At 40.3% G+C, this 144179-nt stretch overlaps 7 protein-coding genes across 13 annotated transcripts in view; 6 read left to right on the top strand and 1 right to left on the bottom strand.

Annotated features, from left to right (window-relative positions):
- Window positions 1-7296: 7296 nt before the first annotated feature.
- SEC24C (SEC24 homolog C, COPII coat complex component) lies at window positions 7297-27415 on the top strand. Of its 4 annotated transcripts, none has more exons than XM_053450370.1 (24): window positions 7297-7345; window positions 8840-9030; window positions 10195-10333; window positions 10710-10882; window positions 11254-11703; window positions 12085-12236; window positions 13645-13713; window positions 16732-16843; window positions 18066-18193; window positions 19648-19786; window positions 20617-20732; window positions 20856-20980; window positions 21272-21463; window positions 21548-21641; window positions 21876-21992; window positions 22354-22524; window positions 23001-23097; window positions 23283-23428; window positions 23663-23801; window positions 24287-24405; window positions 24771-24950; window positions 25063-25254; window positions 26108-26197; window positions 26676-27415. In XM_053450370.1, exons 2-24 carry the CDS (start codon window positions 8868-8870, stop codon window positions 26814-26816), a joined length of 3444 nt encoding a protein of 1147 aa, XP_053306345.1. In that variant the 5' UTR covers window positions 7297-7345; window positions 8840-8867; the 3' UTR covers window positions 26817-27415. The 4 variants fall into 4 exon arrangements, with proteins under 4 accessions (XP_053306345.1, XP_053306346.1, XP_053306344.1 ...); XM_053450371.1 differs by having other exon boundaries at window positions 7300-7342; XM_053450369.1 differs by lacking the exon at window positions 7297-7345 and adding an exon at window positions 7404-7463.
- Window positions 27416-30628: 3213 nt separating this feature from the next.
- Window positions 30629-33590, top strand: FUT11 (fucosyltransferase 11). Its single transcript, XM_053449925.1, has 3 exons — window positions 30629-31618; window positions 32017-32642; window positions 33391-33590. Exons 1-3 carry the CDS (start codon window positions 30629-30631, stop codon window positions 33536-33538), a joined length of 1764 nt encoding a protein of 587 aa, XP_053305900.1. The 3' UTR covers window positions 33539-33590.
- Window positions 33591-37107: 3517 nt separating this feature from the next.
- CHCHD1 (coiled-coil-helix-coiled-coil-helix domain containing 1) lies at window positions 37108-39868 on the top strand. Its single transcript, XM_053450049.1, has 3 exons — window positions 37108-37282; window positions 38666-38784; window positions 39378-39868. The coding sequence occupies exons 1-3, from the start codon at window positions 37147-37149 to the stop codon at window positions 39483-39485; spliced, it is 363 nt and encodes a 120-aa protein (XP_053306024.1). The 5' UTR covers window positions 37108-37146; the 3' UTR covers window positions 39486-39868.
- A 9419-nt stretch (window positions 39869-49287) lies between these two features.
- Window positions 49288-64483, top strand: LOC128468600 (neurotrypsin-like). The gene is made up of 15 exons (XM_053450353.1): window positions 49288-49375; window positions 52051-52096; window positions 54250-54492; window positions 54889-55027; window positions 55328-55506; window positions 56541-56688; window positions 58139-58317; window positions 58456-58597; window positions 59108-59310; window positions 59663-59804; window positions 60289-60494; window positions 61027-61105; window positions 61207-61329; window positions 62570-62844; window positions 64095-64483. The coding sequence occupies exons 1-15, from the start codon at window positions 49304-49306 to the stop codon at window positions 64403-64405; spliced, it is 2487 nt and encodes an 828-aa protein (XP_053306328.1). The 5' UTR covers window positions 49288-49303; the 3' UTR covers window positions 64406-64483.
- A 6665-nt stretch (window positions 64484-71148) lies between these two features.
- ZSWIM8 (zinc finger SWIM-type containing 8) lies at window positions 71149-122905 on the top strand. Of its 4 annotated transcripts, XM_053450552.1 has the most exons (27): window positions 71149-71209; window positions 71324-71567; window positions 92195-92348; window positions 93363-93457; window positions 94409-94581; window positions 97665-97772; window positions 98315-98396; window positions 98849-98969; window positions 99939-100140; window positions 100548-100723; window positions 103414-104464; window positions 104965-105096; window positions 111837-112016; window positions 113067-113250; window positions 114168-114266; window positions 114824-114948; window positions 115037-115271; window positions 115788-115940; window positions 116350-116572; window positions 116656-116945; window positions 117816-118039; window positions 118146-118619; window positions 119387-119555; window positions 119905-120078; window positions 120417-120536; window positions 121325-121503; window positions 122702-122905. In XM_053450552.1, the coding sequence occupies exons 2-27, from the start codon at window positions 71390-71392 to the stop codon at window positions 122903-122905; spliced, it is 5505 nt and encodes a 1834-aa protein (XP_053306527.1). In that variant the 5' UTR covers window positions 71149-71209; window positions 71324-71389. The 4 variants fall into 4 exon arrangements, with proteins under 4 accessions (XP_053306527.1, XP_053306529.1, XP_053306530.1 ...); XM_053450554.1 differs by lacking the exon at window positions 71149-71209 and having other exon boundaries at window positions 71275-71567; window positions 114171-114266; window positions 119908-120078; XM_053450555.1 differs by lacking the exon at window positions 71149-71209 and having other exon boundaries at window positions 71275-71567; window positions 115037-115184; window positions 119908-120078.
- Window positions 122906-126106: 3201 nt separating this feature from the next.
- NDST2 (N-deacetylase and N-sulfotransferase 2) overlaps window positions 126107-144179 on the bottom strand; it is a 59533-nt gene continuing 41460 nt past the window's right edge. The window contains exons 3-14 of the mRNA XM_053450558.1: window positions 136586-136673; window positions 135596-135750; window positions 134504-134689; window positions 133995-134123; window positions 130537-130719; window positions 129396-129492; window positions 128897-129020; window positions 128565-128739; window positions 127722-127892; window positions 127342-127451; window positions 126618-126720; window positions 126107-126246 (exon numbers count right to left, since the gene is read on the bottom strand). Of these exons, the coding sequence (XP_053306533.1) occupies window positions 126121-126246; window positions 126618-126720; window positions 127342-127451; window positions 127722-127892; window positions 128565-128739; window positions 128897-129020; window positions 129396-129492; window positions 130537-130719; window positions 133995-134123; window positions 134504-134689; window positions 135596-135750; window positions 136586-136673 (1647 nt within the window). The 3' untranslated portion in view covers window positions 126107-126120. The remainder of the gene's footprint in view (window positions 126247-126617; window positions 126721-127341; window positions 127452-127721; window positions 127893-128564; window positions 128740-128896; window positions 129021-129395; window positions 129493-130536; window positions 130720-133994; window positions 134124-134503; window positions 134690-135595; window positions 135751-136585; window positions 136674-144179) is intronic.
- The window catches only part of NDUFV1 (NADH:ubiquinone oxidoreductase core subunit V1), a 587185-nt gene continuing 586742 nt past the window's right edge, over window positions 143737-144179 (top strand). Inside the window, exon 1 of the mRNA XM_053450577.1 lies at window positions 143737-143745. The gene's annotated coding sequence lies outside the window, so the exon portion shown is untranslated. The remainder of the gene's footprint in view (window positions 143746-144179) is intronic.

The following is a 144179-nucleotide window of genomic DNA, read 5'->3' as shown; positions in this document are numbered from 1 at the left end:
ACCATTACATCTCCCTTGTCTCATATTCCCACTCTGTCAGATTCCTAATAATAGGGAGGATTGCACCTTCTGGGGGGGGGTGGCAGGTAAAGCCAAGTGGCCCCATCAGTCCCCTGAAAAAACATATGTAATGGCACACATATTTACATAGATTTACATGTATACAAACTTACACGCTCACGCTAAAACACACTAACGCTAACACACATGCACACGTGCTAACACACAGATACTTACACTAACAAATACTAACACAAACTCATTATTACAGTCACACACTCAAGAACACACACTCTTGTTAACAGACACTCGCTCTAACACACCTACACATACACACTAATGTTAACATACAGACACACACATTTACACATACAGTCGTGTGAAAAAGAAAGTACACCCTTTTTGAATTATATGGTTTTACATATTAGGACATAATAACAATGATCTGTTCCTTAGCAGGTCCATAAATTAGGTAAATACAACCTCAGATGAACAACGACACATTTCATATTACACAGTGTCATGATTTATTCAACAAAAATAAAGCCAAAATGGAGAAGACGTGTGGGAACTTGTAGAACCACCTTTATCAGCAATAACTTGAATAAATTGTTTTTTATATGACTTTATCAGTACTAAAGGTGTACTTTCTCACACATGCCTTCTCTATTTTGGCTTTATTTGTGTTAAATTAATCATGACACAGTATAATATGATCATCTGAGGTTGTATTTACTTATTACAGATCACACTAACGGATACACATTTACACGTACACATTCGCTCTAACATACATACACACATAAACACACACATGTCCTAGTAAAGGAGCCACATAATTCAATTGAAAAAACCATGCACAAAAAAAAAACTAAGAAACAATTATCTGTTTCTCACCTGATTGCAGACAATTGTAAAGTAGCTTTTGGTATAAACCCCCTGCAGCAATGGGCCTCATTGACATAACTTTTATCTTAAATTAAGGCCTTAACCCTCTCCCAGGTTTATTTTAGTACCTCCACCATACCACACACATGTTGAGGGAAGGGGGGCAATCCTTAGGTCCTTCTTCGGTTAGTAGGGGTCCTGGGGACATTAGCTTTGATTTAAAATTACACTTCATTCTTATTGTGTTTCTTCCTTCTGTTAATGGCAGATGCATGCATGAGGTGGACTATGAAAAATTGTTCCACCACTCATTCGCATGAATCCATCAGATGCTTGCACCAAGTTGATCTTTTGCAAGTGGAAATGCAAGTTGGCATTGGTGAATTTGTGAATTATGTCCAACTCATACTTACATTATTTACCAACTCTTATCGACTGTTTAATAGACCTCATTGGTGTATTTCAACCTGAGTGAATAGTGTAACCAATCCATTCCGCTTTCCACCTAAGCTGTGCAGCAAGAGGAGAATTAAAACCTATAATTGCATATTTAGAGCCTTAGCTGGAAAAACAACTGAATCTACCAATCTCCAACCAAGGTACATGGATGAAGGGGTGCAGGAGCATCCACCAGCAGCAACTGAGAAATTCAACCCAACCACATGCATCACATTAGCCCTACATGCTGCTCCCGGTCGCACATCAGCTGTCCAAAGTATTTTCCCTTTACAAAGTTTTAAGCTTATAAAATTCACATTTTCTTTATTTTAAATGTTATTTACTGATTATAAATTATATTCAAGATAAAAATAATTGTATTATAGATTCCCAAAACTGATATTGTAACTCTAAAGAGGATGCAGAAATGCCTTCTGGTTTGTTGTTCTTAGTTTTGGTCTCATCTCATGACACATTCACTGCCAACAGTTTTCCTACAAGATATGTATCCTGAAATAGCCATCGAAGTGAGAGGTCACTTGTAGACTTATTATCGTACCACTGTTCTGATTAGGTCCTCAGTGACCACTTTATACTGTTGGCAAGTTACACGCTGTTTACAAGTTTGTCTTTGTCTGTTCTGAGCTTTTTGGGGTTTTCTTGTGCATAAAACACTGACAACTTTCGCAAACAATAACAACAATCCACCAAGTCACATGCTGCAAAGTGTCTGGACTATGGGTATTTTGGGGTATGATCTGTATGTTTTTGTGACGGCCCGGGGTTAATAAGTGCTGTCTATAACAGCTATTATGACCATCCGGGGTTAAATAATGCCGTGTCTGATCAAGTACCGTTGAATAATGTATCACCTTTTATATATGTATGCTGTGTTATCTATGCTCCATTTCCCTTCCCATCCTACCTCATCCGTGTATCACCTGCCCACAAACTTCGGCTCTCGTAGCGCAGGCAACCCCCCCTCCCGCAGAGGCTGGAAACCGGGTCGCTACAGGTGCTAGAGAAGCGGCGGTCGGCCGGCGCAGCTATCGGACCCACGCCGGCTGTCCCGCAGTCCGTCCTGGGGGAAACTTCAAACTACTACTGCCGCCGCCGCTCCTTCAGGATCCCCCCGAGAACGACGACCAAAGTATACGGACACTGCGGGGCTCGGTGACCTAAGCGTGGCGCCAGACTGTCTGGGCAGGGCGGAAAGATGTGTCCTGATTTATGACCTTTTTATCACCTAACCTGTATATAAGCCTGTGTGTTTCCCAATAAAGTCTGTTACTTCCCTGGAACATTAGTTTTCGCTGGATCGCTAGTTGTCCTTGTCAGGACAACTACGGCACTGTACTCAGCTACGCCTCGGCGAGCTGCGGTGCTGTGAAGCTAGAGTCACAGTTCCAGCTGGTGAGCCCCGTTCCACTAGTATCGGCTAGCACTCGAATCGGTTAACCCTTTCGATCCTGGCAGGAAGCATCGCAGAACCAACGGGCGTACCGTTGGTATCAAAAAGCTAATTTGCCTTGTGGTGGCACTGCTATATTTTACTCCTACGTAACAAATGAAGGAAGTCAAGGAAGTCACTTGGTTTGGCATACCTAAATATTTCAATTAGTAATGACTTTGCTGCTATCTATTTTTCTGGGGAATTAGCCATGGCTTTCAGAAAAAAAGCCCCCCCCCCCCCCTCCAAGTCCTTCTGTTTGGAGAGGGACTATAAATTCTGTAATTATTAAGTAACACTTTCTCATAGTTTAGCAGTTATATCGAAATGTTGTGAATACCCAGCTGAAGCACATAGGTAGATATCACACGTGGACCTCAGTCAGATATGACAATGAGTTACTGAATATCACCTTCTTTTATGTTTATTTGACAGTGCGCAGAGTCTTACGCTTCCTTTCAAGGGGCGTAATGCATAAAAATTTGTATTGCAATAGTAATTGACTCAATTGTCATCAGCAGGGAGTTTCTGATAGCTTTGGCAATTAGATCACTTTTTCACTTTTGTACCAGAGCTAATTGTCTTTATACATAAATACTTAGATGATATTTTCCATTACACACCTGTTGTTGATCTGTTGAACAGAGTTGTGATTTGACATCCAGGACCATAACAGGGAAATGTCTTTCATGTATATACATTGCTGCTAGCTAGACAGATGCTGTCTTTACATGTGCCCGCACACACTAAAGAGATTTGCATGTGGCACTGTACATCATTTATCGACCTACAGCCTTAATGTGCTAGGGCTAACTGTAATCCTCAGTCTGGCCCCGATGACATCATATTACAGAAATGAATCCTCTGGTGACTTTGGGGTGTATTCACAAGAGTTTGCAGAAGAGTTTAACATTTCAGCTCCCTAATAGGTCTATGCAATTACCTGGGAATGTCCCTTAGTATGCTACCTGGGGTGCCCCCACTTCATGTGGTAGGGATAGATGGTCATGTAAGTGGGTTAGATCTGCATGAAATTGAGATAGCTATGCACCTACAGTGTTCCCAGGTATGACTATGCATTATAAAGTTAAATCAATGAGTCTTATTGAAATTCATCTGACCATTTGTACATTTATACTGATGGCCCTTCAAACTGCATTGTGGAGTTTATGGAATATACTCATTGTTTAGTGAATAAGTCATATCATGTATTGGACCTACACAGGCTGCAAATGTGCAGAGCAGGCATTGTGCATGAACAGGCACCAGCTCTCCACTGTTGGGACACTGGACAATGGTCCAAGATAACTAGCGGGATAGTTGGCAAGCATGTAATATGTGTGAACTTTGAAAGATTCTCTAAAAGTTTAGTATACATATAGAATTTTAAATGCCAAATTAGTTAGATTTTTTAAGTTATTGTATTACACATAGATATTGTATATTCATTGGGTTGCAATGTAACTGGTGTTGAGTTGAAAATATCAGTATTGATACCCAACTATTGATCCTTTCTGCTGCCAACAAACGCCTTAAATACTTAAATACCTGGTTATCCAAACTTCCTCTTTGATTGCCTGTTTTCTTGTGCAGAGTGCTTGGATATGAAATCGCTTTGCCTTAGTTCAAGCGTAAATTATTTATGGAGCAGTGGAGGGCTGGCAGCTGGACAGGTAAAGTCAAGTAGCGCCATTAGCCCCTTGCCTTCTGGTAACTAACATACGCGCTTGCACACATTTACACACATTTACCCATACTTACACACTCATGCTAACACACACACTCCTTTTCATTAGTTGGCCGATTATTTTTTCGATTAATCAATTAATCGGATTAAAAAAAACAATATGCAAATCTTTCATTTATTTAAAACCATTTAGTGAACAAACTGGGTGTTAAAAACAAACAGAATAAAAAACTTAAAATTAACATTTGTCTCTATCACATCGCACCGACGTCCACTGGCTGCCAGAGAGGATCATCCAGGTCGCCTGCAGCGCTGCAGAGGATACTTCTCTCTGGCACCTAGCGAACGGGGGATCTGGATCTTAGTGTTATAGTCTGACCTCTATTTGAGGTCGGATTATAAAACAAGGGGTATTTTTCAGAGCATTTGCTCTGAAGATATCCTCTTCTTATATTCAATAAAATCGATTCGTTGTTGCAGCCCTACTACAATGCTCATTCATGCTTACCTGGGAAGCTGTATTTGCTCTGTTTAAACAATTTGCAACTTTCTCAAGGGGCTCACTTGTTCAGGTACTCCTGCACCAATCTGGCCTCTGACATTCTACCTTGTCCCCGAACCTGAATGTGTACCTATGCCTGTACCTGTTCCCATTTCCATTTTGTGCTCCAAGCCTAACCACCATACCTTGATCCTAAGACCCCGGCTTATTCTTTTGGTACCAACCTCGGACTCATCCTTGACTACAATTTTGCTTTGAAATTGTCTCCTGGCTTTGACTTCGGCTTGCCTCCTGACCTTTTCTCCAGGTTAGTCCATCTACAACTACTACCATCTGCCAGCACCCAGATGAGGATTAGCTCTAGCTTCCTGCCATCTGCCTGATACCTGCTTGATGTGTCCTAGCCGGTGTGCTACCAGTCGCGTTCCCTACCACTCCAGTGACTTGTTAGTGAGCATGGACTACCTGTGTAAGATTCCAACTTTCTCAGGACAAGGAAGGGAGTAATACAAATAAAGACATCCCTGATAGGTTGGTAAATTCCCTCCTATAGGTGGTAACCCTGAAAGTATATACTAATTCATCTTGGCAGGAAGAAACCAATTAAAAGCACAAACATTTATTAATTCCAATTAGAATAAATACATTTGCTTAAATAACCTGCCTTTTGGGGAACATAATTCTAAATAGAGACAAGAAACACCCATGTAACAAATAGCTGTATCCACAATTGGTCACAATAACAGTACTGGTACAACATAGGGTACATGAAAGTGTTTCTGCATCTCTCTTTCTCTGAGGATCTGTCTTCATTATTCTGGCCTCTAGAAGCACTTCTGCAAAAGGATGGAGCCACTGGGAAAAACCTTCCCCGTTTCTCCACACACAGTCACTCTAACATATACACGTACATACACACATCCTCCCCTACTTACCTTTCTGGCTGCCTGCACGCAGTGTGCAAGCATCCCTGCTTTTACCGTAAGCAGCCTTACTTTTTACTACGATACATGACCCTGCTGCATTCCCACATCTGCAAGTGGCTTGATTCAAGCCGATCCGGCTCTTTGTAAAGAATGTTGGTTCCTATCGCCCCCCGACGAAGCCAGTATCTCAGCGAAACACGCATTAGGTCCGGATGGATAGGGATTTGGGTCCTAAGCAGGGACTGTCCCCCTAAACAGGGACATTTGGGAGGTATGGTAAAAGAGTGTTTTGCCATACACCATTTATGTGCCCCTTCTGGTATTTTCAGATGGATAGGGATTTGTTTAGGGATCCTGTTGTACATTTCTGTAGTACTTAATTGCAGACCCTTATGGTAGGGAAACATTCATTAATATACTAGTCTACTGTGTTATGAATTATTATTATCTTTTATTTACATAGCGCCAACAGTTTACGCAGCACTTAATACAATACATATATTCAAGGGGTATGACAAGACGAGTATTGACAGACTAAGACAAACTGATACATTAGGTGGAGAGAGCCCGGCTCACAAGCTTACAAAATTTATGAATAAAGATTACCCAGTGAGGTTGAACGGTTAGTCCTCTACACCAAGATACAGTATTAATGTTTCTGGGTAACTCCTTCACCTTTTCTTCGCACGACTAAAGAGTCCCATATTTTTATTGCTGATATTTAATAAAAGTTACGTTTATTCACAGATTAACATAAAAGTTCCTTTGTGCTTTACCATTTTCATTCTTTTTTTTATAAGAAAGCCCCTGCTATGGAGGACTGCATAGACCTGGTTCTATTCCAAAGGAGTTTATCGTGTACGTTATTTACACAATATCATTCATACACACGGGTTCTGTTTGAATACACATTAGTATAACTTTTAGGCGCAGGGCACTGGGATACACTCACACCATCCAAACATTTTGAGATGATAAAAAAAGGGGGGCATTAAGCAAGGAAAGAGGGACACTTGGCAAGTATGCTTAAATGTAATAATGGAGTCTTGAGATGATACCCAGAAACAAGATATGTTAAATTGCATGAGGGCATGTGGGGGAGAAAGAATGACAGGGTGATTTGGATCCCACACAGGGAATGACCCTCCCCCAAACATGGACATTTGGGGGATGTTTTGCCACTGCCCACACTAAATATGAAACATTTGCTCGTGCAACGCCTATTGCGCATGGGTGAAAAAATCCCAGTACCCCGGATGTTGCGCTTCCGCAGCGTTTCTCTGTGAGGCCGTTTTCCTTTTCTGGGAGGAGTGTAGACGTGGCAAACTCTGAGAAGCTGGGCTTCTCCAGTGGTTGAGAGCTGGGTCGTCATTTCCGGTCGGAACTAGAGACAGACGCTTTCGGAAAGCGGACGGGGAAGTGAGGGAGTGTAAGCCTAGCCGGAACGGAAGGTAGTTCAGTGCATATTCAAGGCCCTGTGACTAGAGCGAGAGACCGGGCCGCGTCTGCTTGGACTGAGCTGCCATTAAGAGTGTTCGTCTGCCCCATTGATCGTATAGTACTATACAGCAGGTAGGCCTGCAGAATATTAGTAGGGTGAGACCGGCCATGTCTTCGCACAGGCCGACCTATTAGAACGCAGTGGCCGACGGCTTACTACGTTAAATGACCATCTCCCTGATGGGTATACGGAACATGTAATAGATCCATTTGCTTCTAGACGTCATCATATCACTTGTATGTTGAGCCCCTTTTCTTCTGATCTGACTTTAGAACTTTGACAACCCACTTAGTGCTCCCTATCTATTATAAGGAAGCCAGACATTTAACAGCAGCTTTCAGTTTGCTGCTCTGGTTAGAGTAGTCCATAATAATAATAATAATAATGCTTTTATAGCTGGGTTTTTACATTTTCTATTATCTTTTATATAACGCCTATAATTTACCTGGTGCTTCTTACTCCACCTCTATTCAAATTGTATTTTTATTTTGTATTTATACAGCGCCAACAATTTGTTCAAATATATGTGTTCAAAGGATATGTCATAGCTAGATTTGAAGGTAAATAGGGCGCTTACAATCAATGTTGTTCCTGTGGTTTGCTTGTGTTTATATAGAGTTACCTAGTTTGGGCTGATGCTCTGCAGCTTATATTTTTATTTGAATGGAAAAGGTATATTTTTAATCAAATTATACAATTTATTGATTGGTTGTCCTGTTTTTTTTATTTTTATAGATAGATTTAATATTTTGTAATTTTGTATAGCAGAGTCCCTCATTACAGATCTTTAATATAGGTAGCAACTATGACCATGATCTCTTTTTAAAAGATATCCAAGTAATTTAACTTATGCGACCTGTCACTTGAAGGAGTTAGAGTTTCTAGATCTCCGTACTTAAGTATTTAAGATGCTCTGGGTCTTTTGACCTGTTTAAGATTGAATTGTGGGTATTATAGTACACATATGTTTACAGTGGCTTGATAAGCTGTCAAACTTCTAAACAATAGTGTGTTAGGAATTGATCATCGTTGTCTTCTTTAGAAACCAGTAGTAACTGGTGCCTTACATTAGGGAATTCATTTGATTGTAGTATTTTGTTAGTCTTTCTTGAACTAATTACTTAGTCGTATGTTCCCTTACGTATATGACAGTAAATGGTAGAATTATTGTTAATTCCTGTTTTTATTTTGCACATGGTCAGTCACATTTCTCTTTTCATGCCTGTGTTAATTACTCGGTACGAATAGACATAACATAGAGAAGGGCTTCATTGTGACGTTCATTTAGGAAATTATGATTCGATGGTTATGCTGGTATTTGCTGAAATAGCCATGAAAATGACAGTCTTTGTTGTATGTAACCCACATTGCAACTGTTGTGATGTTAAGTGGGTGAAACATTGTAAATGTACTATTTAACACTATTGTCCCTTTTTCCACTCAACAGGTAAGACCAGTCTGGGGATGAACACAAGATGAATGTGAACCAGCCACCGCATTTAGCTACTCCTTACATGCAGCCTCAGCCTGGGGGTTACCAACAGCCTCCCTATGGGGACCAAACAGTGCCTGGAGGACCTCAGTATCCTGGATATAACGGGCCAATGCAAGGCTATCCACAGCATCCCCCTTCACAAGGTACTAGTCTTACCTCATTGACCCGTAGCAATGTGGAAAACACCCCCAGTATCTGCTTTTGTGGCATTCATGTTTCATGCTTTAAATAATAGTGGAAGGTTGAATCTTAAAGGCACACTAAAGTCATCATGTGCGGTTTAATACACATGGTAGCTTTGTGGTCGCTTTACAATTTTGTGATGTCCCTTCTGCAGAATCCACCCCCATATGCAATTGCCCCTTTACTCTGCCCAGCTAAATGATGTGAAGGAGATGTGTTCGTGCTCAGGGAATGCTGCGGCTAAGACTCTATATTCGTGTTGAATGCGTATCGGGGTCCGGTTTGCATGTACCATATTACGTTACATTGCAGTTTATTTAGCTGGTTCTGCTGAAACCAGGAAGCATACTTTAGAATGCTACCTGCAGGTGATCAGTATAACTATAATGCTAGTCAGTGAATAGCAGCAGCCGATCACATGCATGCTTACATGACTTTGTTTTTCTAGTATACATACAGTGTGAGCTCAGCTTTCATTGACTAGAATAAGGAGTGATACTGAGCATGCACAGGAAGCATACAAAAGCATGCTTCCTGGTTTCTGTAGAGGCATCCAGAGAATGCTGTAATGACAGAATAATTTATTTTCCAATTTGCATGCAGTAACTGTTTTCTAGCTTACTGTCTTAATGTCATCGTGCTTCCCTGTTTAGTTTGAATGAAGTATATATATCATAAGCACTTGATAATAACACATTAAAACATATCATTCCAAACAGTTACGAAAAGATTGCTGAACCCCAAACTTTGTCTAGGGTCTTCATTTTATTTTAAACAGTTCCTTTCCACTTCATCTTTATTTAGCCTTTCTCTAATGTCTTTCTTTCCAGGATTTCCTTCTAGCTCAGGATTCTCTTTAAAAGGGTCTCCTGATTCTTTCACTTCTGGCACTTCTTCCCCTGTATCCTCTGACTACATAGGTAAATGTAGATGCAGCAGCACATTATCTCATCTATACCGTGGTTATTAAACATATTGTTTGAGATTGAGGCATTGTTGGTCTTGGTTAATGAACATGTTAATCATCTAATTCCAAAGAGATTGTTTTATTTAGTCTATCACAACATCTGCAGCTCCCCTTGCTTATTGCTTATCGCAGTCCTTTGTGTATCTTGTACTCTCAGGTCCCATGAGGTCTCAACCCACATCGGGGCCACCAACAACAGCAGGATCAGCTGTTCCTCGAGACCAGCTTCTGTATAATCAGTATGGCCAAGGAGATGTGCAGAATGGGCCAGCATCATTGGGCAATCAGATGCAAAGGTATTTCTTGTTCTTCCTACTGAAAACATTGCTTGTGCTCATACACCATAATACATTGCATATGAAAATGGTACTGTCTCTATGACAAAAAAATAAAGCTGTCCTGTAAATATTGACATTTTTTAACTATGTAATCCTTTTCTCCAAATACCCTCTCCTCTTTTAAATTGACAAAAGTGAAAAACAGTACTATAACTTCACTAAACTCTTCCACTAAACCATCCTCACCCAAGTAATTCACATTCTTCCCAACCTTCCCAAGATAGTTAGCTTGCAAGAACAGCCCTTTTCTTCTGTACCAGTATGTCTTGATGTGCTTTCATGTTGTTAATTTTGTATATTGTCAACTTTATTTGGTTGTTAAAATGTTTTACAGACCCCCCTTGAACAACCAGTCCTACATGCAGCCGGGGACTCTTCCACAAGCAACTAGTTACCAGCAATATCTACCACCCTCAAGCAGTGCACAGCAAATAACCAATCAGATGATGGGAATGCACATTGGCGGCACTGCAACATCTGCTCCACCACCTACAGGGCTCCCTTATGGTAAGCGAATATTTGTATTCATGATTGTACCTGGAAATGTCCGGGGAGATCCGTCTTGCCTGAACCTGACCTTCCACTTGCTATATATTTGTTGTGACTGTGCCAAGCCTGGCTGCACTAGGCAAACCAAGTCTATTTTGAGGTACGGCTAAAGCATTTGGTAAGTGAGTTGGTCTAAATGCCATAACGCCACCAACGAAAGAGTTATAGAGTTACTACACTGGTATGCCAGCATGTTATTGTTACCATCAGAAATGGCGTTGCTATTTTATCAGTTTTGTGAGGTTTTCATTTATTGTAGGGTATGATGTACAGGCTTTGCTTATAATTTCAGGTGGTTTCTGAAATTTGGTGTATGTCACTTCCCACAGGTGCTCAAAACTCTCTTCCACCATCATCTGGAAGTTTTCCTGCCAGCGGATCAAATGTTTATACTCCATACCCAAATCAACAAAGTCCTTCTCCTATGAATTTGGCACAAGGGATGCCTCCTACAAGTCAACCACAAGTTTTGCCACCCCAGACACAACGTTTTGGCGGCCCCCCACCTCCACAGCGTCTTCCTTCTCCACAAGCTCCAGGCTTTGGCCCTCCTCAGTCATCGGCAGCTCCTCCTTCAAGTTACCCCTCTCAGTTGCCTGGTGGACCTCCACCTACATCAGTGCAAGGTCCCCAGCTGCCAGGACAACATCTGCCAGCATCTTCATTAACGCAAACCAACCATGTTCCACCTTCTCAGTCGCAGACAACTATGCCTGGAGTCTCTCAGGGGCCACCTCCTATGCCCCCTGGTCAAGGTGGATTTCCTCTTCAACAGAATGGTATGTCCAAGCAGTGTATATAAACTGCATGTATTATATGGCCATTTGCAGGTATGTTTATATTAGGGAGATTTTCATTAGAGTTCTTATGACCGCCTCCTCCCGTGATTACTGCCCTGTGATGGTACTTGGAGCAAAGTTCTTTGCAACCAGATAATTTTAGGGTTGGGCAGCCATTAGTGATCATGCTAAGATTTTGAAGTTATATGTAGTGTTAGAGTCACTGAGTAACACATCTGCTGCATCCCATGAAACCCTTTTTTCCCTAAATATCCTTCCTTAAAGATTATATTTGTTCTGTACGATGTATTGAAAAATAATCTACTGTAGATGCTTCTGAAGATGAAAAAGATTTACATGCTGTCGCGTGATATTTTCTAGGTTCCTTTGGGCAAGTGAGGGGCCCACAGCCTGGTTATCCTGGGAATTATCCTCGAGCCCCTAATTATGGAACGCAGCCTGGTCCTCAGGGCCCTCCAGCTCCACCACCCCCGGCACAGAAGAGACTGGATCCAGATTCCATTCCCAGTCCTGTAAGTGTATCGATACTTAACTTATGTGAAAATGTGGTCGTGTCTTGGTAATAAATGCTCAGAATCGCTCCCAAGATACGCACCGTTCCAAAACCTTTGCCATATGCACAGAGGCTATACAAAGTAGACAAGAAGTTTTTAGTTCTCGTTGTGCAGGGGCTGATTAATGTGGGGGTTCTTAACTTCTCGCTGTTTGCACTATTTTGGCAGTTGTGACGGGGGACGCAAGAGAGAGGCCTCCTCTCTCTTAAATTTTTTCCAAATGTGGACTGTTCTCTTGAGTGATGCCACAAGGCTATTAGAATCTTACTTTGAGATGATTGCACGCCACCGCAAATTATTTTATTTCTATAATGCCATGCTGCCGTTGACTTGTAATGCCACTGGTCATTGATTGATAACAAAAAAAAATAGATTTGAGACGATTTCTTCACAGTCTGGATGCATATAAGTCCCTTCTCCCTTACACATGTTGTTGGTGCAAGTAGTTGATGTGAAAGCCAAAACATATTCACCATCACACGCTACAGGACATCATTGCAGTTCACGTGTTAGAAGTGGGGTTCTGGCAAGCGCTCAGAAGCATTTGTATGTTTTATGGGTGGGTTTGATGGGATTGGAGTTGTGAGCGCCATGTGAAGTTTAAGAAGGTCTGACTTTTCACTGTAACTTTATAACATTGCATAAATTGAATTTTCCAAATAAAAATTACGACACCATTTTCATGCGCAGTATTGGAGGGATTTTAAACAACTGCATGTTATGTCAGTTGATTATTATTTATACCCCTATAAGCCTTACTAACAATAACAGAATGCATCTCATGCAAGTTAAATAGCTCAGGAGCTGAAAACCGAGCTAATGAAAGAGAGAATTCTGATGAATCGCTCTGCATTTGCATGCAAAAAAGCAGAGATGTAAAGTTACACAGCGTTCATATGCATCCATTTCTTGGTGTCCCATGTAATAATAAAAGTTTGGGTTACTGCTTCGTATTCTGCATTGTTTTTCATGCTTGTTCGTGAATGTAGTTTTGTCTTGCTGCAAACAAACACGAACAAAAAGCTTTTGCAGTTGTGTAAGGTTTGTGTAGCATCATTTCCTCCTCTATGAAAGATTTATATCTCCCAGCGCTGCCTCGTATCTGTTTACATATTTGTGTCCTGTATAACACGGTTTGTGAATGAATGTCTTCTATATGGGCCTAAGCCGTTAACAAGCAGTAAAGATGGCCAAAGAGATACCAGTCAGCCACTGATTGTGGGGGGGTATGCTTGTGTGGGAAAATAACAATGTTGCCTGTTTTTGCTTAAATTTTTCTTTAATCCTGTTTCTCTTTGCTATTTTGTGGCATCGTTTGCTCTTCTTTTTTTTTTCTTTTTTTCTTTATTTATTTAATATATTAAAGCAACTTAACGAACTGCAACCCCAGCAGAAAACAAGGCACAGAATAGACCCAGATGCAATTCCTAGTCCAGTAAGTGCCGCGCGTCTGTCTTTCCCTTGTCTTAATGAGTGGTAGTGAACCCTTGTGATGCTGCACTATGCATGCTGACTCGCCTTACTAATGCATGTAGTCTGCCTACCCCACTAACATCTCCATACCACCAACCTCACCTGTCAGTACTGTCCGGGTCATGCTTTGTTTACACAGCGGCAATAGAAAGCAAGAACCAGACAATGTGTAGAAGCTTAACAGTAGCTGAAACTTTTAATTTATGTATCTATATATACTTCCAGCTCACATCTAATTTTCACTGGCTGCTGGTCACCACCTACAATGCCACCCTGCGCTGTGTGGGTTGTATAAACTCAGAAGGAAATCAATTTGTTGTACTAACCTGATAATGCGGAGAAGAACTTTATAGGTAGTGGTCAGCAACCCTACCAACAAAGTGTTCATGAGCTTATTCTGCGTAATAAGGTTATGGTGAAATCTGCTGGATGTTACCAAAGGGAAATAATTCCCATCTTGTTATATAGTTCAAGGATCCACCCAATACATTAGAACATAGTTTTGTTTTTTTTGTTTGAAGAAATGCCCCAAGTCTTAACTAATCATATCTACTTTTTATGTGCTGTTGTCTGCCACTTACAAAGTTCTTCCCTGCCTTTTGAGAGTGTATAAACTTGATTGAGTAGGCTAGCAATACAAGCGATTGTCTTTATCCTCTGAAAGTTGTGTATGTCCTGGAAAAGTACCATATTGATTGTAGGCTGCAGGTTTTTCCCCCTAGTTTAAATGTCCCAAGACTCCTGGAAATTCTGGGTTTTTTTTTGTGTCCCTGATGCACGCAAGAATACCCCTGAAGCTTTCTCACTTCTCCCTACCTTCTCTGCCCTCCGCTTCCGTGTCCCCACCTACTTGCCTCTTCTTGTTCTTCTATCTTCGTCCGCTTTTACCGTGTATCAGCTCCGTTGACCAGGACTCCCAGGCTGCTTCTGCAAAAGGGCGGAGCCACCACACAAACCCTCTCCCTGATTGGAGGCACCAAGGGGAAAGACTCGTAGCCATTCCTCCAATCGCAGGGGCTCCACCCTTTTGTGGAAGCGCTCTAAGAGACCATGATATTGCCGATGGGTTTGTGGAAAAAGTGTTTTTGTACTTCCACAAAAGAGTGGAGCCACGGCGTTTGGAGGCTGTCCCCGTGGTGCCTCCAATCAGGGAGAGGGTTTGTGTGGTGGCTCCGCCCTTTTGCAGAAGCACTCGGAAGGAGTGGTTAATGGAGCTGATACAGGGCAGAAGCGGATGAAGAAAGAAGACAGAAGAAGCAGAGCTGTGGAAAAGAGACATTGTGAGCGTGTGCACATGAGTGAAAATACTGTGTACGCCTTTACTAAGCTGTATTTTTTTTTAAAATGACATTTTTGTAACAAACTGTAAGGGTATGGCCTAAAATTGGGACAATACGGTATGTAGAGTCCTTTTTTTCTTTGACTCATTCCCGATGTTTGTCTCTTTTAGTGTCATGACTTCACTTGCTATGCAGACTCTTCATCTCTTGTGTAAAGCCATATTAGCAAACGCTTGTACTTCTGCATATGGAGACGTTATGTTTCTCCTTCATTGATGTTTGTTTTAAATATCGGTATAAATAAAACTAAAGAGGGTGCTGATGTTTTCCAGCTCTTGGTTTGATAGACCCATGGATGTTAAAGGTGTTTATGCCGGAGATCTTAGAAAACGTGTCATACGGTAATAAGAGTTATAACTCACAGGTCGGATATTTTCTTGGCTGGGGGGGGGTTCTCTTTGGAGAATCAACTTTTGCTGATGCTTCTGCTTTGATAACAATAACCAAAGTATTTGTATAGAGTTAGACAATATTTCACTACAAAGTATATAGGAAAAGCTTTCAGTATATCCTAGAGCGCATTGACAAAGTATTTTAGGCCACAGCAATTATTTTAAAATAAGTTGCTTTGAACAATTGATGTCCCCCCGGACTTTCATGTGCTCTGCGGTGAAGTGCTGTCTGTTTATAAGCCTTTGTCAGATCTTGCAGTTTCCTATGCTGTGTCCTTGGATGCCGACCAAGGCCTGTTTTCAGGGTCTGCTTGGATCGGTGTACGTGGATTGATCTGTACCCTAATTAAATCGCTGTATGTGCTTACTTAAACTTCATTCTTTCATGTGATGCACGGATGTAGGGGATTTCTGGTTTAAAGAAGGTAGACTATGGTAACATTATCTCTGGATAAAGAGCCACAGCTCAGCACATTCCCGCAGTTGCTTGTTCTCTATAGATGTACAGATGCTTCACTATAGGCTAGGTAGAGGATTGGCGTGTTACTTTACCAAGGTGGCTTTAAAGGGGAAATTGCATTGTAAGGAATCTGTGACGGGAGCCAAGTGTGATCAGCAAGCGATAAGTGTGATCAGCCCCGTGCAAGGCCGGAAACACCACGCAGAGCACGGTGAGGCTGGTGGGATAGTTATTTTCTCCATGAACCTTGATAAAATGTTTCTCTATAGTCCTGAGCAAGCCATATAAACCCACTACATAATACTGGTGTTTTAAGACATTTTTTATCTTGTACCAATGTGCTCTCCAGTGAAGGACCAAAGGGTTTTATTCACTAAAGGGAGAGCTGTTTCAGCTCCGTGACTTCGCTGTATATTAGGAAGTTTTTGCTGTAGGAAGAGCTTGGCTGGCCCTGTATAATGTATAGTTAAATCAGTGAGGGTCCTGCATTATACAGGACTTTCTCTTTAGTGTCTGATTGTTTCAAATGTTCGTTTCGGGTTGGCAAAAATGAACACTTATATTGTTTTTTGTTGTTTTTTTATGAGAAGGCATTTCATTTAGAATAAACGAAGGAATATTAGATTGTGTAACCCGTACTGATGTCATCTCATGTGTAGCCCTATGTGTGTCTGCGTGTGTACACCTGCATGCCGTCTAGGATGCGTTTTATTTTGGACTTTTTTTTTTCTACGAATGTGTCTTTTGCTACAATCGCAATATTAAGTAACCATACATTAACTTCCCAGATCCAAGTCATAGAAGATGATCGAAACAACCGGAGCTCTGAGCCCTTCGTCACGGCCCTGAGGGGGCAGGTTCCACCGCTTGTAACCACTAACTTTATAGTCAAGGATCAAGGTGCGTTGGAACAGATGCTGTTTACTATTTAACTAATAAATGACCTTGCTGTTAATTTGATTTTGTAAATGGTTCTGATGTGTAGTTATTAACAAAAAAAACATATTTTTAGATACATATTATAACACGACAAATGCAGTCAACAACTCCATGTTTGTGTAGAAGATGCCTTTTATTCTTCATATAGTTGGTTACCTTACATTTTAGTTATAGGGCTCTTACAGATGCCAAAGCACTATTACAGTAGGGGAGAGTAATAAATTAACAAGAATAAAAGTGACCGTGTAAAAGATTGACAATAATAAGATATTCCGACATATCGACAGAAGGATAAGAAGGTACGGCTGATGTCCCATTCTTATTGGCAGTGTGTTTGCGCGATATCATCCAGTTGCTGTGTGTGTGTGTATGTATATGTAAATGTATATATATATATATTATACACACACCCACAGGGACCTTTTATGACATAGCATTCTAAATACTTAGACATTAGTATGTAGTTGGTACCCTCTTTGGAGCTGTAACAGCTTCTACTCTTCTGGGAAGGCTTTCCACAAGATTTTGGAATAAGTTTTGGACAATTTTATACTTGGTTTGGGGAAGACCCTTTTCCATTCCAGCAAGACTCTGCCCAGTGCACAAAGCAAGGCCCATAAATACGTGGTTGGATGAGTTTGGTGTGAAAAAACTCGACTGGCCCACGCAGAGCCCTGACCTCAACCAAACTTTTGGGATGAACGAAGATTGCGAGCCAGGCCTTTTCATCCAACATCAGTGCCTGACCTCACAAATATGCTGTACTGGGTGAACGGGCAAAATTCCCTCAGAACCACTCCAAAATCTTGTGGAAAGCTTTCCCAGAAGAGTGCAAAATGTTATAGCTGCAAAGGGGGGGGGCAACTACTTATTAATGTATTTATAATGTGATGTCATCCAGGTCAGGTGTGCCAATACTTTTGTGTGTGTGTGTGTATATATATATATAGCGCAAAAATAATAATGTATGTGTAATACTGACACGGCTAACACCAAGCCTATACACCAGAATACTTGCGGTAGTGAGCTAAATTCATGAAACTAATAATTAGTTATGCTATAATATGGGTGTAGCGTGAGATTATTGTTACTCTGAGATTCTTGGGTGGGCATCTCCCATCTTTGAAAAAAATGTACAGAAATATTAACGCATCTTGCCCTGCTTTTTCTTCTAATTTCCCAGGTAATGCGAGTCCCCGCTACATAAGATGCACCTCTTATAATTTCCCTGCCAGTTCAGACATGGCCAAGCAATCGCAGGTTCCGCTGGCAGCTGTTATTAAGCCTTTGGCAACCTTACCCCCAGAAGAGGTAAGTATTTAATCAAGTGGTTCTTTGTGTTAAGAGCCTGTTCTGTGTACCTGCCTCTTATTACATGAGCGTGACAAATTGGAATGGTGCTTACTGCACGGATACCACTAATATGATTGGAAACATTTTATCTAGTCTGTTTTCAAGCCTCCGAAAGGGAAATATTTAGATTCGGGGATACCTGGCCATTTGGAGTCGTGTCCCCATAGTCAACCTTTTCGTAATCTGTTCTCTATTGGATGTGAGGATATATTCAATCCGTGCCTCATATAATCATCTTCCCTTTTGCAGCTTAATATAATTCTGTCTTTATCTTTAGTATATCTGTCCTACTTTTCCTTTGCAAAGCGGTGTCAAACTTCTCCCATTGTACATATTTGTCAAAAGTGCACTGCAAAGGATTTTTCCCTTGATCTAAAATTGGAGACACATGTTCAATGATGATATTGCAACAAGCCCCCTCTAAATAAATGTATTCCGTGGAGGGGGGGGTTTACATGTGTATTATCAGAGTATACCTCTTGCTATTTTTTTTTTCTCCTAACAATGGGGCTTTAATTAGCTAAGCCTATGAGAATAGGTCCAGCTGTTTAGAAACGTGATACTAAAGAGAGCAGGCGGTATCCGAATCCCCAGCTGCTCGCTGTACATTTGCCAGCCGGATTCCAGGAAAATCCTGTAGCCCTGCATAGCAATTCCATGTATTCTGTGTTGCAAATTCAGGCTAGCCATAGGGGATTTCCTCTTTAACCAGTGCCACTTATCGAAATCGCGTACTACGCAGAAGCATGTCCGTTTTTACCGTGTCCTTGCCTGGTTGATCTATTTTGCAGGCGTTTGTCTGATTGTTGAAAGAGATAGATGCGCTACCTTCCCCAGGCTGCGCAAACAATTCATTGCTATATTGCAGCGAGTTGGGGTTGAGCTCTTATTTCCCCTGTGGTCCTGATAGCCGATTTCCACCTTAGGGAAACCCAGTATTTTACTTATAGAGCCCCAGCTGATTCTGTAGCTATAATTTGTGGATCAATGATAGGTGCTGGTATGCATATATTGTGTATATATATATATATATATATATATATATATATATATATATATATATATATATATATATATATATATATATATATATAATATTTATTGTGTTGTCTGCCTCTATAGAAAATATAAAAATAACACTGTATTGATATGAAGTTTTCTGACCATGCCCCTCAATGGGTGATGTTCTTCCACAAGATGCTCATCCTGCCTGTGGGCATAGTAGTTATATTATAAGATGGCTGTACCCTGGAAAAAAGAATTAAGAATTTTGCTTGATAAATATTTGCCTATAGTATTCTATAGATTTCTCTTCTTCTTGGGTTCCCATCTTTTGTCATTTTCTATTAGGAGCGGTATAAGACGTTAAATAATGTAGTGCTCCGGTTACTAAGTTTGTCGTTTTCTTGCAGGCCCCTCCCTGCGTTGTTGATCACGGAGAGTCCGGTCCTGTTCGCTGCAACCGATGCAAGGCCTACATGTGCCCTTACATGCAGTTTATCGAGGGCGGCCGAAGGTTCCAGTGTTGTTTCTGTAGCTGCGTCACGGAAGGTGAGCACGCCAAACGTTTGTACTTTGAGAAAGAATAGTTGTGTTCTGGCATAGCTGTCTTACTGGACTGTTATCTCTCTAGAGGAAAGGGGAAGGGAAAAGTCAGAACAGGAAATAAAACTATTTCATTTTGGACAAGGCAGTGCTTGGAAGATTCATTCAAAATGTACTACTCTAAACTATTGTTGGCCTGAATACAGTGCTGTTAAAATTGCTCGTTTAAAGCTCAGTTTTGATATAGGAAGAACTTGAAAGGTTTCATCTCATAGACTTGACTGAGTAACTCAAGCAGTTTCTTTATTCGAGAAACTGTTCCTGTCATGGATAATTAATTTGGGGAGGATCATCTCGCCTCGTTTGCTCTGCGTTGTGCATCCCTTCTTACAGGTGTATCGGCCCTTCATAACGCACAATGTGGTCTGTGAAATGAAACCTATTTACTGTTAAGTGAATAAACCCTGTTTATATAATTGATCTGTAGCTAAACGAACCGGAAGTAGAGAAGCTCACGTTCCTCTTTGTATTTTTCATTAACATGCTATACGTTTTAAAAAATATTTAGCATTTAATATTCCTTTAAGGAATAAACATTACGACAGGAGGTGAGATAATCCCATTTACATTTAGCAGACAATATGAATCCGTTATTCATTGTATTATATAGACTAGAATCTAGAGGCTGGTTTCAAAACTTCCTATGCAAGATATACATCATTTGAGAAATAAAAAGTAGAAAATTATTTTCGTTACTGCTGTTGGTTTGGCGAAGTGATGCTTTCAGTTTGCTGTTAATGTCATATACCCCAATGACTTTTTCTTATTTTATTCAGTCCCTCCACATTACTTCCAGCACTTGGATCACACAGGGAAGAGAGTAGATTGCTATGACAGACCAGAGTTATCTATGGGATCATACGAGTTCACAGCAACAGTCGACTACTGTAAGGTAAGAAATGCAGAGAACGATGCTGAAATGTTAATACCGGTTGGTGTACCTTCTGTGTTTGCTAGTTTAGCTTTGGAATGAAATCTTTAGCAGTGTGCTGATTTGTCTTTGTTTCAATGGCAGAATAACAAGATTCCAAATCCCCCGGCTTTCATTTTCATGATTGACGTTTCATACAATGCTGTGAAGAGTGGATTGGTAGCCCTGATCTGCGAGGAGCTGAAGCAGCTTATAGATTACCTGCCCAGGTAAGGGAGAACAGATATAACATTTGCCTCAGTCATCCCCTTCTTGCTCGCTATATCATTGGCTGCTGCCGGTAGAGCCCTTGGCAACATTCATTTTTATTTTTGCTCAAAACTGAAGTGATGATGCCAAGGGAGTTTTAACCAAGCAGTTTAAACTGTGTGTACGGAATGCTTTAAATAAGTTTTAGTTAAAGCGTACATTTGTGATCATTATAAATATAAAACCTAATTGGGTCATTGGACCAGAGGAATCTCATGCCATTGACGTTTTACCCTTCACTGTTTTTCCAGGGAAGGCAATATGGAAGAGTCCGTTATCCGAGTGGGATTTGTGACCTATAACAAAGTCCTCCACTTCTATAATGTGAAAAGCTCCCTCGCTCAACCACAGATGATGGTTGTTTCGGATGTGGCAGATATGTTTGTTCCTCTTCTGGATGGATTTTTAGTCAACGTGAATGAATCCAGAACGGTTATCACCAGGTAAATATCGAGATATTTTTGTGCATTTGTTTGGTTTTGTTAGTATGTTTTTCGATGACCTTCACTGTTTTGTGTTCCACAAAGTTTGCTGGACCAGATTCCCGAATTATTTGCTGACACAAGGGAAACAGAGACTGTTTTTGCTCCAGTTGTACAAGCTGGTTTGGAGGCATTGAAGGTAAGAGGTGCTATATTTATACTCTACATGTACTTTATGCATAATTAAACATTTACAAACAGTACTGCATCTTGTTAAATCAACATGTTAAGTTGGCATGAACAATCGTGTAGTGTACAGATCCCACCCAGAAGATACGTGCTCCTGGGTGCAGCCTTCTTAACATCTCTTGCTTTGTTCTGTTGTTTTTTTCTCTACTTGCTAATTGATTTATATTTTATTCTGTCCCATTAGGCCGCAGACTGCGCCGGAAAGCTTTTTATCTTTCACACGAGTCTTCCCATTGCTGAGGCTCCTGGGAAACTTAAGAACAAGGATGACAAGAAGCTAATTAATACAGATAAGGAGAAGGTAAATAATTGCTGAACTAGTATTCACATACCCAAAAAGAATATGATTCATAATCCGGGGGAATTGATTTAATGGAAGAGAAAGTAATTGTGTGTGTGTGTGTATATATATATATATATATATATATATATATATATATATATATATATATATATATATATATATATATATATATATATATATATAATGTATAGTGTGTGTATACATATATTTAATATATATATATATATATGTGTTTGTGTGTGTGTGTGTATATATATATATATATATATATATATATATATTATATATATATAATATTCTTTGGTTTTAATATTTTACTTTGGCTTCAGATGATTTAAATGATTATATGTTCTTGCAGACTTTGTTCCAGCCTCAGACCAATTTCTACAACAGCTTGGCCCAGGAATGTGTAGCCCAGGGGTGCTGCGTGGATTTATTCCTGTTTCCCAATCAGTTTCTGGATGTGGCCACACTTGGTGTGGTGCCTTACCAAACTGGAGGCTCGGTCTATAAGTATACATTTTTCCAGGTAAGTGAATGAATGTCCGAGATGCGATAAAAAATAATATATATATATTTAAACGTTTGTTTTTCGTGGTCTCCTGACAGCCACAGAAACATGTTATGTAAACAACATCAAGAAATAAAACAAAACAAGAATGTCTTACATTTCACAACATTTGGAAGGAAAACTAGTCTAGTCATTAAATTGATTCTGTCAGGAAGATTATTAATAAAGTAAAGAACAGTAGGTTGTGCAGCATCAGCAAGCTAAACACAATTTATACTGGCTTTCCCAGATCCACCTTTGACCCATCAGATGTCATGGATGGTTTATACTATCATAACTCATGCCTAGAAGGCACATTTCATCCTGGCATTGGAACATCACCAGCTCCACTGTTATGCTATATATGTTGTCATAATTGTTATACTAGAATATGGACTCTTCATGTAGTGTAAAGAGTGGGGTTAACCGGTTTTATTTTTAAATTCCATCTGCAGCTGGAAACTGATAAGGAGCGCTTCTTAAACGACTTGCGCAGGGACGTACAGAAAGACATAGGCTTTGATGCCGTTATGAGGGTCCGAACCAGCACTGGTAAGTTACCAGACGAGGTATTCTCAGTGATCAATTTGTGAGTCGTCTATAATTCACAAGTTTAGAACGGACTATAGACAATACTACAGCGTTGTCCTAAAACCCGAGCCGGTTTGTAGAATGTTCACGTTGATGTTCCATCGTGTGGAAACTAGTGTTTAATCTTTCGAGGACATTCATTTCAGGCATTCGGGCAACGGACTTCTTTGGCGCTTTCTACATGAGTAACACCACAGATGTAGAGCTGGCAGGACTGGATTGCGATAAGACCATAACTGTGGAGTTTAAACATGACGATAAGCTGAATGAAGATACCGGAGCCCTTTTACAGGTAACAAATCAGAACTTTGCAAGTTAAATTGTGTTATGAGTTGCTAAGTTTTTTTTTGTTTGTTTTTTTTTAAATATATATATTGATCATTCAATGTCCTGTCTCCTTATCTTAAAAGCATGTATTTAAATGTTACTTTCTGTACCTCTGCTTTTCTGCGCATTTATTGTAGATGACTTGTTTAAGGTACGGCATTTCACTTGTATTATCTCCGTCTGTGTTTTTCTTATGCAGTGTGCTGTACTGTATACCAGTTGTGGGGGGCAGCGTAGGCTCCGAGTTCACAACATGGCCCTGAACTGTTGTACGCAGCTGGCTGATCTCTACAGGAACTGCGAGACTGATACGCTTATTAACTTCTTTGCCAAGTTTGGTAAGGGTTAATTATCTTCTGTACCAGCCACTACTATAATAGAATAAAAATACAACTCTCGATTCTAAACTAGTAAATGAAGTTCGACTGTCGTAGCCTTTAGGTGGAAGCGTTTACTGATATACTGAGTCAGAAGGAACATGACTTAAGGAACTCCAACTCCAGATATTCTCAGCTAGCACTGCACAGGTAGAAGTGTCATGAGAGGTTTATTGTGGCTCACTCTGACCTTACTTGGTACTGCCACAAAACATGTTTTGTGTGTCTGTAGCAAGGGTAGGGTGTTATTTAAAGAGAAAGTCCATGTGCTACTAAAGGACAATTTTATTGCAGCTGAGGATGTAAGCCAATTTCTGTTGCACCAAATAGACCTAAGGAAAATCATAGATTCTGTAAACTATTCAATGGAAAGAAAATAAGCATTAACCTAAGAAAGTGCCCCATGTCACATGAGGATTTGTTAATTGTTCTCTCTGTGTTGGCAGCATATCGTGGAGTCCTGAGCAACCCAACAAAGACTGTCCGTGATTCTCTGATTAATCAGTCCGCACAGATCCTAGCCTGTTACCGGAAGAACTGTGCAAGCCCTTCGTCTGCTGGTCAGGTAACTGCTTCTACACTCTGGACTGTTTCCCCCACGCTGCTAAAAATATTAACTGACCAAAGTGGGGCTTACTATTCAGTGGGTTTGAATTGTTCATCTCGCCTGCGAAAACCCAGTTTAGTCAACACCGCGTTCTCTTTTAATCTGTAATATTTTATGCTTCTGATGTTACAGATGGTCCTAGCGTGGGGAAAATCCTACTGGTCAGGATTGTTGCAGGGCTAGGTTTCTTCTAATGTAGTTTTGATGCCTCCTAGAAAGCTGCATGAGATGCAAACTCTTTAAATGTGCCCAAAACCATACTTTACTATAGATTATAAAATTTTGATAGAAAATGTTTTTTTTTTTCTTTCCTTTTTTGACAGCTTATTCTCCCAGAATGCATGAAGCTACTACCTGTTTACCTGAACTGTGTGCTGAAAAGTGACGTGCTACAACCTGGTCCTGAAGTGTCAATTGACGATCGGGCCTACATCCGGCAACTTGTCTTATCCATGGATGTTGCCGATTCGCATGTCTTTTTTTACCCCAGGCTCCTGCCCTTGGTAAGTATCTGTTCTTGCTACCCAGTTTATCTGGGATTTTGTCTGTGCGTTCTCCCTTTGATCCGTTCTGGGCGCTGTGTGATTTGTTATTCTGAAACATTTCCTTTAACAGACAAAAGTGGATCCAGCTAGCGACTCCTTGTCTGTAGCTATCCGTTCGTCAGAGGAACGCCTCTCTAAGGGGGAGATTTACTTGCTTGAGAATGGATTGAACTTGTTTATATGGGTTGGTGCAAATGTGCAGCAGTCACTCATCCAGAACCTCTTTGGTGTATCATCTTTCAGCCAGATTGAATCTAACATGGTGAGTATTCAAAGTAGATGCTCATTTTACATGTATTGGAGAAATGTAATTTACTGTTAAGTACGTTATACTTTACTGTTTTTAGTTTTAACAAAGGAGAATAGCTATAGCTGTATTGGCCCAAAATTGAAACCTTTCAGTGGGCCAAAGTAGAATAAGACGTAGCCATATTAGCTTTTCAGGACCTCAGAGGACCTATTCACCATCTGAGAACTCTGAGAAAGCTTTTGCGGCTCTACATTTTTTTCTGTGTTGGCCCTATAAAAGGTATAAAATTTGGTCAAAGTCCATCTAGGTAAAAAAACTAATTTAGAAATGGTGAAAAGGAAAGCAATAAGTGATTGGAATGGAGTTGAGTTTAGGAGTGTTGCCATTCTGTAGATCTGTTAGTGGTTTTCTTTCTGCCATTGTTTGCTTTTAAAGGGGTACTGTTGGCAATTTTTTTTTTTTTTTTTTTTTTTTTTGTACTATATTGTAAAAAATATAATTCTAGTACCTGAGTTATAGTCACCCAGCTAGACATTCTGAGTAATGAAAGCCTTTAGAAGAAAGAATTAAGCAGCTCAGTCTGTTTTGAGCTGGGAAAGTCACCCGGAATATCAGGCGTGACGACAATGGCAGCCTCCAGGTCTCCGGATAAGGGAATTTTATTTATTTATTTTTTTTAAAGAGAGCTAAGTTCAGTCTTAAACTGCATTATTATGTATATATAGTAAATAAATATTGAATATTAATTTTTATGTAGGATGTGCCCTTTAATTATATACGATCGCTGTTTGGTGAATCTGTGCAGTATGCTCAGCCACGGTTTCAAAACCACATTTTGGTACTGATCAGAATACTTTGTTTTCAGGGTGCACTGCCGAAGCTGGATAATCCAATTTCAAACAAAATGCATGCAATTATAACAAGCTTCAGAGCTCAGAGACCACGGTATATGAAGGTAAGGAGAGCTTCTCTGGTAAATCTAACCTTTCAGGCTATGCCATGTGACTGTTTTCATGTAAATACCAAATAGTAGAACATTTGAACTACATTATTCAATTGACCTCTTTAGTGCTTTCACGTTGTACATTTAAACCAACCTCAAATAAACTTTTTACTACCCTTTTTAGGGTAAAAAAATGTTTCTCAAATATATGAAGTCTCTGTAAGACCCGACAGTCCTACTTTCCTCAGGATGAAATCTCTGTGCGTTCTGCAAGCAGCTGTACCTATACATTGCGTCCCTAGACCTTCTTAATGCCCCAATGGCACACACAGTCTTATACATTTACGCTAATGCTTTTTGCCCCTCTTCTCAGTGACCCTCTGAGATACTAGATTCCCTACAACAGCACGGCGTAACTTAATTTTTCTTACCTTTATGTATATAACCGTATGTATAATTTTAAAATTATTTTCTTTTGTCTTCTTGGTAGCTGCTGGTTGTGAAGCAAGATGACAAGCTGGAGATGCTCTTCAAACACCTCTTGGTGGAAGACAAGAACCTCAATGGAGGTGCTTCGTACGTAGACTTCCTCTGTCACATGCACAAGGAGATCAGACAGCTTCTGAGTTAAAGATAAAGAGCTGGTGGCGCACACCTTTAGTGACATTCAAAATCTTCTACTGTCCACCTTGTTCTTTTAATTCTGCTACTGCAACCAGGACAGTCACAAATGAGTTCAACTTTTTTTTTTTGCCTACTCCATCCTTTTCTTAAGAGACAGGTTTCCCATCCAAAGAGAGCTCTCCTTAAAAGTAACACTTTTAGGATCCCAATCAGAGATAAAACTCATCCAGGCTTTGAAAAGCTCGTTCCCATGGAGGACCCCAGGCTTCTTCAATTGTTGCTAATTCCGTTGCAATGAATGTAGATTTCTCAAATGAGAATTAATTGAAAAATACACTGGTTCTTGTCATGTTGACTGCTTGCTCTACCGTTTTGAAGAATGAGTGATTGTGAGAAAATAGATGAACTGGCTTAAACAATAGAAAAAAAAATCACATATTTCTAATAACCTGCAATGAACCACTTAAAAAAGAAATGACGCCCTACCTGGTAGTATTGAGTGGTTTTTTTTTTCTCCCTTTGTAATTACTTGTCACGGTTAAAATGTTTCTACATGCAATGCTTCTTATGGATAATTATATATTAAAATGATACAATGGAAAGAGAGATTTAGGGGGCTGAACAGATCTATTTTTTTGTGGTGATACAATTCCTAATCTCAGTCTAAAACATGGCCAGGTGATATTTTATGATTTTTTATGCGGGATTATATCTCGCTCATCTTGCATGTACTTTTAGATACTTCATCATTGTGTTCTTTGTGAGACCTGTTCCCAAGCTGCCTTTTCTCGTATGTATGTTGATCATTGTTATACCTTTCGCTCTGCAGCGGCTACTATGAAATAATTTTAAATCCAGTTTGAATTTTATAAGATTAGTGGATAACACGTGACCCAACAGCTTCACCAAATATGAGATCTATAATAATTCTAAATTGAGAAGCTATTTCAATGTCGCCATATTTTGACTATGATTTCTATTTATTTGATATGCACGCTAAGGACCCAAGATCAGAACACCATGTTCTTATTTGAAGCAGGTCACAAGCGCTAGAAATTAACCTGAGACAGTTTAGCTTTGAGCGTTTGCAGACGTTGGGTACCCCCCCATTACATAGTGACCAGGTAGGGAGGCTAGGAAGAAAGGCTAGATCTGTTTTAAACATTAGATGCAAACGTAAAGAAAATACTCCCCCCCGCTTCCAAAAAAAGGTCTTTCATCGAGGATGTGTGCTACAGATTCATAAACGTTGATCTAGTTTGAAATGTTTATAAATGAATCTAGTACGAGTAGGGTCTTCATAAGTAAATCAACTTTGGGGCTTAGACATCCCGGTCCACCTGCCTTAATGTAGCATTCTGTGTTTTCGGATTCTTCATACTGTAGCCCCTTCTGCATGTACCCTTTTTGCTGAAACCGAAGGACAATGATCTCTGAGACTAACTGCAGTCTCGGATGGAGACCCTTCTTTTGGAGACCCGGCCGTCCTTCATTCAATGCCACAGAAAATAACTTCCAGTAGTTTACTGTCAGTATTTTTTTTTTCTCCCCTACATTCTTATAACAAGTAATGAAAAAAAAACAGAGCCACATCAGAATAAACAGACTATGTATATTAATGTTTAGTATTATGTCATGTTGATTTGAAGAAGGAACTGGTATAAATTATATACATATATATTCAAAGCTTTTCTTCACTTGTGTTTCTTTTCCCAATGCATCTTTTAATTTGTAAAGAAATAAAATAAATTCAGATGTATTTTAGTGAATTGCTTGTGCAGTGTGGACCCTCTACCTCTGTATGTTAGATTCTGATATTAAGGTAATTGGCAAGAGGTCTTAAATTCTTTGCATCCCTTCATTTTTGGTAAAATGTCTTTGTTTGATGTTTTTAGTAGATGACTAGTATATACCGTTGCTGTCCATTGGTTTGTGTGCAGTATACTATAATTGTACATAAACCTAGTAATCAAGGTCAGAGAAGGTTACTCACAGCATTAATGGGGTCTTCTGTCAGGGATAATAACAAAGCCTTTCCAGTATTCTCTGCATTGCAATGGTGGATTAAAGAGATACCAGAACGGTTGGTGTTGTTTTCAGTTTGATGTCGGCACTGGACGTTGGTGTGAAGGATCTAAGAGAATCCATCACTGCTGCATAGAGACAACTGGCTAGGAGATCTAGAACAAAGTAGGATCAGGTACAGAAGATGTCCCCGGGATAGTGGATGTGAGGGTATGACTGCATTCTAGAGGATCACCAGAATACCACTGGTAAGCACCGTGGCCAGCAAGCATCAATGGAGATCCAAGGTGAACCAAGTCAGTGCTTTGTTCTATTACGCGTCTGTACCGCACATTGTGTATTGCAAATGTTTATAGTGAGATAAATGAGGCTTTACTTACCGAGACCGTGAGCAATCCTTGGCACCCTATGGCCCTCACTACCTACTAGATATCACATTCGTATTTGTGAACAAAAAATGCAATGTACAATGAGTTCTGCCCCGAATAGAAAACCGTACCAACTACAGCAGAGGGGGGCGGTAAGCTGCTTCTCCCCCCAGCTCACGTAATTAAGAGCAAAACTGGCTGTCAAATGGTTTTTTTATGTATTTATTTAGCCAAATTTACCGTTACAGAATTCAGAATTAAACAATTTCACCCAAGTGCTTTGATATGTGCTGCACTTTTATGCTACCACAATTTAATATAGAGGTATATCTGAGCCCCTCTAAACAGCTCGGGAACCTTTGGAACTGTGCAGCCCCTGCGGAGCGAGGTGAGATTAGGGAACGTTTTCAAGATTCATGAGCTGCTCGCTTTTATAAGGTTTAGCGGACGAGGACCCTAAACCAGCCGATATTTACAATCCCTAATACTTTAACATGCAAGGTGGTTTTAGGGAAAAGGAGACTTTTGGTTATAATAGTCACCCCAATCGCTATATGATATGATAATCTGGAGTGTTCCCGGGTATGCTTTTTAGGTCTGTAGATACACTTGGATACCCTCTTACACAGCAAGCAAATAATACCACGAGCAGGGAAAGCTCATGCGATTTTGGGAATTCCCATCTCCATCAGCGTCTGTAGACTTTAACATACCCCCCCAAAAGAGCTGAGATATTAACCCTTTAATAGCCAACCATGTTACCCAAATGGCTCTAATAATATACTAATATACTCGTGGGAACCTTGATTTCTAAATATTTAAAGATACGTTTAAATGAGTCACCTGCATTCAAGTAGGGATATCAAGCATAATATACTTGTGGCAAAAACGCCAACTGGAGTCGAATATGTGATCACAGTGTGGGGTAGGAAGGAGTCAGGACTGCAGACTGTGTGACCCTGAGAATCTGCCCTCACCCTGAGATTGGAGCAAAAACGTAAAACAGGACGTAAAACAAAAAAAACTACTCCATTACCGTTTTGCTCATTATTTTTATTTATTGATTTATAAAGCGCCATCATACTCTGCAGAGCTTTTGTATATGCCTCCACTCCAGTGAAATATATACAGTGTTACATATTTCCTTAAGTATTATTCCCCAGCATTTTGAATCAATTACACACAGACCACATGAAGTAGTAATTTTAGCTGTGAAAAAAACCAGACAACGTAATAAAGAGTTGTTCTTTTCAATAAAGTTTGCTTAAAAAAAAAAAAGATGCATGACGTTCCTTGTCTACACAGCCACTCAGGCCGGAAGTAGTGGTCGCAGACAATGTGCCACGTCCTGGAGGATGTTCCGCTGTGTTTACAAGAGAATGGCGAGGGGGGAGAACCCAAATGACATAAAAGACAAGGAGAAACAATGAAAACCCGCGCCGATACTGATGAGATAGCTGCACCGCCGAGGACTGTATCAGGAGTAGGCTGTGTGGCTGATATAATGTGCTCCTTACGGACTTGTTCATGTAGGACTGTGCAGTGGGTTCAGCTTCATAGTAGGTCCCAATTTAAAGACCTTCATTGGATAAGATGTCCCTCTCTTGGTGCAGCTTTCGTCTTTTCTTTGCTAGTTCCTGCCCTAGCTGTAGCCGAATCCCATCAGTGGGATGGACAAGTCCCAGTGGAAAGTTATGAAGTAGGCTGGTCAGATCCAGATCTACAAGATATAAGTTCTCATGTACCAGTAAATGCCCAGAGCCTTTCAGATGAATCCAGAACTTCTCTGGAGGAGGGAGTATTAACATCTGATCACTGGGATCATTCATCATTTCAGCCCTCCAGTGTCTTTTCTAATGGTGAATTTGGGGCAATAGTTGCAGACTCTTACCGTGGCCCAGGCAATAGTGACACAAGGACCAACAAAGAGTTGCCCATTCTCTTATGGTGGAGTGAAAACCTCTTCCCTCACTTCCCAGGACAGACTGAAAGGATTAACTGTCCTCTCAGCTCCTGTCTGGTGACAAAAAATAAGAGGGTGAAACTTCACAAGAGAACAAAGTCTATCATCTTTTATGGGACAGACTTCAGGGCATATGAAGCACCGCTCCCCAGATTACCTCATCAGACGTGGGCACTGTTTCACGAAGAATCACCAATGAACAATTATGTCCTGTCACACGTGCCGGGAATTAGACTCTTTAACTACACAGCAACCTTTAGAAGGGAATCTGATTACCCGCTCACTTTGCAGTGGCTGCCGACTATCGGTTATCTCCAGAACCCAGCAGTACCCATAGCAGAAAAAAATAGGTGGCGTAAGAAGGGCTATGCTCCGGTCTTGTATATGCAATCTCACTGCGATGTACCATCGGACAGAGACCGATATGTGAAAGAGTTAATGAAGCATATACAGGTAAGCTAAAAAGCACACACCGATCTACGAAATTGCACGTACCCTGCACATTAAAAGCTTGGTGACATTTCAATAACGCTATCATGAACTTCATCAAATACTATATTTTAATACTTTTTTTTAATTTAATGGGATTTGATGAATATACAGCAAATACAGGCAACATTTGTGTTTCTTATGTTTAGACATTAACTGGTGATGAACTTTGAATCAGGATCTGTGAAAATGCTATGGTCTAGTATGAATATTATTACACCTAAATGCTCTACATCATTTGCAGTGATTCACTATCACGGTATAAAATGGTACAGTATTTTATGATGAAGCTTGTATTTGTAATTTCTGTTAAGTGTAACTGACTCTACTGCGCTGTTTCTTTGTTTTCCATTATGGTCAAGGTTGATTCATATGGCCAGTGCCTGAGGAACCTTGACCTTCCAAACAAGAGGCTTGAGGACACTTCAACAGCCACCACTGAGGATCCAGAGTTTATGGCTTTTACTGCCAGGTACAAGTTCCACTTGGCTATGGAGAATGCTATATGTGCCGACTATATGACAGAGAAACTTTGGCGTCCAATGCATTTGGGGGCAATTCCAGTGTATCGAGGTTCACCTTCTGTAAGAGACTGGATGCCCAACAATCACTCAATTATAATAATTGACGACTTTGCTTCTCCAAAGGATCTGGCAGAATTTATTTTGGCTCTGGACAGAGATGATGAGGCATATCTAAAATATCTGGAATACAAGAAACCTGGTGGAACGACCAACAAGTTCCTGCTAACCAGTATGGAAAACAGAGAATGGGGGGTGAATGACATGACAGCCCCCAATTACCTCAATGGATTTGAGTGCTTTGTCTGCGATAAAGAGAATGCTAGAATCACAGCAGAAAGACTGCATAAGAAAACACAGGGTGAAACGCCAGCACCAGAGCCTCACATTGCTAACTACAGCCATATGGGCTGTCCCATGCCTGTGCCTGGACTGGGGACTACTGAGGAGCTCCCAGAAAATGACAGGTACTATAATAATTATAATAATAATAATCAGATCACTTGCCCGTAGCAACGGGCATACAATGGCATTTATTCACTAAAGGGAGAGCTGCCAAAAGCATTGTGTATTGGACTTCATTACATCTATACATCTATGGGCCAGCACTAGCAAGAAGGACTAAGCTGACCCTAATGTGTAATGCAATGGGTGTGGAGACTATGGAGAACTCTCAGTGATTTAATGGTACTCTCCTACAAACTCTCCAGACACCTTTCCCTTTAGTGAATATACCACACTGCTGTTTTATTGACCCATACTTGCAAGGTTGTAAGAATTTAGGATACTAAGAGCCAGATAAGAAAAGGGGACCTAAAATGAAATTGAACGGACGTCCAGACACTGTCTGGGGGAAAATGTACACCTTACATTTGGGGTAACCTATGATTTGGTTAAAAAATACAATTTAGTGATTAATAAATGCAATAATTGTTCAATACATCGGGTAAAAGTTGATTTAAATAGAAAAATATGCCACACTAAAGTCTAAATTGAAAAAAAGAGTAAAACCCTTACCCTGTTGTGTTTTCACATTTGAATGGCTTCATTTTGCAGAGCAGCTGGTATAATATCTTCTTTTATCCTATTTTAAATTATCTCTTGCTAATACTCTTCTTCATATGCAACAATCGTGAAACACTTGTGGGATAGAATATTTTGTTTTATCCCTGAACATTTGTGTTTAACATTATTATTATTTTTTGTATCCTTTAGCTGGAAGCAAATGTGGTTGCAGGATTACTGGCAAAGCTTAGACCAAGGAGAAGCTCTTACAGCCATGATTCACCGAAACGAGAAAAGCCAAGAAAGGTTTTGGGATTTTATGCATGAAATGTACATCAAGCGGAGTATGAACCACTGACCTCACAACGCGTTTATATACGTTTTTTCTTTAAAGCCAAACTGTGTATGAACAACTTTAGGATTTCTAAGCATGCAAGACTTTATTGGTTCAAAGGCCTGTGAAAATAACCAGCCAAATGCTGAGACTTTAACACTTGTATGTTTTTATTGGTGCTTACCATCCATCAGCCAAATCACTCTGTGTGTTTGTGTGCCAAATATGGTATTTTTATTTATTATTTTAAAGTGAGAACCACATATATATATATATATATATATATATATATATATATATATATATATATATATATATATATATATATATATATATATAGGAAATACGGTGAATGAAGTATTAAAAGAAGAACTACAATCTGGTCTTATTTTAAAGGCCCTATGTATACAGGTTATCTCTTTAGAAAGTGGATATATGAATGTGGACTGCAATCGTTAGCGCGCATCTGTTACAGAATTACACCGGTATTCATAATTTGTATTTTAAAGTAATTAACAAATCTCCCTGGTGGCTAAAGCAAGCATCATTCACTACTTCTATATAATTTTCTTTAAGGGTGGTTGAACATAGAAACTCAAACCCTGCAAAACATCAAGTTCCTTGGTCTAATATAGCCTGTATTCTTATGTCTATCTCAAACACACTTAAATTCCAGTTTTAACCTCTTCTGTTTCTGCCTGTGGTTTTCTCTTACACAAGAACGGCAAGAACACCTAAACATGTAAAAGCATTTCATTTTTCTTATGGAACATGATTAAATTGTCTATTTATGTTGAATTGTATACTCAGACCATATGTGGTGCTACAGCAGATATAAACGCCAGATCTGTATGTGTTTTTATATTATATTTGTGTTTGAATCTTTACTGTCCTGTATTCTCTGGAATCTGCCTTTCTTAGTGGTATTTTGACTTTTTCACATTTTTACCTTTGTAACTAGGAGAATATAGGGATCATTTCTATATCACCAATGTTTTGTTTGTTGTGTTTCTGTGTATTCCATGCTACTAAATTGAATAATCACATACAATGACTGGCGCAAGGGATGCATTATGATGTAAGGGCCGCCTGAGCCAATGGAGGCGAGTTCACGCGCCCAGCGGCCCCTCCGGTCCTGACCCCGTTCCTGTGTTTACAAACTGTACATGAGGAACAGGCTCTTCTCGTTATATACAAGATGCGTTGATACATACCGGTATCAGTCAGCTACGCGCCTGTACTGCGTATAACATAACATATGCACATGTGCAGTTATTGCATTAATACACAGTATTGCATTCAGTTGCCCAAGCATTAAAGCTAGCAGTCCTGTCATCACTTCTTTATAATTGCTACACAATATTGTATTTAGTGCGTCTCTACAGCCTTAAACATTACCCAGGCCGATTCATTGCAGCTTCCCAGAGTTCACGCTGTTGCTTTTTGATTTATTGGGAATAAAAATGCAGTAAAACGGGTAAATAAGTTACAGGACATGTGAATGGAATTGGTTAGGGAGGCTTTATACGTTATAAATCTTAATGAGAACATAGGTTGTAAAGAAAAATAATTTTCCCTTTCATCTGGAACTGTGTATTTGCTTTTAATAGACGGAAACACTGTCTGAAGAATTAGCTCGCTGGAACCTTTTTAAAATTCTCTAGACCTTACAAATCTGGATGAGGTCACCCTGGGATCTGTCTCCGCTAGCTGATTATCTTAAGTGCTGAAGCCAAACGTCTGAATTTACGTAAACCTTTAACTGGATTATATATAAATTAATGTATGTCAAATTAAGTGGATGGGTTGTGGAAGAGTGACAATCATTGTTATGTTTAGCATTATTTTGACCTAAAGAAGAATTTGGCATTATAGTCATATAATAAAATGTAATTATTTTTTTGTTTTTAAACAAAATATATTGAAATCAAGACATAAGAATTATGCGCTGTACTGATACTTGCTACTCGCAGGTCTGTTAGTGGTCTAGGGCTACCGGTGTTCTTCTGTTCTCATTTGCAGTATCGGGCTGGCAGTGAAAAATTCTGCTCTGAAACGTCGAGTGTGTGTCCATGGGACAGCTCTCTTGTCACTGCATTTTTTTTTGCTTTGATTTGACTGTCTACTGTATGCTTTATGTTTTGCAAGTCTAATTCTTTTTTTTAATATCCTATTTGATTTTCTGATTAAAATGATTTTCTTACTTTTATTAAGTTTGTGCACCTCCGTTTGCATTATTTTTTCTCTATGTTGCTGTCCTTTAAGGACAACTGCAGTAAATAACAGGGTTGTGGCCACATGTTGGACCTTACATCATTTGCAGACACTTTTTGTGGCGTGTGATCACACGTATCTAGAAGGTGGCTGCATGTTGAAGGATTAGATCAGCCACCTAAACTGATGAAGGTGAATTAGAGGTGCTGCAGGTGCCATTTTCCTGTGTGCCCATTCTGTCTGTTTTTATTATTATTATTATTATTATTATAACCTTTTATTTATTAAGCGCTAACAAATGACAGTGCTGTACCATTTAATTGTGGCATAACAAATATACATTAATACATAGACATATGTTTACGTAATGTACACAAGGACCATATAAAGGTGTGTAGCTCAATAGGAAAAAATTGCAAAATTTAATTGGAAAAAAATATGTTCTCAGCTTCTTTTTATAATGAGAAATGTAAAGAGGGACAGCCGTCTGCAACTCTTAGCACCATTAAATATGTTTATTTAAACCACTTGTTGCATGTGCTTTTTATTTGGAATTTAATTGTTTTACATGCATTTGGCTTTTACAGAATGGAAGCTCAGATCTGTTGCAAAGCTAGTGTAACAGTTTATTACAATGTGTCCTCTTCTTCTCCACCCCACTTACAAAGGGCGCCGCCAAATAGGATGTTTTTCCACCAAACATTGACCTCTTGTCACACACAAAGTTTAAGAAAGTAAGTAAGTTATTTTTTCCACTGAACAATGGAGAGGCCTTACAACTTGCCTTTGTCTATTGAAGCTTTCCGTGCATGTGATTGGTTAAAAAGTGTCAGCTGATCTATAATAAGATTAGCTGTCTGATCTCTGCTGTCATGCCAGCCAACCCCAACTTGCAGATAAAATCTACATGCAAAAATGACACAAATAACAGATAAAAATAATAAACACCATACACCCCCACATCAGTATTTTTATTTATTTTTTTTAGAAATGGGGTAATGGCAGCTTTTTTCTTTTCACATGCCCGCTGTTGTAGATTGCAACGCCCATCACCCTCAGCAAATATATCATTTTCACTAAACTCTGTATTCTAGCAGCAAAGTTGTTTCAATGTGACCCAAGGATACAACCATTTGCTTTGGTCCTTTGTACAACTATCTTTCCAAAGCCTGACCCAGCCGAGTCCGTTCGCCTATGAGAGGGAGTTAATGGGGTATTTATGAAGGGTAGAAGCGCTGGACCCCAGCAGGAACTCCCGCAGGTGGTAATTAAAATACCTAGAGGCCCCGCATATCACTCTCAAGGTGACGGGGTTGCAGCGCAGAGAAAATGACGTCACCAGACCAGAAGGCGCGTCCACAGCAGCGACGCAGTTTTACCGTTTCCTCCCACAGTCCTTTGCGGTGTCCTCTGCTGTCATGGCGTCCCAGGGAGTCTCTTTGCAGAACAAAGTGGCCAAACTGCTTAGCAGGCGGAATGGGAAGCCGGTTTTAAAACCTACCCGGGCCTTAGCGCTGGCGGACACGGTTGCCAACCGGAGGCCGGGCTTGGGAGGTGGGTGGAAATAAAGCTACACCTGACGTACTTAAAGAAACGCGCGCCTCATGTGCTGCCATCGTAGGGTTCTTAAGGTTACCGGAGGTCACTGCACGTTATATAAACTCGGTGTGTCTATAAGGCGCGCACATCCAGAGAACTCGCTATATGTTCCTACAGAACGTGTTCTCTGTGTACATGGAAACTGTCCGTTTTTAAAGGCACAGTCCCAAGTACCAAAGACCAGGATGTGTCTTTCTTTCCCACCTGGTGACTCTGTTTTCCCTTTTTATTTTGGAGTGTTTATTACATGCGATTATATCACTGCTTAGTGGCGGTAAAACGATACGTGTACAAAAAGAAAACGTGAACAAATTAGTTTACTTAGTATTTTAATAACGTGAATGTCTTGGTTGCGTAAAAAATGTTGCCGCATTCAGTGTATTTTATAACGTACACCGCAATGCCATAGTATGTGGATGAGACACATTGTTACAAGTATCTGAAAGGAGTGATTTTATACAGTATGCTAATCAGAATGCCCTGTACTACTATACCTGTAATACCTCCTGTTGACCTTCTTTAAGACCCTATACTAATTGCTGTGAGGAGACAAAACAATGTATCCAAAATGAAATATTAACTTTACACGGAATCATCCGGTTTAGCAGAATATTGACTAACGGGTTGCTTAGACACAAGTCTTGGTATGTTGGCGGGTGTACTCTGAGCTTTAACATAGCAGCGTGAAGGAAAGCTGCGGCCACTGTAATTGATAGCAATCGCATGCACTTTGTGTTTAATAACAAAATAGGCCTGTACATAAACAATAACAACTTGTATATAACACAAGTAGGTGTGTTGGTGTGGGTGGGTGTGCGTTATGTATCTGGTTGGGTTAGTGTGGGTGTGCGTTATGTATCTGGTTGGGTTAGTGTGGGTGTGCGTTATGTCAGTATCTGGTTGTGTTGGTGGGTATGTGTGTTATGTACGTATCTGTTAGTGGTTATGTCTGGGTGTGTTGGTTGGTGTGTGTGCTATGTGAGTATCTGGTTGTGTTAGTGTGAATGTTTGGGTGGGTTGGTGTGGTATGTAAGTATCTGTTTTTGTTAGTGTGGGTGTCTGGATGTGTTTGTGCATGTGTGTTATTTTTAGAGTTTGATAACAGGCAGAAGGCCCCCATGAGATTCCCGAATGTTGTGGCTCGCAACAATAGCCTTAATCACAAAAACACAATACACAAAGGGCACTGCCCAGGACGACACACATTCTGAAGGCCTACAAAGACTAAGATATTCTGTGTTGTTGCCATACCCCAAGGTTACCATCTAGCAACAACAATGTATGCAGGTACTGATGTTCATGTGATGGGTACATGTATAATTTTGTGTTCTTTTGCAGAGGCAACATGTATAACAGAAATGTCTGTAATGATGGCTTGCTGGAAGCAGAACACGTTCAGCGATGCCCCTTGTTCCAAAGAGATTGAGACCTTCTTCGAATGTGTGAAAAAAGCAGAGGTAATCATTTCTATAGTGTTTTTATTTTAAACCCCATATTCCCATGTCAGCATTGCATTCTAAAAGGATATTATGTATTAAAATACAAACTGCAAGGTGGTGCAGGTTTCAATGCCCTGTGTGTTCAACGGTTAGGGATCTAATAAATGTTTCATTTAATTATATTAAGTAACGCAGCTTATATTTACTGCTTGTTAAGAATGAGGCATTGCCCCGTGACCACGTTGTATCAAGGGTCACAAGATCTTTGTGCAAAGAGGATTCTGTTTGTGCCTTAGAACATGACACCTACATACAGTTTACTAATGGTACATCTTTTAAAATCTACCACCGATCCTGTGTCCTTATGCCTGTACTTAGTATTTTCATTCCCACTGTATAGTAAACTGATTGCAAAATCATTTCCAGTAATACAGCTTGCATTTAAGAAATGGTAAGCAAATTATATGTTATATCTATAGAGGGATGTTTTCATCTAGTAATAACAGTGTAATTTGCATTATTACACAGGAATGTGTTCCACTTTCTCTGGATTTTCTGACATTTGCTTACATAATTAAAAAGTCAAATGTTTTTTTTCATTTCCATCACAGGCAACCAGAAAGTCTGGACTCCACAGAGAAGTGCAAGCAGGAAGACTACCACCAAAACAGCTAAACCAATTGCTGAAGCGATTCCCAAATATCAACCATGAAATCTAGATACTCCACTTGAATTTTCAATTGACTGTCCCTCCCATATCAGAACGGATTCTGGAAGGGGTTATGCTGCTGCTGTTGGCACCGCAGAGTAACTGTGTGAGCACCGCGCATCACACAGGGCTGTGAGTGACTGCAACTATTTCTGCAAGGAAGAGACTGCTCTGTTTTCTATGGGAAAAAAATAAGTAACAGGAGACCAGAAATGTGTACAGAGCGAGACTTTTCTGTGGCTTACGTTCATTAAACAATCATAACGCTTCTATCTCTCTCTCACTCCCTCCATACAACCTTCTTCTTGGTTGAACACTGGGTAATTTATATGTGAAAAGTATGTATAAACCTTTTCTGGTTGAATAAACAGAGTACTCATGCTTCACAAATAAGCATATTCCGGTGTTAGTTCTGCCGTAGGTACAAGCAATACGGTTCAAATTTAAGTTCAACAAAAGGCATTTTCTGGAGCTCCACAATGTACAGCGACCGGCTTTACTAGGACAAACGTTAAAAAATATTTTTATGATGATGTAGTCTAACCTGCTGCCTAAACTGAGGTCGGACATATTGAAGATCGCTTTCTCTGGATTTCCAAGCATTTGCTTACATAATTAAAAAGTCAAGTCACAAACCTGATGAGTTTTTCCCCCTTGAAGAAGGTCAGACTAACCTGTTGTAGAAGTATTGGTAGAAAGGCTGTGTTCTTTGTATAATGAACAGAGATGTGTAGAATGTTGGAACTAAGCATGTCAAATAAAGGGAAACACACCACGAGTATTTCAATATCACAATCCTTAGCACTGGTGATTTTTTTTTTCCTCTAGGGCCAGGTCCTCCTGCATGAAATGTACTTCTTGAACCATGCTATTAATGAAATGGTTACATTTGGTTCTTGGTAACAAAGGTGGGGTATTAAAGAGTAATATGAATAATCAAACCTACTTAGAGCTTTGTTTTTAATAAAAGACTGTAAGGACTATGATTTAAAAAAAACAAAACAACTTAATCTAGTTCTATTTGCTGATCTAGGGAAACATGTTATCAGTCTTTGTATGAAATAATGGTGGAATGATGCAAAGTTGTTTAAACTGATCTAAACATCCCTTAATTAAAAATGAAAACATGGAAGCTTGGAAAGAACTTTGGGATGCAGGAGAAAATGCCTTGATAACCCCCTCCACTTCATTGCAACTTGTCTCTTACATCTTTTGGATCATCTTCGTGTGGGTCAGTAAAGCGTTGCTGACAATTTATTATGTTGTCTGATTCACAGATAACTCTAAACAAAAGGGAAAAGAGATACACATAGTGTAACGCTGTATAAGATATAAAAACAGCTAATGGAGAATGCAGTGAGAACCAGCTCAAGTACTATCCAGCGCAAATAATCAGGGTTACTGGACGCTACCTCCTGTTGGATGGAACACAGTAACTCAAGGTGAACTTTGTGCCCGAATCAGCAAGGTAAAAAATAAAATGGTGGGTCGATAGTTTTTTTGCTTATTATTTGAGCTTAATACCACTTGAGCTGGTCCTCAGACTAGACTAGTGTCTAGTAGAGACTGTACCGCTATTATATCCAGAAGATATTCTATAAGCGTAACTCTTGTCTGTTTGCTGTTTCATGATATTGGAGACTGAGTAATCTCTGGAAGAGTTCTTTTTTTAAGGAGAGTATTGCTTTGGTTATATTTTGGTTTTGTAATTTTAAACAAAGATAAAATCCATTAAACCACGGTTCTATTTACCCATACACCCAAATGCAATATATAGGAGGAGGGCCAGGCTAAGAACAGCTCTATCAATGTGATTTTAGCAACTTTTTTTTCTGTGCTTACTGCGTTTCCCAGAAAAAAGGTCAGACTCCAGTCCATCTTCCTATCCTAAATGTTCATATGTTAAGATTGTGGAGTCTTAGTAGCCTTTATTCCCTTCATTTGAGGCTGACAACAGACAAGCCAGGCAAGACATGATTGTCTTTAGAGGAGATTCATATGGTCTTTAAAAATGAAAAGGGATGCCTGGTGGGCAAAGCAATTAAGATCTCCAGTTACTTCCTGCAACAAAAATAAAGCTCTCTCATTTTAGTAACAAAGACAAGGGCTTAAGAAGCAGACACTGGTGGTTAACAAGCAGAGTATTTAGCAAAAATTAGATGTTAAACCAACCTGGTCATCACAGCAAAAAAAGTAATGTACAAATATGCAGTGCAAAGCTTTCCTAGGCGGACTGGGCCAAGGGGGGGATGAATGGATTTCATTCTGGACCAGAGGTGACAGACTCGACTGACGGGGAATTAGCTTCTCCTGCAAGTGTCTTTCAATATATTCCCTAATACTGGGGCCCATGAACAGGGTGTGGGCTGGAGAGAACTTCATGGTCTTTAACTTTGGCTTTTACCTTCAGCTAATTTTTGTAAGTTCCTCACCCCCAAAGGGACCATGTTCATTTCCTAGCATTTCCTAGTGTCGAACAAAAGCTTGGGAAAAAATGTAGGAGAACACATCTTGCCTTGATAGTCCCTTCCACTTCATTGTAACTCATCTCTAACCTTATGTCATGTTTTGGATCATCTTCCGCAAGGTGAGTAAATGTGTTGCTGACGGTTTTTAATGTGAACCGATACACGGGTAACTATAAAAGAATTGAATTCAATTCATTGAGAGATCTATTTACCCATAGACATTAATGCGATACAGGGGCATGGCAAGGTTATCAACAGCTATTTACAAATGTACACATTTCCACCCCAGAGACAGCATGAGTAAAGGTTCCTGCTGCTCCTTGTATCTTGGTGTCCCAGAAGATAACTTTTGAAACCAGTCCAAATCAGTAATCTTCATGTGTCCAATAATGTCAAAAAGCATGTTCACAGGCTTCAGGTCCCTAAATCAGTTGAAGGTTTGGTTTATTTTAAATGACGCACATTAAAGTTATTTTAGAAATACCGTAACTTTAAGGGGTGAAATAAGGGCAGTGGATGGAGAAATGAAGTTAAGTGGGAGGGAGTGTGATCAGAGTAATAAAATGGTGGTGGGGAGCACATAGGAGAGCCTGAGCAGAAATTAAAAAAAAATAAAAGGAGTCAACACAGGGCGCAGAAAGAGAAGAGATATAATACACAGGTATAAAAGAACATTATAACATATAAGAGAGCATCAGTCGCAGCATGTAAGTCTCAGGTTAATGGTAAAGTAGAGGTCTGCAGATGAGTTCGCAGTATCAATTTCACCTTCCTTGGGTGAACTGACCCCGCATAATGCAGGGTTGAGACCGTATGGTAACATCCAAGAAGTCTTACAGTTGTAACTCAAAGGTTGGCCCTTCATAAAGCATCAATATTTCCTGTACCTTAAACTGTAGCACTCCCGCAACAAATTATCCCTTTTTTAATTAATAAATAAAAAAAAAATAGTTTCCTACTTACCAATGAATAATTGGTCTGTGTAAAAGCTGGGTACCACAACCTATTTCAGCTGAATGGAACCTAATGAAAAGACAAAACAAATCCAATGTAAAGAGGGTGGACTTGGTTATTTGATTTATGTTTCTACACATGCATACATTATCTTGCTACTATGTCTCTAATGCCTGGCTTTTAGCCCCTTTGAGTTTCTTCTCTCTTCGAGAACACTTTTCTCATACTCTCTTACTCACATCGCCACATTGGTCTCGAGACAGCCCACTTCCATTTAGGCATCCTTCAACATGCCTCTGCTCCAATATTCTAAGATGAATGGTTACTTCTGATGTTGGAAACACAGAGAAAAATGTTTCCGTATGGATACAAGTAGTACTCAACAGAGCAGGTGACACTCGTGTAATGACAGGTGGCAACATCAATTCTGAAATTTAGACATGGCGACGAGGCTGAAAAGTGACAGACAATCCCATACCTCCATTTGAAATGCTCCATATCCCTGGCAGAGGAATTGGCTCTTTTGTCTCAAGTATTCTCCTCTTTCTTAGAATATTATCTGCTTTTCTCTCACCTTTCTTAATGATCTTGACACCCACTGTTTTCCAGGCACTGCTCCAAAATACCAGCATAACCTGAGATCATCAAGGAGTGGCGACACAGTGAAAGGGTCAACTGCATAAACAGTTTTTAAAAGTGATTTTGAGTCAATAAGTCCAGTGTTTGCCACAGTTGTGTGTTGTGTTTTCCTAGCTGGAGTTTGGATACCAAATGCTGGACTTAGCCTTAAGTGACATCCGAGGTTCTGTATGTGAAACCACACTATTTTTGCAGCACTACGTGTACTGTAGTTAATTGTTTATATGTTGTGCATCAATATTTACATGATTATGTTGCATGCTGCATCATAGATGATGCAATCAGGTATCGTGTTCCAATCTCCAAGACTCTTCTAGCTTGCGAGAACTAGATTCTCAGATAGCAGAGGATCATAGGTATTCTTGTGAAACACAGAAATAAATTAAAAATAAATTATTTATGCTACTTTTTGCAGCAAATATTACATATACTATATGGATAAAAGTATTGGAAGCACCTCTTGATTATTGAATTCAGGTGTTTCAGACTTGAATTCAGACCCCTTTACAAAAATATGTGAAAAAAATTGGTCGTCCTGAGGAGCTCAGTGAATTCAAGTGTGGTACTGTGATAGGATGCCATCTTTGCAATAAGTCAGTAAGTGAAATTTCATCCCTGCTAGATATTCCACGAACAACTGTAAGCGATATTATCAGAAAGTGGAAGCGTTTAGGAACAGAAACAACTTAGCCACGAAGTAGAAGACCACGTAAAGTGGGGTGAGGTGCATGATGCGTAAAAGTCACCAAAGCTCTTCTGATTCCATTCCAAGTTCTAAACTTCCACTGGCATTTAATATCAGCGCAAAAACTGTGCGGGCGGAACCTTCATGCAATGGATTTCCATGACCGAGATGCTGCATGCCATCCTCACATCACCAAGTAGAATGCCAAGCATTGGATCAAGTGGTGTGAAGCACGCCGCCACTGGACTCTGAAGCAGTGGAAATATGTTCTGCAGAGTGACGAATCACGCGTCTCTGTTTGGCAGTCTAATGGGTGGGTCTAGGTTTTGCAGATGCCAGGAGAATATTACCTGCCTGACTGCATTGAAGTTTGGTGGAGGAGGGATAAGGGTATGGGGCTGTTTATCAGGGGTTGGGCTTAGCCCCTTGCTTCCATTGAAGGGAAATCTTAATGATTCAGCATACCAAGACATGTTGGTCATGCTATGCTTACAACTTTGTGGGAACAGTTAGGTTAAGTCCCATTTCTATTCCAGCACGACTGTGCCCTAGTGCATAAAGCAAGGTCCATAAAGACATGGTTGGATAAGTTTGGAAGAACTTGACTGGCCCACACAGAGCCTTGATTCTAACCCCATCAAACACCTTTGTGATTGATTGGAATGGAGATTGCCAGACCTTCTCGTCCAACATCAATGCCTAACCACACAAATGCTCTACTGGATAAATGGGCAAAAATTCCCACAGATACACTCATATACACACATATTAAAGTCTACATATTATAGAATGTGAAGTCCCAGTTGGTGTAATGGTCAGGTTCTAAATACTTTTGTCCATATAGTCTACATATTCCTTACAATGATAAAAAAAAGAATATCAAATTATGGTGGAAATCCCTCTTTCCAGATAGACATCATCTGATTTTCTCAGGACACCTGGAGGCAGATTATTTTACTTTCATTAAAACAAGATGAGACCCAGGAGTAAAGACCCCACCATAAACATGTATGAAACAGTTATTTATTTACCCAGCATATACATACAGACTGGCAATGTGCATTACAGCAAAATCCTCCACATCTAGCTTTTGATGTCTTAACATCATCAACATGTACAGGTTGATGAAAGGAAATTAGGTAACACATCCAATCTGATACAAATACAGCCAATAACATCACTATAACATAGATATACCTACTATCCCTGCTTTCTGCAAGAAGTCATCTGGTGTCCTTGCCTCCAACCCATGTGAACCAGGTCCTCCATCATTCAGATACATTTAGATATCCAGTGTATTTGCTTCAGAGCTTTTGTAAACTTAAAGTAATGGATGGTCAATTATTTTTGTTGCCTCTTGTCATTGGAATCAGGGTAAAAAGCGGGTAACTTTCATGAATGAGGACTCCTGAATCTTACTGTTAATGGAGTAAAAGTGTAAATGGTAAAGGTGGTGGTTCCAATGTTCCTATTGTTAGCAGGTGAACTACCTATTAAGGTTTCCTTTTCTTATTAGTAAGGGTATGGGCACTTTCTTGCTATGCCTGTAGCACTGAATGTTGTTCACCTGGTTTGTCAATCACTACCAGAAAGAGTTTCCTTGAAGTGTTTTCATCTCGCGCATGCTCTGGGCACCCCAGCTTATTGCTGCTAGTTCCCTATGCTTAAGCAAGGCCAGTCTGTACAAAAATGCTAACATCATGGGTTAACATATAGAATATTTTTTATCATATTATAATTTATATTTTATATAATGTTACATATTATATAATTTAGATTTTATTCATTAAAAAGCACCACGCTTTGTATTTCATTGTAAAAACTTGGGATTTATTACAAATAGCATTTATCTATAAATTTAAAAACTCAGTAGCATAGTTTACTATCCCTAGTTTTCTTCACACAATGATATGTACTGTATAGCACAATTATTTAATGATGTCATAACCATGAGAAAAAAAAATTAGATCAGAATCTCAAACAATTATCTCCATTATTTAATATTGTTTCCAAAAAAAAAGTTGGATTTTTATTTTCCAAAAAAGTACATAAAATATTCTCCCTTTCACACATCATTTTGTGCAATTCATTAAAATGATAGTAGTGACAATTGTTGTCTCCTCTTAAAAAGCAACAGATGGTTGGTTTATTTTTATCACAGCCTATTTTTATTATTGAAATAAAGTATTATAAAATGTGATGAGAAATGTCTTAAGTATGCGATTTATAAGGTCTTTATATGGCAAAAAATGCATGCATTAGTTCTTTTCAAAAATGCCACTGAGAATTAAAAAAAAACCCGCAAATGTCCAAAGATTTAACTAAAAAGGAAAATATAGCTTTCCTGGTCACGTACTATGAGTTACATTTTAGGGTTATGTGCAGTTCCATCAAAGGGAAGGAGCCAAGCAGCTCTGCATAATGTCTGGCAAATTGGCAGATCACGATAGGAAGGTCATAGCTTTTACAGAACTTCAGTTCTTGGCCATGCTCTCAGCAAAGGACTTCTTCCATTATCTTCAATTCAGCCTCATACCCTCAAATCAAATAGGCGGGCCTCACTAACAAAACTTTGTATGAAAATCACTGCTTAGGGTCCCAAAATCAAAGGACACAATCGCAAATACTTATACGAACCTTAAAACCCTAAATTCCCTATCCCAACTGAAATATATTGAGCTCTGAGAGGTAGACGTGGGCACACCACTTGACCTCAGAGAGTGGTCAGATATCTGGGAAGCAACCTTGAAAGTCTCCATATGTGTCTCCTACAAAGAACAAGGCTACAAAACACTTCTCCGATAGCACCGCACTCCCACAGCTTTGGCACATATGCATCCTTTTGCCTCCCAAATGTATTGGAAAAAGGAATGGAACCCCATTGCTAGTGGACCTACCATCAGATATAACCCTTTTAGAACAACATTGCCTCTTTGATTAGCGAGGTTATTCAGAAACCATTTCTGCTGGAGCCTTGGCATCTCCTGTTGTCCAAGCCTCGGATGATCTCATGAAGGTCGAAAATCATTCTGTGGAGAGGATCACATTGGCGGCCTTTGGAGCTCTTGCACAAGTATGGAAACAACTTACTATCCCCACATGAGGGTAGACAAACAAGTTATATCCAAATCACAGGAAATGGATCAGCTCACGGTATAGCTTCATGATTCTCTGTTAAACTTACAGAAAATATGGGGTCTCTGGCACTCCTGGCTCCCCTTAAGATACGGAATAGCTAAAAATATCTGTCCTTATCAATTGATAGGCTATCAGGCTTTTGATCTTGTTTATTATTACTGCCTTCTTTTTGTTTTGTTCTTTGTTGCACTGTAAGTTACTCTGTAATCTAACAACCTTGACATTTGTAAGGCAACCAGCTAAACACTGTCTGGATTTGGTTGTGCAGAAAATCTGTGAACATTTCTGGGAGCTCCCTCTATTCCGCCAGGAGTAGGGGAGCTGCACTGGGCCTCACCCTCTCCATTACAAGACCCATCTGCTTTCTACCCCCTAGTCCTGCCCATTTGAAGTGCCTTTCAAGTATCTTTTGGGGCAACCAACCCTCCCTGCTATTGTGAAGAATTTCAACTAATGCCACAACAAAGCTATAAGTGGCCCCAAATCTCTTTTTATGTCTTCTCATGACAGAGGGTGTCATCGACAGGTTTCCAACAAAACATAATATTATATAAAAGTGCAATATCGTATTATTTTCTGTTTATGTTCCTAAAAGAAGACAATTGGCTCTGTTAAGGCTTTTAATAGCTAGAACAAAGTTTCAGTGTGGCAACTCTGTACTCTGCTAAATAGATGAAAAGGTGACCATGGGAATTGTCAGGATTTAGTGTATAAAGCATTAAAGCAGCGCTTTTCAAGGCAAACCTATAATAAAATAAGTGTAGAGTTGGGCAAAGTCTGTGACACTGACACTGAAGATTAAAGGAAAAGTCACCTAAAACAATCAACAAGAAATATATTTGAGGGGTAAAAGAATGCCTCTTAAAGGCCTTTTCTAACAAGATTCTGCTATTTCAACTTTGTTTTGTCAAAAATCTGTCTATTTTGCAATTCGATGTATATATTAATTTATTACATAGGGTGGGAGAACTGTTTTCCAGGACCGGATTGGGCATTGGGAATTGCACATGATTGTTTAAAGAGGATCTGTCACCGACCAGGTACTGCTGTTTACATGAAATAAACCTAACTTATGATGTCTACAAATAAAAAAAGCCAGTGTTGTGAGCCTAACTTATGTGTATACCATGGGAGCAACTATATTTACTTCCTGTTTTGAGGATCTGCATTAAGTTATCTATGCCCTACTATTAAGTTGCTGATTGTTATTGATTGGATCAGGCAGCCATTGTAATGCTGGGCGAGGTGAAGGACCATAACTCCACGGATCACAGCTTTCCTGTTCAAGTCGCTCAAAACAATTACACCGATGGGCAAACAGACAGCACGTGCTATATGTCTTTGTAATAAATGTACTTATGTAGAGCTGTGATGATGACAGTTCCCCTTTAAGAAATAACATTGCAAAATATTTGTACTTTACTATATAGTCACTTGACTACTGTCTTGTTTTATTTATTTATTTTGGCGTTTAACTGACGTTTAACAAAGTAGCAGACTCACTAAACCAGGTATGATATAGGTTAATAGGCTTTGGCGAGTAGGAGTGTAAGTAAACAAAGGCAAAATACTATACTAGGTTAATGACGTATTGACGTTGGCTAATATAGAAAGAGAGGGTGGGGAAGTAGGGTGAGAGTACGGTCTTAAAGAGAATGGCAGGGTGGAGGAGGTGGTAGTGGGAGGAGATGTTAGCAGACAGACCAGTACATTCAGATCCGAATCACTGCTAGCCTGCACTTGCCTTCTGCCTCTCCTGATGGTGATAATCCCACATCTCTGCTAGGACCAGTGATGTCAGCATGCTTCTGGTAAACATAATGTATTCCACACCAGTAACAAAGCATTGCTGATGGTGTCACAGCCCAGCCTGCAGCCTTGTGATCAGGACCTGAATGAAGAATTGACCCCACTGCAAAGAAAGTACCTCTCCCCTAAGCAGACATGAAACCGGCGGACATGCAGAAAGTGCTGGTCATTTTCTTGGGTGTTTGCTCTCATTTTGGAGTATTTCAGGTAAGAATTTATTACAAAGCCATATCCCCTTTTAATAAGTCACTGGCTGTAATAAAGCAGCATGTCGGACTTTGTCCAGCTAATGATCACAGTCTCCTGTTCTTTTGGATAGTCAACCTTTGGATAATTAATGGCCGTCTGTTTTCCCGGTATACGATGAACCTATACAAGTATACCTGCTTTGTGATTCAGCTAGAAAACCAAACACTAAAATCAGAAGAAAAAAATTAGAAAAGCATAAAAAAAGATTTTTCCTAGATGATGCTTTCCTCCCTTAACACTGGAATGAAGGCAAGCAGCAGCATTGCAGAAATATGGAGAAATCTGCAAGGGCCACAATGTATCATGTATAAAAGATCTAATATTTTAATAAGGTTGCTGAGAATCTATGCAGAAATGCGGCAAGGGATATATTGAGTGACGGGGCATCGTTACAAACAGGATAATGGAAAGCAACCAGAGGGTTAAATTCCAGACTATGGCACATTTTCATTGATGAATCCTTAAAAGCGCATGTGTTGGGTAGGGCTAGGAATGAATTATCTTTGGAATCTGCATCTGAAAATTCCTTGCTTCTGTCCTTAGATCAGTGACATTGCTCCCAGGCAACATGCCTTCTCTTTTTTAAATATTGAGCTAATCCTAAACAATGACACTGATTTGTTCTTAATACGTAAATTAAAAGTTATCCTGACGTATTTAATAAATGATTTACTTTCCATAAAGGGATATTTCCACCTTATACATCAAAGGTTCCATGTACATAGGGCATGCACCTTTTTAAGTGCTGTCTAGGATGTTTAAGATCTAAAAAAGAGACAGCGGCATAGTGTCTTGTTACGGAAAACTGTTAGACACATAGGATTTCTGTTTTACGATTAGTTAAAAATGTTTGTGCAATGTCCCCCATGCCGGGCTGGCCTTTTTATTAGGCTGTATTAATAGTGCACACACGGCAATAAAAACATTGAAAGGTTCATACCTTTGGGCCATCTATTACAAAGTATTCATGGATCACCCTTGTGACACTTCTGGTCTCAATGTTTGCTCAGGTTTTGATCTTTTTCAAGGTTTGAGTTCTTTATAGACATAACTTGAGGATACTATGTGTGACACAACACTGTTCCAAAACAACAAGATAAGGGATGACGACATTCAATTTCTTAAGGTTACATTGATAAAAGTAAAACCTCAATTGACCTTTGTCTTTGCTTCTCTTTGCTTTTACAGTAGCCGGTTAAGGGGGGCATTGTTACGAAATAAAAGTCTATGCAGGAATGGACTTCATTAGCATTGCCATAAAGAATAATCCCAGTGTAGCGTTTCAGCAGGGAAAGTCACCCAAAATATCCCATGACTGACAACAATGGCCGCCTCCTAGTCTACAGATAAAGGAAGTTTATTGGAACAAAATGATATTAAGCAATGCTTTTATTAATGCTAACCTGCATTATTGTATAAGCCCTATATTTTGTGCCAAAGGAGAAAAATATCAATTTATCCAAGTTATCGTTATCTGACTGCACTTGCCTTTAAACACAATCTAACGTGATGCAGTTTAATGTTCTCTCTCAATTACCAAATTTGTTCCTTTGTATACAGTTCATTGACTTAAACTGTTCAGGGACAGGTCTTTAATTTTAGATTTTCTGCCACTCTCCTCTCTCTCTCTCTCTCTCTCTCTCTCTCTCTCTCTCTCTAACTCCTATGTACTTTTGGTTCCTTAGTCATGCACATTTTTCATTTTCAGGTTCCTTGTTCATTCACTTATTCATTCACTTTTGTCCTTGCCCATCCTCCTTTCTCTGCCTGTGATCATGGGACTGCATTAAGGTGCTTTGGGCCCAGGAATACCAAAAAAGGTCCCTCTTTTCTTGCACCTAACTCGTTTTCTATGTCGACATGAAATAATACCCCTAGAACAACACAATAAAAACAGTTTATTCCAGATTCCTCTACATTCCTTCATAATTTCACACTCTCTTCATATTAAGCATTGTCATCCCATTATGCCCCACCTAATCTAGGGCCTGGTCACTGCACATGGGCAAGCCATGTTTCAGCACATGGGCCAAAAATATAATGTATAATAACATAATATTACATATCTAAGGGAGTGGAAAGAGCTGATCAAAAATTGCTATCAGGGCATTTCCTTGTGGACTTGTAGTACCAGCAGGGTACAAGCATGCATGGGAACTTTTGGTTCTGGCTACTCAGAGCACCCATTGTAGGTAGGAGCGGGACGCTGGCGTCAGTGGGCAGCCCCGTTCATGTCAGTGGGTGGTCCTGCCAATGTTGCCGGACAGATACTATTGTGAATGGGGAAGTGGGTGGGAGTGGGTTGTGCTGCAACGCTACTCAAGAAATCCGGAGAGAAGCAGCGCTTCACCTGGAGTCTTTGGTCTAAACTAGGAGAGTTCCCAGGTATGGGTACAAGCTCCTGCAGAGGAGAGGACACTTTGATATGTCTTTAATTCTGGGATAAGAAACATGCAGCCAGGTGGTGCATTGAAGGTTTATGGCTAGCAAGTCCATTCTGAGCCTCATGCCACGCGTGCTCACAGACTGCAGATAAACTTATAATTGAGAATAATAAATTTATCTTCTTTTACTTATGTGTTTATAGCTCTTTTTTCTTCCTATATTATATTTATTTTTGCATGAATTCCTAGGATATCGGAAATTCTATCAATGACCAAAAGCTGCTTCAACCTACAGGTAAGAACTTGTTGGTTTCACTTTGCTTGACAAGTATGCTTTCTTCTTGTTCTTTTCTTCATACTGTGTACCTATTTTTATTTGCTTTAACATAAATCAATTATGACCAGCTAACATAGTAAAGAAACAAACTCCCTGACCTTATGTTATCAGAAACTCAGGCTCTCCGCAGTGTCCCGCTTCTCCATGAGGAGATCAATGATTTACATTATGGAGGTCTGTGTCTGGCTGGCAAAACCCCATTAGCTCTTCTTCTCCCATGCCGCTTGTGACATGATGTCATGTTCCTCATTCAGAACAGAGGACAAGCAGCTTGGGGTAGAACCTGAGATGACTGGGGGAGTTTTCATGGGTCAGGCCTAGAGCAGGAATCGTGGTATAATGGGCCTGCCAGCGTGGATTGTTAGGATGACTCACACATTTACCATTTTGCAACAAACTCCAAAAGTTGAAGATTCCTCTGATTGTTGATCTAGAAGAAGACAAAATATTATACTACATAACTACATATGGTGTTATTGGGCTCAAGGAAAAACATTTTTAGTGGGCCAGTGTTCTTAGAGTGAGATATAGGATCAAATTAGCTTTCCAGCTTTATCAGCCCTACAATATCATGATTAAACTATTTCAATTGGGATGCTCAAAGGAGCATGAGAAGTATTTAAAAATAGCCGAATTAGAGTTTCTCCATGATTAAATAGAAGTCAGGATTAAGCAATTTCTGCAGACTGTGAAGAACATACAGGTCAATTAATTCTCTGCTGCGAATCATAATTACAGTGAAATTTTAATTTAAGCATTAAATGTTAACCTCTTAGTACTGAAGTACCCAGTGGTTATTCTCTGTAGGTGGCAACAACTTCAGATGCTGTGTTGCAGATGCTGTGCATTTTACACAACAAACATAAAGCCCTTATAAATTCATGTATAGAAATAATAATAATAATGTGTTACCACAATTGTCTCTTGGCCTTGTTTGCCAGAAATTACATTGTTTCATTTCCTTCTAGCTCACTTCAAGGCAGGTCAATAGAAACGTATAATACATTGGTTTATAGCCACCAGGACGTGGAAATCTCTAGAGGCCCCCTTTATATCAGATATCATTTTTGTGCTAGAAAACCATAGGAATATAAAATTGGCCAATCACATTTAAGCTAATAAAATGATGATGTAGGAGAACGCATGAAATATCTGGCTAAATGAAATGTGTCCCTAGGCATTTTATTTTCACTTGTAAATACCATATAATAATAGTCTTTCTTAAATTTTATAAGATTTGTAAAGTGTATCTAACATTATTAAAACATTTAATTGATGAAGATGTGCACAATAAACTTTATTTTTTATACATTTTTATTATTGAATAAAGGTATATCAAAAAAAAAAATAATAATAATAATCGGGGAGATGTCAAAAGAAAATAGGAGGTAGGTGCAACCCTATCGGTTGCGAAAGCTGACTGACACTATGTAAGTATTAGAAGTTCTCCTTGTAGTAAGTACAATGGCCATTTGCAGGTTGCAAATGCAAATTAATGCAATCCCAAACACCTTTTTTTTAACCATTCCCTGACCCTTACAAGGTTTGTAAGGGTCAGGGAATGGTTAAAAAAAAAGATGTTTGGGATTGCAGTAATTTTAACATAAGCCACTTTATCCAGCCAAGAAAGATGCTTTATATCACAGATGTACAGATCTTCAACGCCAGAATGAATTAAAGGAAAATATTTATTGCAGAGAGTGGACAAAAATAAAATATGCTTTCCCGTTATGGAAGTGTTTAAAGAATGATTGTGTTGCCAATTAACACGAGTTCAAAGTTTCCAACTTCCAAACTTCTAGAGGGAGACGTTTGGATAAGGCCATAAAGTACCGGTATGTCACTTTTTGATTCCTTAGAGACCATATCTGTAAGAAAAAAGAAATTTGTTTTTTTTTAATGTGATGATGCCTCCAAGTGGCATCAATGCTAACAAGAAGTTTATTTGCAGGCTAGAGTTTGTATCTTTTAATATCTATTTGCTGCTAGAGACCCAAACAATATCATAACAAGGAGGAAGAGCATGCATGATTATACATTTATAGCCTATTGGATCGATTGTTGGGTAGTTCAGGTAAAAATTATATTCTGTATATACTTTGTGCTTCTAGGTTACAATCTTTGTTCTGAAGGAGTGTCTTCTCTGGGGTACTACAATGGTTCCATCTCAGTGACCGAGTCTGGAGAAGACTGCCTAAAGTGGTCAGAGTTCCCTGATTATGTACAGCAGTACCCGGGTCAAGGGCTTGGCGACCACAACCACTGCAGGAATCCCGATGGAGGAGTTACACCCTGGTGCTTTTATCGGCAAAACTCCGGCTCTATCAGCTGGGCTCACTGCGACTGCAGCCAGGGTATGATGGGCACCGGCAGGCATGCAGTTTCCTAGAATAACAAAGTTAATTCTGCCTGGGTGCTCCTTAAAAATAAAAATAATAATAATCTTAGCATTTTTATTGACAGATTAGGGTAATGTTTCATTTGCCATAATGTTTTCCCATTGCTTAAAGGGAGGATTAACAATGCTGTAAACGTGTTAGTAGGTGCAGAGAGAAATAGGGGTAATATGGTAAATGATAAGCGATGTGCCACATGCTGTTTTCTGTAACAAGTGCATAGAAAAGGTCAAACAGTAGGGTACCACAGTTAGGTGTTTTTACTGTATTTAATATCCCAACTTTTTAGATCGTAACGTGCTACTAAATTGATAATAAAAATAACTTAGTAAACGCGGCTTTCTTTTACCGTAGGTGCTCTTCGGCTTGTACGTAGTCATTCTGGTAACGCAGATGAAGTGAATGTGTACTTACATGGGCTCTGGGGAACTATCTGTGCAGATCACTGGACACACTGGGATGCTAGTGTGGTCTGCAGGCAGCTTGGGATAAGGTTAGTATCTCTTAGTGTTCTCCTGGCTACCGGCTCCCTGACATATTCCTCCCACAAGCATTACATGTCCCAGCAAAAGTTTCTCCAGCAAACAGCAAATTCTAGTCAGCTTTACGAGAATCCTTGAAAGTTTTTTTTACAACACTTTGCCAAATGACCTCTACAAATTACTAATTTAAAGAAACAAAGGTGAGCCAAATGTATGTATAACAAAATAACGTTACACATCTAAACATGCTTTTCCCAACTGTGTATTGGTCTGTTGGGTGATATATGTTTATTACATTTGCCCTTATCCAGTGAAATTGGCACTGCCAAGAAGAGTATTGGTTTTGGTTCACTGATGACCAAGGTTCACCTCCATGCAGCCAACTGCAGAGGGGATGAGAAAGCTTTGCTGCACTGCACCTACACCCCAGCATACAGCAAAGAATGCATGTACGGGTCAATCGCCGCCGTTACCTGCTCTCCTCCTGAAGGTAATTCCTTAGCACATACTTCCAACTGAACATTACATCTATTCTTGGGGAAGGTTCTTATGTTTCGCCCACTTTGATAAATAACTGTAGAAAACAAAACAACAAAAATAATGTTCTATTGAATTGGAAATATGTTTTCCATAGAATTTTTCATTGGTGGCACACACAGAACAAATTCTTCTCAGAGGGACACTCCAACCATCGTTTGCACTTTAATAGATATGGTGACTGAGAGGTCCTCTTTAAATTACCATTTTGCCCCCTTGCAAATGCATGTTGAGATTCATCAGAATCCCCCTACGCACCTGTCTCTTTTTCGTTCCCAGCTCTTAAGCTTCCAGGTTGCCAAAGCTCATAAGCACTATACTCACCACCAGCCAGCACTGGCTCGCACAGCACAGTATGTGTGGAAGGCGCTCCCATTGATCTCTTTGGGAACACTTTCCTGACATCAATTGGATGTGGTGCAAAAAATAGGACCACAGAAGAGGCTGTACACTGAAGCCCTCGAGTACTTATTTTTCCCCCGTTACATAATAAATATGAGTGTACTTACAAAGTCCTTTAATATGCATTATTGGTGGCTCGATGGGATACTAGAGTACTAGAGTACTAGAGTCTCCCTCAAGGTGGTTACAAATCACAGTTGGAATCCTCACAAGCACATTTATGCTGAAACTATGAATAAGGCTATGACCTTTTACTCCTGGCTTACTATAATATAGGTAATGGCTTTTTACGAACAGCTTGCTATGAAATAGGTTATTACTTTTGCTCTTGGCTTACTATGATGTAGGTTATGACCTTTTGCATCTGGATTATTCTGGGATATTATGTTCTGATCTCTTTACAGTTGCTGAGATAATGTTTAATGTTAATGCACGCGTTAAGCATATTATACTAGTCTTATACTAAGACTGCTAACCTTCACAAGTTACACTTCAGCTACGCAGTCTCTGTAGAGACTGATTCATTTAAAAAACAAGTAGGCATTCCTGCTCATAAAGTCTTCATTTTCCTTCTCTGAAGAGCAGGTTTGAAGCCCCCTATCAGGCTAGTGGGAGGAAAAGAAACCTTTGAGGGCCGTGTGGAGGTTTTCCACGATGGACGATGGGGAACCGTTTGCGATGACCACTGGGATGACAAAGATGCTGAGGTCGTCTGTAGACAGTTAGGATTCAGGTAAGATTTTGTTTGTGGTACACAACCAATATTTATCTATCACTCCATATTGTGATAAAATGTGTCAGTTTACCATTAACACAATCTCAAAAAAGCCTCAAAAAGAGGCTAAAAAGTGCAGACATAACACAGTAAATTAGGCATGTGGCATGCGCATAAAAAAATAAACATCTCAATATCTCAATAAATATCTATATGTGTGTGTAATAGCATGTAATACCTGCATGACAGGTTTTTCATTTTTCAATACTTCAGGCATGAATAGGTTAAAGATCACATCATAGATCCTACACTGTGAACTTTGAGCCTAACATTACACAATAGAGCTCCAATATGAACACACAGCAAACTATATTATTCATGCAATCCCATGCTATAGTAACACAATCTGTTTGCCTGCTATAAAGGTCATGAGTCACAGTTTCTCTCTTGTCCTTAGTTATCCTCTGTTATTCCCTCTTCTCTCAGCTGGGAATTTCTCATCTAGTGTGTATGAAATGAATAGGTCCGTTCGAGATACTTGCCCAGAAGTGTGTTAACTCAGCTGCAGTCAATACAACCCACACCTTTCAAGAGCTGAACACATTTACTGCTTGGGTTAGTCATGCAAGAGGCATTTGATAGAAATACAAAGGTAATAAAAGGGAATTAACACAAACATTTCAAATATCAGTACTGTAAATATTTGGACTGTAGTGGACCTGTCACTACGAGGCAGGATAGGCTCTTTGTAAAGAGTACTCAAAACCAACTATACATTAAACATTTTTTAATTATTATTCTTGGTGTATCTCTGATTTTTATGGGTTCTTAAAAAATAGAATACTAATTTAGATTATGTACTGGTCAAAATATACCAAGTGGCTTAGTAGTGCCCATACCTATGTTAAGTCATCAAAGATGGGCCTTTTATCTCTTTTTTATGGCCTGAATGCAACCCTGACCCCTTGACTATGTACAACCCAACCTGAGATTTGCTTACTACTCTGAAAATGTGTACGACTTGTTGAGTAGAACTATGTGGCCCATTGGCATATGAGGCATTGCTGAGTTCATTGGCAAGTGCACAGCTGTAGTGGGCATCAGGAATCTCCTCATGGTCACATTCAGAATTGGATCCCCTTTGAAGTCAATGTGTTCTCAGCTCAGCTGGGGTCTGTGGAAATGTGAATTCGCCCTGTGATTCCTGCTGGAAATGCACAAAGGATGCCCTTTTGTATGGCTTTTTATCTCTGCCAACGGGTAACTCCAGGTTTTCAAGAGTCTTAAGTGAATAAACAGCTCAGGAGAAGTGAACAGGCTATAATAAAGTGTCAGAAAAGCAGAAAAGGCTTCACTTTATGGAACAAAAATGATGTAGCATTCATAGAAAAGGTGTCTCTTAGCAAGTTTAATAGTTACGAACCTTTAATTCAATTAAATAAAAACTAAATTGATTGGGTCTTTTCAGTGGAAAGCCGAAGGCCATGGTCTGGGCCCACTATGGTCAAGGGTCTGGGCCTATCCTGCTGGATGAAGTGGAGTGCCTAGGAAATGAGCAGTCACTGGACTTGTGCCAGAAAAATGAGTGGGAGCATCACAACTGTGACCACATTGAGGACGCTGGTGTATCCTGCGATCCCTACACAGGTGAGTAAGACACTGTTGTAGGTGAGAATAATGTGTTGTGTCGTTTTAAGTAATCAATGAATTACCCGTGGTGAAACGTAGTTTAATATTACATAAAGTGGATATTACATTTCATTTATGTATTGTATATGATTTCAGATGGCTCAGTAAGATTATCTGGAGGAAGAAATGCTGGTGAAGGGAGGGTGCAAGTATATTACAAAGGAGACTGGGGGTCAGTGTGTGATGACGGATGGACAGAGTTCAATACCCAGGTAGTCTGCAGGCAACTGGGATTCAGGTTTGTTACAAGAGACTATTTCCTGATTTATTTAGTTGCATAGGTAAAGCTTTAGGGAAAGCCCTAAGGGCAAATTACATTTTTAGTATAGTGAATACTCTGCACTTTTTATACTCTTAACCCCTTAAGGACAATGGGCAGTCCCTAAACCCATTGAAAACAATGCATTTTGAGCCCGTACATGTACAGACTTTGTCATTAAGGGGTTAATAAGTCGCTGCTGAAAATATGGGAACCAAAAACACAAAATATGGAAAAAATGTTTCCGTACCTCAGTTACCATCAAGAATGAAGACGTGTGAGTGGAGCCACTCAAATCCACTCAGCTGGCTTTAGAAGGGTTAATACTCGGGGGATGTAGTAACTGTTCTTTTAGAATTGACCAATTAAAACAATGTCTCAAACATGTTTTTTATTTGTTTAATATAGTTCTAATGTTAATTTGATTTATGGAAGACAAAGAGTTACGAGTATATGTTAACATGCGTCTTCAATATTTCATCCCTGCAGTGGTCCTTCTAGTCTGGCATCAAAAGGAGAATTTGGTCCTGGAGAAGGCTTCATATTTCTGGATGATGTTGCCTGCACTGGTGTGGAGCACTCGGTTTTACAATGTTCCCACAGTAACTGGGGTCAGCATGACTGCTCACATTCTGAAGATGTTGGGGTGAAATGTTCAAATGACAGCAATGATATCCTGAACGTGCCTTCTGGTAATGTATCTGGACTTTGTGCCACAGCAGTTATTGGAATACCGCAAATTCTCTCTTCTGAAATAAACTTCCATCCTGTACTTTGCCAAAAATCATAAATCCATCACACCCCTCTCTATTCTCTCCTGATAAAGTTTTTATCCTGCAAACCTCTCACCATTTTAGTAAACCTTCTCTGAACTCCAGAACTGTACACAATGTTCTAGGTGAGATCTGATCTGTGTTCTGTAACATGGTATAGCCACCTTCGTTTTCTACTACTTTCTCTTATTTCATTTTTATATATTCTGGGACATAAATTTAGAGCACATATTTTGCACTTGTGTGTGCGTCATACTTTGATCATTTCCAGGAACCCCTATACGCCTGGTGGACGGGGAAAACACTAAAGAAGGTAGAGTGGAGGTTTTTCTCAATGGAGAATGGGGCAGCGTGTGTGACGATGGCTGGACAGACAATGATGCTGTTGTGGTTTGCAGGCAGCTTGGCCACAGGTGGAGTTATTTGTGTAAATTTATTGCCTGCTATTGAGCATGAACCACGTCTTTATAAAGAACTTCTTCCATGAACTAACCTGCGTTGTTATGCAGAAAACAATCTATATAAAACAGAATATTACTGTAGAAAGCAGTGTTATCAATATTACTACTAAATAAAGTCAACACAAAGCTATTATTATTATTTATTGTTTTATATAGCACCTGGCTCATAACATTTACATTATACATTATTTAGTACAGTCCATATTGTATTCTTTGTAGATACACGTATAGGTATAAGTATAATGTTTTTATATTCATTTAGGTTTGTCATCAATCTGGGATTCATTGAGTCTTATACTTTAAATCTATTTGCAAGAAAATGAAACACTACTAGTTTGCTAGAGTCTACAAGTAAAAAGCACTGAATGCTATTTATTTCTTTCTTTACTCATTTTTTCCCCCGTGTTAACTGGGACATTTTCCCTTTCTAATGCAGGGGACCTGCCAAAGCAAGAATAATGGCATATTTTGGTGAAGGAGAAGGACCGATTCACCTTGATAATGTGGAGTGCAGTGGAAAAGAAAACACATTAACAGAATGCAGGAAGCAGGACAGCGGAATCCATAACTGCTGGCACAATGAGGATGCTGGAGTCATCTGTGACTATGTAGAAAAGAAGATCACCCAAGAAAAGAATTCAGGTTTTCACACAGGGATACATTTTTGTACATGAAGTACTCAGACACCATACCTGGGAACTCTCTGAGTTTGGCTGTGAGGAGCACTGCTTCTCTGGGTCAACACCCAAATCCTCTGGGTCGCGGGAGCAGGGTCTTGACTCCCCCGCCTATTTCCCATTTAAATTGGGGTGTTTCCTGCAATGTCAGCAGGTACGCCCATTGACCTCAGTGCTCGGTCCTGGCCGTGTCCCACAAGGGTAGGCTCCAGGTAGCTGGGGCCCAAAAGTTCTCAGGCATGCCAGAAACCTACAACTTGTGTTTTATGGTGCCCTTTATTTCCAGGGGAAAACAATCTGAAATGAATTGATTGCATAACTATATAGATCTTTATGTAACAAACTTATAGGTTAGAGTTCTATAAGTGAAGCTCCCATAATGGAAATTCAATTGAAAAGAACTATATTATTAATTTAGAGGAATGAGTTTAATGAATACAATCGTTTTCTATTGTCAGCACAATTTTGATAGAGAAAATGTATTCCTTATTTCCCAGGTGGTATATCTGCTGTGTGTGGTATCAGTCCACTCATTCGTCGTAAGAAAAGAATTATAGGCGGATCCAAATCAATAAGGTACAGCTGCCTATTGATTTTAATGTATGTAACTGAATAAAAACTGAGTTGTGTCAATCCAAATTACCAAAATGTATCTTTTCTGCTTTCTCTTGATTTAGGGGCAGTTGGCCATGGCAGGCATCTTTAAGACTGAAGGGATTCCCCAAAGAATCTCGTTTACTATGTGGAGCAACACTGATAAGTAACTGTTGGGTTCTAACAGCGGCTCACTGTTTTAAGAGGTTTGCAGAACATATACCATTACAACATGGGGGGTACACGTGTGTAATTGCATTCTCAATAAACATTGTTGCTGGAAACCTCACTAGAGAAAATAATATATTACCCCAATTTATGTACCAGTTATTATGTGGATGGATATTAAGTGCAGAATGATACATTTAGAGATGTCCTGTAGTCTCGGTGTTTGTGTGTCCTGGATGTAGCGTTCAGTAGTGCTGCCTTGTATTGTCGAAGACCTTCTACACCACAATGTTGGGCGCATTATGATTGGAACCACATAGATGTATTTTGCTTTCTGGCTGGAACCTTGCATGTCCTATTTGTATTTGTGCAAAAAAAGAGCAGAACAATTACAGGCCCTTAATAAAAATGTTAAATTTGCAGTAACAGTTTACCTTCCTGTATAACACATGCTGTCCAAATATATATAGCACATTTTACAGTAGTGTTTGCATTATGGTAAAATGGCACTTTATCCTTATAAAACACAGTTTTTGGAGCTCTTCTTACAGGTGGATTTGTATAATAATTTTCGGCCATTTATAGTTTTGGAAATCTACACTTTCTTTATTTGGGATGTATTCAATCTGTGTTCTTGATTATGTTAATAATAAGATGAGCTGGAAAAAGTTAAAAACTCAGATTTCCCGACCTTAAAAGGCTGTAAAACGCAAAATCCAATATGTAAGGATCCTATGAAAAACTCACAATTCATTATACAGGACCAGCCAAGCCCTTCCTGCCACAGAAGCTCATTGGGGTTGACCTTGCACATTTTATAGTAAAGTCAAAGAGTTGAAACTCAAATCTCCCTTTATTGGTAAAAAAAAAACACATAGAAATAATATGTTCATTGTAATGCTAAACTGTACAAAACACCTGACACACCCCTGATGAAAATCAGCCTGGCTCAATGCTTGCTGAATCATACAACATTCAAGTGGGTAATTTATTGGGTTTACAAGACATTTTTACCCTTTTTAATAATTAAAATAAATTAAGTGAAGGAAAACTCAATTAACGTGGAATCATCTGGTTACTAATTAAGTGTCAGGCAATAGGATCGACTTCAGTCTTAAATGCAGGCAAAACATGGGTAGACTAGATATCGCGAATGGCCCTTATCTGCCATCAAATTTTATGCTTCTATATATATATTTCCAATCAATCACCATAAATATTAAAAGAAAAGATCTGTCCAGTGTTTACACATTTAAATTTGATTATTTTTGCTTACAGATTTGGTGAGTTGCCTCACCGCTACTCTGTCAGAGTAGGCGATTACCACACTGGTGTGGAAGATGAATTTGAACGAGAGCTTCCGGTACAGAAGATTGTAATTCACAAGAGCTACCGTTCAGGCAGCATCGATAACGATATTGCTCTGGTCAGAATGAAGGGTAAAGATGGGCAGTGTGTGGCTTTCGCTTACCATGTTCTACCCATATGCCTCCCAGAGAAGAAGACCCCTCTGCATCAGAAAACATGCTTTATTTCTGGATGGGGAGACACAGGTATTGATGGCTATTTAGTATTTATGTATTTATCTGTCCGTTTATTGATAAGTTAGCTTTTTGGAACAGAGGAACAAATGTGGTGCCAAGCTAGCAAACCAGTATTTACGTGAGTATTGCCCGTCTACCTGTTTGGATATTCCAGAATAGTGAAATATGAATACCCAGGAAGTTGCTAGCTGTAGCTTCTACCATCATGTGCCAGACGTTTTTTAAATAATGGGAGTTGTTGTTGAACAACAGCTGGAGAAATACATCTTATTCTCTTAGAAAGATTCTCACATGGAACGATAATTCACTGATAGTGTGACGGACCCTGTAGAGACGGATGGTCTCTGCCGTCAATAGTTCCAGCGATCTCCTATGGTTCCCTCGGTATACTCCAGACTTCCAGTAACCAAGTAGTTACACTCCACGTCCCTTGTCCCCAAATCACAGACACAGACACGGTCTTAGGCTTGAACAAGTAAGAATCTCCTTTATTGCACACCAAACACCAACTTTATACCTGAGACCATCTTGAAAAGAACAATACATAAATACATTGGCTTAAACACTTTAACTGGCACCAATCAGGAGAGAGCTAGAACAGGGAGCAACCAATCACAGTGCAGGGGGTGTGGTCAGGGCAGGGCCAGCCCAAGGCAAAATGCCGCCTGGGGCGAATTTTAAAATACCGCTCCCCCCCATCTACCCTTCCTCTCCCTCCGTCCCTGCCGCCCCCCGCCCCATTATCTACCCTCCCCCCCCGTACTTACCTTTCAGCAGTCCTGCGGTGAGACTCCCCTTTTCGGTCTCGGTGCCGGCTTGTAATGCTGAGCGCCGGAAATCTTCCGGCACTCAGCATTACAAGCCGGCACCGAGACCTAACAGGGAGACTCGCCACAGAGGAGAGAGAGAGAGGTACTGACCACTCGGCGCCCCTTTCTCTCTCTTTCGCTTTAAAAAAAAAAAAAAAAAAGGGGCTTGGGGCGGCGAGGTGCCGCCCCTTCAAAAGTGCCGTCTGGAGCGGTTGCCCCACTCGGCTCCATTGTCGGGCCGGCCCTGGGTCAGGGGCGGCCCATGTCCCATTAACTTAGGGACCAATCAAAAGGGGAGCTACCCTCCCTACCATATATGGATTACCGGGGGTGTGGCTGTAGCAACCAATAAGGAAGGTGCCTACCTAGCAGACCCCTACAACCTTGTCACAGATGCTCCTGTGACAGTTAGGTTTCTTACAATTTCTGTCAATTTTTCTTTTATTACAGGAACATCCTATTCCAGGACACTTTTACAGGGTGAAGTCTCAATTCTTTCCAGGGAGTCTTGTGTTTCCAGATATAAAGGCAAATTTACAAACCGTATGATCTGTGCCGGGAATCTTTCTGAAGATAAGCGGGTGGACAGTTGCCAGGGAGACAGTGGGGGTCCTCTCATGTGCCAAAGACCAAATGGACAATGGGTAATTCTAGGAATAACTTCTTGGGGTTATGGGTGTGGACGGAAAGGATATCCTGGAGTTTATACCAAAGTCAGTAAATTCATTCCTTGGATCAAGAAAGTGGCAAGACTGAAATGAAACGAGAAAACCATTTTAATATGCAAATGAACCATGGAAAACATTTTAAACATTATCATCAGGATTATCGGTGTGCAATCGCAGATCTCTTAAATGCCTTAAATTTCGTTTGTGAGCTGTATTTAAAAAAAAAACCCTGTGGAACATCGTGTAGGTTGAGTGTTCAATGGCTGGACAACCACGCTTCACCACTGGTCAATGAGAGTTTGTCGTATATATAACAATGACAATGCCAGATTTAAAAATGAAGTCTTTGGAATATACCAGGCCCCAACAAAAGCTATGGCAGTGACATTGTTATGGAAATAACTAACATAGTGTTCTAGTTTACAACCATTTTTATTGATGCCATGCAGGGGAGGTAAGCAGACAGATCATTTTTGGCCATGCACCTTGCAGGTTTTACATAACCAGCCTTGTGCACTATGCACTTTGTTAGTAACTAGCAAACACGTTTGTAAGTATTAGTAGTAATGTCTATCTGAACATTGCATCAGGAAAGACGCAGTTAAATGTGAAAGTGATCTATTGACATGGTCCATAGTGGAAAATGGAGTGGAGATTATGCTAAACTATTAAAAGAACATATAAACTAGCTATCTCCGCTCCTGAGAATTATCTTGTGATGGTAACACTACACAGGTTTGAACATCTTTGTAAGTATTAAAGCCTATGCATGACGTTAGACATATCTTCTTACAAAATAACTCATTACTAGGGCTGAATATTCTTTTTTTTTTCAGATTTTCTTAAATGCAACAATGTGTGTGTTTGATATTCATGTATCTTTGTGCTTGGTCGAGCCATTTAGAATTGAATGAACCTGCTGTGTGCTGATAGTTTGGCCATCACTGCACACGGTCAACGTTTTGTGGATGCTATAGCAGGTAGAAAATTCATTATTTGAGGGTTAATCGACTTGCACCTGTTTCACGGAGTTGTTTAATAAACCACAGTAGCTTCATGTTTGCAATATTATTACATCTTAAGATGGAAAGAATTGAATTGTTGGCCAAGCATATAAGTATTACTGTGGTGTTACTGATAGGCCTTAGTGATTGTAATCATTAGCACTGTATAATAGAGCTGTAATATCCAAAGAAGCAAGTCAATACATTATCTTGTATATGTTTATTTAAAATGAATCCTGGTGCAAGTGAAAAGTATTGACACTGAAAAGATTGTGCACTTTATTTTCAAACCAGCAATGCTTGATTGTATTTCTGCCAGAGTCGGCTTCCTGGTGCTCTTCGCATTCTAGAAAGGCAGTTGTGTCTGAAGATATGTTCCAGAGGAGGCCATCCAAAAAAAAACCTTTAAATTTAAAATGTCGTCAGAGAGTCTGTATTCAGACATTTTTTCACATCTGAGTAACTTGAACGTCCAACTAAAATTGTTTTCTTGTGCATTTGGATTTATGTGGAACGATTCATTATTTTGTAGCCTCTGGATGGCTGCATGATTTTGCCAAATTATTCCAATGCTGAACCTGTGAGCTTTTTGTATAAATACTTGGTATTATGTAAAAGAAAAGCAATACTGCAGAAATAGACTTCATCAAGTCATTGAGCCGTCTTAATTAGAAATGTGCATCACTGTGAACTATGAGGATTGTACTTCAGTTAGGGCAGCGGTTCTCAACCTGTGGGTCGCGACCCCTTTGGGGGTCGACCGACCCTTTCACAGGGGTCGCCTAAGACCATCGGAAAACACATATTTCACAATATATAATTACATAATTTTATGGTTGGGGGTCACCACAACATGAGGAACTGTATTAAAGGGTCGCGGCATTAGGAAGGTTGAGAACCACTGAGTTAGGGCATGCCTTGATGTTTCAGATGAGCTTGTGTGTTTTAAACAAGTAGTAAAGCCTCATGATTTACTGTATATATATATATATATGCAGATTTGTATTAATGTTGTCATTTGTAAAGCATAAATACATTCATCTAAGTGCAATTAAACCTGATCACATTCTCCCATGATCAGTGAATAAAAAAATACCATTGAATGTATCTGTTGTTTACTCTGCTGTCCTAGCAAAATGTGATATAAAAACATTGGAGCACTCTTAATTGTTTTCTTGTCATGGTGCACTGGACCATCCTTTGTTGCAGCCATTATCAGGACAAATTGGTGTTACGGTGTGAGTAAAATATATATGTGTAAAGCAAGCAAATGTGTAACGAACATTTGCATATGGTATGCATCCATGTTTCTGTGTGAACCCAGAAATAAAATAAGACACTATCATTTTACACAAGTACTTAAAATAAAGAAGAAATAGATACATTTTATTCAAAAAAACAATGTGCAGTACTATGGATTACATTATATAACATTTAGTTATGTAGCACCAGCAGATTCTGTAGCGCTTAGCAATTAGTAAAGTTGGTAGGATAAATTTAAAATCACAAACAATAGCAAACTGGCACAAAAGGAGAAGAGGACCTGTCCTTGCCAGTTTACAATATACGGTATCTCACAAAAGTGAGTGCACATTTTTGTAAATATTTTATTATATCTTTTCATGTGAAGAAATGACACTCTGCTACAAAGTAAAGTAGTGTGTACAGCCTGCATAACAGTGTAAATGTATTTTGTGTGGCCACCATTATTTTCCAGCACTGCCTTAACACTCTTGGGCATGGAGTTCACCAGAGCATCACAGGTTGCCACTGGTGTCCTCTTCCACTCCTCCATGACGACATCACGGAGCTGGTGGATGTTAGAGACCTTGCCCTCCCCCGCCTTCCGTTTGAGGATGCCCCACAGATGCTCAATAGCATTTAGGTCTGGAGACATGCTTGGCCAGTCCATCACCTTTACCCTCAGCTTCTTTAGCAAGGCAGTGGTAGTCTTGGAGGTGTGTTTGGGGTCGTTATCATGTTGGAATACTGCCCTGCTGCCCAGTCTCCGAAAGGAAGGGGATCATGCTCTGCTTCAGTATGTCACAGTACATGTTGGCATTCATGGTTCCCTCACTGAACTGTAGCTCCCCAGTGCCGGCAGCACTCATGCAAGCCCAGACCATGACACTCCCACCGCCATGCTTGACTGTAGGGAAGACACACCTGTCTTTGCACTCCTTACCTGGTAGCTACCACACACGCCACACACCATCTGAACCAAATAAGTTTATCTTGGTCTCATCGGACCACAGGACATGGTTCCAGTAATCCATGCCCTTAGTCTGCTTGCCTTTAGCAAACTGTTTGCAGGCTTGTGCATCATTTGGGATGACAGCCATGCAGACCAATTTGATGCAGTGTGCGGCATATGATCTGACCACTGACAGGCTGACCCCCCACCCCTTCAACCTCTGCAGCAATGTTGGCAGCACTAATATGTCAAATTCCCAGACAACTTCTGGCTGAGCATGTGCACTCAACTTCTTTGGTCGACCATGGCGAGGCCTGTTCTGAGTGGAACCTGTCCTGTGAAACCGCTGTCACCCCTGATGAAGCCGTTTTATTAGTGAAAGGCTCGTTGGGTCTGGGTCTTGTATCCATATTACAACTCTGTGGTTAGGTGTTAAGCTCAAGGATCCTGCTGTATGAACAGAATCAGTTGGTATTATTGTTTACTCTCCCATCTGCTCTACATAGCTTATAGTGTCTATCTGCAAGCACTTTTGACGTTGAAGTTTTTTAACTGTTTATCAACTTTGAGTTAATATTTATTTTTATTATCCATTTACACCTCTTGTATCTAATAGGACTTTAAGGCACTCAGGTGACATTTCTGCATATTTGTGTTCATTTTTCCTCCTGCATTTTGTATACATAATTATTTTTTATTTATTCATTTTTTATGTGACATTTAATAAAGGCATCTTTTTGGTCTTATATTTTTGTGGACCTCAAATTTTTGTTGAAAATACCTATTAATAAAACATTGGAACTGCTTACTGAGAATCTCTATTCTATTTTGAGAAATCCGCCTTTTTTGTGCAGTTTCATATTACACCAAATAGGATTTCTTGCAGGAAAAAAAAACATCCAAATCTCTGTTCTTGACACAATTCCTCTACTTAAAAATTTAAATTTCTGATTTGTAGCATCCTGTCTGCTATAAACTGGTCAAACCTAAGAAAAAGATATGGCGTATGCAACTTGCTGCTGATGTTTACCTAGCTTACGAAAATCCTCGTTTACCACATTGACCTCATTTCACAATAAATGATTAGTTCCTAATTGGCCAATACTCCATCCTGTCTTACTTCCTTAACAATTTTAAAATGTACTTTCTATTTCTGTAATCCGTCGCTCTAGGAAGACACCTGACTTGTTTGCAACCCTCATGACCTTGCTTAAAATTCACACCTTTTAATATATTTAATATTGCTGGCTGACCACATGGAACATAGGAAGGTAGACAATGGGTCAGACATGAAAACTGGCATTATTTCTTGGCATGGATGGGTGACAACTTTCTAATTGTATACCCAAATTGGACTCATTATTTTATGTATAGGAACATTTGTGCACACAAAGTAATTTTGGTACCATTGACATTATATCACGGCTCTTAGAGAGGAGAGCAGCCGAGGACGGGGAGGCAGGGGTCCCTGCTTTGGGTCAATTCTAGGGTAGCGGCCAAGGTAAATAGACCTCTAGGAACATTAGGAAATAACCATATTTCCCTTTTTCTAAAGTGCACAGTTGCTCATTAGCACACCTCCTAACACGCAGGGTGAGGTTGTGTTTGTAGATGGGGCAGGGCTTTACCAAGGCTTTTTATTATTATTATTATCTTTTATTTATATATCACCAACCATTTACACAGCACTTCGTGACCTCTAAGGTTATTTATGTAACCGATAAGCACATTCAAAAGAAGAATAATGTATTTTATTTACACAATTTAATTGCTTAACACATTTTTCTGGTATCTATACATTATTGTGACTCTTAGGGCTGTGGAACGCTTGGGTACACTCATACTCACCAAAAAACATCGAGGTAATGTTAAAAGAGGGACATTATGTGAGGGAACAGGGAGGAGGAAGGGGAGCATTTGGGGCCATAGTCAAAATCATGTTTACATAAAATAAGGCACAGTAGAAAATGAAACTGTGCAAATTCATAATAACCATGTAAAGGGTAAAAATAAAAGAGGTTGAGGGCTCAAAATTGGAAGTATTTTTGGCGGGCGGGGGCTGGTATTTGATGTAACACTAGCTATGTCTTAAGGTGACTGCCAGGGCTGTGGAAAACAGATACATTGATAACCGGCAAACGGTGCGTTCTCCGAGAAATGACAAATACCGGGGAGACGCGACCTCGGGCCTCAGAAAGGGACGCTAGAAACGTATGCATGTTATCATAATTCATACTGAGTCACTGCAAGTAAATAGTATAATCTCTTCACTCGGTTATTTATTTTTTCCTGTTTTTAGTGCAATTGATCAGGAATAACGAAATGCCAGGGTAAGATGGCACTATCGAGTTCCGCTGGTGTACCAGACGGCTGTTTAGTGTCCGTCTAGCCCCACCGTCAGCTCTCTCTGGTGCAGGAAGCCGGAAGAAGCCAGGCGGAAGCGGGGATCAGCTGATCGAGCTGTCCCCAGGTAGAGCCCGTGAGGGGAACTGAGACCGGCGGGGAGTGCTGTGTCTCTGGCGAACCGGTGGGGGAGTCTCGGACATCCGGCGCTTCCCCGGGGGTGTATATGAGAGACGGAAGGACGTAGGGACTGGAGAACTTGCTTTAGGCACCCCGGCGATTCATACAAAGAAGGAAGGCTGCAGGGGCTTTTGTTTAAGTGAATGACCATAGTCACGTCCCTCTTGGGGGTCTGAAGTACCTGCATCCAGCCCTTTTCGGCCGACCTTGTTTTGCTTATTTTTTTTCTTATTCATGAATTGAAACCTGTATTGCCAAGGACACAAAATAACAAAAAAACAGAAGTAAGAAGAGAACAAAGAAGGGACTGGGAAAAGGGCCAATATTTATTTTTTTACATTTCTTAAGGAGCGAAGACTTTGGGAAGACAGCGGCTGGAACGGCGTTTGACAGTTTACACCTCGGATGGACAGAGGGTCACATGGAACTACAATAGAGACATTATTTGCATGAATACATTTTACTCCTTGAAAATTGAATTCCCTGGTCGGTCCTTTTATTTTCCTTTCCACACCTGGAATACCATCACATACAAGATCGGCAAAGTGTTGAAGTCTGCCAATATTTGTATTCATTTGCCACCATTTCTTGTAGGATTGCCAATTCCTATAATCTCATTTCTCCCAAGGTTTGATGCAATTGAACTGTGTCTTGAGAATCAATTGCGTGTCTATTTGGAGCTGCAGATAATATCGGTTCCCCCTTTATTTACATCATGTTTTAGAAAGGAGGTTATCGGTTGCAAATAACGGCATCCACAGCAGGGATTTGAAGCCAGAACTACATAAAGCCCTCATGTCCAATGGCACAACCTCTGCATCCATTTCCAATTCTTGCTCCTTAGAGGCTTATAGATGAATTTGCCTAAAACAAGGTAACATAGCATAATTGATGAATTTTGTTTCCAATTTTTAGTCCTCTGTAAAATAAAAAAATGCAATAATTTTATCATCGGATAAGCTTTGGCTTGTGAATGCATATATATGCTGTTAGGGATTTGAACATTGTGGAGGGCCTGAAGATCCAAGCAAGTTGAATATTTTTTACACGGAATGAATTAGAATTTGAAACAAGCACAAAAGAGATTGCACTACATCTTGAGTGGCAACACTGACACTCACTCAATAACCCAGTATGATTGATCTTGTATGACCTTGTTACAACAGTGGGAATTAGGTAGGTTTTATCTTTACATTAGAACCTTTGGACTTTGTTTTTCGCTTTTTTTGCAGCTGGCGGAGAAAGTAAGGACTCATCTGAATTTGATCTGAACATTTTTTTTGGACGTAGAGCTACAACTGGAGTGTTTGTCAAAGTCCACCACCAGTCATCAGCCGCCAGAGGCTATTGATTGTGATGGAACTCATGTTTGCTGAGTGGGAAGATGGGGAAAGGTTTTCTTTTGAAGACTCGGATCGTTTCGAAGAGGACTCCCTTTGTTCGTTTATCTCGGAGGCTGAAAGTCTGTGTCAGAACTGGAGAGGATGGAGGAAACAGTCAGCTGGACCCAACTCTCCTACTGTCAAAATAAAAGGTAAGATCTCTCAATAGAGTAAACGACCATCTAATAACTGTCAAATAATTGGCTAGCCACTTAGGTTACCCTCTCTGAAATCCTAAATATTCTCAGTAGGCTTTTTTTATATATTAGCAGAACAATCTAATCCCCCTACATCTTTGCAGAGCAATCTAATGTTCACACAGGTCTCTTCTGCGTGCCATCAGTAGATAATAGGAACCTCCAGTTTTAAATCAATTAAGAAATAGCTTTTATATTGTGCATGGATCTGTTTCTGGTGTCAGGGCACATTTGTTTACAGAAGCAGGACCAATCCTTGACCAAATAACAACCCAAACATAGTGTATTTGACACTACATATGCATGCGCACACTCTCTCACACATTTTTTTGTTTGCATTGTAGAGGTGATGAGTGATGTATGGCCAGAACAGGGTGTCAATTAGCCATTTTGTTAAGCAAAACACTTTCTGTTTAAATTTAATTTAAAAAATAGACCTATATATATATATTATATTTATAAAACAGAATACAGATCATCAGAAAAAACAAACTTTCTGCTGGAGCTGGAAGGGCACTGTATACATTGTTGCAAGTGTTGTGTCATAAATATCTATGTTCTTCTATATAAATGTGTAAGATGCCTAATTTTGGTCATATATTTCTCATAAGATTTTAGCTAGGATACCCCCCAAAAAATACTCCAAATTTGTTTTTTTGAGTGCACTTGACTGCATTTGATATGTTCATTTGTTATGAATCATAACACCCTTAAATTCCCAAAATAAGTAATAATTCTTGCTTGATAAAGGGAGACATGATTTTTAAAACAAGTCTTAACTGTAGTCATCAAATGTTTATCAGCGATTTATTGAGGAGAGCAGTTGGGCATTTTTCAGTCCCAACTAATTGGTATATCGTTTGTTCCAAAGCAGAAATGCTGAAATAGAAAGAAAGTTAAAGGTTGGAGAGCTAAATACAAATTAAACAAAGCCGTATGTTTTAGATGCCGAGGGTATTTGCCTCCTGGGATTCCTCTGTTTTGGAATTGCATAGGTACTTGAAGGCTCAGTCTTGTAAGAAAGCAATGCCCGTTCTGTGTCACTGGTACAGAAGGCTAGTGTGTCTGCAGACCAAATGAGGATTGGGGGGGGCATCAGTTATTTCTATTTAGTTACAGTTTATTGACTGTTCTTATAAAATTTCAAGTTAGTTCTGCAGAGTCTGTTGCGTTTGGCAATTTTTCCAAATGTATTTTTTTGCTGCTATCGTTCATTGGCGGAAGACAGTGTACCTTAACCCTTTGACACAAGAAATCTGGTCACTTTGATCTTCTGCTGTCCAGTATAACAAATTCCAGACTTAGACTGTCTCTACAATTTGTTTGGCATAATCTTCAAGTAAGAAAACAATGCTTTACAAAATACAGCTAGTGTTATTTTCGGCTTTATGATTTAAAGAACTAATAGAGTTCAATGTCTCATTTTCTTAGCCACTGAAACCTTTCTGGACTTTGCTTCATTTCAGTTTCAGTTTATTGTAAACATTCAGTATTAGAAGGGCAGTTGTTTCTCGGTGTGGATAACTTCTTGTACAAAGAACTGTCATATGTGAAATTAATTGGCCCATATCAAAATGTATAACAAGTGTTTTAAAACAAGCCTTTAGTTGTGAACTCAAACCCCAGTTATTCATTGCTGTATTTTTATTCCTGTTAAAAAGTTTTATAAATTGAAAAAGTAGATTTTTCTAGAGGAAGTACCATGTAAAAAAAATACTCGTACGCGTAGAAAGCTGTAAGGTAGGCTAGCATTACCCAGAACATTCCCTGGGTAATGACTTTCCCTGCTCAAACACCACACTAAACTGATTCTTTATGGTTATCCTAATGAATCCCTGCTTGCACAATGACATCCATACCTCCATAGGCATTATTAGTCAGTGTCAGGCTGGGTGATTCAGACTGAGCCATTCTGTTGTTTAAAACAAGCCAGTATGTTTGTCTAGTAGATTGGACCAAGATAAAAGAGCTATAACACTTGCAAATGGCTAATATGAAGTTGTTTAAAAACATTATGCAAAAGCTACCACAAAGCTTTTATAGATGTGCCATTTTAAGGAATTTTCACTAATCAGGCCTATAAAATATCCCTCAGTCTAAGGTTAAAAAAATACTGGAGCATTTAGAGTACACTATATCAAGCTCTTATGCATCAAAACCTGTGCAATATGTTTGGGGCCGTCCAAGGTGTACGGGTACAATAATGGCGCTGTGCACCTTTAAGAATTTGAGCGTCAAGAAATGTCATATCCCAGCGAGCCAAGTCTTAAAGGTGCAGAGTGCTTTTTAATGAGGCCTATGGAGGATGTGCTCAGCCGGCATAACTGTCAAAGTGTAAATAGGCCGGTTGGGGAGATCAAACCTTTCCCTTGTAACCGGCCATTGTGTGACTTGACACCTGGGGCTTGGTCCCACTGGGCCTGCTACCCTAGGCGAGAATACCGTCACTGGCTGCAATGGTGGTTTTAACCCTTTCCATGCGCTAATTCCACCACCAGCCTTTGTCAAAGTTTGTGGTAGTCATTTTGTGTATGGCTGGTGGCAGGATTAGTGCAAGAAAAGTGTTAAAATACAATCATTTGAAATACTGTGGTATGTCTTGTTTGGGATAAATTGAATTGGCTGGTGCTACTTGTACTAATTTCCCTATAACTTGCAAAAAAACCCCATAAAAAACATGGTGTATTTCTAAACTCAGGACAAATATATTTCTAGAATTTATTTAGCAGGGTACAAAACTTTAAAACCAGTCCAGTCACAAAGGGGTTAATATGCGTCCTTCAAATACTAAATAAAGTTAAAAGCAGCAGCAGCTATGAAGCCACCCTCCTCCTCCATTGTCTGAGGAATCTTGCCACTGATTGGCAGCTTGATGCTGCCAATCAGAGGCAGAGGGAAACCATCCCATAGAGATCAATGGAGATGCTTTCTGCACATGCGCCCAGGGCAGTAGTTGCCTAACCAGTGCCAGGACTGGTGGTAAGCATACTGCACACATTGAGATGTGTTCAACCACATCCAAGTCCATACGATATGCCCCTTCTAAAAGTGGATGTTCCTGTGTTTTAATGTAAGTACATAAGTTCTTTAGTAACCATGGCAGTGCTTGCTGAGACCATGCAGCAGTTGCCAAAAAGTACCAATTTACTTACAGAAGGATCAATTCTACAAGTAGTAAGTTGGATATAGTGAAAGTTGTAATAATGGAAACAATTACCAGATATAACATAACACAACTCGCCAAACGTCACTATCGAACGTGAGTTTGGAACAGTGTGGACGCTGTCTGTGATGAGTAGAAACACGAGTGGATAAGCAGGACAAGTGGATTTTTTTCTAGCCTTTCCAATGCTTCTCGTGTGTGAGCGCAGAGGAGCCCTGGGTATATCAATGTGGTGTGGTGGTCCAAAAGGTGAACACGTGAATAAACGTAAATTACTAGGCTGTATGAATTATTTTTATGCATGTCATATTAACAACAACCCTTAATAATAAACAATTGTTTTTAGCCTACCAAATATGAGACTGATTGTGATTTGGTCACATAGGTGTCGGCGTTAATGGTAATAAACTCCTCGGCTGTATAGATTTCTGTGGATTTGTTACTGATCTGTAACACGCAAGGGTAAAAGATCATAAAGGATGCTGATTCACTGCTCTGCACTGAACAGGAGTACAATCTGTGCATGCTGGTTACATTAGTCATGGTAGACGGAGGTGTCCCCAGGTGACCTGTTCTGAAGCTCCCCAGGATCCTTTGGTGATGTAGCATGGCCTGTGGTGCATTGCATTTAATTGACACCATGCTACTCTGCGAACACTACGCCTTGGAATATAATGTCTGAATCTGTCATTTGGCAGGAAATCTCATGCAAACTCAGTACTGTGCCAGTTTTTTTTTTTTTTTAAATAACCTTTATTATTACACCATGACTTGGCAAATGGGTTGTCAGAGAAAAATATGGTGTTCTATCTTTACACATTTATAGGCAATTAGCTAGTGTGTAGAGCAAGATGCGTCCTCACACACTGTTCCTAATGAAAGTCATTTGTATTTTGCAAAATCAACAGGAATGTCTTTCTCTGTCCGCTATGTCGTTTGCTTAGATGCACATTGAGTTTACACTGAAATAAAGATGAAGTGGAGATCCTGTAGCTTGAGAAGCATGAATAATCTTTAGGGCTGTAAATGCTCTGTAATTGGGACGCTGCAGTTTATTGTACTTTGCTATATGTTCATTAAATCATCTGCAGCCTGGTAGATACGCGTTGTTAGCTCTGTAGCATAATCCCCGGTTTTAGCTATACTACTTTCCCTAATGCTTAAATACTTTGTGTAGTTAAACGCGTTGTCTGGTCGTATGGTGTTCACACCCCATTATCACACTGCTATAAAACCCCCTAATGCATTTACAAAATAGCAACATCATTGCAAACGGTTGAAGAAGCCACGAGTCTGAAATCAAGTGAATTTAAAATTAGCAATGTTTGACAGTGTTGTCCACTAAAGCATTTTTCTTTGGGCAATTTGCATGTTTAAGTAATTCATTTATTCTTTTGTTAAGACGTGCAAAAATCAGACACTAAAATATATTACTATTTGGCACATTTTTCATTAGAAATCATCCATCTAGAGTTTATTTTTTTGCAGCGATCTTTTTTTTTTTTTTTTTTTTTTTTTTCTCTCAAAAGAAACTCATGTTAAGGTGTAATTTTTAAATGTAATGTAATGTTTAAATGTTTAAAAATGTGGAAATCTACGTTTTCATGTTATATGTGTTTAATAACAATAATTTAAGAAATATAATTCTGTTTCAGGATTAAAATGGTGGTTATCCCTTTTTGCACCTTACAATGAAGCATGTTAACTTTAAAATACTGTTTAACTCACTACTGAATGTATTTATATATGTACAGGCATTGGCGTCCCACTGCTTTCAACGTATGCTTCCCTAGTGGTTGAAATAGATTATGCTAAACCGTGTGAGATGCCAGAAATCCATAGCTCCTAAAATGTGCTGCCGTATCCTAATATTATTATTATTATTATTGCTTTATATAGCACCATCATATTCTGTAGCGCTGTACAATGGCGTTATATTTGTTCCTTTATATTGATCTGTGTAGTCATTTACAGCCTTGACTACTAAAAGTTCTGACAGTTTTGCTTTGTTTCTTTCCACGTAAGTTCATCCATCCAGTCATTGAAAACCAAAAACATAAGCTACTTTAGTTTTGTTCAATATGCACCATTCTTAATTCAGATCATTTTTTGGCACCTTTTGCTTATTAAGCCATCACACAATCTCTGCAAAATTATTGCTAAAAGACTGACACCAGAGAAATGTATTAACATGCAGCAGGGATGTGCAATTTTATATCGCCCAACGCCCGGGACATGCATTTCTGGGCGGCGGGCAGATGTTTTTCTTCTTTCATTTAGCCCTGGTGCGGGCAATATCTGCCCCCCCAGACATGCCATTCTGCCCCCCAAAATGTGTTCAGTCATATCTCCTGAGTACAGTGATACCACCCATGCATGGGTTTGCCAGGCTGTACATTTTTCAATGTTGAACTTTGACATTTGGTGATCTTGTGCCCATGCCCTATTTGGTACCTCTTTCAGCCTGGCCAATTCCATGTGCCCAATAAGACAATATATTTTTGAAAACTAGACACTCCAGGGTATTTCAAATGCTGGTATTTTTACTCTTTGCATGCACACATTTTACCACCAGCCTTTGTCAAAGTTTGCAGTAGTATTTTTGTGTGTATTTTTCCCACACACTTTGTACAATATGTGTTCAGCAACATCTCCTGAGTATATACCCCCCATGCATTGAGTTGTCAGGTTATTTGGGGGGCCACATTTGGGAAATGTTGTTGGGAGCATTTTCAATTTACCCCATCAGACCATACAGTTTAAAAAAAAAATTTGGGCCTGGTGTACACACTCACGTGGAGACCGAAGAACCCTCTCCCCTGTCCCTGAAGCTGCCTCTGGAAGCTGGGACGCAATTGCTGGTCTATAGACCAGCCATTACATGGGTGGGGAGTCTCTTTGATGACTGCTGTAGGCTTCCATGCCTACAGGAGTCATCTAAGGGCTTGTGGGGGCTCGTTTTTGCTGTTGCTGGTCTACCTGGGCTTCCAGGCAGACCACCAGCAGCAGAGCCCCGTACAAAACTGGAATTAACCCCTAAATGCCGCAGGGGGATGTTGTGTGGGGACCCAATCAACACTGAATCCCCTTTTCTGAAGCTGCCTGTGGCAGCTGAAAACGCGATTGCTGGTTTTCCTGCAACCACGTTTTCAGCCTACAGGATCACTCCGTGGGAGTGATCACAGGCTTGGGGGCGGGCTCTGAGTGGCCCAGACTCCTGGGCAGACAGCAGCAGCAGCAGGGCCCCGCGGGCAATTTTTTGTGAATGTAACAGGCTGACAAACACCTCAGCCTGGCGCCTGGGATTTGTCGAGCCCTGGTTTAAATCCATGACGGTCCTGGCACGTCAGTTGACGTTAACGGAATGTTTTTATGTGACGTACCCGGACCATCAATTGTACTCGAGGTTACATTTTTTTTAATAAAACGAAAAATGTATATATTGTTTTTTTTCTGTTTAATCAAAAAAAATAATATGCCAAATAACCGACCTAATTGTGTTAATATAACATTATTTAGTGGTTAATTAATTTATTTAATACATAGCCCTTATTTAAATACAGTTTTGATTAAAATTATTTTTTGATGATCAGGACAAATGGATTGTTATGAAGGACAAGTAGATTGGGCTACCATTTTAGTCTCTTGGACAAGTAGATTTTTAAAAAAATTCCACACCACTGATGCGGCATAATGTGCACGGATCACTGATCGGCAAAGCCTTGGGCTCCCAAATTTCTCGTCGGTTGGCAGCTGTTGGGTAAGAGTACACATCATACACTGTACCTGTGCTCAGATTGCACAAACACCCAAACCGAGTTTGATTTTATATTCTACGTATTACGTAACTTCAGGAAAACGGGCCATGAACCCCGTTGGCTTTCCACAGCATAACGGTAACAAAATCCTTAGCAAGGTCACGACCGGAAATGAACAAATGCTTCAGTTCTTCCGCCCTCTCTTATCCATTCTTTTCACATTTCTCTTCTCTCTAATCTTTGGATCTATTGTAGTATCAGCCCTATACAGTAAGACGGCTGCTTGCTTTTTGTTCCCTTGTTACGTGGCTCTTACCATGCGAGAGCTCTGGTGGAAAATATGTTTGTCGCAAAGTGCGGATGATATACCGCACGTTCCCTGTTCACAGATTGTTTCAGACGCAGCCTTCGTGGTTGCCAAAGTTACCCTGCAATCTAAAGGCACCCGAGACACTCAGGAGCCCATATCTGATATCCAGAAGAGATTCGTTCAGATCTGATATCCACGTTAGCATTTTTGTTCAATGAACGTATTCCCTTCCTTGCTGCACGCGCTCTGAATTTGGGATCAGGTGCAGAATAAACTGAGTGACAAGATTCAGCTGTCAGGGCTCACCCGAGCGGCCCATGCTGCGGCGCTGGAATACTAAGCATGAAATCCTCACTTATGTTGACATGGGTACCATATGGCAGACGCTTCCCTTTGTAGCCAGGGGCACTTAGGGTTTTTGTGTTTAATTCATTAGTTTTCCCTCATGGGCTTTGTTTCTGTGCATGGCAGTTATGATACGTTTCCTGCTTAACCCTTTCAGTGCCATGGACATGTTCAGCTTACCCATTTGGTGCCAAAAAAAGGCAAGGAATTGGGTTCTGGCACCTTTCAGGCATTAAAAAAGGCTTTAAATACTTAACATTTATTTAATACTTAACACTTATTTAAACTTGTTCCACCATCCTAGCAGGGCATATCTGCACTTATGTATGTTGCCATGCTGTATATATGTCATTTATTTATTCTGAAAGCCAGTTTAACCCCTAAAGATTTTAATTTCTCCAGCTGATGATTTTGGGTTGGAATGAAATTAAACTTCATTATGGGTTGTGAAGGGGCAGCTTGAGGTTTTGTTGTGAATGCTTTCATAAAGCTTGCCTATTAGATGTATTTTGCTTTTGAGTATAAAGTGGATATAGAGGCAAAAGGTGATTATTGTTGACCTTATTTGCATGCGCCTACCCAGAATCCCTTGTGGCAGCACCATGAGATTTCTGGGGGGAAAAAAACAAGCCTTCTGGCTTGTCTGGTGTCGGTAGATGAGTGTTTAATAATACTTCTACTACCCCCTTAATTTTAAGTGGAAGGGTTTTCCATCACCTTTACCCACCATAACTTATGTAATGGTACTTTTGTTTCTAGTTGTTTGTTTTGTTTTTCAAACAACTAGAAGTGTAGTGTAAAAGTGCCTCGTCTATATGATGTCAAGTAGATTTAAATGAACATTCCACACTTTCATTAGTAAAATGCACAATTAAGTCTGTTTTGCACAGACTTCATTGAATTTACGTTACACAAATTGATGAAAGTATTCTTCTATTGTTCAGAAAGGAGACATTCTTCCTCCCCTGTCTAAATCTGCTTTTGTGTAGTTGTGTGTTGAATAAATGAAACAAAAGGGTTTGCAGGAGACGTGCCGTTTTATCACCCTGACTTTATCTTATGAAGGGCAAATCCAAACAGGTGTCTTCTCTAAGAATAACTTGGATTTTCCTACATAAAGCATATTTAAACGTCACATCAATGAACTATACATTATGCGGGGCCAGCACTTTCACAAATATATCTGCAGGGGATTAAGTACGACTCTCAAAATGTATTTGGTTCTTGGTTTCGTGCAGGATACACACAATTTCCCCCATTGTACTGCTTCTGGTGGAAGGCTGTTCCACCCCTTCAAAGAAATAGATATGCATTTTCTCGTAATGCACAAGTTGAACATCCATTTGACTTTAGTTTACAAAATTCAGAAAGATCAGGAGTAAAAACTTTGAGGGAATGAAAAAAAATATATATATTACTGTTCCTTGTCTCACCTGCCTCTAAGACAGGGCTCGACAAATCCCAGGCACCAGGTCACCATGGCGACTGAGAATTTTGGTGGCGTCTAGGGAGCGACAGTGCAGCGTTAACCCCTTCAATGCCGCAATTGTGGCATTTTAGGGGTTAATTCCCGTTTTGTACAGGGCTCTGCTGCTGGTGGTCCAGACCAGCAACAGCAAAAACGAGCCCCCCACAAGCCCTTTGATGACTCCTGTAGGCATGGAAGCCTACAGCAGTCATCAAAGAGACTCCTCCCTGCAATGGCTGGTCTATAGACCAGCAATTGCGTCCCAGCTCCAACCCTCCCTTGCTGCCTGATTGCTCCATGAGAGCAAAAGTGCAGCGTTAACCCCTTCAATGCCACAATTGTGTGTGACACATTCGTGGCATTGCAGGGGTTAACTTTTGTCCCCACAAGCTTGTGGGGACTAAATATCAGTCAATGCTGTGCTCCAATGGAACATCAGCATTGAAAGAGTAAAAAATATATATATATCAAAAATAAAATAAAAAAACAAACAAAAAACAGCACTGACCTGAAAGTCCAGGGTGCTTCCAGGTCAAATGCTGTGAGTTTAGTAAGTGGGCTGATGATAACCAGATCACTCCTGACCAACTGTTAGTTTAAAAAAAATCCTGGCTCCTAACTTTTTTAGCTGGCGCCTAGATTCACAACAAATTTGTCAAGCCCTGCTCTAAGATCTGTATGCAGATTAGCTGTGTGTGTGTGTGCGTGTGTGTGCGTGTGTGTGCGTGTGTGTGCGTGTGTGTGCGTGTGTGTGTATATAATTAGTGTGTGTAAAAGTCTGGAGTCAGGTAGCTTTAATGAGCAGAGATCAGTTTAATGTAGGTTTAAAGTTACCATGAGCCTGTTCATTCATAAACAATATTAAATGTCTTGTACTCATTGTACTCGTATGATTTATTGTGTGAACATCTTTGGACTAAGTTACCGTTTCATTTTCATATAGCAGATCTCACACAACCTTATTAATTTACATTCAATAACTTGTCAGTGTTCATTTTTATTCTACTAAGCCATTATATACAGAACAGTAATATCCGCTCAGAAGATAAGTGACCGTAATCTGTAGTTATTAAACAGTTCATGGTGCAGTTTAATACCATGGCCCAGATCTATATATTGAGAGACAAACATGGTAATCTGGCTCTTCGCTTGTATTTAGATTGTGTTAAAAGTTTTTGTCCATGTTTGTAAAAAGCACTGTGGAATAAGATGGCGCAATATATCAAATAAATAGATAATAATAACGTGTTTACTCTGGAGTGGAGTTTCAGACGTTACATTGTGAAACGACTTAAGAGCTGAGTATCGAACCGAGCAGAAAAGGCAATGGCACACGGTGAACCAAAATAATTCCTTAAACAAGAGCTAAACATCAGCAGTATAAAGCTGTAATAACGCACCATATTGCAATATATTCAAATAGGGTACATCCCAACATGCACCTGGACGTGTTTTCCTGATTGGCCACTTATTTAACAGCATTTGCATTTGTTCTAATGTATTTTATAACAGAGAACAGCAATTAATGTACCCACATTTATTATAACAAATATCGCTCATAACTCATAAGGTGCAATAAAAGTACTTGCACATTCTGAACATCTGTAAGCAGCAAAAAATATATTTATCAATATCAAAGAATTTGTCAATAAATAAAATGTCTTTTGTTGATGCTGTAGATGGAAACTTTAACCAATCCTTGGTCTTATCTTTGGTTCAAGATATCTGTTTACTTTCAAGAAGTCAAAATACAAAGTGCATAAACAGATCAATAATATTCCAGACAGAATACAAAAAGAAAACTAGAATAAGAAAAACATATAATAAATAATAAACCCCACAGATCTATGTATGGAAGCTAGCATTCTATTAAATAGAAATAGATTTTACATTAAATAGCACACAGAGAGGGTCAGAGACTGTTCTGTCCTTTATTGCTATGAGAAACCTTAAGCTGGCAGCATTTAAATTGGTTCCTGACCACAGATTTAAGAATAGACCAGGGACAGCCCCCTGTTTGCCATTAAACAGAACAGTAAAGCTAAATATATCCAACCTGCCTAACATTATCTGTTTAAGTGTTACTGTTGCTTTTATAAGTGTAGACAAAAAAAAAACCCTCTCTCGATACAAATACCCTTATAGGGGATTCCTGCTACAAATACAATACAATATCATAAAACCATAAAGTTACCCGAAAACAAGCGAGTAACTAAAATCCAGGAACCAAGAATAAATGAATATTTCACAGTATAACAGTGTGTAAAATTATTTTAGAGGATGCCGAATTGTACATAAAATTCTGAAAGACTGTCACTTGCATGAATTATAGTAACCATGTATCAGAACAGTCACAACTGCGGTGAACTATTATGAACACTGTATCAACCGGCAGTATATGCAATATGAATATAAAGGGCTTAGCTTCTTCGTGCTATTGTTTATCCGTACTACAATTGCTGCAACTCCTATGCTGTATCCTGTCACGGTGCCGTCTGATGATCCATATGTGCACGTTGGAAAATTAGATGGTGAAGTCCTATGTGTAGCCACAGTAAGGTAGCTGAGAACAAAAGTTCCATATAGGATTCTACGTAGGGGTTCTCAAAGAACTCATATGAGTTGCAAACAGGCAAAATAATTGCTAGTAGCCTGTCTCTTAAAAATATATCCTTTATTGGACAAAATAATAAAAAGCGGCACTAGGTGAAAAAATCCCGACCGGTTTCGGCAAAACTAGCACCCTTCTCAAGGTGTAATACAATGTGCTTTCATTGAGAGAAAAATATTTATTTTCATTATTTTTTACTCCCTCCACCCATGTTACATTCAGAAGTTTGCCTCTAATGGAAGCATCTGATCAGCGTTTGCATGAAATGTTTGCTCAATTACTGTATTTTATCAAGTAAACTGTAATCTTACCATAAAATCGTAATAGTTGTGAGATCATTTATTCTAAAATTAGGATCAATATAACTTTTTTGTAACTGGAGATCCCCGTTTCCATCGTTGTTCTGGTTCTTCCTTTCTCAGAAACATAGCAGCGAAATGACGACTAGGATTTTCCAGGAATATCTATTACAGTTGTGCAACACTAAATACCATTAGCATAGCCTCTTAATTAACATTTAAAAATAAATATTCATGAATGTAAAAGGGGTGTGTAGTGTGGTATAACTTCCTTTAATACACAAAGCCGTCCACCATTCTAAAGCTTCAAATCCAGAACCATATTACGTCGCCTTCATAGTGTTTAGGGTAGATAAATTAAAATAAAAAATTAAAATCAACAACTAAACAATAGGGGGAGGTTAACTTAATGGAGAGGATGGCGAACAGGACATTAAAGTGACTACTCCCATAGTTGTACACATAGGGTGGATAAAAACCATATCATGGGTTCATATAGTCTGTACCATATAGTGTTTGGATAATGTGACAAGCGGTTGTTGATTGGCTCATGCATCCTTTGTAAGGGTGGAGTAAGGAGAAGGAAGATGATTAAACTTGCATATTGTCACCTGCTGCCACAGAGCTCTTAAGCTATTATATCCGTAACAATAACACTGATTGAGCGGCATAGTAATTTAATGTCTAGAAATGTAAAATTAATGATCTGGGGAAAAAAAAGTGAATGATCCGTTTTGAAACAATACAGCACAATACAGAAACAGGGGATGCTGTCGTTTGGGCAACAGTGGTTTGAAAATATACACCTCTCCGGGGTCCAGAAATCAGAGCTGTGTTTAATCTCTGTGCCCCCATGTGCCGTCACGTTTAAACCATGCACCATTCCTGGCTTCTAGACAACCACTAAAAAATGCTACAATCAAAGCTAATGGAAATATCCGCTCTTAAAGGGAAATTCACTTTTTGTATTGATGGTTTAGCTATGAAAGAGTACCTGCTAATATGTGCTTTATAGATAGGTGTTAGGTGAAGCAGTGAGTTTGAAAACTTACCTCAGGTTTTGCATAGGTCATTATTTCCTGGTTCCCTTCATATGTACAGCTTGCAGTAATGTCATTCTTCTCAGCTCACCAGAATTCACTACCCCATGCTTGAAGCCACGTATTGCCAGTAATAAGGCAGCATTTGAGTCCATTTTGGCAATATCTGGCTTATGAATAGAATGTCTGGCACCATTTGCAGCATCTGCATATACAATATTATGCTGCATGGGCCATAAACACTGGATTAAACAATGTTAGAAAGTTACATAAGATCGCGTTCTTCGTTGAAACAGTATTGCCGTAATGCTATAATGTTGAGGCATTCAGCCATACACTGTAGATCCTCCTGATCTTAAACGGTGTCGCTGAAATGCCTCGATAGTGAGGCCTTCAGCAACACTAAAAAACCCACCCCAGGATGCACTGTGGCAGCTCCGGAGAGGGGTCACAAGTGCCACTGCGAGAAATCTTGCCTCTGGCAAGATGGTGACATCTTTTGAAAAAAATAAACAAGTTCTCAAGAGGGTCTCATGTGACCTCCGGCAGCGGAGGTTGTTTACCCGCATCGCTGCAGCTGGTGACCGTCCGCACGATACGTTTTACCTCTGCCCCCAAGACTTACCAGAGCAGACTCCCGGGTGTCTTGCGGGGCCGGCGGGGGACATCTACGCAATACGCGTATACAACTTCCGGTGCCGGCACATCCGCTGAGTGCCGGCACCGGAATTTGTATACGCGTATTGCGTAGATGTCGCCCGCCGGCCCCGCAAGACACCCGGGAGTCTGCTCTGGTAAGTCGGGGGGGGGCAGAGTGGCAGCATATCTCGGGGGGGGGGGGAGGACAGTGGCAGCATATCTCGGGGGGGGAGGAGGAGGACAGTGGCAGCATATCTCGCGGGGGGGGACAGTGGCAGCATATCTTGGGGGCGGGGACAGAGTGGCAGCATGTTTTTTTGGTGCTTTTTTAAAGAAAAACTTTTTCTTTAAAAAAGCACCAAACTTTTAAGTTGCGGCCTATATCCGAGCCAATACGGTAAAACCGTACACAAATTGTGTCCGAATATATTTATTGTATTATAAATACGATAATTTATTAGATTAAATGTATCTGTAAATATTGTTTTTGTCTCTTGTATCAAGTGGATCTGGACCCGTTTTACAGCTAGTTTAGCTTAATTGAACGTAATTCTTCAATTAGTTGGATCTCTTTTAGCTGCCTGCAGGTTTGCTTTGATGAATGTAATTTCTATGTGACTAATTCTTGTTGAGCAGTGTACTGCTTTCCCTGTTGGAGTTTATTGGATTTAATGCTACTGAACAGACTCCAATGTCATACTCCTCACCATGCACAAATAAAAACATAAAAACCTATCATTTTCAGAGCAGCAGCTTGTAAAGGAATGCACAATAAAATGAGCTGTAATTCCCGGTTTCCCCGTATTGTCAGCAATCTGGCATTGTTGTTATTGTCCAACACGGTTGAAGGGAATTTTCTCTGCATGATTCCAAACTGCCTTTGTCTGCAGCCTGTAAACGGAGGTATTCTGCTCTAAAAATAGTTTACATATATATATATATATATATATATATATATATATATATATATATATATATATATTGTTGGAGGTCAGAGATTGTTTGAATGTGATATTTAGCCTTATCCAAAAATATCTGGGGAAAAAGCTGCCATTACAGTTCATGGCCCGGCCCGGCTCATTCACCAGATAAACCCATTCTGCTGTGTGTTAATGTAATTGAATTATCAGTCATTTTTAATAACAGATCTCCTGTTGGATACACGGAATCTTAATGGCGCTGTTCCTCTTTTATTTCGCTTTCTAGCATGTTAAGCATTTTGTTTGTTCTTTTGAATGTTTAATGACCTAAAATACCAAAGGAACCATATTATATCCCATGCTGTGCATTCAAGTAATAGAGCTCAAATGTTTGCACTTAACAAATAAAAACCGATACTGTCCCACATAGACGTCTTCACCCAAAACTTTCTCAGATTTTATAGGATCTACTAATTTTAAATAAACATATTCCTTTTATTGTTTTAATTTTTTTTTTAAAACCTACTGTTTTGCTGTATTTTCTTGTTGAAAACAATGGGGCCCGGTTAATCTTGTCCGTCTTCATTGCTCAGCCTGTCCATCACATCTAGCTTAAGAGGACCTCACTCTCATCACACCTATCCCACTCAATAACACTTACTACTGTCCAATGGGCCGTCACTGTGTATTAAGATCTTTAAAACGTTGCTGTTTCACATGCGTAAGAATGAATTGCCAGATATGGGTGGCTGTAGGTGGACTGTACTCTGAAATACTACAGTTGCCTAGAAACAATCAACCTTTAAGTACATTAAGGAGAAAACCAAAATGACAAATAACCTTCTTTTTGTTATCTCAACATAATGTCAGACTCATCTGGGGATATTTTAAGAGGCCCCCTAGGTGGACCAGCACATTTGAGACGGAGACAAAATTTGACGTGACTAAATATCTCCAATACTGCATTTCGTTATAAAAGCTTTAAATTTGAGAGTCTCAGAGGAACAGCAGCATTTCAAGCAATTCATAATGCTTCAGGAAGTTGAAAAATTAACCATCAAATCAGGCACTATTTGGCCTTTTATTACTACCTGATTCATTGGCAAATGTAGGTGAGAAGCACGGTTGGGCACCAGCCTTTCAGGCTTTTGCCCTGTGACCTGATGACCAGTCCCGACCTAGTAATAATACATTATTCATCTTCACAAAAGAGTTCAATTTGTTGACCGAAAAAAAAAAAAAAAAAGGTTTCTTACAATCAAAGCATCTGCCAAAAATGTGGGTTATTATTTTTATTATTTTTTAAAATGTTTTGTATAAATGTTTTACTGAAATGTTTACAGCGATAGCCCACCAGATACAGATCTGTAAATAACTTGTACGCAGCTAGAATGCACGTATCTGTAAATCACAAATATCTAAACACAATTTTGACATTAATTGTCTGTGAATTGGAAAGATGTTATTTTTGTTATAGTTCACTGTATACAAACACAGAAGAACTGTTTGTTTTTCCTTGAGCGATTGAGCAGGATGGATTTAGTGAATTTAAGGTCCAGAACATTGTCATTAACTATTGTTTGAATTGTACATCACTTAGGCTAGGGAAAGTGAGTTTTTGGCATGGCTAATAAGTCAAAGGGATATTGTTCCGGGCCTGTGTGTAATGCATGATTGATATAGCAAATTAGCAATATATATAGCTTGGAGGAGAAGCGAGAGAAGTTAGAAGTGGAGGTCCTCGGTGCTCTGACAAATGCAAAGTTATCCAAGTAGATCGTGTTAGGAAAATCTTTAAATGAAAATGACTTGGGAATAATTGTAGACAATAAACTTAGCACCAGTGTTGTTTAATGCCAGGCAGCTGCTGCAAGGGCCAGTAGTACCGTATTTGCTCGATTATAAGACGAGGTTTTTTTCAGAGCAAATGCTCTGAAAAATACCCCTCGTCTTATAATCGGGGTCGTCTTCTAATCAGACCTCGAATAGAGGTCTGATTAGGAGACTAAGATCCAGATCCCCCGCACCGCTGCAGGGGACCTGGATCCTCCTGTCGTCGCCCCCCCCCCCACACACACACACTTACCGGTGCTTCCGGAGGTGAAGTTGGCAGCGGGGGTTTGTATGCGTCCGTCGCAAATACCTTCCCCGACTGTCAGAGATCAGAGTTCAAGAGTTCCTGATCTCTGACAGCCGGGGAAGGTATTTGCGACGGACGCATACAAACCCCCGCTGCCAACTCCACCTCCTTCCGGCTGCCGCGGAATGAGACGTCAACCCGCTGCCCCGGCAATACAGCAGGAAATTGGAAGCACCGGTAAGTAAGTGTGTGTGTGTGTGTGTGTGTGTGTGTGTGTGTGTGTGTGTGTGTGTGTAGGGCATTTCTGGAATGCCTTACACCCCTATATGCCACTCTGGCACTTAGGGGGTTAAAAGGCATATTATGGGGCAGAGTGGCATATAGGGAGGTATAAGGCATTTCAGGAGGCAGAGTGGCGTTAAGGGGGCATTTAATAGTGCACTCTGCCTCCTGAAATGCCTTATACCTCCCTATATGCCACTCTGCCCCATAATATGCCTTTTAACCCCCTAAATGCCAGAGTGGCATATAGGGGTATAAGGCATTTCTGGAGGCAGAGTGCTCTATATAATGCCTTTTAACTCCCTTAATGCCACTCTGCCTCCTGGAATGCCTTATACCTCCCTATATGCCACTCTGCCCCATAATATGCATTTTAACCCCCTAAATGCCAGAATGGGATATAGGGGTATAAGGCATTTCTGGAGGCAGAGTGGCACATAGGGGGTCAAATGGCATAGCATGGGGCACAGTGGCATATAGAGGGTTAAAAGGCATATCATGGGCCACAGTGCCATATTGGTGTGGCAAGCCTGGGGGCAGATGTGCGTAACTGGGGGACAGGTTGGAAAATACAAGAAATAAAAACAAAAAAAAAATATTTTTCTCAATCATAGCTTTTATTAAAAAAATAGTTTACATGAATTAACATTTACTGGTAAAACTTTTTTCCTTTAGGGTCGTCTTATATTCAGGCTTTTTCTTTTTTTCCTAAGTTAATATTCAGATTTTGGGGGGTCGTCTTCTAATCAGGGTCGTCTTATAATCGAGCAAATACGGTATATTGTATAAAGAGAGGCATTGACTCCTACAGAGGCAAAATTATATTTTCCTCCTTTAAGTCAATGATAAGACCTCACCTTGAGTATACGGTGCAAGTTTGAGTACCACTTCTTAAAAAAGGGCTTTATGAAGCTTGAAAAAGTGCGAAAGAAGGCAAAAAAGTAAGAGGAATGGAACACCTTGGTTAAAAGGAAAGACTAGAGAAGTTACATTTGGTGATCATCCATTTAGACTCTAAGGAATTTCCATTAAAACAGCAAAAAGGATTCCCCACGTTAAGAACTCACCGTCCACAGATGTTCTCTAATTCGATGGATGCCTTTTAAATACGGGCCCAATGACAATTCGCTATAAGGACAGGATTAGTTATGGCTCGCTGATTCAGTGAGGTATCAGATGGCCATTTTCAAGCCAAGAAGGAATCCTTCCCTTTTCTGAGGCACAGTTTTCATGCTCAGTTATTATGTTACGATGAGGCGTGTTAGGACATTTAAATAATTAGCGGGATTTAACAAAGTACAGGAGGGAAGTTTATCTCAAGGGAGGAAAGGTGATCGAACAAAAGGGCATAATGAAAAATTAGAGGGTCAGAGGCTTAGATGCAAAGTAAGCAAGTTTTACTTTATTGAGTGGGTGAAGATAAATTGAACAGCCTCCCACTAGATGCTAATACAGCGAGAGAATTGAAACATGTATGGGATGGACACATGGCGACCCTAAATCTAACGTGAGATCAAGGACTCATTTTACTTAAGTCTTTACTTCAGGGAAAAATGGGCAGACTAGACCGGTCGCCAAGTTACATGTTTTTAAATAACTAATGGTGCGCTAAATGTGTTCTTAATACAAATTAAACAAAAATCATGTATGTGAGGATCAGCTGTATATCCTAATGAGAAAACTATGTATTTAGTTTGATTTGCTTAGATTTGATCATTAATTAATGAGAATACACATATACTTAAGTTCGGAGTAAAAATCTATGTAAAGGTGATTTTCTATTTGAGATACATCATACTTAATAGGTTAATGAGCATGAAATATAGCTTAATTATGTAGCATGAGGCTGTATATTCATGTAACATTTACATTTTTGATAAACCATTTCAATGAATCCAAGTTATCCTAGCTGGGATAACATACAGATTATGAACAAGCAAGAGAATGAAGATGAAGATGGGCGAGCTGCAGAAGTCAGTGTTTTTTTATGTGGACCCAGCTAATGTTTGTTTTTAAACATATTTTGTTTAACCACTTCAGTTAATAAACATTGATGTTTGCACAAGGACAAGAATTATGTTATTATTTTAGTTAAATAAAACAAGTAAATACTCCAATTTGAGTGATTAACCTATTAAACTAAAATCAGTTTTGATATAGCTGTTTTACTAATCTAATTCCAAATATGAAAGATCATAATTACCGGCTTTACGTTTAAAAATCATGATTGAAATTGCATCTCAATGACTAGTGGTTTGAATTGAGACTTAAATTGGCTTGATTTAAACCAAATCCACCCTGTTTAAAAGTGATTTGATTATAGTTATTAAAGTCTACTGGGCCCTTAGCCTCTGCCGAGGTGTTTGGTCTCACCAGTTCATTGCCGGGACATTTACGTCTTCGTGGGAGGTTAGTGTAATGGTGAATTTGGGGAAAAAAGCACTGGTGGAGCCTGAATGGTAAGGAAACAGCAATGTGGGAAATGGCATATGAGGCAAGCCCATTCTGCTTCGGGGATCCCGGAGGTATCACTGGCTTTTAAAAAGTTTTTCATATGTATTTGTTGAAGGAAATTGCAATCCCAGGAGTAACCATGGCCTGTATTAGCTTTATGCTTATGTTTGTTTGAGCCTTCAGTAATTGTTCAGCGAACATTCCAGTCAAGAACAAAAGGCCGTAGGTGACCCTATGTCCCAGGATGTCCTTTAGTTTAAGACGTGATCTGGGTTATGTGCTTATCATTCCTGCACAACAGAACATCGTAAGATGTTGTGGCTGTAGAGGATGCACCTTGATATCCTGTAACGTTAGAACGAGCATCCACAGACAGGAGACGGGAAGAAGCCGAGTTTCATGTGAATCTGAGCCATCGCTACTTTTGTGCTATTCGGCTGAGCTCTTTAATTCACCTGATCAGCCAAGCCCCGTTACCCTTAAACCTTAATATAATTGAAGGGACAGTCCAGCCACCATATGCACTTTAATGCATGTGATTGCGGCAATGCATGGAGAGATTCTGCAGATTTGGCCCAAACTATTTGGCGTGCGAGAGATGAGTTTGGCTGAAAACCTCTCCCTGCGCGTTGCATGCACGCAGCTCCAGCGTTGGCTTGGTGGCACGGGTGAATGCTGCGGGCAGGAGTCCATTCAGGCCCTCTTACGCAGCAAGCACTTCCTTTGATTTTGACTGGATCACTTTCCTGTCACCGATTGGCTGCTTCAAACAGTCAGCCAATCAGTGACAGCAGTTTTTTGTTTTTTTTACTATAGAGAAGGAAGGCACCTGTTGAAGAGGGGCTTTTTTATTTAGTTTTTACCTTTTTTCTTTTTAATATGCATTCTTCTCTAGAGGGAGGTTGGAGGTCGTTTAAGAAATAATCTTCCCTATATGTGAGAAAAGAAAGCAATATGTATGTGTAAATTAACAATTTTTATAGTTTTGTTTTTTGTTGTAATTATAAAAAAGTATCCTTTTGGTAGATTCTTCAACCACCTCAGAAACAGGAGCCTTATATATTACACAAATATTTGTAGAATATTCTTTGTCTAGCACCTGTAAAATTTACGTATGCCAGATTATTGCTAACCCTGGAATAAAGTTTTAGTCCCCCCCCCCCACAGTGTTAGAGAGGCTAATATTGATTTAATATTTCTTTTTCTGTTTCAGATGGGATGGTGAACCCTCTGGTGGAACTCTCCGCGAAGCAGGTGGCTTTTCACATTCCTTTCGAAGTAGTTGAGAAAGTTTATCCTCCGGTACCAGAGCAGTTGCAGCTCCGCATAGCATTCTGGAGCTTCCCCGAGAATGAGGAGGATATCAGGTAGGTGGATAGAGGCTGGCATTACTGAACATTACTGGAGAAAGACATGTTAACTAGGGTTTTCATTCCCTCTCAATCCTTATCAGTGCTGCCTATTATAAAACGGCCCAAGAAGAAGAAATTAAGGCTTATCATGTAACGGAGGATTTAATTTGTTAACCCACATAAAAGTGAATACTCGATGAAAATCATATTCCATGATTTAAGCTTGTGTGCTGTAATATCAAATACTTGCTACTTATAAAATAAATAACAGGAACTGGGAAACCTTTGGATTCTTGATGCTGTGGAATACAACCCCCAGCATGCTTAGCCATCCTTGGGCAGTATATTTTCAAAATTATCGCTTCCTCTTGGTGCATTATATTACAAAACAGTATTTCAGGCGTTTACTACTTGCTGTCCGTACCCCGAAATGTTTAGCTTCTTTCACCTTCATCATTTATTCGTCAGCAAACACTACTCTAACTATTTCACCTCATATGTTAAGAAGCAACATCATATCCATCTACTATGAACTGACACAACCCGACAGTGATATATTCTGCATGCCCAGATCTGCTTACACCTCGAGCCTTTGTACCGGTTCTAGCTTGGGGGAAAGACAAACAAATGGGGTAAAGGGACAGAACTGCGGAAAGGACTGGCATTGGTACCCAACTCGGGCAAAGTGATGAATCGCGTCTGGGAAGCAGGAAGGAACGAGCTGGGATGCCAATGGGAAAACGGGTTGAGGCAAAGGTCTGTTTACGTCTTGTGGGGTGATCACCAGAACATCTAGCCCGACCAGATTGTTCTTTAGTTGATTACACATAAAATGCAGTGTTATCTTATATCAGCATTTCTCTAACATGTCACCTCTTCTTCACGCTAATCTGTCATTTTTTTATTGCAGCACTTTTACAGCTTTCCTTAGCTAAATGGCATGCATGTAAAATGTCTTATTTGTAACACTGTGCTGCAAAGAAAGCAATGCGTCACAATAATGGGTCTCAATGTGATTTCTTGCTGCAGACTATATTCCTGTTTGGCAAACGGCAGCGCCGATGAGTTCCAAAGAGGGGAACAGCTGTTTCGCATGCGAGCTGTCAAGGACCCTTTGCAGATAGGTAAGGATTTAAGAGTGTGGGTTTGTCAATTCCTGCCCAATACAGGTATTTCAGGCATTTTTTTTCTCATTTTGTGTCTGATTTTAATATCTCGTGTGCGCAGTGTAGTATTCCTTATTCCAGGTGGGGTCAACTATTACAGGGCTAAAACGCTCATGATTCTCAGCAAGTCTGCATGACGGCAAATGAGAACTTGGTATCATCGTAGTTGTAGTTCTACGGCAGCTTTTAGTTCTAGCTGGTAGCTTCTGGAGGCTACGAACCAAAAGTTTACAAGTAGCTCCGCCTACAAATACAACAAAGATGCATAGTAAAGTCTCTATTTTAAGTAGACTTCAGTACGTTTCACCATTAGCAAATAAGAACACGATTTTGTTATTGATATTAGAATGATAATTCTGTCTCATTGGGTCAGTACGGCTCTGGTAGTGGTTTAGTGGAGCCTTGGAGTCTGTAACCCTTTTCAGACTGTTACATGAAGAACTGTTTTCCACAGCCGTTCATGTAAATGTAGAATAGGGTGTTACAACGAACCAAAGCTGGCCAGATTTATGTTGGGCGAGACTGGTCCAATCGGTTCTGATTGTTTAACAAGGTCTCCAAACACATGACCCTAATAATAACTGTCATTGGGTCAAGTTTACTAGAAAAGTGCAGCGTATGTAAGTTGAAGTCAATAATAGTTCAATTTACCTACTTGCGCTGCCACTCAACTCGCATGTATACAGACCGAATCAAAGTCAGAAATTATTTCTGTGTTACCATCTCGTTTGTGACCGTCTGCAAGACCCATCAGTGCTTATCCAGTACTTTTCACTTGTATATGAGATGTATATACAAGCTTTCGATCCACAGGGTAAATTGCACCTGCTCACTGCACTCAAATCTGCTTATTTACATTATCTGTGATACTGCAGTGAATTTTTATTTTATTATTATTTTATTTTTTAGGCTTCCATTTGAGTGCCACAGTGATACCGCCACAGATGCTGTCTCCAAAGGGCGCCTACAATGTTGCTGTGATGTTTGACCGTTGCAGGATCACCTCATGCAGCTGTACCTGCGGAGCTGGCGCAAAGTGGTGCTCCCACGTCGTGGCCCTGTGTCTGTTCCGGATCCACAATGTTAGTTGTACAATGTAATGCTAACGGTCTTAGGGGTCCATTCAATGGAAAGTTTGTAGGAAACATGCAGTTTCCACTCCTTGACATTAGATTATGTTGGGGCCATTAGATTATGCCGTGTCTGCTGCAGGAAGAGCTTGACTGGATGTGTATAATGTATATAATGCATAGTTAAATAAGTCCCCAAAAGTCGTCTTGGACATAATATCATGTATTATTGTATTGGAGTTGAAACCACAGCTGTCCTGCTAGCTCTCTGTTTAGTGAATAAACTCCTAAATGTAAATGGAAGAATGGTCATTAAGACTGTATATCCGAGTAGTTAATGAACATACGTCACCTTAGCAGAAACATATTTTTGGATTATGAGTATGTGTGATCATTTATCAAGTTAATACTCCTGTTCCGTGCCTCAATATAGTTTTAGGTCGTAATATTTCATCACTCTAGTGCTCGCTATAGATCCAGCCTGGTCAGTTGGCAGCTCTTCTGATCTATATTTTCACTGGCTGTGAACCATAGGTGTTTTAACCCACGAGCCCATGTCCGTCTTCCCCCGCTGCTCAACAGTCGGGAGACTGGATTTTTTCTAATAAACAAAAGGCACTGCTGCATTTTTTTCCAGTTAAAACGTACTTGCATTGTGCTCTCATCTTTTAAATATGTCACTATTTATTGGCTGGCTAAATCTCAATAAATCTAAACCATATAAATTTAGTACAGCTGTAAATACATATTTCAGCGATGTTCATGCTCCTAGACTGAATGAGGTTTTACTATTTGCCATGATTGGTCCCCAAGAAACCTCTCCACATACAGAAATGAAATTGCCCCTTAAACTAAAGCTAGGGTTTGCACAAAGCAGCATCTAAGCAAGAAATGGCATCTTCAGCTACACGAAAAATAACATTTTATGGTAAATTGAACCTTTAGAAGTCTGTCTGTTGCAATATGTTTAGTATTTGCATTTTTATTACCCTTCTCTTTTGTTTAAAATATATTATTTATTATCCCCCTGCTTTCTTCCTCATAATTTGTGTCTTTTAAACTCCTTGGGCCATAAACTTCACGGGAGAAAGGAATGTAGTAGGCTTGCTAAAAAAAAGTCTTATAAGCCTAGCAATTAGGTTTCAATTTATTGTTTTAAAAAATGTGTATTTTTGGGGGAGAGTTGTCCTGTATTGTTAATTTATGCAATGCTGACTTGCATAAAGCTTGGTTTACGTAGCACACAAACCAGGAGCACAACCAGTGTAATATAAACAGCTTGTGCTAGTATAAAAATGGTTTTATCCTGTGTATGAAGGAGAGAAAACTAATCCTAAGATTATAGTACTGTGGAGCTAAACTAGTGGTACTGCCATACTTTTAAACCCTATAAGATCCATCCTTTCATTAGATCCTACACACAAATCAAAATATGATATCCTTATCCTTGGATACGATCAATGGGTACTGCGCTTTCACTGAAATTGATGTGAAAAGCTGTGGCCAATGTGTGCCATCTATACAGCATCAAACTATTCGGAGTGCCAATTATTATTATGTCGAGTTCATTCTCATTTCCTGGTGCAGCTTATTAGCGGATAATTATCTTGTGCAGGCATCTCAGAATTATTTTTTTCTAAACTTATCCCAAAATTGGTAAATTGTGGTTGTGTCTGGCATTTCTGGCCACAATGTCTATTTAAACCAGGCAATTGTGTAGATTTGTTTCCAGTGCAGTGGGCTTTTTGCTTATCATTTTGGCTTCTTATGTTGTCTTTATTTGAACTCAGTCTGCTCTCACTGTTTTTTCTTAAGCTCAACTTCAGTTAGGATTTTTCTTAGCCCTTGAATACTGGAGTGTAGCTCGTGAGCCCTGTTGGTCACAGTTCCTAGAGGTCCATCTGAAGGAGGAGGTGAATGTTCTAGACTAAACCCTGTTCTCCACTCTGACCCCAACCATCTCCAGTCTAGGAACAGTTTAATCAACTATACCTGTAAGTCCTCTGGCTGATCTTCTTCATTGCTGAGCATCCAGATGGCAATAAGCCCCTTCCAATGTTTTCAGTCTCCCTCTTTGTTGCAGTCTGAAGATCCAGCGAGGCCACCTTGTTTTCATTTGTCACATATCTCAAATCTTGCTAGCAACAATCATGTATAGCAGGAACATTTACAAAAAGAAGCAGTTATTTAAAAAGCAACACCTGAAATCTTATCTATGGTTTACCTAAGAGTGTGATAGCTGTGATGTGAGAAAAGGGGTTTTTAGTCACGGGAGACCAAGATAGAACCAAAACCCAAAGTCCTGTGTGTGGCACAACTATACTGCACACCTCCGCACATAATCTCCCTACAGTTTAATATGGGGGTGGTAGCATCATACTGTGGGGGTGCTTCTCATCAACAGAGCTTGGTTACCTTGTTTAAACTGAATGAGGAAACCAAAATGCTGAGAAGTACTGCAAGAGAACTTGCTTCAGTTCACTAAGCAACACAAGCTTGGATGACATTTACCTTTCAGCCGGCAGTATTTGAAAATTAAGTTCCATAAGCCACAAATAACCAACCTGTACAAGATGGAGCAAATCTGCCTAAAAATGTGCAAAGCTGATACATGTAGCAGCACACTAGAGGCTTAAAGCTATTACTGCAAGGCGTCTCTGGCAAAGTAGAGGAATTGAATATTTTTTGTTGTCATATATTAATAAAATAAAGCTTATGGGATCTTACAATAACTTCATTTGAGAATTCAAATTCATCAGAGAATTTATCCAATGTGTGAATACTTGTCTTATTGGGCTGTACACTTCTGAGGGAGTCTTTAGTACGCTGGTGTATGACTACTCCAACAATGCTTCTTTAACTCAAGGACCCACTTCTGCCAAGATCAGTGGAAATATTACCTTCACATTTTCACCTTTTTCTGAAGTCATACTGTTGATAACCTTACAGAAGAATGCATAGAATACGCTTCCAAGATTGAGTCTGTCAGCATTTTAATAGATCAGTGGCATAAATGTTACATTTAATTTAAGATAACATGTGAAAACGTAGTAAAGTAGCATGCAAAGTAATTTCTTGCTGGGTTTTCTCCTTAGGCATCAGCTGTTTGTCTGAGAGCGCCTGTGTCAGAGTCCTTGTCTCGGCTACAGAGAGATCAGCTACAGAAGTTTGCACAGTATCTTATCAGCGAGCTGCCACAACAGGTGTGTTTATATCCTTGATGTTTTATTGGGGGGGAGGAATGGGTTCTAAACAAGATTTGCAGCTACGAGTGGTCCTTTGTAAGTACTGTAATATGCATAATTTAACTTTTAGGAAACACATTTTCCATTAAGACAAGCTCAAGCTCCCTCCCCAGTACACCCTTGCTAAATGTGAGGGTCCACTTAGAAGAAGCATTAGTACTCATTTGTGCAGTCTTGCTACAATGACGGCCACTCATAGCTTCCATGTTGCCTTTACAAATGTAGGCGCCCCTTGAGTCTTGCAATGTGTAATAAAATACAAAACTACACAACTAAAACTAAATGTCCAACCTATCAGGATGTACTAGTCTCTTGTGTGTATGTATGTATGTATGTGTGTGTGTGTGTGTGTGTGTGTGTGTGTGTGTGTGTGTGTGTGTGTGTATATATGTATATATAATATATATAAAGAATAATTTCATTGTTGAGAAGTACAGAAGAATTAACCTATACTGGCCCATTTATGAACGCATTTTAATGAGATTCCTTCTTGAATCCAGATTCTTCCAACTGCTCAACGTCTTCTAGATGAACTCTTGTCTTCACAGTCAACAGCCATTAACACAGTGTGTGGAGCTCCAGGTATGATTTGTGGTTTGTTGTCAGGAATTTAACTTGGTGTGTGACCTCAGCTTTGTGATTTTACCCTTGGCTATAGCAATGCAACATTAAAAAGCATTTTGAGTGAATGCAGATTTGTTGGTGTATAAGAGCCATTCGACCCACCTGCTCTGCTCATTTTCCTTCTATAAAGATGCTAATCTTGATCAGTCCTCGGTCTTATGTTAGGTTCAGAATAGCCATACCTCTGTTCCATGAATGTTTATATTTCCTTACGGTGGTAACCACCATCTCCGTAAAATAAAACATTGTTTTTGTATTGGGCCTGTGTTCCTATATTTACTATGGATATCAAATGTCCTCCTGTTATCACACATTGTAATCACACATTTCAAATGACTGCAATCAGTTTATGTGAAATACTTTTTGCAATACTGGGGAGATTTATGAATGCAGCACTGCTTTACTTGCAGATCCTACAGCAGGCCCTTCCGCCTCTGACCAGAGCACGTGGTACCTGGATGAGTCCACCCTGAGTGATAATATCAAAAAAACGCTCCACAAGTTTTGCGGCCCCTCTCCTGTTGTCTTCAGGTAACATCGACGTTCACGCAGCAGCTGCCTTGAAATAAATAGTAATTGTTACAACATGTAACAGAATAACGCTAACATTATAGTTTTCTTTCTGTGAGCAAAACTATAAAATAATCCATTGCGTCTTGTTGGATATACCATTGTCACGGAGTGCTTGGTTTTTCTTCTTTTTTTGTTCTAATCATCATCTTGGTGACTAGAAGGTCATGTGCTTTTTAGTAATTACCTTACTGGTGTGTTAATTCTCCAAACTGGACAGAATTTAACTTCCAGGTTCTGTTGGATTATGCTTGGTGTACATTGAATTGATGTAGTGTTGAGTTTTCAATGGGACTCAACATAGACCTGATTCTAGTCACATGTTGGCCTGTGACAAAAACCGGGATCATATTTTTGTCTCTTGTCAGAAGAGTTTGCAAGAGAGTTATGGTTTCGACTCTCTGACCTGCCAACATAACCAAGTTTTTACATCAAGAAGGACTAAGCTGGCCAGGTATGAACCCTGATTCAGCGTGAGGAGAGTTTGAAGAGATCTTTTAACAATACACCGTGTGGAGCTAACATAGCTCTTTTTGCAACAGAAGCTTACTGGGGTCGAGTGTAGTGAAGTAAAGATACTGAAACATAACTCCTGCAAACCCTTCTGTCAACCCTCACTTTAGTGAATAAACCCCTCTAATTCGGCGGTTGTTGGATTTCCATGTGACATTTATCTTACAGGCCAACTCTGTGCGGTTTCTGATGAATGAGTAGCATATTACCCCAGACACTCCTCTGTAGCTATTACTTATCGTTTATTGTAATTTGCTGTTTATACTCTTTCACTTCCCATGTCATGCATAAACCGTCAAAATTTACATTAGTGTTTGTGAAAATATCAAGCACAGCGTTTAGCCTTATTGCATTTTAGTGGATCACTTCCATTTATGAACTGCGTACATTTATGCTTATCTTTTTTGTGTACCCTAGTGATGTGAACTCTATGTACCTCTCCTCAACCGAGCCACCTGCGGCTGCAGAATGGGCATGTCTTCTGCGGCCCTTGCGAGGAAGGGAACCAGAGGGCATTTGGAATTTGTTGTCCATAGTCCGAGAGATGTTCAAGAGACGAGACACTAATGCTGCCCCTTTACTAGAGATTTTAACTGACCAGTGTCTGAATTATGAACAGGTATTTTCAAGCCAAACACCTTATTACTTTGAACTGGTAAAATATGTTTACCGCCTGATGGATTTCTTTTAATAAAACCACCATTATAATGTCTGCATAGGTTATAGTGAGAATTTTTTCTATTCATTATGAAAGACATGTAATTCAAATATGCCTTCTTTACCGACTACTTAAACTAGTTAAAAATTGCCAAAAACATAGCAAGGTAGGAAAGCTCACACTAAACCGACTGAACGTTCTCTTTGAGCACTACACATTTGGAGGCGTATTTATAACTGACCCCAGTATAAATAGATACTGAATAGCTTTCCTCTTTATCGATCATTGATAATCACTCATTCTGGGCGATGCGAATATGTATTCTTGCCAGACAGAAATTAGTTGCTGTGTTCCTTTTTTATCTGCAGATAACAGGCTGGTGGTACAACGTGCGCACATCTGCATCCCACAGTAGTGCAAGTGGACACACAGGCCGCAGTAATGGACAGTCAGAGGTTGCTGCTCATGCATGCGCCAGTATGTGTGATGAAATGGTTGTCCTATGGAGGCTGGCTGTTCTAGATCCCACCATTAGCCCTCAAAGGTAAATGTTCTGCAGTTGTATGCAAGTTTATTTATATGTTGGTACTTGCCAACCCTCCCCAATTTCAATGGCCTCCATGTCCTTTCTAGTTATATATATACACTGCTCAAAATAATAAAAGGAACACATAAACAACACAATGTAACTCGAAAGTCAATCACACTTCTGTGAAATCACACTGTCCACTCAGGAAGCAACACCGATGGACAATCAATTTCACATGCTGTTGTGCAAAAAACAGACAATAGGTGGAAATTATAGGCAATTAGCAAGACACCCCCAATAAAGGAGTAGTTCTGCAGGTGGTGACCACAGACCACTTCTCAGTTCCTATGCTTCCTGGCTGATGTTTTGGTCACTTTTGAATGCTGGCGGTGCTTTCACTCTAGTGGTAGCATGAGACGGAGTCTACAACCCACACAAGTGGCTCAGGTAGTGCAGCTCATCCAGGATGGCATATCAATGCGAGCTGTGGCAAGAAGGTTTGCTGTGTCTGTCAGCGTAGTTTCCAGAGCATGGAGGCGCTACCAGGAGACAGGCCAGTACATCAGGAGACGTGGAGGAGGCCGTAGGAGGGCAACAACTCAGCAGCAGGACCGCTACCTCCGCCTTTGTGCAAGGGGGAGCACTGCCAGAGCCCTGCAAAATGACCTCCAGCAGGCCACAAATGTGCATGTGTCCACTCAAACGGTCAGAAACAGACTCCATGAGGGGTGGTATGAGGGCCCGACGTCCACAGGTGGGGGTTGTGCTTACAGCTAGAGGACACCAGGATTGGCATATTTGCCACTGGCGCCCTGTGCTCTTCACAGATGAAAGCAGGCTCACACTGAGCACATGTGACAGACGTGACAGAGTCTGGAGACGCCGTGGAGAACGTTCTGCTGCCTGCAACATCCTCCAGTATGACCGGTTTGGCAGTGGGTCAGTAATGAACAGCCTTCCATTTGCTTGCCAGAGGTAGCCTGACTGCCATTAGGTACCGAGATGAGATCCTCAGACCCCTTGTGAGACTATATGCTGGTGCGGTTGGCCCTGGGTTCCTCCTAATGCAAGACAATGCTAGACCTCATGTGGCTGGAGTGTGTCAACAGTTCCTGCAAGAGGAAGGCATTGATGCAATGGACTGGTCCGCCCGTTCCCCAGACCTGAATCTGATTGAGCACATCTGGGACATCATGTCTCGCTCCATCCACCAACGCCACGTTGCACCACAGACTGTCCAGGAGTTGGCAGATGCTTTAGTCCAGGTCTGGGAGGACATCCCTCAGGAGACCATCCGCAACCTCATCAGGAACATGCCCAGGCATTGTAGGGAGGTCTTACGGGCACGTGGAGGCCACACACACTGTGGCCTCATTGTGACTTGTTTTAAGGACATTACATCAAAGTTGGATCAGCCTGTAGTGTGGTTTTCCATTTTGATTTTGAGTGTGACTCCATATCCAGACCTCCATGGGTTGCTAAATTTGATTTCCATTGAGAATTTTTGTGTGATTTTGTTGTCAGCACATTCAACTATGTAAAGACGAAAGTATGTCATACGATTAGTTCATTCATTCAGATCTCAATCTTAGTGTTCCCTTTAATTTTTGGAGCAGTGTATATATTCACACCGTGTTTGCTCATTGATAAGATGAGGTTTTTTTCAGCGCAAATGCTCTGAAAAATACCCCTTGTCTAATATTCAAGTCGTCCTATAAGACTAAGATCCAGATCCCCCGCAGCGCTGCAGGGGACCTGGATCCTCATCTCTGGTAACCTCCGCTGCTGCTGGCACTTCCTCTGGGGGCATATCAGGGAAGCAGAGTGGCATATAGGCAGGTATAAGGCATATCTGGGGGCAGAGTGACATATAGGGGTATAAGGCATATCAGGGAGGCAGATGTGCATAACTGGGGGGCAGGTTGGCAAATAAAAGGAAAAACAAATTCTCAATCATAGTTTTTATTAAATATGAAAAAGTTTATATCTACTAGTAAAACATTTTTCCTATAGTATAGTCTTATATTCAGGTTTTTTCTTTTTTTCCTAAATTAATATTCAAATTTTGGGGGGGTAGTCTTATAATATATATTTTTTTTTTTTTCCCCCTTCATAACTCCACTCATATACCATATGACATGACAGTAAACGTCACACCATGGCTTTATACTGACTGCGCCTCAATTCTTGTATGTCTCTCTAGTAGGATATAAGCTAGAGATAAATTATGAAATTGTTGACCTATTTATTCTCATGTTTCATGTTATTTTTCTCTTATAAAGAATTGAATATTACTTGTCAACAAAAAGTAAAATTTTTCTTGAGTGTTTTGCACAGAAAAGTTTAATTTTCAATTTACCATTCAATGCTTGTGGTCTGTATATTCTAAGACATTTATTAATACTCTCTATAGACTGTGTGTAAATATATTCAAAATCCTGATTATGTGGAGCTGGATTCCATTTCATTGGGGATAAAATGAAACATGTTATTTGAACAAATTACAGGTAATAGAGTTATTGTGAAAGCTTACTAGACAACAAAGTCATTCCTGAAAATACAAAACTACCAATTACTAAAATTATCAGAAGTGTAAAAGTAGCATTGCATTTTTCTGAATATCTTCAAACTGAGAAGTAAGAAGGTCTCCTCTATCTTGATTTAACCTTCATGCAACCTGATTTTATCCCCAATCTGCATAACAGGCGCAGAGACCTATGTGCTCAGCTTCGTCAGTGGCAGCTGAAAGTCATTGAGAATGTCAAGAGAGGCCAGCATAAGAAGTCTCTAGATAAACTTTTTCAGGGCTTCAAGCCAGCTGTGGAAGCATGCTACTTTAATTGGGAAGAGGCTTATCCAATATCTGGAATCACCTACTGCAGTACAGACAAGAAAAATGCATTTTGCTGGCTTAAGGCCTTCCAGCAGAGGAGCTGCCGGCTACAGTGCTCTGAGGCGGTATGTGAAGGCGGACGGGCACAAGGACATGAGTGTTGTTTGCAGTTTGGAGACAGATCTCGCCAGACGGCTCAGGAGATGTCAGTGCGTCCAAAGGAATTGGTAGGCAAAAGGAAGGTGCCCACAGATGCTCCCCAGCGGGTCCTACGGAGATTGTCTACAGAGGGAGGGGACAAAGCTGTATATAAAACAGCTGTCAACAAAGCTAAGCTGCCAGCAAATAAGTGTCTGGCAAGTAAGTATGGTGGCAAGCGCAGAATGAGTAGTGAAGACAGCTCCCTGGAACCAGACATGGCTGAGATAAGCCTTGATGATAGCAGTCTGGCACTTGGTGCTGAAGCTAGCAACACCTTCAGCTTCATTGAATCACCTCTAAGTAGGAGATATAGGGATAACTTTGAAGATGAAGGTGGTGTCTACTATTCTGAAGGAGTTGATCCAGCTGTTGGCGTAAGTGCAGATGCATCGAAAACTGAAGGTGATCCAATTGGCGAAGCTGCAACGACTGCCAGTGGAGAAGAGGACATGGGCTGTGCTGATGACAGCGGTGGCAAGAGCCTAAAACCAGAAGAGGTGGCAGAGAATGGTGCTGCTGGAGGTGGTGAGCTCGAAAACAAAGGAACAGAGGAAGGTCAAGGGCAAGGGCAAGAGAAGGGTGAAGAAGATGATTATCAGGCCTATTACCTTAATTCGCAAGAGACTGCAAAGAATGAAGAGGAAAAGGCAAATGAAGCAGTAGAAGAAGAGCAAGATCTATTTGCCGGCATTAAACCTCTTGAACAAGAGAATAGAATGGAGGTACGAAAAACACATTTTGTTGTCTTTTAGAAACACCCCAGTGTGTTAGTTATAATATGACTATATGATCATGCTTAAATGATACAAATGAATAGATATAATAGAAACAATGCACAAAGATACTTGAGGTAAATATATTCTGAGAGAGGAGACATGTGAGGAGATTTAAGTGTAACTTATGGGTGTTTAACTCCACCGAGACGATGGTATATAAGTTGAACAACCTCGCAGCATAAGTGAGGGTTGCTAAAAGAGTAAGGATAGAGTTTCACCATGTATGAAATAGGTATAAACTATCTAAGAAGGGAGTAATATTTGAGAATTTTACAATGCCTGCAATGTTAAGTTCTGCATTTGTGCCGTGCCCCACATTTATTTACATGTTCAGTAAGACAGACTCTATGGAGTTTTAAATACTATTCCAGGTACATTGCTGGACATACAGATTTTTTTCCCATTTTCATTTCTATTTCTCTCTCCCCTTTGTGTCTTTTGTGAAGATCCTGTTTGCTTGCACTGAGGCATTATATGCACATGGTTATAGCAATGAAGCTTGTCGTCTCACTGTCGAACTAGCCCAGGATTTACTGGCTAATCCTCCAGACCTAAAAGTGGAACAACCACCAACCAAGGTATAGAGTCTATTTGTCAATCTACTCTGTGTGTCTGTCTAGGGATTGTAGTTAATTGTCCAGATTAGTATTTTTACTTGGCATTGTAATTGTTACATAAAAAATATCTGTATGTACCGCGTTTACCCGATCTTTCATGGGCTTTCTTTCCACAACAAAGTATTTATATTTCTGTGCAAGTGAGGTTTTTGGGCTTGTGTCTTATTAGACATGTTTTGGATGGGCCATGTTTAAGCAAGCACCCAGTAGTGGGAAAGCGCTCCCATTTATTTCAATTGTTGTGTGTGAGGCTCTGAGTACACCCCTGTCCAAAGCACTAGGGCTGATTGGCTGTAAGTATATGGTCTTTGGCCGAACACAGCTCCCTGGAGTGTCAACCTGCTGGCCAACTGCTTTAAAAGAAAGAGACGATCAGCGTTTATTTTCCCGTCGTGTAGTGTCAGTACCACGGGGTGTCGCTCTTCCTGGGACAAGGACCTAGAACCGAAGAGGTTAAGATACCTCCTAACCCCTCCTACTCCTCCCTATAAGAGACCCGGCAACCCTCATACCTCCAGTTTCTTCCTTGTCCCTTGTCAGGGACGGACCTTTTTCCGTTTTCATTGGTGGGGCACACGGGTTGTGTCCGGGGGTTCCCTCCGATTGCTCCCCGGGTGGCGAGCAGAGCGAGGAGTAACGTCCGCATCGGCGGACGTTACGGAGCCATTTAGACGCCGCGCTCTTATGCCGGCAGAATTTGGAGCATGCGCACAGCGGTGGAACGCACGCCAGAGGGCGCTGCGTTCCACCAAGAGTACTGACACGCTATTGAGCATGCGTGATTCAGTTCCACTTGTTCAGGGCGCGAAAACTAACTGGTTTTCGCATATATATAGCTGTGCTGCCCAGTCTGACAGCAGAGGAGCTTGTCAACACTGGGATTTCCGTGTCACCAGCCCCCCCACACGGATTGAGGAGTTGTAAGGTAGGATTTGGTTAATCTTACCCCGTCAGATCATCTGCCCTGTATTTTTTTCTACTGAAAATTTTTTTTTTTTTTTTTTTTTTTGTGTTTTATATTAGATGTCTGGTCCGGTTTCACCAGATAAGCCGGATAAAGAGAGATCCTTTACACCTGCTCCAAAAAAGGCTGTGGTTAAAACCAAACATTTATCATGCGCTGAATGTGCCACTCCGTTGCCGGATGGTTGTAAGAAGAAATTTTGCAATGCCTGCTCCGCTGAGAGTTTGGCAAAAGAAAAACATAAAGACATGCAGTCTTTTTTAGGTTGGTTCCAGGACAACCTGGCACAAACGTTTGAAACGTTTAAGGCAGCAGCAGCTACACCTGTGGAACCCGTTAAACCTAAATCCCACAAACGTAAGAGGGTATCATCCCCTCATTCTGATTTATCCTCTGGAGAGGTTTCGAGTTCATCCTACTCAGCTTCTTCTAGCGAAGAATCAGAGGATGAGTCCAATTTTCCTCCACAGGAGCTGCGTAAATTTGTTAAGGAAGTCTCACGGCTTTTTCAGGATTCAGACCTGTCAGCGCACCCCAAAGGGTTGCCTATGTTATCTCACATGCAGAATCTCATGTATAGAGAGTGGAATAATCCAGGCAAAAGAGCCTTTATATCAAAGCACTCTAAGCAGCTTTTTCACCTTCAAGGCGATGAAAAATGGGAAGATATCCCTAAAGTAGACGTCCAGATAGCCCAGCTTTCCAAACGTACGACCATTCCCATTAGTGAGGTGGCTGGTCTTAAGGATCCTATGGATAAGAGGGCAGAAACGTCTTGCAGACGGGTTTACCAATCATCTGGGTTCCAGTGTAAAGTGGCGTTGTCTAGCGCATCTGTGGCAAAAGCGCAAGGTGTCTGGTTGCAGTCCTTAGAAAGCAGTCTTTCAGAATCTATGGATGAAGATTTGTCTAAACTATTCAAAAACTTGAGACTGGCTAATAGCTTCCTGCTGGAAGCTGCAGAAGAGGGCCTTAAGCTTTCAGCCCGTAACATGGGTTTGTCTTCCGTTGCCAGAAGGGCATTATGGTTGCGTTCCTGGGCAGCAGATACTGCCTCCAAATCTACGCTATGCGATCTGCCCTTTGAAAGAACCAAGCTATTCGGTTCTTCCTTGGAGGAACTGATCAGACACATGTCTGATACTAAAAAGGCACTTCCTCAGGATAGGAAAAGCAGATGGAACAAACGATACCAGTATAGACCTTCCAGGCCTTTTCAACCAGTTTTCAAGACTCAAGCCTTTCGTAAACAACACGAGAGAAAGTTTCAGGAACACCCTAAGAAACCAGAGGGTAGGAAGTTCTGACGGTGTTGGAGGTCGTCTGCAATGGTTCCTACCAAAATGGAGACAAACCACAAACAATTCCTGGGTCCTAAGAATCATTGCGGACGGGTACAGGATAAAGTTTTCCAGTTTTCCTCGTCCTCTGTTCCTGATTTCGTTTTACCCATCTCAGGTGAAGAACTCAGCACTGTTTGCCGAAAGCCTTACCCTTCTAAAAAAGGGTGTCATAGAGCCTGTTCCAAAGAATCAGGAGTTTCAGGGAGTTTATTCCCGTCTCTTCCTGGTCTCAAAGCCGGATGGGTCCTTCCGTCCAATTCTGGATTTAAAGAGGGTCAATGCGTGTATTCCTTACCGTCACTTCAGAATGGAATCCATTCTCACGGTTACCCGCCTGTTGAGACAAGGGGACTTTATGGTTACGTTAGACCTAAAAGATGCCTATCTCCATGTGCCTATCGCCATAGCCTCCAGGAAATATCTCAGGTTTGCCATAAGAGTCGGGACAAAAGTTCGTCATTTCCAGTTTACTGCTCTCCCTTTTGGCCTGTCGTCAGCTCCTCGGATCTTCACAAAGCTTTTAACTCCTATTGCAGCGGCTTTACGGAAAGAGGGGATCACAGTTGTCCCTTATCTAGACGATTGGCTGCTAAAAGCAAGTTCTTCTCAGGAGCTCCGGGCACATCTCAGCTTTGCGACCCGATGCTTGGGGGAACACGGCTGGATAATAAATTACAAAAAGTCCAACCTTATTCCAACTACGAAGATCCAGTTTCTGGGGCTCATAGTGGATTCCGTCTCTTCGAGACTTTATCTCCCGCGCTCCAAGATCAAGAAGATAAAGAATCAGGTTTCCTTTCTGCAACGAAATCCAACTCTTCCCTTCAGGTTGGCTATGAGTATCCTGGGCAGTCTTACAGCGTGTATTCTGGCAGTCAGCTGGTCCAAAGCACAGTTGAGACCCCTGCAATGGGACATCCTACAACAGTGGTCCAGGAGACCGGGAGATCTAGATGTTACCTTCACGGTATCCAGGGAGGTTTTACTCCGGCTGAATTGGTGGAAAGCGAAGGGGCGCCTCTCCCAGGGGCGATCTTTTCTACCACGCCATTGGGTCACCCTCACCACGGATGCCTCCAAGGTAGGCTGGGGAGCTCATCTACGCGACCTCTGCAGTCAGGGCACCTGGTCCTTAATCGATCAAGCCCAATCATCAAACTTTCGGGAACTGAAAGCTGTGTTCCTGGCTCTCAAGACCTTCGGTCCAAGATTACGGGGGAAAGCTGTGAGAATCCAGTCCGACAATGCCACCACAGTCTCATATATAAACAGACAAGGTGGCACCCGAATTCCAAAACTACAGGACCTTTCAGACCATCTCATGCGCTGGGCCCAAAGAAACCTGGAGGATTTAGCAGCGACACATATCAAAGGAGTAGACAACAGTCTGGCGGACGATCTCAGCAGATCCCGTTGCTCCCAAGCAAACTGGTCCCTGGACAAAAGCATTTTTTCTCTCCTAGTTCAAAGATTCGGCCTACCAGATATAGACCTTATGGCGACCAGACAAAACAGGAAATTACCAGTGTTCGCCTCCCTTTACAGGCAGGACAATCCTCCCCTGCTAGACGGAATGTCAGTGATTTGGTCTTTCAAGATGGCTTATGTGTTTCCTCCAGTAGCCATGATTCCTCGGATCCTCCTCAAGATTCGGGTAGACAGAGCCAGGGTTTTAGCTATTCTCCCTTATTGGCCGAATCGAAGTTGGTTTTCGGAGCTGCTCAGTATGGCAATTTCAGTATGGGAGCTGCCAGTTTCCTCCCATCTTCTGGAAAACAAGAACCTGTCCAAGGAGGTTCTTCTGCAGTTCAGATTGACGGCCTGGCTGCTGCAAGGATGATCCTCCAGAGCAGAGGCATTTCCAATTCTATGTCAGAGATCCTCTTGGGTTCAGTACGAAGATCTACGTCCACTATTTATCTTCGAGTCTGGAATAAATTCCTCCACTGGTGTGTCTCCAAAGGTTTGGATTTCTCTTCTCCCCCCACAAGTTCTGTTCTGGATTTTTTGCAGGAAGGTTTTTCAGCGGGTCTCACAGTCTCGACGCTTAAGGGACAGGTTTCAGCCCTGAGTCATTTTCTCCTGTCTGAGTTGGCATCCCAAATTCTCGTCAGGCGTTTCTTTAAGGCTGCCATCATTCAACGGCCTCCCAGACGGTCGCATTTTCCCTCCTGGGATTTGTCATTGGTCCTCCAAGCACTCTGCTCTGAACCATTCGAACCTTTGGAAGAGGTATCTCTAAAATTTTTATCCCTCAAGACGGCTTTTCTGGTAGCCATTACCTCAGCGAGGAGGGTCAGTGAACTTCAGGCTCTTTCCGCGGCTCCAGAATTTACCATTTTCCACCAAGATAAAGTCGTCCTGTATGTTAAACCTTCTTTTTTGCCCAAGGTTATCTCGGAAGCTAATGTCAATCAGCCATTAATTTTGCCCTCTTTCTTCCCGTCTCCTTCAACTCCGGAAGAATCACTCTGGCACACTTTAGACGTCCGCAGAGCTCTACGAATTTATATAGACCGCACTGCCTTTTTCCGCTCCATGGATCAGTTGTTTATTAATTATTTTGGTAGATCTACAGGCAATGCGGCCTCCAAGCACACGATATCTCGATGGCTTTCCGACACTATTCGCTTAACCTACTCTCTCAGCGGTCAGGTTCTTTCATCCCACGTTACTGCTCACTCCACCAGAGCTATGGCTACATCCTGGGCTGAAAGGTCTTCGGCATCTCCAGAAGAAATATGCAAAGCAGCTACTTGGTCTTCCTTTCACACGTTTATCAAGCATTACCGGCTAGACATCTTCTCCTCCTCTGATGCTGACTTCGGGCGTAAGGTGCTTCAGGCAGTTACCTCGTGACCATTTTTTCCCCCCACCCAGGAGGGGTCATCTTGCTATATCCCCGTGGTACTGACACTACACGACGGGAAAAATAGTAATTTTACTTACCGTAAATTCTTTTTTCCTTAGTGTAGTGTCAGTACATGTATCCCTCCCTGTGCATTCTTGTATTAAATTATATTTTTTTTGCAAGCTATCTGGTGTGTCTTGGTACTTTCTGGAGGTATGAGGGTTGCCGGGTCTCTTATAGGGAGGAGTAGGAGGGGTTAGGAGGTATCTTAACCTCTTCGGTTCTAGGTCCTTGTCCCAGGAAGAGCGACACCCCGTGGTACTGACACTACACTAAGGAAAAAAGAATTTACGGTAAGTAAAATTACTATTTTTTATGAGCAAGTCCTAGAATTAGTGCTGTATCTTCACATAAAACATGGCATGGAAAGAGTTAAAACACTGGCATTTGAAATACTCATGTAGTTTTAAAAAATGTATGAATTAGTGCTGTATCTTCACATAAAACATGGCATGGAAATAGTTAAAACACTGGCATTTGAAATACTCATCTAGTTTTTAAAAATGTATGGTTTGATAGGTTAAATTGAATTTGCCGGACTCAAAGATGTCCCAAATAGGACATGGGCATAGCGTGACCAGATGTCAAAATGCCTTAAAAAAACAAAACAAAAAAAAAACAACAACCTGATAAACCTATGCATGGGGAGGGGTCACCGTACTGAAGCAATGTTGCTTAGCACATATTGGGGTGTTTGACAGTGACGTATACCAGGAGCTGTAAATTTGTACCTGAAGCACGGTGTGTGTGTGTAAAAAATAAAAAATATGACTACCACAAAATTTGGAAAAGGCTGGCAATAGACTTGCATGGAAATAGTTAAAATACTAGCATTTGAGTTACCCTGTGTGTCTAGTTTTGTAACACAGATGGTTTGATGGGGGTAAATTGACATCATCGGCTTCAAAGATGTCCCAAATAGGACATGGGGCAAAATGACCAGTTTTGAAATGGCCATATGCTACTTTTATTTATTGCCCTCTAATGTGCAAAAAATAAATTATAAAAACATTGAGTATTTCTAAATTCAGGACAAATATTAGAATCAATTTAGCAGTTTTTTCCAATAGCTTTTGTAGATGGCACCTTGCATTCCATGTTGATTGTGCCACTAGACCCTACATATGTTTAATTTTTCAACCTAGCTATTACTTGTACAATTGTGTGCCAGAAAAACCTTTATTTCATTCTCTGTACTAGTGTATGTTTACATTGCATATGTGCATATTCAGTTAATTTGAAAAGTCACAGTGTTTATAGGGCTTGTAGTGTCTCCTCCTTGTAAAGCAGGCTTCTCTGTGAGATGTTTTCACTTGTTCTTAGTGTTACCTATTGATTAATTCCCAGAACAAGTGAATGCTTTTAATGCATTCATCTCGGTTCAGTTTGAGTAGGAAAATAGATGCATCATTTCAATAAATCCAAGAAAACAAAACTTATTCCATGTTGCATGAATATTTCCAAAGTTTATCTTATTCACTAGGGTAAAAAGAACAAAGTTTCTACCAGCAAGCAGACCTGGATAGCTACAAATACATTGTCCAAAGCAGCTTTCCTCCTATCCGTGCTGAGTGAGCGGCAGGAGTACCACAACCTGGCTTTCTGCATTGGGATGTTTGCCTTGGAGCTTCAGAGACCCCCAGCCTCCACCAAAGCACTGGAGGTATATATATTATATATTATATATATTACACACACGCACACTTTATCCGTTTTACCATTTAGTTTTAATGCTCTACTGCACAAAGAGGGAGATTTGTACTAACAGATGGTTACTACTGCTAGAGCAGAAAATATTTCCTGCTGGTACATTTCATTTTATGCCAGAAAGAAAAATTTGACTTAAATATTACAGCAGGCAAGCTGTCCAAAACATTTCTGTCTGGTGCATACTTGATCTGGGCTCTTCTTTATTTATTTATTCTTCTTTATGGAAAGTTAAAAGAACTCTGCAATATATTAAGTCCCGTGGAATACACAATTCAGCATCTGTGTCTCTAAATTCTGCTGCAAGTGAGAGTGAATCCCAGAGACCAAGTGAAGCCTCCATCTGTGCACAACCAGCACTGTAGTGCTGCTGTGCAGTGCAGGCAAATATATAAATGACACACAGAAGAAAGCCATGTGCTCTAACTCCCATCACTCTTGGGCGGCAGCAACGGCTATAGTATTCATCAACCCAAAATACATAGAGCAAACACCAAGAAATTGTTACCTGCGCACTATCCTAAATCCCTATGCTTACCTTTAGCTCAAAGTAGCAAGGTGAATTGTTCAGTGTAGGGCTCGGCTAAGAGGTTTGCAGTGACGTGGCAGATGAGCTTCCACTTTAAATGGCCATTGGAGTGAAACTAAAAACCTCCATTTGTCTACATAAGCATAGGGATTTGGGATAGTGCGCAGGTGACTATTTTTTGGTGTTTGTTCTAAATATATAAATGATGCAACAAATGCAGACCCCTCACCACCAGGGGTCCTGGGGAAAATATCATGAATCTGTCCTTTTGGCTATATTGTACGTCTGTGGTTTACTGCATAGGATTCTGGGAAATGCAGTTCTGCTCATCTAACAATACTTAAGTTAGAAAAGAAGCATTATCATTTTGAATTCCTGTATTGAGGACTGGTGCACTTGGTGCAAGTATTATAGCGGTATGTGTATATAAAGATTTTTCAGTTATTTGTTAATGCTTACCTTTCTGTTGGCCTCCAGGTAAAGCTGGCATATCAAGAGTCTGAAATTGTGTCACTTCTTAAAAAGATTCCACTGGATAGCAATGAAATGAACATTATTCGTGGGCGAGCGAAGGATTTGCGTGATGGAACGCTCTGTGACTACCGGCCTGTCCTGCCTCTCATGCTGGCTAGTTTTATCTTTGATGTCCTTTGCGCTCCAGGTAATGCTGCTTCTTGCTGTGTTTTAATCAGAGGATTAATTTGCGTAAATCGTTGATCTGAACCTGGTTGCTGGTTCTCAGGGCTTGGTACTTGAACTTGGCAACCACTTCCGTTCAGTGTTATAACTTCGGAGAAGCATGTGTATACCATTGAGGCAGCCAGGACAATAGAAAAACAATTATTGCAATCCGTGATTACTTTCCACTACTTCACTTTAAGTGAGTTTCATTGGGGCTAGCTGAAATTAATTAACGTGTCAATTTACTAAAGTAAACACGACTTTCAATTGAACCCAAAATGACAACTTTGCTACACGTTTTTACTAAAGTTGCTTTTCACATTAAATCAAATTCAGTCAAGTTGGCCTTCCAGGTTCACTTCGAGGAGTGGACAAATTGTTCAGTTTTAGCCAACTCAATTGAATTTGCTTAAACAAGTCGGCTTTACAGTCGGCTCGGTTAAACTCTGTATACCCCAACTTTACCATCAACTGTCAAGCTTGATACCAGTAGATCCAACTCAACAGCAACTTGACATTTTTGAGGATATACAAGTTGCTGTAGCTTGTCCTATTGATATGTACTAAGTTGACCTGAATGTCTTTGCCAAATTGTCCTTGCAGCACTTCGTAACAGTTCCTCCACCATTCTATTCAATGGAAGAGGAAGGGACCTAACAACTTGGTCTCGAAAACTTGCAATTAAACTCCCAATAAATGGTATCATTTTAACTATACTTTTCTCCTGTTTTCTCAACGGCTAACACAGTACAAACCCTTTTATCATTTTTCATCATGGACGCTATGTTGTCTTCACGAGGACCTGTGATTTTCTTGTTGAAACACGACTTAATGCATAGGGAATGTGTCCACTGTTTGCAGTGCTATTACTCCTATTCATTTTCTTCCTTTTTGCAGCAGTTTCCCCCACAGGCTCCCGGCCTCCAAGTCGGAACCGCAACAGTGAGATGCCTGGGGATGAAGAACTTGGGTTTGAAGCCGCTGTGGCCGCATTGGGTATGTTCAGAGTGTTTACCTTTGGGATGTACCTATTGATGATTGTTTTTGTCTGTTTTCCTCCTCTAGTCACAGACTTTATGAAGTTCATAGATAAGCCCTGGTTTATATTGTCTTGTAGCAATAACTATAAAACACGAATTTCCAGTGCAAATGTTGGTGGGGAATTTGGTCTTCTTTGTTGAAGATCTGCACACTTTCCACGCTGCTGCTTCCCCCTGGTGGAAATATGTGATGCATTCAATTGCTTACATTAAAGGGGGAAAGTTATATATGTATTTTGCTTGCTGTTCTTGTTAAACAAAAGAGATAAGCTGAGATATGCAACTACTGTATTGAGTACTCATGCTTTTAACTCTGAGATACAGATAGGCCTAATTAGGAGCCAAATTGTTTTGATGAGGCAGCAATTAGGTAGTTAATATGTTATATACATTTAAGAGGGTTGGAAAGCCGCAGCGTTTTTATAGAAATACTGTATGTATGTGGTATGCATATGAATCCATGTGGTCTGTTAGTTGAGTAATTCCTCATTTTTATCACGACCCTCTTTGTAGGAATGAAGACCACAGTCAGTGAAGCTGAACATCCGTTACTTTGTGAAGGCACTAGACGAGAGAAGGGGGATTTGGCTCTTGACCTAATGATAACTTACAAAGACGACCAGTCCAAGTTAAAAAAGGTATTACAATGACTGCTAATAGGTCTTGCTGTACATGAAAATGATTTGTCTTTTATTTTTTTTACTTTTTTTTTTTTTTACAATCCAGATTTTGGATAAGTTGTTGGACAGAGAAAGTCAGACGCACAAACCGCAGACCCTGAGTTCCTTCTACTCTTCCAGTAAACCAACTACTGCAAACCAAAAATCTCCTTCTAAGCATGCCTCGCAGTCATCTGCCGCAATCCTAATATCAGGTAGCCCAGCAGCTCACCAGCAACCAGGAGTGGCCACTGCGGTCCATGGAAACCTAGGTGAAAACTTTCCAGAGAAGAACACACAGGGTACACTAGCATTGCTCTCCATCAAACTAACAGTTTGTTAGTATGCAGAATGCCTAATGGATAAAAATCCCAGCATTGTGTAAGAGCTTTAGAACAGTGTTTATCAAGAACACCATTTCTATGTCTCCTCATGTAAACCTAAGTGACCCATTTCAATAGCACAGGGTTAAACGATAAACAGCGTGACCCACATCTCCTCATTTAAGCATATCCTATACTGCTGCCGGCATTTGGAGACCAGTGTTGAGAAACTCTGATATTGGAGATTGCGGTTTGCCCAACGTAATCCTGATTACAGCAGGCAAGCATGAAAACGCTTTGAAAACTTTATTTCTATTAAGCATCTCTGCTGACGAGATGCTAATAGATTATATTATGTTGTATTCCTACCAAAACAAAACACACATGTGAAGGCGATCCTGTGTTTCTTCTATTGTTATGGGTTTGCCAAGAACAATCAGCAGATCAAAAGTCATTGGCAGTGCGCGTTTGAAATGGCATTACCATGTATTACAGATAGCTCTCAGAGATCAACTAACGAGCCTGCGGGGGAAGCCCAGGTCTATAAGCAGGAAGGGAAGGTTCCAAGCCGTCTCGCTCTGGGAAACAGAGGAGGTTACAATGGCAGATGCTGGGGGTCACCTGTACGTCAGAAAAAGAAACACACAGGTAAGTCTTGGAGATCAAAAGGTGCTTCAACAAAGTATTAGTTTAAGGGTGTACACACTTATGCAACCAGGTTATTGTGAGTTTTTGTTTCTTTGTCGTCGCCCCACCCCTTAAAGATTTCAGCTTGTTTTGCAATTGAATTGAAAGCTCCAGGACTGCTCTTATTTGCTGATTGATTTGAACTATAAAATTATATTTGCTGTGTATGACTAATTTAGAATAACAATAGAAGTGGAAAGCTCATTCAAATATTCCATTGAGTGATAACTGACCCTAAATGGGTGTAGAATTACCCGTTAAAAGTATGCCATGGTGTCCATAACCCCAGATGCCATCTGTCTGAACCGGGGCTAAAAGATTTAGTAAAATAGTCTTTTCTGTTACATTAAAGCTATGCTTGGTGTTATAGGCATGGCCAGCATTGACAGCAGTGCACCAGAAACAACATCCGATAGTTCCCCGACTTTGAGCCGGCGTCCTTTACGTGGAGGTTGGGGAGCAACGCCTTGGGGAAGAGGCCAAGATAGTGATAGTATCAGCAGCTCCTCCAGTGACTCTCTGGGATCATCCTCCTCCAGTGGCAGCAGAAGGGCCAGTGGCGGAGCTCGAGCCAAGACAGTCGAAGTTGGAAGGTAAGGCGCTGCCAGGTGATTTATTATCCTAAGCAATCATTCCTACAGCTCGGCCTCCTCTAAATCCATGAAATTGTTTCCAGATACAAAGGACGTCGCTTGGAGAGCCATGCGCCCCACGTCCCTAATCAGCCCTCTGAAGCTGCTGCCCACTTTTACTTCGAGCTGGCCAAGACTGTCCTGATTAAAGCTGGAGGAAACAGCAGCACCTCCATCTTCACGCATCCATCATCTAGCGGTGGACACCAAGGACCCCACCGCAACCTGCACCTCTGTGCCTTTGAAATAGGACTGTATGCCTTGGGTCTCCATAATTTTGTTTCTCCTAATTGGCTGTCTAGAACATACTCTTCACATGTATCCTGGATAACTGGTGAGAATACTACAGCACCGACCCTTGCGTTCATACAGTTGTACTCAAAATTTTAATTTTTTTAATGCAGGTTGGAGTCTATTTTGCAAATTGGAGCATGCATTCTTTTATTATTGAAGTTGGAAAATTAAACTTTTTTGCAGAAAAAAAGGGTTATTTAGATTTGCTGATTATAAGCCTACACTACTGATAAAAGTCAGCCATTTCAGTGAAAAATAAAATGGGGGGCTGCACTGTGAGTGTCTAAAGCTTAGTCCGATCCACGTTTCACTGGATGCGCTGGCGATGCCTTAGCCTTTTTTGGTCTCGTTTAGCTTGCTTAGTACAATTTATACAAACATAATTTGTGTCTTTATACTTGGTAAAAAAAACAAAAAAAAAAGTAGCCTGCACTTCAGCCATGTTTCCTGATGAAGCATCGCCTCATTTTAAGATGAAGTCCCACTGAAGCATAAAATACAGTGCTGTATAAAGTACAGTTTTTGTCACTTTGGTTCTATTTATTTTTGATCCAACAAACTTCTTTTACCTTCGGAGCTAGAGGCTGCTGCTGTTATTTTAGGTGACTTTCCCTGCTCAAAATGATTTATTATGGCAATGCCATAGTGCCAGGCTGGGTGATTAAGACCAAGCCTTTCTATTTGTATACCACAAGGCAGTGTGACAAGGGATCAAGGTTTGTCTAGCAGATTTGTCCCAGATAACACCGCTTAAACAGGTACAAAGAAACTAATATGCAGCCGCCTGAAAACATTCCAATGCAAAAGCTGTTTTAAAAATGCACAGTACTTTCAAAAACCTTTTGCTGCTAAAGTTTTTTTTTGTTTGTTAATAACTGAATATTGTAACAGACTTTTTTTGTAATTCTAGGCCAAGCCATGGAAATTGGCAGCGCAGCCTTAAATATCCTGGTGGAGTGCTGGGATGGGCATCTCACCCCACCGGAGGTGGCATCTCTCGCAGACAGGGCTTCCAGAGCTAGGGATTCAAACATGGTTCGTGCCGCAGCTGAACTCGCTCTTAGCTGCCTTCCCCATGCGCATGCATTGAACCCTAATGAAATCCAGAGAGCTCTGGTACAGTGCAAGGAGCAGGTACGTAGAGTCTGGAAAGCATATCATATACTGGATCCGTGATCTGTAGCAGGTACTACAAGTATTTCAACACATTTTAAATTAATTTATCTGTTTTTTTCTCTAGGATAACCTTATGTTAGAGAAAGCATGTATGGCTGTAGAAGATGCTGCTAAGGGTGGAGGTGTTTATCCAGAGGTCTTGTTCGAGGTGGCCCATCAGTGGTACTGGTTGTATGAACAGATGGTTGGTGGAACTCCTGCACAGCGTGAGGGAGCCACCGGCTGCAGCGCAGGAGGAGCTCGCTCTGTGGTCGAAGCTGTCCGAGGAATAGCAGATAGTCGGATAATTCCAGAAACTTCCACTGTTACTGTGGCCGCGGCAGTGACCGCAGCAACGGTGGTGCCGGTGATATCTGTTGGATCAACAATTTACCAGCAACATACAGCAATGGCTCATGCGCACACACAAGGACTTCATCCTTACACCACGTTGCAAACGCACATACCGTCTGTGTGCAGCCCGCAGTACATAGGAATCCCCCGCCAGCAAATCCCCCAGTCTGCCGTCTTTCCAGTCCCAGGAACCCTGTATACGCAGGTAAGGTTGCTGGAAGTGGTGGAAAGAAAACATTTTAACATTTGGTGAACAATTTCTGATTTACTTTTGCAGCGGTCTCGCAGGCTCAATTGGAAGTTAGGAAGATGTAAATCATTGGTAGGGCTTTTATGGCAAATGCAAATAATGTGCCACAATGGGAAATAGCCAGTTTGCATATGGACCTATGCGGTCCTGTCACAAATACATTGACGTATGTATTTATAAATTGAATTTAATCGGAAAGGCATGATGTGTGCCCAAATGTAAAAGACCCTTTACCAGACTGTAGTGAATCACTAGGACATGGTACTGATTTATTTCTACGTTGAAAACACACCTCATTAGTAAATAGTTATCTTATGGTGGGCAATATAATAATGTAATATGTATTATCTGACGGTGGGCACTTACATACACCATCATGACAGCTTACACGGCCCATCCAGTATATACTGCATGCACATACCAACCAACGATTTTTAGGGTAATGCCACTATTTTGAAGAAAAGTAAAAGATTCATTGATCCAGTTTGTTAATCTTTGATTTGTCTTAACACTCAATATAGTACAACTTTAATAAAGAGGTTTGTTATACTATTAGCTTTATTAACCTAATTGGCACAAATTGTTTGCTCTTTTGTTTTGTAGGTTTTACAGCCCATTCACATAATTGATATTTGAAATGTTAATCTATTTTCAGTTTCTTTGTAGCCACAGCCTTATACAGTTGTGGGTCCCTGTGTGATAGTCTAACACTTGTATTGCAGAGTGTTCACCCAGCATTCATAGGTGGCCAGTATCCGTACACTGTAACAACTCCATCTTTGGCAGCTACTGCGGTGTCCTTTCCTGGGGCGCCTGTCCCTTCGATGACACAGATTGCGGTCCATCCGTACCACACAGAAGCGGGACTGTCTCTGACATCGAATGTAGCAAGTGAGTAAATGGGCATCCTTCATTGGGGAGCCGCAACTCCTCTGCAAGCTCTTTCCTTTATCAAAAATTCAATTCTGCGGGGCTTATTCGCTAGAGAAGTCATTTGGAAGAATAAAACTAGTGTGTTTATGCTCCATCTGGCTTATTTCAGCCTCCTGTGACAGTGGGTTGATATGGCTGGACAGTAGATAACCATGTACAGAAGGGAAATATTAATTTGGAGTTATGTAAGGCTCCTTTCCAGAAAGTCTGGAGAATCCAACACCAAGTTGTCATGGAATTCCCATGGCAGGAAGGAAACGGGACATCACAATGACCTCTCTGCAGTTACTGCTTCTCTTGTTTCTAGTAGGGACCGTCCATACGGGAACAGCATTTCCAGCCATCCAGGCATCGAATCTGACGAGTGTGAGCACTCAGCCTGCATCGCTCGTCACTGGGAGCTTTCCATCAGAAGACGAACAGCACAGTCAGCCCGTTAGCCCGCAGGGCCTGCACTACCTCCACTCAGCCTACCGAGTCGGTAAGTAAACCCCAGGTTACGGAAATGGAAACACGATGATTGAGTAATGTTCTGAACATACATTAATTCCATGCAGAGTATTATTTTCCCCAAAGAAAACGTAACTGGTGATGATTTTGTGTGCGCATTATAATTAATTATCTTTCATGGTTCAAATGGACTAAAAAGAAGAGAACAAGCGAGCGTGTAGTTATAGTGTTGCATGTATATTCAGATTTCATTTAATTGTACAGATAAAGTAATACTGTACAGCTGCATATGTTGTGTAACTTTGGGAGAAGTTATTTGAATGTGCCAAATACATTAACATTCACCCACAAACCATGTCTTGTCTCCAGGGATGTTGGCTTTAGAGATGCTGGGTCGGAGAGCCCACAATGACCACCCAAACAACTTCTCTAGAAGCCCCCCTTATACAGAAGACGTGAAGTGGCTGCTGGGTTTAGCTGCCAAATTAGGTAAGGAACACAAGAGTTAACTCGCCTATGCTTTGGTGTCTCTACATGTGAATTTTCTCATCTTGTATGCTCTGTCGAATGCCAAGGTCCTCCTGTTGCAAAAACCACTTTGTGTTAATGAGTCTGAGTTTATGCATCCTCGGCTAACTGACCTTTCAGCGAGAGCTCATCGCCTCTGGCTTGTTTGCTAGAATGCACTAGCAGAAAATATGACCTTCATTATCTCTAGCACTGAAGGGACCTTCATGGGTTAAATCAATGTTCTATGTCATTCCTGTTTGTGAATTAGAGTGAATAATACAAATATCTTTAGAAAGAAAGGTGAGCATCTTACAGAAGAAACATAAGGAGGTTACATGACAATTTGATGGAATAATTTAGCTTGGGGAGAGCATGTTACTTTGTTAGGTGTCAGAACGTGATTGCTTGCGCTAGAGTAAATCAATTCCGACATGAATGATTACTTTATTCTACAGAGGCATAACTAGGGTCTGGAAAAAGGTGCTGCGTAATAAACACTTCATATAGCGCCTTCCTTCATGTGCGAGATCAAGCCCTGAACTAGTGTCGCACATTGCTAGAGGGCACGGGCATCGCTGCCCATTACCTGTGGTGACCCATGCAATTTATGGCCCTGTTACTTAATTAGGCTGACACTAGACAAGCACAAAAGGGCTCATTTCTATCATTTTTTTCTCAGAATCGGTTAACAGTATGACTAAGTGCTTGTGACGAAGCTAGCGAACACTATTAATTATCTTGAATATTCCTCATTTTTTCCCCCAAAGGTGTCAACTATGTGCATCAGTTCTGCGTGGGGGCAGCCAAAGGTGTGCTCAGCCCGTTTGTACTACAGGAGATCATCATGGAGGCGCTCCAGAGATTAAACCCGGCACACATACACAACCACCTGCGCACCCCTGCATTTCACCAACTAGTGCAACGCTGCCAACAGTCCTATATGCAGGTAACCCCCCCCCCCCCGCTTCAGACAAAGCAATGCCTGCAACTGTGTGAATTTAGTGCAAGGAATATTGCATAAAATACAGATTTTTTTAATGGTGGGATGATTCATAACCTGTAGTGTTATAGTGCAAGTTTTAAATTGCCATGTTTAATTGCCGTTTAATAGTCCTTGAGTTTAGGATAGCGAAAGAGGATCTGCCACTTCACCCAAAACCTACCTTTTACAGATCTATACACAAAATCAATCTGTGTAACTGCGCATGCTGATTTTTGTAATACGTTAAAAGCCTACTTTATATGTATACCACGGGAGCCGCTATCTTCATGGCATGCTTTGACAATGTATGTAATAATTCTTCCCTTTTGCCATACCTCTCTCCTATTGTTAAAGGGAAAGTCTCACAAATTAATTTTTTATTAAATATATTTAGTTTCCTGTATTAAAACTATAAAATCCCCCAACCCGACACTGTCTTGTGTAGCTTCTTTAGGTGTTTTCCCTGCTCGAGTAACGTAACGAGCTGACTCTTTTTGGCAATGCTGATGACTTACAACAATGCCAACTCTGAGTCTGCAGATAACTGGAATATAAAGCGATAAAACCACGTTTTCTTCAGTGCTAACACACAGTACAGTATTTTACGCTGCAAGAAAAATATACTTTTTAATTGCTGAGAAAAAAAGGACAAGCTATGGCAAGTTTTAATTAACAAATGTAGTTACCGGTATGTTAAAAGCTTTCACGGTGCCCCTTTAAAATGTAGGGATTACTTGTGGATAAACCTTTTGTAATGTATTTTTGTTGATTTTCTTTTATTATACTTGCTATTGTGTTTTGCTTCAGGGAAAAAGTTGACGTGAGATTTCCAATTATCCATTACTAATTTACTAATATCTAACAAAGGACAGTGGTATGGAGATGATGGTTTACGTTTCTGTTCTAGGACTTTGTGTTTTGGTTTAGGTTTTTTTTACCTTGGCTAATTATTATTAAAGCTGGCTAAGCCATTGTGGGCTTAATTTAAGGGAGCCTCTATCTGTGGGGGGGGTAAAGTATAAGTTGGCCCAGGGATAAACGTTAGGGTTGTTTCATAAATGTATCACGAAGTTTGAATTAGAAGTGTCTGACTCGGCTTCTGCTCGTTTTGATGTGATTCTGAAACCCAGATGCTGACCGAGTCTTGTTACTTTTTTTGCAGTACATCCACCATCGGCTGATACACCTGACGCCAGCGGATTACGATGACTTTGTAAACGCCATCCGAAGTGCAAGGAGCGCGTTTTGTCTAACTCCTTTAGGAGCAATGCAGTTCAACGATATCCTCCAAAATTTGAAACGGGGAAAACAAACCAAGGAGTTATGGCAAAGAGTTTCTCTGGAAATGGCTACGTTCTCTCCTTGACATCAGAGGAGAATCCTGGAATGGAACAGAATCTGGTAGTACGGGCTTTACAGCTCCTCCAAGCGTATAGGACACTACACAGCTTCCACGTGCAGGACTAGACGTCTCACCACTTCCCACTGAAGCCCCCAGCTAGATTTGAAGCCATCAGATAGCGTCTCGCTAGCCGTTTACCTCGGCAACGGAAGGAGAACTTTCAGTCCAGTGGAGAGAAGCATTATCCTGGCTGCACCTATGTAGACTTTGGGCAAGGTTTTCTTTTTTTTTTTCTCATATTTCTAATTTTATTTCATTTAAAACAATGCAAAGCGGCAGTTTAATATCATTCCGTATAAAACACTTGTCTCTTGAGAGTGAATGATGACTTTGGTTGGGGCGAGCAGTCAGGATGGTAGAATGGGAGGCTGCCCCAGCCAGCTCACCGCTTCCGCTTTTCTCCCCGAGGGGTAGTTTGCAGTGTGTGTACACGTCTCCTTTCCGTCAGTTACGTCTTTGCTAAATATTTATTTTGGCTTTTATAAAAGGTGTGTTTTTTTTTTCTTTGCTTTAGCATCTGCCCTGTACACAAAACAGCATTATATATATAAGGTCAAAGCTGTTTCTCCCATCTCTATATGGTGGAAAAGGCTCTATTCTCAGATAACATACTTTAGACAATACCCTGAAACATACCTATTTCTTAAAACAGATTTAGGTTATCACCACCAAAGGGAATCATTCAGATGAATTTAATTCTTATATTTACAAATGTCCCCAAGGAAGCTCAGTATGATCTCCCATTTTTTCTTTCCTTTGGCTTGTTAAAAAAATAAGTCATGCTTTGTCATTTTTTTTTCCTAATTAAATGAAAAAACAAAAAAACTTCCACAAATTACTGGTGTGTAGTCCCAGAAATGACTTATTTGGAACATAATTACATATTTTATTATAAGCTATTGTTCCGCTATTTAATTCATCTTTTTGGATATTGCATAACATCCTTTTTTTAAAATGTCATTAAATGATTTTAATGTGGGGCATGGGTAAAATTTATTAAAATGTCATTTTGACCTGATGCAGCAAATTGTATTGAAGTCACCATCTAAAGCTATACGGTACAATGTCTGCATTTAATTCCATCTTGGTTGTTTTAGTGATTATTCAAAGCGTAAAACCGTGGATGAGTGAAGCTTTTCAAAATAGTAATGTTTGGTAACCATGCAGGCCTCTTTGGCTACTTCAAATACTGGCTTCTATACAGTCGGCAGGCGACTAGAAAATCCCATACGCATCATGCTCATTGCTAAATAATCTAACAAAGTATAATCGGTGAAATGCAAAAAGGTAGGAAGAAAACCTCCCTTTAACAAACTCCACGGTCTTACACATACATTCCCCGAATGAAATATCTTAAGAGGCAAGGAAGCAAGACAGTTAATGGATCCACAGAATGCTTCTTCTAGCGTTTATTTAGACGTGTTCAGCTGCGAGAGCCAAAAATTTCTCCATTATCATCATTCAATGTGAATGACACAATACATGAGGGTCCAGAGCGCAGGTGGGCAGAGGGCTTCATAGATAAAATTCCACATGTAGTCACGTTTCCTTGTGTTTTGGTTGAACATCTCCTACCCCTTTAAAAAGGTACATGGCATAAAATACTATATTGCATACTATTTACATTAACATACAAGAGTAAATAGACCATTGTACAAAATACACGATACCTACAGCTTAACTTAAAAAAAAAATAAACGATCCCGCCATCTTCTTCCCCCTTCCCTCACATTCTGTTAAGACAAAATATTGTGTAGCAGGTGCTTTAAATACTAGTGCTATCACTGCCTGAATGACATTAAAGGGTAAAGTCAATCATAAGAGGCGATATTCCATTCCTTCAGACAGAATGGAAATGATAGAGCAGCCTGCATTGCAGTACACTCTCCACATTACTGCAGAAGCTGGACCGTTCCATTAACACAGAGGGGGGGTATGGAAAATGGAGTTCTTTTCCTTGCATACAATTGCAAGAAAACAGTAACGCTCCAACCCCACTCCACAAAACTTGGAATGTTTATTGTGTACCTGAGCTGCCTGAATCCATCGCTATAATCAAAGAATCTGTAAACAGACTTCAGGATTCTAACAGCCCTCCAGTGTGAAACTGTAACCACTGCATTGGCAGTAGAAAGCAGACATTAGACAGGATTTAATTTACCTTAAGCAGGACCGAAGTAAGGTTATGTGTCTCCCAAATACAATAAGAGGCAGATGCTTTGTTTTTATGATGTTCCAGACACATCTAAACACACAGAATTATCAAGCTCTAGTCCCAACAAGTTGAATAGGCTTGCGGGTAACTGTCCTTCCTCAACACAATCTATTTGGTAGCTTCACAGTTCATAAACTAATTAGGAAAATAACTCAACCTCAGCAAATAATTTAATATCCCAGTTTTAAAAAAAAATTAAAATGATTTCATGATTGTTTCTTTACCTTCCCATTACAAAATGTTTTTTTTCCAACAAGTAATGTGTTTACAGGTTTTCTCACTGGTAGTAACAATGCTCAGATGTCTATTAAAAGGCTGAAGATCACTTTTGGGAGACAGAAAACCTATACAGAAATGCCCTGGTCACACACTGTGAATTGCTTACTGCAAGATACAGGCTAGGGAAAGGGGAGAAAACAATTTCCACGGTCGGCTCAAAGCCACGAGGAGAAGAAATCTGAGATCCCAGTGCAACAATGGACTTAAAAAAAGCTCTTTTCCACAGCTTGACGAATTGTAACCAGGAGAGCCAGTGCTACACTGCTGCTAACACAGGTCCATATGGTGCAAATGCCCAGATACGGTCATCCACAACACGAGGCGCTTAACCATACAGCCCAGTTCGGGGACCAATTTTGGTAAACACCTCAGTCCTTGCACAACCTTTCTCGGCATCCTGATTGCCAGAACTTTTGCAACAATTAACACTTTTGTTCGGGAGAAGCACTGTCAGCCTTCTGTAAGGCAATGCCCATTGTAGCACAAGAGGTCCACATAGAACAAGAGTGGTCAATTGGCTTCCACACAGAATGGCCAACTTCCAAAGTGATGTTCATTGCTACAAAAGGGACAGGAAGGTTGTTCATGCAGCAATTAAAGTCCTTCTCAGCTTGGCTCAGTCTGTGCAGTCCTGCGCTGCGGCTGTGTGGATAAGTAGCCTGTAAATGCATGCGGGACACCATGCTCAGCTCCTGTTTGAATTCTGAAGCTCTTCCCGCAGCCATGTTGGTAGAGGGTGACCCAGTCGGTTTAGTAGCTTGGAAAGCTCAATATTGCTTTCACGATAAAAGTCTGCAAGGAAAGTCCGTGACTGTAGAAGAAAAAAAGAATCTATATTTTACAAGAAGGGACAAGGTTAGAAACAGTCGCTAAACCTTTAAAATGGCACAAAATGAAGGCTATACAGAGAGGGAATGAACTCCTTGGACTGTTCTAGATTAAGGCAATTAAGGTTTTAGATTATATTTTGTTGGCCAACGCTTTGTAAAGTTACAGAAACTTTTGGGTCCTTAGAGGTCTTCTTAAGAATGAAGAAACCTCTGTGGTACCACAAGGTTATCTTTTTCATTGTTGGCCGAAAATGTATTACCTTCAACTAAAACCTCCAATTCTGCCTTTGTACAAAAGAGAGATGTAGCCAGTGTATGCCTACTGAGCTTCAGAGGCTTGCAAGACACTTACCGACTGTTCCATGTCAGGATATTTCCGGCCCTTACTCTTCCCTAGACACTTAGTCTTTCCATTCTCTACCACCTGGCACCAAAATCCTTTGGACTCATCAAACCTGGGTATAGAAAATTACAGGGTCAGCTACTAAACAAGGTTCTGATGGTAGGTATTTTATCTACAAGTTATTAAAAAAAGGAAATGTTAGCCATCAATGAACTATTGTACTTCCTGGTTACAGCGGCGAGAAGGACAGTAAATTTAGTCTTTGAATTGTTACCGTGAGGAAGGTTGACAAATACAGTTATGGGGGGGATAAAATGTGGATTTTTAGTCAACCTTTGACTGGTTTCAAAAATGTTTCTAGGTTTGGAAATTAGGCTACAATGTTGTACAGAACCGACCTTGACCACCACCTTGAATACAGCACAGGCTAAAATGACTAAAATGGTACGTAACGATTATATATCACTACACCAAAATTGACTTTGGAAGTCTTAGCTGAATTCACATTGTCAACTTTGTGTTATCAGCCAAATAGAAGGCAACTAAAATTGAAATTGGTCAATAACTGGAATTCCTAAGCTCTATCTTACTGAGGCATACGGTATATTTGAGCTGCTTCTGTATATTTTGAATGTGAACTTAAGCATTACTGTCTCTAGCAACCATTTAATTAAGCAGGACATCCGTGCCATTCTCTGTTTCTCCAATAAGCTACCACTACTTGCTGTCTTACTTGAGGGCCTGAGTGTAATTGAAATGTGGTGTCACACTGAGGAACTTCTGCACGCTCTCCATGGCTGAAGCTGGGTCATTCCGCAGTTCTTGGCCGTCCACAATATGGATCTAAGACAAAATTCTTGTTATCTAGGGAGCCATCAACAATAAAGGTATCCCACACACAAAATTTTTTATCAACCTTGTTACAAAGGGCTTCCAACACACTCAATGAAGTTAGCTTGATGCTTTAGTAACAAAAGAAAAACAAAGCCCATTGAGCAGAAAATGGTTAACTGGGCATGGAAGATGAAGATAAATATTCCAAGATGTAAAATATTAAAATAAAACTGAATGGAACAAAATGTTATTTTTTTTACTAGTGCCTAGCTCACTGACCTGGCTGGCTGGGAAATAGGTCTGCCACCTTTCCAGATGAGTCGCGTACCACCCAGGCGACAAGCAGCGGTTCTGAAGGTTTCGGAGATCTGGTGATGCGTGTGGTCCAGCTGCAATCACCTGCGCAAATGTGTAGTTCATCGCCACAGGATCATTGTGGGCTCGTTGGTGCTGTTAAAGGACACAACATACAATATAAAAACAAGAGAACTTTGTGGGTCACAAGCCAAAATATTTTATTTAAGTAAACCCATGGTTAAGAGCGTCCTCTATGCATCAGTGCTAGGTCTGCTCCAGCAGTTTAGTTCTGCGAACCTGCAAACACTTTCATGTTTACCTTCTGCGATTATAAAAGTGTTCTTTCCCGTTGCAGCATAATTAATGCAAAATGGAGTGGTTCATTCAATAATCAGTGAGACGAAACACAGAACCCCAACATCATTGTCTCTCTGCCTCATTAGGTGTTTCCAATAAAGCAGACTCCACTAAATCTTATATGAAAGGCCTACACAATGTGCACCGTTTTACTTTGGAAGAGGTCTCAAAGTTAACATGGCAGATAAACTGATTAGATAATGCCAACCATGCCACAGGCTGCCATGGAGTGATCATTTAAACTGCAACACGCCAACATAGTTATAGTGATCAGCAAACACAATACACAAGCTACTGATGGATTTAACTGATGAATGTAGCCTGTGTATTGTGTTTGCTCAGCCCTTTGAGGACCTTGAACCTCCAAAGTAATTTCAAGCATGAGCAATTGGTTTAAGATGTTACATTGAAAATAAAATTACCCAAGAAAAATTACATTCATGCACAAATTAGAACAAACCGTATTACCTGGTACCAGGAGTATGCCCGGTCAGCAGGGTTGATCAAGATGCAGATAATTTTTGCTCTAGGAAGTAGAGCAGCAGCTCTCTTTGGAACCACTTCTGTGTCAAAGTAGTTGGCACTCTTCTCGAACATGAAGTCTGTGCTAGCGTTGGAAGGCACAGGGAAGAACTCCATATACCTTGGAGGAAGGAGACGTAATTTGCCTTCAATTCACTAGACATAACTACAGGTGTCCAGAGCTACTTGGAAAACAAAAGAAGGTCTCAAAAGAGTTCCTTAAGAACTACTTTTTCATCAACCAACTCTGAAGTACTCAATTAGCACAAAACACTTACCAGTCAATGCCTCTGTGATAGTTTAATCCGTTAAAGAACTGGATTTCCTCAAACGTGACTGGACTCTGGAAATTGCTCGTGACAGCAGGGTGCATGTTCAAGAAGGAGTACAGAGCCGTCGTACCTAAGGGGAGGTGCATTAGATGAGAACAGGGGTAGACGTGATGGGGAGAACAGCAGTTTACACACATAGACACATATAGAAGTTAAGCTATTTGGAGATAAAAGAGATAATATAGTAGATAGCTGAAGATACAAAGATCACAAAAACCCATCAACCATACCAAAAAAAAAAAAACACTTCTTTCAAAGCTCCCCCTTAATAAATGTATCCAATACATGTGCATGCAGCACTACCATCACTTTTATTGTGAGTGAGGGTGATGGGAGTTGCAGTCTATAAATCCTCATCAGCCAATATAAATACATACACACGGCACATGCACACATGGCTGGCATTTTGAGCCCTAGAGTTAAAGGTAAACAAATCTCAATATACCAGTCTTTTGGGGTCCCACAACCAGAAACTTAGGCAGTCGGTCACAGGTCTTTTCCTTCGACCAAATATCCTTATGCCGCTTGTCGTCACATGGATTCTGTAAAACAAACAGTTTGCACAACAATGATGAACATGATTTTTAAGAGTAAATGAAGACTCACAATCTAATGGAAAGAAAATGGATCCGGTTTAGATCAGTTAAATGACTTGGTGGGCTCGGTGTATGCACATTTGTAATTTGCTAAATGCAAAAACCATAGCAATCGGGGGGTTTAATTATGGGGATGTTTATGGCTCTTGGCCGCTTAAAAAAATCTTGGGCTGTCTGGCAGGAACATGACCAATCTGAAAGTGGAAGCAGCGAAGGAGCTTCTTCCATTAGAGTGCTTGATCTCCAGAGACAGAGAGAAGAGCCAGGGTTTGATTTGATCCAAGTCTGAAAAATATTTCCATTTCTTCACTGAAAATGTATTCCTGAAGCCCCATAAATCATAGAGTGAAGATTAATTGATACCCAAATAGCTATAGATTTGTATGAATTGTGGCCGGTTTGCATTCACAGACTGGAGATTCCCACCCAAGTAACTGCATGTTATTGATATGCATGAACTGAATTTAAAGAAGAATGTGATCATGATATAAAGCCCTGCTGTAATGTTACATCAAAAATATATAATTTGTTGACAGATAAGAACTGTTTGCTCCTTTACTTTGTCGTTGGGCTCATACTACATTTACTAAAACCATATGCCTGTCCCGTGTATGTTTTAATATTTAATTACTGTTTACTCTATGGTCCAGGCAGTTTATAAATGCATATACATGTTTGATGGAGCTAGAACAGATTGGAAGCAGCCCTTGCATTGCACACAAAACGCTGCCTATTATTACATTACCACCGAACACGGAAGCAAAGAAATGCATGCCGCTACGGAACACACGGTGAGATAAAATGTAAAAGGGCCTATCTATATTTCCAGACATCAAAAAAATGAGAAGGGAAAAACACGGCTGCTCCCGTTATCAGTTCCTTCACAAACAAGAATATCAAAAACAGATCAGCAACTCATTACAGAATACAGTAGATACAAAGTTGTTCTGACCACCACCGTCGCATAACGTAACAAGGAAGCCCACTCACCTGCCAAAGAGGGTTCTTTTCTTGTGGGAATATTTCAAAGTATTTCTTTGCCAGCTGGACAGGCGGTAGAGTCTGCAGCCTAAGGTTGGTCCAGCACTGCACAAACTTCACCAGGCTTTCAAATGTATAAAGCCCCAGGCGGTCATTGCCGTAGTTCGAGAGATGTGTCATGAAGATGCTGATCTGTAACAGATGCACACAGAGATTGCCATCTAGGTTAACTTTCCTAAGTAGAGCACTTGGCTGCATAAACACTCATTTATTATTGATTTGGCCTGCGGGGAGATAAGACACAGTAAGTAGGGCGTGGTGCAAGTGATTGGGGTTTCAGACAGACTTCCCATTTTCCCAATAGAATTCACATACGCTACACGTTGAGAAGCCTTTCTGCAACTAACAGAGCTTTGATCGTTAATATTTCATGACCTCTCTATGGTGTCGTGTTTAATATTTCAGCTGAAGGAGAGGAAATCTGCCAGATACTGTGTTCTGCTCTAGTCGTACAACCTTGGAGATCACCAAGAGTCCTTCCCTCAAAGACCATCTTCCTGTAAATTAAATATCAGGATGTGGAATTATGCAGCAGAAGGGATATATATATCTATCTATCTATCTATCTATCTATCTATCTATCTATCTATCTATCTATCTATATATATATATATAAAACGTTTAAGTGACTGGTAGTCACGTCATCATCCAACCACCAGGAATGCGCTGCATATTATACCGCTAGTTTTAATTTAGTACAATGTAACTTTGTGATATTTAGAGTTTTATATAAAATAGTTATAAAGCCGCGTCTATAAGGTTCTGCTCTATGACAATATAATTGCAAATTAATATAGAGGCCCTCGAGTAGCAGTATTCTTAGACCAGCATTGAAAGTGGAGTCTGCTGCGACTGCCGGAGAGGCAGGAGGAGGACACTCTCACCACCGTTAAGCTCCGCTTTGTTTTGATTTAAAGACTCATCCTCACATTCTTCTGGAGGTTGCATGGCATATTTTATTCAGAACAGCTCTGCAGAGGTTTGAAATACACGTCTCTTGATAAGAAAAGTCTAGAAAAGCAATGAAATCCTAAGCTATTAATATTCTGCTGCATTATAAAGAACACGGCAGAAATGCTGTGCGTGCTTTAAGGTGCTGCTATACTTACACAAAACATCAATCACTCTCTCTCTCTCTATTATGCTAAGAGAATAAACCTTAGCAGATCGGTAACCTTTAATAATCTGGAAGGGAGAGGGGCAGATATTGGCATCTGCAGCTTAACACAAGCTATGAAAGTCACAATATATGTGTAACAGATACTGACGGACTAGCCATCTACAGTTTAAGGCATCAGAACACCGAGAACGAATCCTGTTGGACCCTTTCACGGTTAACATAGCACATACATTTGCGTCCTCAAAATTAAAATAGTCATCGGTCAGCAATTTGTAAAAATGACACGTGTGTCCTGGAAAACATGGCTGATGTGGTCACCCTACCCCCATGGGAAATTTATATAGTTGAAGGGTTTTCCATTACCCACCATCATTTGATGGTGGGTAATGGAAAACCCTTCAACTTAAAATTAAGGGGGTAGTAGAAGCATTATTGAACACTCATCTACAGACACCAGACAAGTCAGATCACCACTCATGGACAGCTGTTTCGTCCTTAATGAGTGGTGATCTGGCTACTGCACCTCTTACCCGAGATTTGTCTAAAGGCTGTCCTGTACAGCGGCAATTACTTTCAAGGGATCCATGTATAAAGTGGATATAGAGGCAAAAGGTGATCATTGTTGACCTTATTTGCATGCACCTGCCCAGAATTATATATATAACGGCAATGATTGTTCCTAGCAGAATCCTTTAGTAGGTTTGGGTTAACCTTTTATTTATACTTCACAATAATTATCATCATAAATTGCGCCGGTCTGATGTGACAATGCAATTCACGAATTGTCATCGAAGGATCAGAAGTTAATAAAGTGCAAAGCCCTTACTCTGCTGCTGAGATATACAAGCTACATCTTGCAGATGAAACTCAGCCAAGGTGAAAATAAGATTTTTGGGGGTTTGAGTTCCCTTGGGAACAAAGACCGCAAATATGAACCAGTTGGCCCATCCTGCTGTAAAATAAAAGTTCCTTATTGGCACCTCGGGGCCACCCTGCTTCCACTAGACTGAGCTGTAGTGAGATACAATATATCCCATTTATGTAATCAGAGATGCAGGGTCAATCGAGCCATAGCAGAAACACACCAGGATGAGATGACCCTACACAATTACATTTAAAAAAGTGACTAAAAAAAGGAAAGACTGCACCCCATAGGGGGCTGCACATGTATTCTCAAATATCACTAATCTTACGGAATATCTATATGTCTACCGTCGAAACCGTACAATGCCAGTTACAGACTTCAGAGATGGCATAGCGAGAGGGAAAACTTACGTACAAAGTAATAACGTGTTACATTACCCAGCAGCGCGGTAAACTATTTTTAACTACTTATAGCATGCAGGGTAACTTATACAGCGTATGCCGCAAAAAAAAAAAAAAAAAAAAAAAAAGAAAGAAGGATCAGTCGAGAAGACACAATGCTATTCTGAGATGTACAAAATACAGCCTTAAACAGAAGGGTGCCATGTCAAAGCTCTGAGCCCGACTCCCGCATTATAATAAGGAACAGCAGGAGACATCTCACCCCGCACTTACACAGACAGGTAATTGGCAAACATCTGCTGGCTGTCGCTGGGCCATTTCATGACAGGTCTCCTATTACTGCGAGAGTCACAACAGGACCCAAAGCAGGCGCAGCAAATTTACATAGCATGGCAATGGAGAGGCTGTACGGGGCAATCAGAAGCTGGGCTATCCCAACAAGCCTTCCCTCTTCTTTTAAAGCGAAAGGACAACATAAAAGCACTAGGGGCTTAAACGAACGCAAATGACCAATCTACTTTTCTACAGCAGTTGGATTTTTAAACTTCTTTAACCCGAGATGCATTTTGTCAGAGGAATAAAGACCTTTATAGAAGAAACTCCCTAACTGCGTAGGAACCCATAGCTATAAGTCAGAGCTTGCTGGACACACCTTGAAATATTTTAAGCACTTTGATGTGGATGAAAGTGAATGACTAAACCTGGGAACCTGCAGGAGTAGAGATATTTAAAGGGACAGTCTAATGTCTGACACCTCTACTATAGAGGTGAGCACTTTTATATGCATTCTTCCTCGCAAAAAAAAAAAAAAAAAAAGAAATAAAAAGCACTTTATGAGATGAAAGTGCATGTGAAGGCTGGAGTGTACCTTTAAGCTCCATTTAATATCCCTTATAAAAGTGCCTAAACCACTGGAAAAATCTGGAAAAAAAATAGCAGAACGGGTCCTTATTTTTTATTTTATTTATTTTTTTAACTTGATTGCTTGCAGCTAACGCGACAATGCCAGTTGCAGTCTCACCGGATTCAGAAGGACGGTTAGGAACAGCTCTCCTCCACGGATGGACTTATCCAGTTCTTTGGAGCCCCCGGGGTACTCATTGTAGAATATAGTGTGAGTAAAAAGCCCACAGGTCTGTCGCGGCAGAACCTTTATAAAGAAGACAAATTAAACAAGATGCTAAGGACGCAAAAACATGTCTTACAAATAGATTCTACTACATAAGTGTGTGTTTTTTTTTTTAATAAACATGTTTAAGCATGCCAGGCATTTACTGTAAATGTATGAGCTGTCACAAACACGCTAAACAAAATTAAATCGTTTACGGGTCTGGGTCATGACTTCACAGTGATACTGCACGCTGCCCCATATGCAAACTAACTGGAGTAATTAAGAGTCCGTTTTGCATCATGATAATAAAAATGGCAGCGCCAACTTACTGGTCATATAAAAATCCATAAAACAAGCTCAATATGGCAGATTGATGTAAATCAAATGAAGCAAAACAAGCATGCATAAAGTTCTCCCACCATTATATTACTGTGGATGAATCCTCTCCTGTAGCGGGCCGGCCGGAGATGAGGATACTCTTCTGTGCTGGTAACCTGGATGTTCCACACAGATTTCCATGCCTCATAGAGCTGGCTGTGTATCGGGTAGACGCCGGAATGATGGGGTGCCACCGCATACCCCAAATCTAAGGGAATGCCATGTTCCTACAAGACAGATAGCGTGCATCTTCAAGTTACGATTACCAAAAATCCAACCATCCAATCACATCGCCCGATAAAGTTGTGTTGCAATCAAAGCAAATTCCCTCTTTTTTTGTAAATTAATTATTTTATTCCGGGTTTCGGAAGGGGCTCACTTGCGTTTCACGGATCTGCAGTAACGTTTGATAGATGCAAGGCAGCGTTTCCATAACAACTAAGAAATCAGCATGACTTTACTAATAAACACACTTTTAATTTTGCTAAACTGCTGGATGGATGAAATCCATAACTCTCACTTAAAGCAGATTGCTTTTAGTAAGTGGAAAGCACCCTTAAGATTTGGCTTGATTAGTATGTGGAAGTTATAACAATGTCAATGAAAACGCCTGTGTTCTAGGAATTCTCGCCTTTGCGATTAAGACGGCAAAGTCTTTTGAGACTCACACACGTTATTAGGTACCAGGTTCAGATGGTTTAGGTATCTACTAATTAGGGTCAGTGGTTTTTTTGTGTGTGCATTGATGTCCAGATGCATGCGTCAAGGATTTTGAAAGATATAGGCACTTGTGGAATGCAGAACTACTATGTCTTTCTGATTAGCTAACTTCAAAGGAGGGCAGAGTGCACACATTTATTAGCCCCCGGGTGCAGGGACCGGTTTGTTATGTATAAATAGTAATTGTGTTGACTGACCAGAACAGAACCGGTTCCAGACATATGCCACAGTTAAAGGGAAAAACTATCCATCATATGAATATGATAGGGTTGGCTTTAAGCTATTTTCTCCCCTTGCAAACAGCCACCTCAGGAGAAGGGGGTCAACAGTGATTCCCCACTCGCTTTCCCAAAAGGTAAATATTTTTATACAGCCCCATTGAACACACAATTAAGTTTTAAGCTGAACACTACCAGCGCAAACTGCTTGTTGAGTTTCATCTGCTCAGCCAGGACAGTAACATTGTGGAACAGGTGAGGCTGCATGTGACTCCACATGTGAGGGAACCACCAGAACTCCTTCTTGTGCTGCAGCAGCATGTCATCTCCTTCATCCTCCTCATCGGTACCTGGACAGAGCAGCAGACGTCAGTATAGCCTTGTTTTGGGCAGTCCCACATACTGAACTCCAAGCACCACAGCGGGGCTGGAGACCCTTTAGACTTTTCTGAAACACCAACCCCAATCAGTAAACAAACTATCTTTATTTTTGTAAAGCCAAGAAAAGCCTCAGAATGGAATAAATTCAATTAAACTGAACTGATAATTTTATGTACATTATTGGGAAAGCAGTCATTTCATACATAATAGCCATTTACCAAATGTGTCCATATGCCAAGCGTGTTATTGGGCTTAGCAAACAACTATGGGATTATGTTTACTTTATTATAGAAAATATAGAACTCATACACATGCTAGAAATTGATCCATAGGATCCAAAAGATTGGAGCTTTACGCACTATAGCTTGTCTCGCTTCACTGCAAAGAGAAGCAAACATTATAAAAAGGGACTTGCCACGCCGCCGTTAACGGCCAATGTTTGAGATTGTACACACAGCACTTAGTCCATTCTGCTAGATTTATTAACTGCTCCCGCTTGTATTTGAATGACATCACCAAGGACGTGGATCCAACAATTTGCCGTTCTCGCAGTTCTCCTAGCAATATATATTTATCATCTACAAAACCCACTCTTGAAAATGCGATCCTCTAAATCTATTCAAAACGGACCCACTGTAGCAGCCACACTACTGCTAGGAGCAATGGCAATATTTTTCTATTGTTACACATAAAAAGACATGCTTCAGCTATCTGGTGTATTAACCCCTTCAACATAGATTCCTCTCACTAAGACGGAGTGGTTTTATTAGGCTGAGGAATATAACTTATCTTGCTGCAACTTACCCGTATAGTAGAACTTCCCAGAAAAACCCAGGTTGAAGGTGAAATTAGGAACTAGTGTTCTCAGCTTGCTCTGTGTGTTCAATAGGGCCTACAGGAAAAAAAAATACACATTATTGTTACGAATGCTTGGAAATGAGATACGGGGAGTTTTCAGAACACTTGACAAGTGGGTGATATGTCACGGTAAAAAAAAAAAAACAAGAAAAATGTTAAGCAATCTGTTTTTGTTTGTTTAGCAAATCACAAAACGCTTCCATTAGGAACAATGTGTTTTTCAAAACAAAACGGTACACAAAATAAAAACACAATGGTCAAAAGATAAAGCCCTGATGGCGGTGTCTGAATTTCTCAAAAGCTCACACACTTAAAGTACAGAGTTAGGGACAACTCTTGAGTTCTCCAAAATAACTCTGTTAATTAGACGATGGTAGAATTAATTAGCACTGGACTTGGACTGCACCTTCATTGAGGTATTTTCTCGGCTGCTCGAGAATCCTGTATTCAGGTGCCGTGGGTCCAGGTTAAAGGACAGTTTAATATTCCGAACACCAACATTAAAGAACAACGCAGCCTATCTGGGCAGGAAATCTCTCCTATGGAAACCATGGAGAGCTTGCCATCCTTGCACATGGGTGTCCCCATTCGCAGAGGTCGCAGAGCCAGCACTGGAGCTGACTGGCGGTGAGTATATTCAGCCAAACACATTCCCTGCATGCAAAGGGGAAGGGGCACACACATTCTGCGAAACCCCCCATACATTTGTGAAAGCAACAGCACAAAAATGTAAAATGGCCTCAAACCGTTATTTCATGAAGGTGCATACGATGGCTGGAGCATCACTTTTCAATGTTATAGTTGAGTTTTTACCATGCAGGTAAGCACTAATTACAGTGACCACGTCCCTAGGTTTCTGATGCGGAACATGAAATCCTGCATCGAGTTCAGAGACAACATACAAACACAGAATACAACTCGCCTCTGAGAAAGGGTCAAAATCATTGCAACGCTGAGTGCAAAGATGGCAAATACAGTACTTAAAATACTTGAAGACGTTGATTTATAATATCCTATGGAAGGAAATTCCATTGTTCCATTTGCAAATCAGTTATTAATTACTATTTATTGATTCCCACAGCGCCGTCATATTCTGCATCGCTCTCCAATGGGATTAGACGATTGCTCTGAAAGCGATCTAAATACATGGCACTGTACAAAGACAATATTAAAGCAGTACACATTCATTTGCTGATTCGTGAACATGAAAGATGTTAACCAGCTGCTAGAGAAAACTGCAAAGGCCTGGAAAATAAATTGGTTCACCAAGCAAATCACACCATTTTTATACAAATGAGCCCACTGGAAACAACATAACAGATGGAGGGTTGGGAACCAACTTACTGAATGTCAAGTGAATCTCTTAAGAGCAAATGGAGCTTTTAAACAACTGAAGTTTCAGTGCTGTTGAGGTGTTCTTACATTAAAGGCACATTCTAGCCATCATATGTACTTTAATGTTTGGTCCCTTTCAAATTTCTGCCGTTTTCCTTTTACAAATCCTGGGGGGGGGGGTCTGTAGAAATTCCCTCATATGGATCTGCTCCTTCCCAGCCCCCAGCTGTTTCTGTGCAGGCAGAAGACCACATTTATTTAAATGAAACAGCCACTGATTAGTTGCCTTAAGAAGAATGGCAGCACCGGGGTTCTAGATTCTAGGTCACCTAAGTTATTTTGTTTGTGTTTTTCATTTTTAAGAATACATATTAAAGTTGTACTTTAATAAAATATACTTCTTTATTGGTACTGTCCCTTTAAATGAGTCTTGCTGGAAAGATTGAGCGTCTCCCACTCTAGGAGTCTAGGTTGTAAACTTGTTTTACGGCTGGTAAGTTAAACCGTGAAACAATTTGTTTATGCCAAATAACTTTGGACAAAGTAACTCCTCCAACTTTGATCATGCAATGCAGGTAGGTGCAAACTATACTCCTGCTAACCTTCATGGTTTCCCAGACATGTAGATGCCAAAAGTACAATGAAGCCCCTATACTGGTAAACCCTTGTGTTAGGCTGCAGATGGGACCTCGGCAATAATCTAACAAAGCTATTAGAAAATAAAAGTAATACATAAAGTCGAACCGGGTGAGGGATGGGACTAAAAGCTTTTGGAAGTATATTCTAGTCTAACTACAAGAGCCTGTTACTAGGAGACGTAAAAGGAATTAAATTATATGCTGAGATAGCAGTATGGTGCAGGCTATTCTTAAAAACTAGGACACATTGTAGGAAATTGAGTGTTATGTTTTAATCTGCACACCATTGGAACTAGAAGAAAAATATAAAATTCAAGCTTTCAACACCCCCCCAAAAAGAAACACACACAATCATCCCTATTTGGATGGGCAAGTTATTTATATAAAAAAAGAGTGAAGTATATTATTTCATTACGCCAAATAATTTCCCAAAGTCCGACTTCTTAGGGAACAAGTAACCCTTTGAAACACCATGTCCCTATTGTACAAACAAAACAAAAAAACAAACAAAACATAAATGTGGCTCTTCTTTGGGATCCACCTACAAATCCAAACCCCAAAACGGATGTCACTCCATTTTCAGAAGAAGTCCTAACCACCAGCAAGCTTAGCTGAAACGTATTCTGTGTGTCAAAACACCACAAGTTAACTCATGTCTTGCCAAACAAAAATTTAACAGAAAACCTCACAACCTACCTGAGTGCGCTTATATCATGTGTGAGACTGTGAACCCCAGGAGTTGATTGGCATGGCATCTGGGTACAGCTGCTATGCAGATTATACATATGGGTCCCTGGGGTGGAGCAATTGGAGAGCAGGGTAGGCCAAAAATGGCAGTGAGATTTCTCCTTGGATCAATAAACTGTTTCCCCATATTCATGTGAAAATAAATACTAGGGACAGAGTACACTTAGTAAAAAGTCTGTTCATCACTTATTTTAAGCATAATCCCAAACTATGATAAAAAAAAAATCATCTTTGGTGATAATCAAAACATCCAACTGTTAATGTAAACATTATGCACAACATATGCATTTGTGACAAAATAATAAATGCTTCAATATTATGAAATTCCCTAAAAAAAAATTCTAATATCAAAATGTTTTTCCCCTCTCTCTCTCAATTGGATCATGGATTTCATATATGTTCGTGTATATAAAATTAGACATTATTTTCAAGCAAGCCTAGGACACATTTAGCCGTTTTGGGACCTCTACATCAAATTCAAATCATGCAGCAAACTGCAAGCCTAATGTTATTTCATCCAAATCCCCAAGACTCTCTGGTGTATAAAAAGGAATGCGCAGACACGTTCCCCAAGCGTCAAAAGTCTTCAAGGTTGCTGGATTTCTAGAGATCATATTTCAGGATGCCACCAGAGTTCACAACGCATGTTTTCCCAGTGTATAGAATAAGTATGCCTAAAGCAGGCCAGGGTGGGTATAATGCCTGGCTTTTCATATTTATCTGATTTACACATCTTAATCATTTGTGGACTACGAAACATTATGGAGTCATTCTGAAAACTTGGGTTTGCCTTCGGTGATGAGATTTCTACATGCACAACCTAGACAGAGGTTCCAATCTCCTGGGTGCGAACATGGTCGCAGTTCATTTTCGTTCTGTATTAACACCAGCATACTGAGAATGTCACATTAGTTGTAGAGATTGAAAGAGGTGGTTTTCGGCATCGTGAAAAATACCTAGTTGAAATATTTACAGGTCAGGAGAAGCAGGTCGGCAGGCTTTAAAAGGGTTACCTTACACATGCGTACTTTCGGTATGAGTCTTGCTTTAAACTTTGGTTCAGATAATTAGAGGATTTTTTTCGCATCAAACCTATCTCTGGGCCATATCTAATAAAGGAAGTAAACTGTATTTAGTAACAGATCACCATGGCAATCCTGCTGTTCTGCACCCAGAAAGAAGCATAAATTCTCCTTCCCGTCACTTCTCCAGCCAAGAGCAACATCCATGTGCCAATACCTACAGCAACAGTCGTTCTGGTATCACAACTACTTAGTCTCAAACATCCACAGCAGGAATAACTTACAAAAACAAGAAAAGGGTTGGAAGGTCACAGGATGCTGCTTCCATGATGAGCAGCGGCAGATGTGATGCTATAACTAGGCAATAAGAGACTCTCTCTCTCTATAGTTTTATGTCATTGTATACCGAGCCAAAAACTTTAAAACTGCTACAGGGTATTATGACATTGAACTGGGTTTAAAATGATTTCTTACCTTCTATTTGCGAACATTTATATATAAAGAAAGATTGATATTATAGCCCCTGGCTCAACACAGGTAAGCCTGGATGTGTTTCAGAGTTGTCAAGTGTGATGGCTCCACTATGAGCACTCAATTAACTCAAAGATGCTGGGTCTGCCAACCAATGTTCCTAGCGAAAAAAAAAGTGGCCGGTTGGTTTATAGTCGCTTGTGACCAAAACATATAGCATTCTAAGCAGTTCAATCACAGCAATGTGAACCAGGATAAAGATGTATTTGGGAATGTTGCGTTATTAAATATAATTTCAGCCTTGTGTGCTGCTTATTCGAAGTAAGCAATAGGCATAAACTAAGTTATGTAAATAAGAGGACACAGCAAAGACCGTTCAGACTCATCTGTGTATTTAGATGCCACAATGGCTTTACTGAAAGCTGCACTAAACTAAGGAAGCATTCTGGAGCAACACTTGGTAGTTGGAATAATATTGTTTAGTGTGGATTGCTGGCCTGCATCAAACAAGCCACCAAAGTGAAGCCTCTATGGGGGGAAAAACAGTACCTTTGAAAATGCCATAAGCATTCATGAAGGAAACACTGTTATTACTTTTAGAGGCACAAAGGTGAAAAATCAAAGATGTCTCAACGGGCACCATTGATCCTGCCATTGAAATCTATGAAGTGGACTGCGCAAAATCCTTCCCTGCGGTGAGCAAAAGGTGCCGTGTTGCGAACAATCAGCATGGCAATTCAGGCACTCTCACACAGCAAAAAAAAAAACAAGAAGGGTTTGTTCCATTTTCTACCCTACCAAAACATACTCACCGTTTCGCAGTCTGACTCCAGTATCCGCTATGGCCAGAGGGACAGAGCCGCAGAGGTACTGGACAGAAACAAATGGAAACTCACTCCCTACGCTCTGTATTAATTCCCAATGGGTGACTTCACAGATGTCAGGAACCATTATAGAATCGTTAGAACACATCTGCTCTTTATATAATTCAATTTATCCTAAGATCTATATTAACAACGTTTCTGCACTGAGGCTATGATGACAGCCAGGCTTTTAAGCCATTCCTTAAAGCAGGTTAAAGAGGCAGACATATGGTCCAAGGGAACTGTACAAAATATGCTTGTTCAGCAGCGAGAAACTGACATACAGAATTCTGAAACAAATAGCCAGAAGATGACTGGCAATTATTCTCATTTCTCTTGAGTGAGAACGACATAAGAAAGTAGCCATATCCAAGAGGAGACTTTTACTAAGCAGACAGAAACAAATGTAGAGTCATATACGTATACACAAGTACCGCTTCCTCTATAGTGATAGAATATATACACGTTTGATGCACAGGTACTCATTTCCTATATCCTGTGTTTTTATTTTCTATCAGTGTAATTTTGGAGATACCATCTTTAAACTAAGAGACTATTTATCTAAAGGGAAGATAAGACATGGCCAAAGGTGGCAGAAGAGCATGAAATCAGCTTAAGCTCCTTCTTCTACCCTCAACTTTACAAAGACTGTCTGAAGCAACTAACTCCATACAAGTGGAGGAATGATCTCATCGATGCTGGGAACAGGAAGCTGAGATTGCTGCTCTCATACATATTAGGTGGATTTCTGATCCACATCTCGCTTATTGTAATGCGTACACACTATTACATGTTTGTTTTTGTTTAATTTATTAAATTGTGAAATATAGGATTTCGAAAAAGTGACGGATGCCCTTGAGGAAGATTGCTTTTGAAATAGATAAAACCTCAACTGTATTTCCTAATTTCCGACATGTACTTCTGTAGTGCTGGTTTCCTGGGTAGAACATTAAAAAGTCATCCTCGGCACACTAAGGAAACATGCGGAGCCACAAATTAGCATTACTCATACTCATTACGCATGAACGCAATGGCTGGATCACTACAAACTCTCTGTATACTATATCAGGCCTCCGAGTTAAGGGTTTGTACCGATCTTTCGAACGCATGCAGCTCCCTGCGATTAGCTATATGCAGCGTAGCAGAGATGCATTTTGTGACAAGCCGTGTTGGAACCTGGTGACTCACTTTGTCTGCTTCTTTTGCCTCATTTGACGAATGTTTTGAAGGTGACAGACAGAATGAGGAGTGGGTGGAAAACAGGCTAAAGAGATTTAACATTCTTCTGTACCGGTGGAGATTTAGAGATTGACTGGAGTTACCATGACAGCACATCTGCCACATGATAAGTCCCAGACAAGACCATAAGGCTGCATGAGTCTCACAGAGCCTCATCATGAGAGCATTACAGAGGTTCCACACTCCATGGGTAGTACACGCCGACCATTCTTCTCCTTAGAGGAGTTCCAATCATTTTTATCCCTACTATAAGATTAAACAGAAAATGTCTTAAGACAGACATTTTCTTTTTAAACTCGCTGGGGAACTCACGGCCATGTTTTAAACATCTTTACCTTTTGAGCGATTCACCAAACGCCGGGTTTAGTTAATTGAAAATGTCAGGAGTGCAAGGACACTCGCAGAATGGGACAAAGGAAGCATTTTAAGTCCAAAATTGTAGGGAAAGCTTTTTTGTTTTGAATCCGGACACGTTTAAATTAACAGCAGATGCACTACAAAAGCATTATAGACAGTATTCTTTCTACTGAAAATTATTTTTAGACATTCAGGGTTACGGTCTCTATCTGGTGTTGCAGTAAATATCGACCAGGTGCACATCATGAGAAGAAGCAATCTACACGAGTGGAGAACATGGAAAACATTCAGCAGCAACGTCGTAATTGTACAAAAGCTTCTCAGAAAAATCCTTCCCGATCTAACGAGCCAAACCGAGCTGGGACTTCATGGGGTGCTTTATCAGAAGAGGATTTTTGTATGGATGGTCAAAGCGTGCGGGAAGGGGAGGAGGCAGGAGACTATTCCGTAGATCCATCTGTTCACCATGTGTATACGTTTGTGTATTTAATTAGTGCAACACACCAGCATATCTGACAATGGCTTTTATGTACTTTTATTTCAGTCTATGAATACATTGTCTACATTATAAGTACCTCTCTGCTGGGAGCTGAATGGCTTTCTAGTGGCTACATAAGGAGCTCTGTAATTTCTTAAAGAATAATTTACATATTCCCTAAATAGTTTTGAGTTACTACAGGATTGATCTGGAAACTCTAAACTACATTACTGGAGAAAATATATAGCTGCCTACCTTAGGTAATGTCCTAAAACGTGAAGTGCTGAACCTTATCAAATGCCAGACATAAGACAACAGAACATAAGTTGGACTGCATGAGTTACGCAGTCTTTAGGGCCTACAGAGACTCTTGGTGCATGACTGATACTG

The sequence above is a fragment of the Spea bombifrons genome, chromosome 11, assembly GCF_027358695.1.
Source record: "Spea bombifrons isolate aSpeBom1 chromosome 11, aSpeBom1.2.pri, whole genome shotgun sequence".
Classification (NCBI taxonomy): Eukaryota; Metazoa; Chordata; class Amphibia; order Anura; family Pelobatidae; genus Spea; species Spea bombifrons.
The sequence above is the reverse complement of the archived record's forward strand: the minus strand, read 5'-3'. Positions and strand labels throughout refer to the sequence as shown.

Excerpts from the sequence above, each read along its gene's own strand:
- LOC128468600 (XM_053450353.1), top strand. The coding sequence starts at position 49,304 with ATGAAACCGGCGGACATGCAGAAAGTGCTGGTCATTTTCTTGGGTGTT. Across the intron at positions 58,598-59,107 it reads TGCAGGCAACTGGGATTCAG|TGGTCCTTCTAGTCTGGCAT; the intron begins GTTTGTTACAAG and ends TCATCCCTGCAG. Across the intron at positions 61,330-62,569 it reads GCGGCTCACTGTTTTAAGAG|ATTTGGTGAGTTGCCTCACC; the intron begins GTTTGCAGAACA and ends TTTTGCTTACAG.
- FUT11 (XM_053449925.1), top strand. The coding sequence starts at position 30,629 with ATGAAAACCCGCGCCGATACTGATGAGATAGCTGCACCGCCGAGGACT. Across the intron at positions 31,619-32,016 it reads AGTTAATGAAGCATATACAG|GTTGATTCATATGGCCAGTG; the intron begins GTAAGCTAAAAA and ends ATTATGGTCAAG. Across the intron at positions 32,643-33,390 it reads GAGCTCCCAGAAAATGACAG|CTGGAAGCAAATGTGGTTGC; the intron begins GTACTATAATAA and ends TGTATCCTTTAG.
- CHCHD1 (XM_053450049.1), top strand. The coding sequence starts at position 37,147 with ATGGCGTCCCAGGGAGTCTCTTTGCAGAACAAAGTGGCCAAACTGCTT. Across the intron at positions 37,283-38,665 it reads CCGGAGGCCGGGCTTGGGAG|AGGCAACATGTATAACAGAA; the intron begins GTGGGTGGAAAT and ends GTTCTTTTGCAG. Across the intron at positions 38,785-39,377 it reads AATGTGTGAAAAAAGCAGAG|GCAACCAGAAAGTCTGGACT; the intron begins GTAATCATTTCT and ends TTTCCATCACAG.
- ZSWIM8 (XM_053450552.1), top strand. The coding sequence starts at position 71,390 with ATGGAACTCATGTTTGCTGAGTGGGAAGATGGGGAAAGGTTTTCTTTT. Across the intron at positions 112,017-113,066 it reads CCTCCACCAAAGCACTGGAG|GTAAAGCTGGCATATCAAGA; the intron begins GTATATATATTA and ends GTTGGCCTCCAG. Across the intron at positions 114,949-115,036 it reads ACCAGTCCAAGTTAAAAAAG|ATTTTGGATAAGTTGTTGGA; the intron begins GTATTACAATGA and ends TTTACAATCCAG.
- SEC24C (XM_053450370.1), top strand. The coding sequence starts at position 8,868 with ATGAATGTGAACCAGCCACCGCATTTAGCTACTCCTTACATGCAGCCT. Across the intron at positions 9,031-10,194 it reads ACAGCATCCCCCTTCACAAG|GTCCCATGAGGTCTCAACCC; the intron begins GTACTAGTCTTA and ends TTGTACTCTCAG. Across the intron at positions 23,802-24,286 it reads TAACTTCTTTGCCAAGTTTG|CATATCGTGGAGTCCTGAGC; the intron begins GTAAGGGTTAAT and ends CTGTGTTGGCAG.